We start from the raw sequence: 144,179 nt of genomic DNA on the forward strand, positions 1-144,179 counted from the left end.
GTAGATCCGTCTCTGTACATAATGCGCAAAAATTAAAGAGCTCTGAAATGTTTAGTCACGCCTCAGTCAAGTTCTGAAGGAGTTGCCCCTGGCAACCGATAGCGTGTCCTACCATCATGGCCGACCGGCTCAGACCCCTCCCAAATCAACCCAAATCGGCACGTGACTCCTCACTCTCAATATGGAATACAAGCTGTACATGATACTTAATATAAGCTCGCTGATTGTGCCCAAAAGCATGATCAATTTAAGTCCACATTTCAACAAGAAACTATGTGCTTCTAACCACGGCTCAATAGATGTACTTCTAACCATGTAAGTTTGCAATGTTGTTTGCAAATGTTTATTGGAACTATTTGGTTTTAGCCAAATCTCTGAACTATGCCAGTTATGACTGAACTTGTTACAATAGTTGGCAAACAATGCCTTTGGGAAATGTTTGGGAAAGACCAGGACTGGAATCCACTGTCTTAAGAGAAGTTTATTGGGTTTAATAAATGTTTTTCTTGATCTAGTGGTGAGAACTCCATTGAGAGCAAAAAGATTTAGAAAGTCCCTATAGGGTGACATTTCTGCTGATTTAAATTCTTTTCACTTTGCATTAAAACGTTATTATTATTATTATTATTATTATTATTATTTGTTAAACAATAGTTTTTTATTTTTTATTTCAACTTTTATTTCAAGGGCAAACCCAGGAACATGATTGGACTTCTACTTTTTCAATTGCTTTTACAAGGTAAAATAATCTGTTTTCCTCACTTCTATTGTACCTATAGTGGATGCAACTGAGAAGGGTATACATCATGATAACTGTCACTGATTTTTTAAACTGCCCCTATTATAATACTAATTGTTTTGGAGGTCTCCTACAACTGGTTTACATGTATCAAAGGTTCAACATCAACTGCACTTCACCTTGATGGGTGGTGATTCCACAACAACTGAAACAACTAATCGATAAAATCATTAATAATTGATACTGAGATTAATTCACAACAAATTAACTATTCAAAACTGATTAATCTTCCACTCAGCCATTAATGTTATTTAACTTTTGTCCCATAGGTGTTCTGATTTATGATGCTTTGGGATGGGAAGTGACAATGCCAAAGGAAATTCACGGTCTCAGAGGTTCCTGTCTGGTCATACCATGTTCTTTCAGCTACACATCAGACCCTCCCAAAAACCCAAGTAGAGTTGTGTGGTATCAGTGGGTCTCTAAAGGTTATCCTTTAGTTTACGATCCTTTGTATGTAAACAATGTCATTGATAAATTCAAAGGTAAAACTGATTTATATAGAGAATCAGGTGAATGCAGTCTGGTGATTACCACACTGGAACAGTCCCACCATGGAGAGAAAATATATGCATGGATTGACCCTGAAAATGTTGGATGGGGCACCTACGCATTTTATGATGTCACGTCTACAATTTTTGTAGATAGTAAGTAAATACTGTTGTAATAATATTCCTGTAATATGTGATAGTCCAAATGTTTTGAATAAAAGGGTGCAGACAAAATTATCTCTCAGAAATTGCTAGTAAATTTCACAAGCAATGACAAAGAAATGGCAAGTCAAATATTGAAAGCATTTTGAAGTAGAAAAACTAAAATTGTATTTCATTTTAAAAGCATACTCCAATAATCTTTGTCTTATTTAAACAAAAAAAGTTTAATATTTTGTAGCCATATTGACTTTATTTGAACAATGTTTTTAAATAACCTCAAAAAAGGCAATGCAATAGATCCTGATAAACCACATTTTAATAATTATTTCTTTTTTTATCTTTATCTAAAAACAATGGCAAGCACTGGCAAATTGGAGTTTGATATCCACTGCAATATCTTGCTCAGTGTAAAGCTACAGCTAGTCAGTTTTTTTCTTTCCATACTGTCATTTTTGCTGTTTGCTGAAACAGGTGCTGGTCATATAATTACAATATCATCAAAAAGTTGATTTATTTCACTAATTCCATTCAAAAAGTGAATCTTGTATATTATATTCATTCATTACACACAGGTATATTTCAAATGTTTATTCTTTTAATTTTGATGATTATAACTGACAACTAAAAATCCCAAATTCAGTATCTCAGAAAATTTGAATATTGTGAAAAGGTTCAATATTGAAGACACCTGGTGCCACACTCAACCTCAGCATTGTTAAAAAGTATTAAAGCTCAGACACGTTTATGTGAAAGTGCAATCATTTTCTAAATTTCTTAAATGACTATAATCATGACTAATAATTGTTATTGTATTTTTTTAGCAAAATAATTGGAAATATTGATTTAACCATTATTGTTCAGCCCTTGCTTATTTTACCATGACATGACATGAGAGGAACTGACTTCAAAAAATGACCCCATGACCAGTTAGTTGAAACAATTTAAAAAGTGGCTCAACAAAGGGAAGAAAATTATGGAAAAGGATACTTTTTATCTAATGCAATTCAGACATTTTCCAAATACGTTTTGGAGCCACTGTATGATATTATGTAACAATTTGAATGTTTTTGTGAATTATAGAAAAGCCACAGGAGCCCAGCATCAGTATTTATGGAGGTGAAAAGATGGGTGACGCCATCACAGTAGAATGTTCAACTTTCCACACGTGTCCATACAGCAAACCAACAATCACTCTGAGCGGTGTAGAAGGAACTGATCAAACAAAGGATGAACATATTAAAAACGGCCTGTGGAAAATCACTCTGACACGCACAGGTGTCTTAAAGGCAGAAAGCGTGACTTTTCATTGTTCAGTAACACATTATGGTGGCATAACAGTGACAACTGAAGAAGTCAAAATGTCAAAATGTGAGTAAACTAATATGAAATGCTTTGTGTTATGTTAGTTATAAGTTCACTTTAAACAGTTGGACCTCTTACAAGTTTTCAGTTCAATTTCAGGTGTTCATTATAAAATAATGATTGAGCCTGAACTGGCAGATGTCACAGAGGGCATCACAAAGAACTTCATTTGTAACGTCCACCATTCCTGCCAGAAAGAGAATCCAACCATCACATGGAACTATGAGAACATGCAGGTCAAAACGGGGAACAAAACACTTTTAGGTTTAGATCGGATCACCTACTTTAACATAACTTTTCTGGGTGCAAAAGAAGACCATGGGAAGAAGTTGAAATGTATTGCATATTTTACTGGAGGAAACATTACAACCTCTGTTGTTTTACATGTACAACGTCAGTAATGATATGTGCAGAGGCAACCTTTCCAATTCGGAGGCAGCACTTTCTATCTATCTTTTCAAACAGAACAATTTTAACAATCATGGACAAAAACAGTGTTCCTCTCCTAGCCCCTAAGCTCGTGGACATTGTGATGACCTGTCCTTGAGAGCAATGAAATAAAAATTTGAGAACAACGATTAGATTTATGTTTTTATTTTTTATTTTATTTTTTAGCACAGGCGGACTCCCATTCTGATGTAAGGCCCATTTTAAGTAAAATGGCTGAGAAATAGCAAAAGCCTCTGGATCGCTCAACACGTTCTAAACTGCCATCAGGCAGTGAAGCCACCAGAAGTCACAGCTAAAACAATGACCTCAAATCACCCGATGTGAAGCAAATCAGTCAAACGGGATTAGTTTTTATGTTATGTGAATGTGAATTAATGTTTACTTCAGATGTTATGTGCGGTGTTCACGGTCTTTTGGGGCAGGATAAGCGATATATTTAAACCGTTTAGGTGGATGTCTGCAGCGCACTGACGACACATGTAACAATCCTACACAAAATATAGCTTATTTCTTTATGAACATGATTATTCAGGAATTATTAAACATGAACATTTTAGTATCAGTAATGAATTTTAATTAATATATTACAATAAATAATACAATAGCCTCTATTAATATTGCTCTATAATGAAATGAAAACCTTAACTTACTATATTGGGAATAAAGCTTTCTTTTTCTATAGGAATGGTCAAATAGAAACTGTACTTCATGATACTGTATGTGAGAGATATGACTAATAATCCTTTTATAATTATATCATCATAGGGGCTCAAGGTGTTGGATTTTGGCCATATATTGTAGTATCTTCCCTTGTCTTCATCCTTATTTGTGTAATTACTGGAGTCTTCATATATAAAAGGCGACACAGGTTTGTATGTTTTTTGGCTTATACTTATGCTTTAGAAAAAAAAAATTCAAACACATCCTGTATTGAGCATTTATCAGATCATCCCAAATCTGGGTCAGACGATCTTGAGACAGTTCTGGTCAAAAATGAGTCATTTCAGACCATAACATCAATGATCCCAAACAGAAAGGGAAGCTGTATGTAATGTCCCATACTGTATGCATATAACATTATGATATAAAGGGGCCACAAACACAATCTGAAAAGAGGTATGAAACATAATTACACAAAATGCAATATTTACCTCATTGGGGTCATTTCATGTTTAATCATTAAATAATATAAATCTTTTTTCTTTTTTTCTTTTTTTAAATTTTTTTTCTCTTTTTTGCAGGCACCAATCCGACAGAACATGTGCAAATATGAGAGCAGAATACAAGTGAATACTATTTTTTTTTTCTTTAAAAATAAAAATACATTAGAATTCCATTACATATTTCTACCAAAAAATACAAAAATAAAAAACACTTGATAAGTAACATTAATATTTAAATATACAGGTGAACATTGATTCAGTTATTGACTGTGACAGGCCATCATTTTGATATCACCACAGTGCTGCTGACACATTTGACAAAGGTTTTACAGTTGTTTTTGCATACTGAAGTGAAATTCACAGCTTCACTCATTCTTCCTTCTACACACATCAATAAACATTCTCTCTCTACAGGTCAAACAACATTTGCATTGTGTCAGGAAACATGCCTTTATCCAAGCGTTTTATGGTGTCAACCAAAGAGGTACAGAATATTTGAACCACAGATGTCTAAATTAATTAAACAATGTGTTATACAGCAAAATAATAATATTCAGTATACAGAATGATAAACATAATACAAATTCTGATGCTACTTCAAGATTCTTTTTCTTTAGTGTGTTATGTAGCTAATTGGGCATGTATAAGATCTGCAAAGTTATAAAGCTCAGTCTCTTCGGCTGACTGAAATCTGCTGAAAATGCCCTTAATGGATTCTCCCTCAAATTTCTACATCTCTATTTGGAAATATTTACACAATTCTGACTAAACTTAAACGCAAAGAAACATTAAAACATGCTAACATATTTTATTACACCAAATACACAAAACAATGATCTTTAAAAATAGAATCATATGACCCCTTTAACTTAACAGCTGCCATGATAAATGCAGATATAGTGTAAATGTGATTTTTTTTTTTCACCATGCACCTCAGTGAACCAAAATCATACTCAGTGAGTATATTATTTATTTTTACAATCATTTCATTAAAATGTGGAAAATATTCAATATTCTGAAATAAGTTGTTGTCTGACCTCTGTGTCTGTGTTATTTTTTACATTAAGGTTGATTATGAGGCTGTTTACAACAACATGGACAAGCTCAGCGTGTATTAAAATGCCTAATGATGATGATGAACAAAACAAAATATGCTTAGCATAATGTATGCTCTAAGAAATATAAAAGTCTTTAGCAGGTAATGACTTTATCAATGCTTTCCAGTATGTTTGTGTGGGAACATAAAGGTTAAAGAGATGGCTCTTCAATCTAGATTTAAACTGACAGAGTGTGTCTGCCTTTCCAAACAACGTTAGGAAGACTGTTTGAGCACTAAATAGAAAAAAAGATTGTTTTGATTCTTTCTTTTCTAGTTATTATCAACTGGCCAGAATTTAGAAACAACAGTGAACTTTAAGGAGCATAAAGCAATAGGAGCACGCTTAAGTACTGAGGAGCTAAACCATTCATGGCTTTAAGTATTTAGCAAGATTTTAAAATGTATATGATGCTTATCGGCAGCCATTGCAGTGATTACTAAACCAGGCTTATATGACCATAATTCTAGCTTCTGCATTTCGGATGAGCTGGAGTCTGTTTATTAAGAACAACCACTCAGTAAAGCATTACAATAATCTAGCCTTGAAATCATGAATTCACGTTTTGACATTGAGAGCATAATTTAGAGATTTTGTAAGATGGAAAAATTATTGCATTTACAATCACTGTAAAGCTGCTTTGAAACAATCTGTATTTAATGAAGTGCTATATTAATAAAGGTGACTTCACTTTTGATTATTATGTGTTTTATGTATGGACTTTCAGTTTAGAGGTATTGCATGTATCACAGGACAGTTTTGAATTAATTTGAAGATATATTTGGAGATCAAAACTATTTATGAGAAGCATTTATCTTAAAGTCAATCTCTCAACAGACGGAACATCTGGAGTCAATTTTCTAGGTAATAAATATACAAAGTTTTGTGTTTATTCCCCATGCTTTATAATTAAATAATAAAATCATCCAATTTGATAAGTTTTTTCCCCAATCCCTCAGAACCAATGCAAATCTGAGAGCAGAATACAAGCCTAAACTTTTTACAAACCATGTAATACTATTCAATCTGTGAGCAGAGTGTCATAATAAAAGTTCCTGTGCTACTTCCTGATTCCTTAAGAGTTGCCTTGTTGTTGTTTTTCCACCATGCACCTCAGCAAACTAAAATCCTACTCAGTTACTCAGTAAGTGTTTTATTTATTTCTACCATTACTTTATTGAACTGTGGAAAACATAGGCCTATTTGGTTTAAAATGCTAATTATGCTAAGTTATTGACACCTATGAGTCCCTATTTTTTCTTGATATATTACATTAAGCATTATGATTATGAGGCTGATTATGCCCACATGGATGATCTCAATGTGCAAGTAAATATATATATATATATATATATATATATATATATATATATATATATATTTTTTTTTTTTTTTTTTACTTTCATGCTAAAAATAAATACATACAGTATATTGCATACTATCAGAAACATAGTCTGAGTCTGTAGCGTGTATTGATTTTATTAATGTTGTTGTCTCTGCTGCCATTTATCAACACTTCCCAGCATATTTGTGAGAACATAAGTATAAATAAATATGGCATTACAAATTACCATCCAGTTTAGCACCTCGATTTATATATTAATCCATCTATCACCCATAACTAATTTGCATTTATTCCACACATTAATAGACCAAAATGCATGGTAGGTGTTAATGACATCAGTATCATTTCATAACTGCTCACTTTCCATTACAGTCATAGACAGTCCTTTACAGCAACCAACACTGCTTGTTTTAGGCTTACATTTAGGCTTTTAAATGAATTTGCCAGAGAAGAAACACCACGTGTCAGTCACATTCAACACATTTCCCAACAGATCATCAAAATAGTTTTCTTCCCCAAAATATTTTTAATTGACCATGATAATACACAAAGTTGTTTTTAACATAAAATGCTAACTAAATGCAAACTGAAACTAAATCTGCAAGCAAAACCTCAGGATTGTTGAAATGTAATAAAGCTCAGACACATGCTTGTGTGAAAGTGCAATAATTTTTTTAATTTCTAAAATGACTATAATCAGGATTAATATCTGTTTACTGAAATTTTTGTGCAAAATAATTGGGAATATAGATTTAACCATTATTGTGCAGCCCTTGCTTATTTTGCCATGACAGGAAATGAGAGGAACTGACTTCATACATGCACATAAACAAAAAAAGACCTCATGACCAGTTGGTTAAAACTATTTCAAAAGTGGCTCAGAAAAGGGAAGTTGATTCTGAGAAAAACTATATTTGTTTGCAGATGCCACTTTTTATCTAATGCAATTCAGAAATTTTCCAAATTCATTTTGGAGCCATTGTAGTTATCAAGGTGATATGATGTAATAATTTGAATATTTTTGTGAATTATAGAAAGGCCACAGCAGCCCAGCATCAGTATTTCTGAAGGTGAATGGAGAAAACTCAACTCTTGAGTGTTTAGGAACACATCATAGTGGCAAAGCAGTGATAGCTTCACAAGACAAAAGTGTCAATGTGAGTAACAGCATGCTTTATGTGCCATTTGCAAAATGTGTACTTAAGTTGGGACTATTACAAGATTTCAGTTCAATTTCAGGTGCTCATCATAACATAATGATTGAGATTACATACAAGTCTAAACCTATTAGCAAATGGTCAATGCTTCCACTGCTGATTGTAACAAGTTATATTTTCACCCTTGTCCCTCTGGGATATTCCCTATTATTCTGTACTGACTCCTTGATCTATGCTGTCACTGTTAGGAAGACAAAATGCTAATTTATCTCCATATGTATGTGTAAACTTGCCATTTAATGCTATTATATGTAATTTTAAATAACTATGATATATTTGTTAAATGTCTGTTTTGTGACAATATAAGACAATTCATAACATCTTTAAAAGAAAACATAGAATAGATATACTAGCAGGTTACAGACAGACTTTATGCAGTCTGACTTCACTGTTGCAAGATGTCCACATACGTGGACAGTTGGTTTAGGGTGAATTTAAACTACAATTTACTCTAAATTTTCATTTATAAAATACTTACATACTTCACTGTACAATTTATTTATTTTTTTACATCAATTGACCTCCTTGTATAAAAGTTTTTCACAGATAGGCCTGGGACATTTAGCACATGTCTATCGCTATCAAGCAATGAATATTTGGAATACAAGATAGTAGCCACTGTTACAATATTGTTGTCAATCTACTGACACCGCCTTCAAGTTATTTGGAGAAAATTACCATGATAAAATAACCCTATGGAGTTAAATCAACTGTCCAAAAATGTGGACACCATGCATGAAAGGGTTAAAAATGTAAAACTAATAACCCTGACACGAACATCTTTCAATGGTGGGGAGGATCCACCAAATGAGGTTATCTGAATTTGGAGGTGGACCCGGACAAAGCTTTTTTCCAAATTACACCCTGATACAAATAGGGATTTCGTCTGTACGAGCACGGCTTGAACATATTTCTATGTGTCTTAGTGAAAATTAACTACAGAGATTATGATTTCCGTGTCCTGAACAACGTTTGTCGAGCTGCTTACTGGGAATCCTCCCGAAACTTTCCATGACCACTTCAGGCCCCTACGTACACTTAATTTGCTTTTTCAGAAATAGTGGCTTTTTTTTTTCATTAATAATTGTTTTTACGTTGCAGTAGGAAAAAAAAATAATAATAATCTGAAAACACGCCGGTCTGCTATATTATATTATTGTGAATGTGAAGTGAGGACGGCACGGTAAAAAAAACAAAAAAACAATTTATTTATGAAGTAACTCTGACGTCATCAATATCATTTATTTTCTAAGCACCGCCACTTATTGGTCTAGCCCCCCTTGGCACCGGTAGAGAAAAAATTATGGGGCCGTGCCTGTAGCAATACGAGTAATTTATTCGAATTTTGTCTCATCCATGTCCCATCATTCATATTGTTACAATATGCAATACTTCTTACAATGCAATACTTAAGATACTTTTATACTATTTGCATTTATCTTTGGAATTTCATATCTTTTGGGCAAGTTGGTTGAGCAAACAACTGCTCTGAAGTATTGTTCTGAATCACACACACACACACACACACACACACATATACAGTACATACATACATACATACATACATACACACACACACACACACACACACACACATATATATATATATATATATATATATATATATATATATATATATATATATATAAGCTGATTGGTAAACATTTGTCTACTACTTTTGTACCTCACTATTAAAAATTATTCAGTCATATTATTAATTATTATTCATATTAAATTATTTTATTTGTGAACAATTATTTGCTTCTCATGTTATAACAAACGTGTGATACAATTACTTCCTGAAATCACTTAGGCTAGGAGACTGTTTTTTTTTTTTTTTTTTTTTTTTTTTTTAATTCATTGTTTTATGAATTCAATCAAATGCTCTCAGCTTGGCAGTTCAAACAATTCAGTAAAAAGCAATTGCTTTATAGTGGCAAATACACATTTGTAATGAAATTACAAAGCTATATTGCTGCATTTCACAAAGTAGTAAAGAAAAAAAATTCAAGAATTGATCACACAAATATATGGTACATTGATACAAAATAAAACAGTATTTTTAAAACAAATCTATCTATCTATCTATCTATCTATCTATCTCTCTCTCTCTCTCTCTCTCTCTCTCTCTCTCTCTATATATATATATATATATATATAACATCATTATTTATATATTTTCACTTAAAAATAACACTATATAGAATAAAACTATAAGTATAATACAGATTAAGAATAAAACACTTGGTATTTATACTTAAGTTGGACAGTCCTTGTGTCTATGCTTTTATGGCTGAATATACAGTTCTGTCTTCTTCATCAGAGCTTGAACTGCTATGGCGGCTCTTCTGGTTATGTTTGGGTTGATTAGCAGCAGGCTTGGCAGAACAAGACACAGTGGAGTAATTCACCTCATCTTCTTCACTGGTATCAGAATCCCAGTCCATATTTGTGAATGGAAGCTTTGGCACACATGCAGAAGAAACATTCTCATAATCTGGATTTTCTGTTTGGGAATTCTAGGAAGATAATAAAACAAATGTTCTCAATATACAGTTGTTGTGTGTAAAAGTGCTCCATATAATTTCTGGTTTATCCTTATTGTGAACAATTTATTGTTGTTCTGAAGACCTATGGAAATAGAATACAACTATTCTGAATCAGGCACGTGATCAGCAAGAGAGAGAGAAAAAAAGAAAAAAAGGATAATCTGACCGTGCCCACAAGCCACTCATGGTTAAAAAAATATATTTTAGCACATTAAAAGATATATCTTATGTTGTAATACAGCCCCCCCCCCCCCCCCCCCAAAAAAAAAAAAAAAAAAAAAAAAAAGCAGCATTAAATAAGCATGAGAACAATATAATAATATATTCTTATAAAGTACTATAATATTATAGTTAAGTATATAGAATTATTATTATTATTAAAGTGCCTGGCAAAATTGTGGAATAATTACAATTATTAATTTTTAAATTAAAAACAATTATTAAAACATTATTTTGAAATAACTATCTTCTGCTCATCAAGTTTTACATTTTAATATATTATGAAATGTAATGTTGTTCCTGTGATGCAAAGTATAATTTTCTTCATCGCTACTCCAGTTTCCAGTGTCACACAATCTTTTAGAAATCTTTACAATTTATTTGACTCTCAAGAAACATTTCTGATTATTATCAATTAAAAAAAATTGCTGCTTCATATTTTGTGTGGAATTGATTCTGCACTTTATTTTCAGGATTTTTGATAAATATAAAGTTTAATGTACAGCATTTATTTGCATTCATCAAATATATTAATTAAATTTGTTAATGCATTTATTCAATAGAAATCACTTTAAATGTCTTCACTCACTTTTTGTCACTTTCATGCATAATGAATTCAATTAATAATTCCTCCCTATCTTTTTAAAATCTTATACAAATGTTTGAGTGATATCATTGTTTCCACAAAAATATTAAGCAACAAAACTGTTCCTAACATTTATAATAATGAGAAATGTTTCTTGAGCAGCAAATCAGCATATTAGAATAATTTCTGAAGGATTATGTGACACTGAAACTTCTTTGTAAACAACAACAGATTAATAAACATTTCTAATGACCAATGTTGCGTTCCCATATGTGCCCAAATCGTGTTTATTTATTTTTTATTTTTTATTTTTTATTTATTATTTATTTATTTATTTATTTATTTATTTATTTTTATTTTTATTTTTATTTTTATTTTTATTTTTATTTTTATTTTTATTTTTATTTTATTTTTTATATTTTTTTTACCATAAAATACTACAGTAAGACTATAATAAGCATTATAGATTATATATTTTTGACCTGTCGGGTCAGATTTCGCGGCAAATTGCATACCTAATCAATTCACCTGTGTGTGTGTGTCTCGTCATATCCGTAAACAGAGAGAAGTAGTACTGGATATTCTGGCGCGTTTATGGTGTGGGGGCAACATAAAGCTGCAACATATTGTCACAACGAGCGAGAAATATTGGTAATGGACCGTGAAAACGATCTAAATCAGCAGCTTTAAATTCAAAGGAACTCGAAGAGAGCAGAGCAGGCCAAAAGGGAAAGCGAATTCCCTAAAAATTAGGGAAGGTCCCTAATAAAACCCGGAATAATATGGGCTTTCTGGTGATGAGAACTCCGGAGATTGAATGGATTTAAAACCAACCAGAGATGATTATTTCGTGGTACTCAACAGGTAAGATATTTTATTTGGCTCATAGATAATAAAAGAAAAAAAAGAGTCATTTCATTATGGTTGCTGTGCTGGATTTCATTTTCAAGGATGGATTGCGTGAATTATAAACATATGCCACCAAATTAACAGTTAACGTACAGTAGCTACGTCTTTTCTTCCTTTTAAAAGTTTTCAGCTGTATAAATTGACAACTTTATCTCTTGAACCTGTGTTTTGATTGCGTTTCATTCACTAAGTTTTATTTTTCAACCGCTAGAGGGCCACAAACTCCACTGTTACTTTGAATATTCTGACGTCTTCCGATGAAGGCTTACCGTTGTCTGCTTATCCTTCGACACCACAGCGTAGACTGATGAACTGTCAGGTACTCTAAAATCACAACCAAACATTTAAAAGCATCTTTAGTCATATATTTAAATGAGCATGTAAAATTGACTTTTTACCCTGATTTCATAATAAGTATAAAGCTTTAACTGATGTTTGACTGATTTTCATTTTCCCTATTCGCTTTACCTTTTTCCTGGCTCATTTTGTCCCTTGAAATCAAGAGTGACATAGTTTAGGGTAGCTGCGTCATTGTCCATATATCCAGTTTTTTCTTGTTTGGGGGACTGTTTTCCCTGTTAGAGAGAGAGAGAAAAAAAACATCACATAACATGATATTGAGGTTTCAATGACCTCCTGTTCCAAAAAAACCAACAACAACATTCTCTCACCGGTTTCATTTGTGGCAGTTTAATAGCAGCATACACCGTGTGGATATTAGATTTCGGCCTTAAGAGAAAAACAGATTATTTAATTTCATTGCACAAAGCTGATGTCTCTCTAATTCTTCATCTATTACCTTGGATCAAGGTCTCGGACTTGTGTAGGATCTTGGGAATGGGGTGTCGGACGTGATTGACCAACCCTTCCGTAACCTGGATCAGGAATGTCCTCCGCTGACAGATTTTCCTGGGTATTATTACGTGATCCCTAATTGTTTAAATATTTCAAACAAAACAGGATTTATCTCTTAAGAAATCAGAAATATTTAATTGTTTAAAAAAATGCATATTAAGGTGATTATAGTATACTGTAAGTAGTCCAATTGTGAAACAAACAGAAGTAGAATAACCAATAAAAGTAAGCTTGTCACTGTTGAAGAGCGTGACAGGAATGCTGGAAAAAAGCACAATGGATTATCTGCTCCACTTTGCTGATTTGATCTTGCCTTGATGATAGTCCTGTAAAATAACAAGCACAATAACTGGAATAACTGCCAACTTCAAACTCAGTATCTAATAGAACTACTAATATACAGATGAACTAATGAATGATACATGCTTATTTAGTGATATTTCTTCACTTAAATAACTCTTGGAAGAAGAAAGAGGAATGCACCTGCGTATCAGAAAGATGGCCACAACAATGAGAATCAACAGGAGAATGATGGGTAAGAAGATCTGGTAGAACACCGTGAGAGAGTTACCTAAATGAAATTCATGAATTAACCCAGTTAACCAAGAAGTACAATATGTCGAAGCATTTGGTTTTAAACATCCATTTTAATAATTTTACTTAAAAAAAAAAGACAGTATGCTATATTAACAGCTAGTGGTTGATATAGGTATTGCAGTCCAAAATCACAATATTGGAGAAAGATATGTTTCTGCTGCCCACTGGACACTCACGCCTTATCCAACTGTAATTTGATTAATTGATTTATCAATGTTTTAATATGCCTCTGTTCATAGAGCTTTTTAGATGGATGGCAAGTAGGAGTGGCGATATCTCGATATTGAAAATATATCAAGATATATTTTCAAGATATATCTTGAAAGATATTCTGTGCTGTGCAACCCTGGAAAAGTCTATTTAAATATGAATCCTGCATATTCTGCGTGTCTGTGTTAATGAATTGCACAGAAGCGCTTCTTCGTTTTATTACACACATGGAAGCATGCGTGACGCTTGCGGTGGTATCAGCGTCTGTCGTCTCACTAAATAAGGATGTGAACACATGAACAACATCTCCAGAACTGCTCTGAGAGTCACTTCATGAGCATCTGACCGTTTGATTTGAGTAAAACATAGACTGTAATATCACATACACAGAACTGTAAGGTAAACCCGTCAAAATAAAAGTATTTGTCAGAAATCTATTACTATTGTTCAGCAGAATGTAGAAAGCCTACTTCTACTATTAAAATTAAACGAAAATAATTTAAGGAATAATCACACAACATTTCTCCCATGTTTTATTTTTAATAGTAAATTCCCTTTGTTTACCAAAAAATAAAGTTTTCTTAATTTTCAATAATTAAAAGATAAATTAAATTAATGTTTTATGCCTTCATTTGATAACCAGAAAAATGTAAGGGGAAAATATGTAATAGGGGAAAAAACATTTCACATAAGGCTATGTTCAGTTTTTTTATTATTATTATTATTATTATTACAAAATAAGTTGTTTTTATGCATTTCAATAACTACACGTGCTAAAACACAGAATTAGGTAACAATAAAACATATGGTGAAGAAGAAAAAAAATTCATATAGGGCCCTAAACATGTGATATTTGGCATATTTGTTTTTACAGTAGTTTTTGGGGGGTTATTTGTCCTGTAAAGATATCGAGATATATATAGTATATCGAGATATAGCTAAATATATTGAGATATTTTTTTTGCTCTATATCGCCCAGCCCTAATGACAAGGCATTTTAGGTCAGATAGAATCCAGGATCTCTGACCCAGTTTGTTTGCTGGCTTCCATGGCCACGATATGCTGTGCTTTCCACCAACTGCCAACCCGGGCTGTTGAAATATTATTGATTAAATTGGCAGTGAGTGGAATATCACATTTCAAAGCAGAACAACTGGCTTTTGCATTGTTTTTTAGAGAAACAAGTATGTGAGCTTGCCATGTTTCTTAAGTGTATAAACATAATGGTATTTTTATGCTTTCATAAAGGTTTTCATTAAGGTTTAATAGAATGATATGCAGAAAAATATCCTACACCCTGAAAGATTAGGTAAATTAAAATATTAGGTAAATAAATCGCTTGGTCATCATGGTTACACCAAAGAGACAGTTGAAGTGGTTAAAGTCTGGCGGAAGAAGTTCTAGAAGAGCTAAATGCAGCTAACATTTTATTCCAATTTGAGTAATTTGGTTAATACATTTTTATGAGGTGTTATTTCATACTCACTGCTGATAAATAACTTGATGCTTTTGGATTGTGATTTTCCGATAGCATTGCCTGCTGTACAGTAATACATTCCTGGGCTCTTTTGCCAAACAGTGAAGTTCTGCTGGTGTGATACTACCGTGGTGTTGTCCTCCTCTCTGTACCATTTGTACTCAGTGACGGGAGGATACGCATCTGCACTGCAGGTCAGACGGACTGGAATCTCCCAATTCCACTGAGTTGAAGTTGTCATGTTATGGACAATATTCATGTTTGGAGCATCTATTGAAAACAGGCAAACAGACATGAATACTCATAATGTTATGTAGATGGAAAGCATTGATTATGTGCTTTGTTATAATTGACAGCTGTGGACAACAACATATTTATGGACTATGCAATATTACCTAGCTATCTTGACAAACTCATTCATTTGACTACGCAAATTAAGCAAAAACTTTGGACAATCTTATATCTGCCACAAAACTCAAATTCCAAAAATGTTTGCCTCAAAAAGCATGTCATAACTAGAAGAAAAGAGTACTCACACTTGACCTTGATCTCTACAGATGTGGATTCTGTTTTTCCAATGGAATTATGAGCAATACAGACATACTGACCAGAATCAGTGATTTTCAGAGAGGTAAATTGTAGTTCCTGTTTATCTCCGATAGTGTCTATTCCCCCATTAAAGCGTTTCTTCCACTCATATGAGGATGGAGCAGGTTTGGAGTGAGCCTCACATGTAAGGGTCAGCTCACTCCCAGATTTCTGTTCTCCTTTAGAACTTACACTCACATTTTTAGGTGCATCTATACACACATGATATATAAAAAGTAATTCTATTAATCAGTTTGGTCGCTTTCAAGGAAATTAAAACATCTCATACCCCTCAAAAGTCCTTCAAATGTCTTTTAAATAATTGTACATATTTCAATTTTGATTATTACTTACGCAACACAATTAGCTCTCGTTTAATTTCTGAATCTCCTTCTGAATTTCCTGCTTTGCATGTGTACATCCCTGCATCTGACTCAGAGACATTGAAGTATAGAGTCAACATGTTTGCAGATGGAGTGCTGTTCACTCGATTCTTCTGAACAGATCTCAGATCACCCCGAGGTCCTGTCACTGTGAGCTGTGAGTCAGGAAAGCTTTGAACCGAGCAGATAACGGAGATCACTTCAAACTCTCTCACTTCCTCCTTCATCATCAAACTGAGATTAGATGGAGGATCTGAAGAGTTCAAAAGAAAAATCGACAAAAATTATTTGGCTATTTGTGAAATCATCAACTTTGATTAGTTAAGATATAGATTTTAGAGCGAAACAGACTTACAAAGCACACCAACTGTAATGGTGCGTGATCTTGTGCCAATAGTGTTGGCAACATCACATGTGTACTGCCCTGCATGTTGAATGGTCACATTCTTAATGTTTAACTGTCCAGTTTTTATTGATAACGGGAAAGAAGACAGTCCAGGTTTGTGCTTCCATGTGTACATGAGTGACGGAGGGTTAGCATCAGCTGAGCACGTCAAAGTCAGTGGAGTGCCCACTTTTACAGAGGCAGAGCCCTCGATTTTGATGTTTCTTGGTGAATCTGTGAGAACAGAAAAACAAACATTCAGAAGAGCGTCACACTCAGTAAAATATAATATTAACATGTTTTGGTAAGAATATATTATTGTAACTTATTTATGTGAAGAGATTAATCCTCTAACATGCTTTTCCATTTAAAGCATTTTAGCATTTTAATTAGTTTATTCTGCAGAAGTTTTCCAAATGACAATGAGTAATGTTAACTTTTATTTATTAAATTTAAAGCATTTATTTATTAAATTTAGCAAACAAACCATTAACACATTTGTTTGAAGGAACAAATAAATAATATAAAGTGCTATAAATAATGTAATACTTACACATTACAGAAACCCAGAGGTCATTTGATTTCACAGTTTTTATCCCATTATCAGCCTGGCAATAGTAAGATCCTCTGTCCTCTGCAGTAACTTCATTGATGATGAGTGTCTCGCCAGTTTTATACAGGGCTTGGGAATTTTTGTACCATGTAAACTGATCGACTGTTGGGTTACTTTTCTGGACTGAACACTTGAGTTTTAGTTGGTCTCCCTCATTGAGATCTGTAACACTGTCCAGAGGATGAACTGTGACGCCTTGTGGACCGTCTAAAAAATGTAGTGCACAGGAAATGCATGTTTAATATATTTTAAAGTAAAGTTAATTATTTTAACAAATGAATCACTGAAGTTCATAATCTTATGCCTTTCTTCAAAGGTATCTGTTCACATAAAACATTATACTCACACTTCACATCAATTTGAATGATATTTGATTTCTTTTCTCCAAGCGTGTTTTTAGCTTCACAGTAATATTCTCCACTGTCTTCCTTTTTCACATTAATTAGTTTCCAGACAGACATTTGTTGAGCTTTTTCTGTTTTCTCGTTTCTGAACCATGTGAAGCTGACATCAGGTCGTCCTGCGCTGCTGCAGGAGAGAGTGACTGAATCTCCCTCCTTTACATCTTCAGGGCTCACGGTTGCCTTTGTGTCTTTAGGAGCATCTAGAGAAGAAAAGAGATGAAGACAGCTGAATAATGCTCAGTCAGTGACTGTGTACAGTAAATATACAGTGTCTGTTCATAAACACATGATGTACACACTCACATTCCACAGACAGTGTGATATTTCTGATCTGGCAGCTGTCCTCACTCTTCGCTGGACGACAAGACAGAGTGCGCTTGTCATCTTTCCATGTCACATTGAGCTTTAATTTGGTGACCTTTCTGCCTCCTCCTTTCTCTTCAGTCAGTCTGATCATATCAGTTGACGAGGAGGAAACCCATTCTTGCTTTTGTCCTGATGTGTGGATGAGCCATTCAGGATAAGAATCACAGAAACCAGATGTGGAACAGCGAACAGTCAATTCTTCTGACTCTTGGAGTGGATTTTTCTGCTCTGATGATTCAATGTACACCTTACAAGGATTGTCTGAAAAGAATATGGAGTGAGAACAGGTGATCCATCTCACAATTACAAATTCTGAGAAAAGGCATCAGATATAAACTCACAGAAGAAAAGTACAATTTGTGAGAAATGAACTTGTAAATGTTGTAAAAGAAAGGAAAAAGTCAGAAGTGTGAGTAAAAATGTCACAGTCATGTTTATTTCCTATTATTCTGTGGCAAAGTTTGACTTTTTCCCCACCATTGCAAGTTTATATCTCACAATCCAGGCTTTCTTCCCAGAATTGAGTTATATATCACAACTTTGAGTTTTTCTCACCAGTTTGTCACATAATTCAGACTTCTCTCAGAAATGTGAGTTAACTTATTTTCCCAGAATTACAAGTTTATATCTTGCAACTCAGAATTAATAAAAAATAAAATAAAATGAATAAAAAAAAGATTTATTAAAAACTCAATTCAAGAAAAAAAAATTGTGATATAAAGTTGCAATTACCTTTTTAATTGTACTATTATACATTTTTCATATAAGATTTAAGCTTCCATTATTATCAAAGTTATAATTCATCGTTCAAAACATTAAATAGTTCCAACAGTTGCATAAATCAAGGGTTCATGCACAATATTCTGAAGTCATACAATAGGTTTCTGTGCATTAATCACTTAATAAATAATTAAATATTTTTTATAAGAAAGCAACCTTTATGAAAACATCAAATTAATCCGGTTCAGTAAATCATTGCTCACCTGTAACTGTGAGAGTCAGAGCATCACTCATGAACCTACTCTTGGAATAAATAAATCTAAACCTGTATTTCCCACTGTCTGTCTTTTGAAGATCGGTGATTCTTAAATCACATTTTATCCAGTTGTCCAGTGATGTTTCATTGGTGATGTATTCAGCTCTGCTGGAGTAATTTGATGACTGGGGACGTTCCTCTGTGTTACTGTATATAATAGTCCCAATATACATTTTTGACTTGTCATCATATTCTGGATCTTTAAACCACAACAGTGTAGATGTTTCGTCATTTTCTTTTTTGTAAGCACAGGGGATGGTCACACATGATCCTTCATTAATTTCTTCTGTTTTTTCAGTCACAATTATTAGCTTTTCTTTTGAGCCGGTGCATGAGACCATAAGAAGAACTGCAGGAAAAACAACATCAGTGATACTTTCATTTATATTGATAAATTAGGACAATCAATAAAAAAAAAAATCAGCATTCAGTATAAAATAGAGACAATACACACCAAACAGAAGCAGAGGAATCCCTTCAGGAACCGTCATTTTGTCTGCTGCTGATGAAATAAATACAGTTATACTCTGACAGCACATTTGGTGTTTGTCGTTGTGTGTGGGTGAATATATGTTTTTTTTGGTGGTCACAGCTGTTAATGAGTCAGTCTGTTTCTCCTTCCTTTTGTTCATCCTTGCATGCCAAAAATGTCATTTTTGCATGACAACATGCAGTTTGTTCATTACACCAAATTGTTAATTACACCTAATTGTTTTTTTTTTATTGAACTTGTTACCTTATTTTATTCAACCTGCAATTACAGCAGCAAATGAATCATGCCTACTGCTCCTTCAAGCTAAATAACTGACTGCTGTAATAACTGACTATTTTATTCCTTAAACAGTTAATAGTTTATTGGAGTTTGCTGATGACTCCCTAAATGTTTCTCAAACGCTATAATGACCCGATCACATGCCAAACATTTTTTTTTCTCTAACTGAATCACAGTGCTTTTCATTCATGAGCTTTACAGTTTTAACAGATGATGATGATAGTAATCTGACAACAACCAAATGTGTTTACCACAAATAACAAGACAGAAAGAAAGAAAGAAAGATAAATATTTTACCTTCGATATTTTACTAAATCGAATCCGTTGTTCTCGATGGGCGTCTTAAAAACATTCAAACCGAGAAACAAAAGGAGAACTTCACCCATGTGCATTTCTAACTTGTTATATTTGCATAGTTCAACTTTCAGACATAAAAGAAATAGGCAAAAGAACACATTCCTGGTAGAGATAAAGAGATATGTTAATTCTGTCTTCTAAGCGTGAAGCTCACTTCCTGTTATAGTGGTTAGTTCTGTTTTAAATGATTCAAAAAATAAAACCCCCTCTAATGGAGGTGCCAAACGTGCTGCAACATCAGAGATGTACTCACACTAGGCGACGTATTTAGGATTAGGATGTACTGGAATTGTAGTTTGTGAGTCAAGCTGCAAATTCTTCCGTCAATATCAGCTGCCTCTGTAATAAACATCTAATATGTGCAGCGCAATTAAGTGAAAATTGCTGCCTGTTGTTCTTCAGAATGTCTGAAGAAAGTCTTCATAAATCACCTCCTCATTGTAATACCTATGTCATAACCATGTCATTATATATTCTATTATAAATTTTACATTTGTGTCCTCATAGACCACATAAACATGCTCACATGTGTGCATGTGTATGTATACACTCATACTGTATAGAGAGAGATGGGAAGGAAGTTGCAAAGTCTCAAATCCAGAAAGATATTCTTTATCAAAGTTAAGACTATGCCACGCCCCCTTAAACAGCTCATTTAAACACACCCCCACATGTCTAAGTCAGTATGTGGAAATATTTGCGTAATCCCATCCATGTTGATCACGCAAATAAAGTTGTTTCAGTAACCACAGTTAGTGTTGAAGCAGTCATGTCAGGGAGATGCTGTGTGCTTCTAGGAAAAAGCAAAATCAGTTTATTTGGCTTTCCGAAAGTAGATGCATTTAGGAATCTTTAAGATTACTTACAACAGAACAGCAACACATTTTATGGACAATCATTTCATGAACCTAGGAGAGGAGGTCATTCTGACTTTGCTACAACAATCTGGCGCTTCTGAATCAGCTACTGTAACTATGTTTTGTTATTAGTTATTAAGTATATGCTATGGAATGTTCAAATGAGGAGTTTTATGCGTTGTGTTTGTGTGCGCTTGTGTGTGTGTGTGTGAGAGAGAGAGAGAGAGAGAGAGATGGTCACACACTGGAGTCAGCTGTCTTAACCGCCTGTGGCTTTGTACTTCAAACACATATGAGCTTCATCACTGTGTCTGTCACGAGACTCTGTTCATCTTTCGGCCTTGAATTGATGGTAAAACTAATGACATTATTGACTGTCTTTACATTTATTTTAAAATATGAAGCTAGCATTTATGTTACATTTCCAACGAGTGCTTATGGTGTTTGGCCAATCACAATACACTGGGTCAGTTGGCCAATCAGAGCAGACACTTCCCTTATCAGAAGATGACTTTGTAGAAAATTTTTTAAGAGAGGCGGGGCATAGAGGACTTACAATAATGTACATTATTTAAAAAAAACTGTCAACAAAAAATGTCAACATATTCTGTTAAAAAGCATCATATGACCCCTTTAAGGTTTCTTTGATGTTGTTTGACAACTCGAAGTTTCAGCTGCCTCCACAGATTTTCTATCTGTGTTTTCCACCTCTGTGCTTGACTGTAGGGATCTTGTTCCTGGGGTAAACTGATTTTGGACAGGCTTTTGAGGCAGTGTAATGGTTTAATGATCTAACTTACAGCAAAATATAGTGTTAGCTACTTTACCAAGCCATTCTGTGTTTATTTCCTGTTTAATCTCTAGTATTGTTCTTTATTACTTATTAAGTGATAGCTGTTTTACAGAGCTGGTTTCTCAGTTTCTTGGATTAACCCTTGTTTCACCTGTTTGTTCCCCGTCTGGATTGTTGTTCATGATATCAGACTACCCCTCTTGTCAAGCCCAATGGATGTTGTTTGCAGATCGAGGACCCATGCTTTTTCTGGGAATACTCTTGTGTCTTGTCCGTGCCATACTTGTTTGCTGTTGTTGGACCCTGCCTGTGTTATAACCATGTTTCTCAATTTAAGCTTGCACATGGATCCGAACGTCTCGACTGCACTGTTACAATAGCAGATTTTTATTGTAAACCATATGAAACAACTCATTGCCTATTCTTAATTCTAATTTTTTTTTTTTTAATACTCATTTTGGCATTTATTCTATTTGTTAAATTTGGCCTAGATTGATGAGTGTTTTGTTACTCCATTTCAAATAGACAAAACATTCTAATTTTTGAAAATAATTTTATCAATTACAACACATACAAACACTAATTCTGATGGACTGGGACCAGAAATTGGCTTTTAATGTATAGCCTATAATAAAAAATATTCAACACAACATCACTTCAGGTGGTTCAATCCATCCTCTTTAAATGAATCAGCTTGCCTCTCTTCTCAGATCAAGTTAAATACTGGTCATAATCTGTAGCTATGCTTTACATGGCTGGGACGGCAAAAATAAGCTTGGCATTCTCACTGACGCTGCCCCAATTACTTTCCCCCAACCTGTCTCATACTGGAATCATCACAACCAATTTTCTGTTTAATCTGATTTTGAAATGACCAATTTGTAAGGCAATATTCAACCTTTTTACCATTGCATCACTGCATTTTAAAAATGTTGCTTTGGGATACTGGAAAAGCATTTTTTCCCCCATCATGTTCTTCATGTTGTTAACATCATGAAAGTATGTTGAAGTGACAGGAGAGTAAGTTCACTTACACTAATAATTTTCATTCAGTTCACAGATCTGAATTGTAATACACCACATTATTTATGGTTCAAATGTGTTTGTGTATATAGGATAAAATAAACAATTAAAAATACAATTCCAGTGGTAATTTGGGGCATCCTAGAGTCCTTGTGAGTCTATGTGCCAGACATACTCTACATAATGGTGCCTCTATGTAAATATACAGTAATGCATTTCAGAAAACAATTTACATAAAAAAAAAAAAAAAAAATGAAAACGGGCAAAGACAGTGGCATAATTCACTTCCTTTTCACTGGCATTGGAATCAGTCTATGAAGGCGGTGGAGCACAAGCAGCACAAACATCCTCATAATCAGGTTCCTCTCTTTGGGAATTCTGGGAAAGGAAGATATTATAGTATTGTGAGAGGTTATTATTTCAGTCTGAAGTAATTTCAGAATCATGTTTTTAGATTTTAGAAAACATGGTTCTAATATTTGTTACACTGTAAATTTTGGTCCTATATGGAGACCATGTAACTTTGGTAAAACAAAGCAAAAAGGCCCATTCTGATTATGTTAAACTGAGTTTTTCACTCTGTTCAGCTTGTGCTGTATGGTTGGTGTAACCTGAACACGTACCTTTGACACTTTATTTTCAGATGCTATGGTTTGGACTTCTGCATCAGTAATTTTTTTTGCTGCTGAAGTTCCATGAAATATAAAAATAAATGTAAAATTATCAACATTGAAAAGAGAAGCTGCGAGAAATACCTTTCAAAGTACATCACAACTTAATGATTGACTTAAAACAGAAAACTTAACTAAGTTAATGTACTGTATCTGACAAACTTTATAAAAACACACATAAGAGCATCATGAAAGCAGCATGTGGAAGCTCATAGATTAAAATGAATACAATAAGTAGATATAATTTATTATCAATATCAAGATGGACCATTTTAATTAGCATTCACATTTTAAGAATAAAATAAACGGTATGTGAATCAATCCTGAATGCATTTTCTAACAAATTATGTTTTAGAATTAAAATTAAAAATACAAATAAAATATTTAGTGATGTCTATTGTTCATTCATCTCAATGAACACCAGGAATCAGATCACTAGACCCAGGGCCATAACTAGTGGGGTGAAAGGTGATGACGATTATAGGGGCCCCTAAAATTTTAACTGACTGGATGTATTGTCTCTTAAAGTGACCGCGCCTAATTTACTAGCTGCTGTCAGTGTTCTTAATGTTAATCCAAGAAATTAAATGGGAGAAAATCACTCGCTGCTCTTTACTGAATTACTTTGTAGTTTTTAAAATTATTAATCTATATTTAATTCATACAGTGAAGATTATGCGATGCTATTTACATTTGATTATTCAGTTTCTGTACCTGGACACTTACAAACTTGACAAAAAATGTAAACATTGTTTAATTTGTATATTTGTGCAATTTACAAACCCCAGCTATGGACCAGATTAGTCCATTTATTGCTAAATGTAAGCGATCCAGAATGATCTGGGCTGCGTTTCCCAAAAGCATCGTAAGCCTAAATTAATCGTAGCTCCATTGGTGGCAATGGGTCTATGATGTACTTAGGCTTACAGTGCTTTTGGGAAACGCAGTCCTGGGCCTTAGCAGTAATGGATCCTTAAAGGGGTCATGAATTTATATATACCGTATTTTTCGGACTATAATTCACACCTGAGTATAAGTCGCATCAGTCCAAAAATATGTCATGATGAGGAAAAAAACATATATAAGTCGCACTGGACTATAAGTCGCATTTATTTAGAACCAAGAGAAAACATTACCGTCTACAGCCGCAAGAGGGCGCTCTATGTCTTCAGTGTAGACTACAGGAGCACTGAGCAGCATAGAGCGCCCTCTCGCGGCTGTAGACGGCAATGTTTTCTCTTGGTTCATGTCTCTTAGTTCACTTCTCTTGGTTCATGTCAAATTCATTTTTGATAAATAAGTCGCACCTGACTATAAGTCGCAGGACCAGCCAAACTATGAAAAAAGGTGCGACTTATAGTCTGGAAAATACGGTAATTTTGCTAGTGTTTTGATATGTGAGAGGTCATTGTCCTATAAAGTCTTTGCTAGTCCAAAAACAGCTTTTGGAGCGTTAGTGAGATGAGAAGGAGAGAAGAGCAATACATGATCAATGGACGAAAAATAACATTACTTTCCAAAGAATCCTAATTCTAGGAAAGTGATTATTTATTTTTAACTACGTGGATGTCTAAGTAGAGCATTATATATTTGTTCGGTGCATTTCACTGTAGATTCTTTGGTTAATCAGTACTGTTTTGATGCAGGCTTTGCAAACAGACTTCTACTCTAAGATTATGGACCTGACAATTAACCGTGTTCATTTTAATGCCTAATCTTAAGGCTGTCAATAACAAAGTGCGAGTTTATATTCAGTGACGCAGTCTACACTGCACAATGAATCTCTTATTTACATTTTGTTAGCATTGTTAGTTGTGATGAAAGTGAAAGTGCAAAACTCAAGTTGCAAATTATGAGATCACTGCATTCATGTGCTCAACGGCATCAGTTAATGATCCCTTTAAGATCTTATCTTTTCTTTTGAGATTGTTTAAGTGTGATAATGGGTACTTTTATATTAAGAGATTTTAAAAAAAAATTACCACTTACATGTATAAATAGCTACATATTGAATAAAGTAAAATACCTATTTTTGCTGACAGTTCCATAGTAATATACAGTTGTAGTAGTTTCGGATGGGAACTGGAAAAGGTAGAAAGGATCTGTTTCACTTTGTTGATCAAATCTTGGCTTGATGATTAACCTGCAAAATTAAAATAATAATATGGAAATTTTATAAAAAATGTAATTTAGAGGAAAATAATAATGGCCACACACTAAAATCACCAAATAGAGCTGCTGCTTCACAGGAGCAATACATTTAATAAATAACGAGCTGTATCATGTATTTCTTTCACTTAGATGTTGTTCTTAGTTGCATATGACCCATCAGATTCATTAAACTCAAAAATAACTTTGCAAATTTTGTATGAGTATTTAAAAGTAATGCTTTGAAAGAAAAGAATAAAAGAGGACCTATACCTGTGTATCAGGAAGATGGTCGCACCAGTGAGAATCAGCAGGAGAAAGATGATGTGATAGAGCATGAGAAAGTTGCCTAAATTGAGAGGGTTAGAAAACAGATGATTCGAAAACAGTATTGCATCAAATTGTAAACTGACCTTGGCTGTGATTATTGGGATTAAAAATTTAATAAATGATCATTAACAATCTAGCAGTCTATGATATTATTCAAAGGAGTTATACAAGTGAAGTGATGCAAAATGTATGAAGCATAAAATGTGCAAATTAAATTACATTATTTCATAATTTCAGTTATTTGATAAATGTTATTTAATACTCACTGCTGATAAATAACTTGATGCTTTTGGATTGTGATTTTCCGATAGCATTGGCTGCTGTACAGTAATACATTCCTGGGCTCTTTTGCCAAACAGTGAAGTTCTGCTGGTGTGATACTACCGTGGTGTTGTCCTCCTCTCTGTACCATTTGTACTCAGTGACGGGAGGATACGCATCGGCACTGCAGGTCAGACGGACTGGAATCTCCCAATTCCACTGAGTTAAAGTTGTCAAGTTATGTACAATATATATGTTTGGAGCATCTATAGAAAACAGTCGAACGGACATGAATATTTATAATTACCATATGGGAAAATCAATGATTATGCAATTTATTGTAATAACTGAATGTCATAGCCAACAACAAATTTGAGCAGTGTAATATTAAACCATACATTTAGCTATCATGACAAACTTATACTATTTAAGATAACTAAAAAACTTTGGACAATCTCATATCTGTCAGTAAAGTCCAATTTCATAATGAAGAACATTTTTGCCTCAAAAAGCTAAAGTGTCTCTTAACTAGAAGAAAAGAGTACTCACACTTGACCTTGATCTCTACAGATGTGGATTCTGTTTTTCCAATGGAATTATGAGCAATACAGACGTACTGACCAGAATCAGTGATTTTCAGAGAGGTAAATTGTAGTTCCTGTTTATCTCCGACAGTGTTTATTCCCCCATTAAAGCGTTTCTTCCACTCATATGAGGATGGAGCAGGTTTGGAGTGAGCCTCACATGTAAGGGTCAGCTCACTCCCAGATGTCTGTTCTCCTTTAGAACTTACACTCACATTTTTAGGTGCATCTATACACACATGATATATAAAAAGATCCAAATTATTTAGCTGAAGTAATCCTATTAATCAGTTTGGTTGCTTTCAAGGAAACAAGGAAATTTAAAGCATCTCATACCCCTTAAAAGTCCTTCAAATGTCTTTTAAATAATTGTACATATTTCAATTTTGATTATTACTTACGGAACACAATTAGCTCTCGTTTAATTTCTGAATTTCCTTCTGAATTTCCTGCTTTGCATGTGTACATCCCTGCATCTGACTCAGAGACATTGAAGTAGAGAGTCAACATGTTTGCAGATGCAGTGATGTTCACTCGATTCTTCACAGATCTCAGATCACCCCGAGGTCCTGTCACTGTGAGCTGTGAGTCAGGAAAGCTTTGAACCGAGCAGATAACGGAGATCACTTCAAATTCTCTCACTTCCTCCTTCATCATCAAACTGAGATTAGATGGAGGATCTGAAGAGTTCAAAAGAAAAAGTGACAAAAATTATTTGGCTATTTGTGAAATCATCAACTTTGATTAGTTAAGATATAGATTTTAGAGCGAAACAGACTTACAAAGCACACCAACTGTAATGGTGCGTGATCTTGTGCCAATGGTGTTGGTAACATCACATGTGTACTGCCCTGCATGTTGAATGGTCACTTTCTCAATGTTTAACTGTCCAGTTTTTATTGATAACGGGAAAGAAGACAGTCCAGGTTTGTGCTTCCATGTGTACATGTGTGACGAAGGGTTAGCATCAGCTGAGCACGTCAAAGTCAGTGGAGTGCCCACTTTTACAGAGGCAGAGCCCTCGATTTTGATGTTTCTTGGTGAATCTGTGAGAACAGAAAACAAACATTTAAAAGAGGGCCACACTCAGTAAAATATAATATTAACACGTTTTGTTAAGAATATATTATTGTAACTTAATTTATGTGAATAATTTTTCCTCTAACATGCTTTTACATTTAAAGCATTTTAGCATTTTAATTAGTTTATTCTGCAGAAGTTTACCAAATGACAATGAGTAATGTTAACTTTTATTATCATAACTTTAGTTTGATATCAAATTTAGCAAACAAACCATTAACACATTTGTTTGAAGGAACAAATAAATAATATAAAGTGCTATAAATAATGTAATACTTACACATTACAGAAACCCAGAGGTCACCTGATCTTACAGTTTTTATCCCATTATCAGCCTGGCAATAGTAAGATCCTCTGTCCTCTGCAGTAACTTCACTGATGATGAGTGTCTCGCCGGTTTTATACAGGGCTTGGGAATTTTTGTACCATGTAAACTGATCGACTGTTGGGTTACTTTTCTGGACTGAACACTTGAGTTTTAGTTGGTCTCCCTCTTTGAGATCTTTAACACTGACCAGAGGATGAACTGTGACGCCTTGTGGACCGTCTAAAAAATGTAGTGCACAGGAAATGCATGTTTAATATATTTTAAAGTAAAGTTAATTATTTTAACAAATGAATCACTGAAGTTCATAATCTTATGCCTTTCTTCAAAGGTATCTGTTCACATAAAACATTATACTCACACTTCACATCAATTTGAATGATATTTGATTTCTTTTCTCCAAGCATGTTTTTAGCTTCACAGTAATATTCTCCACTGTCTTCCTGTTTCACATTAATTAGTTTCCAGACAGACATTTGTTGAGTTTTTTCTGTTTTCTCGTTTCTGAACCATGTGAAGCTGACATCAGGGCGTCCTGCGCTGCTGCAGGAGAGAGTGACTGAATCTCCCTCCTTTACATCTTCAGAGCTCACGGTTGCCTTTGTGTCTTTAGGAGCATCTAGAGAAGAAAAGAGATGAAGACAGCTGCTGGGAATAATGCTCAGTCAGTGACTGTGTACAGTAAATATACAGTGTTTGTTCATAAACACATGATGTACACACTCACATTCCACAGACAGTGTGATATTTCTGATCTGGCAGCTGTCCTCACTCTTCGCTGGACGACAAGACAGAGTGCGGTTGTCATCTTTCCATGTCACATTGAGCTTTAATTTGGTGACCTTTCTGTCTCCTCCTTCCTCTTCAGTCAGTCTGATCATATCAGTTGACAAGGAGGAAATCCACTCTTGCTTTTGTCCTGATGTGTGGATGAGCCATTCAGGATAAGAATCACAGGAACCAGATGTGGAACAGCGAACAGTCAATTCTTCTGACTCTTGGAGTGGATTTTTCTGCTCTGATGGTTCAATGTGCACCTTACAAGGATTGTCTGGAATCACAAGAATAATATGGAGTGAGAACAAGTGATCCAGAACAAAGAAATCTATTTCAGTTACAAGTTCTGAGAAAAAATGCTGGATGTATGAGATGTAAACTCAGTTCTGAGAAGAAAAGCACAATTTGTGAGAAATAAACTTTTAAATGTAACCGTAAGGAAAAAGTCAGAATTGCGAGTTAAAAGAAAATCACAAACATGATTAATTCTTATTATTCTGTGGCACAGTTTGACTTTCTCCACACTATTGCAAGTTGATATATCACAATCTAGACTTTTCTTCCCAGAATTATATCTCACAATTCTGACTCTTTAACACATTTCAAACACGATCTGACTCTGAAGTTCAGTTCGTAGTCATCTTCTGATGATATTTTTTGTAATATTTTGTACATATATAGTTATATTTCATACTTATATTTATATATATTATTATTATTTTTTTTTTTTTTTGCCGGTTTAGCAGAACACAATGTTTTTGTCATATTAGCAAAATCCAGTAAATATATGGAGTTAAATTTAAGACCCCCAAAACTTACTGTACCCTTGTTTGACAAATGTATTTGTCAAACTATATTCACTCTAAAACTCTATATATTTTTGTTGTTGTTTGTGACAATGCTTTGCACCAAACAATGGCAACAGTGGGACCTTTAGTTCAACACACTAGATTAGGGGAGGCAACATCAATCCTGGAGGGCCACAGTCCTGCAGAATTTTGCTTCAACCTTGAGATAAACTCACCTGCTTGTGGCTTTCTAGTAACACAGAGCTAGATTAGCTTGTTCAGGTGTGTTTGATTAGGGTTGGAGCGAAACTCTCCAGGACTGACTTTGGACACCCCTACACTAGATGCTCTTAAGTACTGTTTACTAAAGTTGTTTAGTTTAACAATTGCATCCACATGAAAGCTCACATAACAGTCTAATTAAGTAAAATCAACAAATTTGTCAAACTCAGTTATGTTTTCATGTTTTTCTTAAGCTGATTCAGCAGAAATTTGCTTCTATAATTATCGAAGCAGTTAATAAAAAAAAAATGTGCTTAGCCTCATCTCTCTCTCTCTCTCTCTCTCTCCCTCACTCTCCCTCTCTCTCTCTCTCTCTCTCTCTCTCTCTCGGTAGAGCATTTAAAGATAACAGCTAAACATATCAAGGACTCATGCACAATATTCTGGAGTCATACAATAGGTTTGTGTGTATTAATCTGCTTTGATGAGACACATGAAAACCAGTAGCTTCTTGATGAAGAGTTCAAATATAGTGTTGAATCATATGAACTATTATTATTTGCTGTTTTAAATTTCTGGAGCCCTTATTTCATTGTTTTAAAAAGAAAATAGCATAAACTTTCTAATAAATGTTTGTTTTATTTTCCACGGAGGAAAGAAAGACATGAGGGTGACTAAATTATATTTATTGTATTATTTTTAGTTTTTATAAGAAAACGGCCTTTAACTCAAATTAAAATGAATCCCATTCAATAAATCATTGCTCACCTGTAACCGTGAGAGTCAGAGCATCACTCATGAACTTACTCTTGGAATAAATAAATCTAAACATGTATTTCCCACTGTCTGTCTTTTGAAGATCGGTGATTCTTAAATCACATTTTATCCAGTTGTTATTCTGCTGTGTTTGCTGCTTCAGTGATGTTTCATTGGTGATGTATTCAGCTCTGCTGGAGTAATTTGATGACTGGGGACGTTCCTCTGTGTTACTGTATACAATAGTCCCGATATACATTTTTGACTTGTCATCATATTTTGGATCTTTAAACCACAACAGTGTAGATGTTTCGTCATTTTCTTTTTTGTAAGCACAGGGGATGGTCACACATGATCCTTCATTAATTTCTTCTGCTTTTTCAGGCACAATTATTAGCTTTTCCTTTGAGCCGGTGCATGAGACCATAAGAAGAACTGCAGGAAAAACAACATCAGTGATACTTTCATTTATATTGATAAATTAGGACAATCATTTATAAAAATTGTAATTCAGTGTACAATAGAGACAATACACACCAAGCAGAAGCAGAGGAATCCCTTCAGGAACCGTCATTCTGTCTGCTGCTAATGAAATTAAGACAGTTATATTATTCCGTTGAGCTCCAGTGTCTTCAGAACAAACTCTGACAGCACATTTGGTGTTTGCGGGTGAATATATTTTGGTGGTGTCAGCTGTTCATGAGTCAGCCTGTTTCTTCTTCCTTTTTTTGCTTGTCCTTGTGGAACAGATGCATGCCATACATGTTATTTATTTTATTTATTTTTATTAATTATTGCTATATAGTAATGATTCAAATAAATAGACAAAAGACATAAACAATGAACTTAGTGTGAATGTATTTGTGTGTATTCTTGTATTGCTAGTCTAAGATCAATCAGTTTCCCTTACTTACAGTAAGCTAACTGGGGAGATTCTGATCTTTAAATCTCACCCATTGTCACTTCTACAGGAAGTAAAAAATACACAATGCTTGGCCAAAGCTTAAATTAACATGTCTGTGTGCTGTGTTTATCAGACATTAACACCCCACCAGTGGCGGAGGTACAGGGTGTTATGATGGGGTGACCAGGGAGGGGTTAGCAACCAGTCTGGGGTGGCACAGAAATCTTAATTATTTAAATATAAAAATGTGTTTGACTATAATGTACTGGACTTATTTAATGCCTTAAAAACAACTGAGTACAATTAAGTTCTGCTTAACTGCAATTGAGGTATATATGAATTTGATCAAGTACTACTGAGTGAAAATGACAATTTTTGTATTATTCCTCACTTCCAGGTATTTTAATAAATCGGTTCACTATAGCTTTATTGCTCATTCAGCTTATCAAAACTCCTAAACGCTTGCTCTCCAACATCGCATACTCCCGGATGAGGCATGCAGATAGTGATAAAAATGCCAGAAATCAGCAGTTGACATAAATGCCAGAATATAAAAATAGTTATTTTATGCATTTAAATGGTTTAATTTTCTTATTTATTATTTTTTTTTAATTTTTTTGGAGGGTAAAAGTGCACTGTGCTCACATTTATTTATGCATTAAATTACCAATAAAAAAAATACATACCAGCTTGTGTCTTGTTGTGATCTAGAATTGATATATTTTATTTGTACATGTATTTGAGAGACTGTATGTATGCTGCGTATACATGCACAGTTTGCAGCTTTAATCACCATTACATGACTTAGCTGACGACAGAACTAGGTACTGTATGTATGCTCATAGTTTCTTCTGCGATTTATTTATGATGAAGTGATATAGATCGTGGATCCAAGCTGACAATACAGTTAGAAGAGCCATTGTTAGATCTGGTGGAGAAACCAATTCTGACCACCAGGTGTCGCTAAAGCGCACTGTGCGAAAAGCTTCGCGTAATGAACCGTATTTTGGCATAATTTCATGAAAGCCTCAAACCCAAATGGTTCATTAAGCCTCGGTTTGCCATCACTTTAAAACACACCAACAAAATCAACTCTGTTACTGGGTACTGGCAACATCTCAACACACTCATGCTCTTGGGAGAAGGTACATCTCACTGAAAAACGCTCTTGAGCTTCTTAAATACTGGCTCCTCTTGACATTGATGAGGAGCAGCTGGTAGGTCAAGTCACCAAGGGAGGAGCACAGAAAATAGGACAAAACATACAATAAAAACTCCTAGAATGTTGCTGGGTCCACTGGCAGCATATCATGAACTTCATGCACCTTGGAAATAGAACACAAATTCATACAGCCTGGGACGTAACATATTTATTCAAATTATTAAATTGATGCTGCCTTATTGGGACAATAAAGCCCTGCCTACATCTATTCCATAACTTTAGCAATTATGCTTCCCATGAGAAACTTCATTTAAAAATTGTTAATATTTAATTCACTTTCATTGAAAATAAACACCTTTTTGATCTGATATGTGATAGGAAAAGGGAGAAGAACGAGTTCTAAATGGATTCAAATAAAAACATGAATACATGTAGAAAACATATCCTTGTGGCACGGCTAACACAGAAGAGCATAAGCTGTCTGCGTTCAGCATATTCTCCAAAATGGCTCTACGGTGAGACACAGAGGAGACAAATTGTTGTATAAAGACATTATTTTTGTTTTGTTCGTGTACAAAAAGTATTCTCGTCACTTCATAATGTTATGGTTGGACCTCTTATGGCAGATGGACTGATGATGCTTTTCATACTTTTCTGGATATTGACAGTGTATTTTACTTGGCAGTCTATGGGACAGTCACAGGCCTCCCAGTTTTCATCCAAAATATCTTAAATTGTGTTCTGAAGACAAATGAAGCTTGTACAGGTTTAGAACGATAAAACGATAAAAAATTTTTTGGGGTGGAGTAATCCCTGTGTCTTCGTGTTTCCTGTATGCTCACTGTTATTCAGATGTAAGAGGGTTTGATGTTGCACATGGAATTTAACTTATGCATGCTTTGTAAAAAGCTGTGCAGTGTAAAAAGGTAATGAAAGGCTAAATGAAGTCCAGTAACGTGGTTATGACCATGTAAGACATTGAAACATAACAAGAAAAGGAAACGGAACTAATTGCAATTTTTTTAAATATATATTTTTAAATAGCAGAAGTATACCATTGCCCTTTAAGTCTAAACAACATTCTAATGTTAAATAAACTCTATACAGACTTGTTACGCATATACAGAAATGCAAATGTGTGACCTTGTGACAAGAATAGACATTTTGAAACCAAAATGTCTTTTGAGTAGATCTGATGGGGGACTTTTATTATTTTTTATTAGTAGTATTATTACTACAGAAATGTTTTTATTGGGTTATTCAAGTTTATGATAAAAATAATAGCAATAACAATAATAATGGATAAAAAACAACATAAAAAAATAATAATGTGAATGTGGCATTAAAAAAATCTGCATTTGAAACTGATATTCAAAAAAAGGGGGGGTGGGGGGGGGGTCATGAATTTGCATCCCTGATGGGCATTTATGATAGTTAACTATTAAATTGAACTGCACTGAAAACTAATATTATATGGCATATTAATCAACTAAATAATGAAAATAAAGTGTGTTATTCTTTTTTTATTAATATATTACGTATAGTTTAAATGCTAGGGCTATAGTCCATTTAGGTATCAGTCCAAGTTGAATGTACAGAGCATGATGTGTGTTTGTGTATTGATACTGCTCAGTTTACTGTCCCTCTCCTGTTACCATAGCAACCACCTTCTCAGCATCAGAACCCATATCGTCAATAGCAGTGTTGAGTGCCTGCAGCATAACGGTGAAAGATCGGCTGACGGATCTGGCGTGTCTCGGCATGGCTAGATCCACAAGTCTGGTGGTTGCAGTGCTGGTGTCTTTCTCGGCTTCTGCGAGTCGTCTTTTAACTTCGCTCTTGCTGACCTCCACAGAGAGAGCACAGGTGCGCAGGGCCTTCAGCCTGGCTGGGTCGAGACCCCGCTGCCTCGCCAGCCGCTGCAGAGAGTCGTCATCCAGGCAAAGTGAGATCTGAGCCTTGTTCAGAATCCGTATGGCCACTGTAGCGTCCACCATGGAAGCCACCAAAGGTACGGGAATGGCAGAAACGCCTCCGGATAATGAGGCAGCAGCCCACACCAGTGCCTTAAAGGCATCTTTCTTCTGAGTGACCAAGGAGTTGGAGATTGTAGGAAGTGCTAGAAGAAGAGCATGTGATCTGATCTCTGGAAGGTCACCTCGCATGACCTCTAAAAACTTCAGAAAGTCCAGCTTCTCCAAAGCTGAAGGTTGTACCAGAAACACCTTGGGCAGAGGAACTCCTTCTGTCTTGAGGACTTCTAAGCTTGTCTTCTTCTTTGCCTCCAGTGTTTTCTCAGTGTCCTTCATGGATGATAATAAGATGAAGTAAACTGTCTCTTTCTGCAGCGACCTCACTTCCCTCCACACCGCCACACTGTTAACACTAGGTTTCTCTGTGAATGTGATAAGGATGGAGTTGTATCTCATAACTTTGAAACGTTCGACATAGTCCTCTGCCTCAAAAGAAGCGTTGCTAGAGATGGATGGCAGATCCCAAAGGCGAAAGTCAGGGTGCTTTGGATTCGGGAATACGGCTAGATCCTCTGGGGCAGCGGATGATGGAGTACGGGCTGCGGATTCATCTTCTTGGCTCAGTCCTCGAAGCGAATTTATAAAAGTGGCTTTTTCTGCATTTCTGTCTCCAATGATCGCAATGTTGATTCGGCTGATCAGCATGTCCTCCATTGCATCTCTTATATCCGTAATGTTGTTCTTTTCAATGGACTCCTTTAGTGTTTCCAGTAGGTTAAGACTCCTCAGCACATCAGCCATATCTGGTAGGTGAAAACTAATCTAAAATTACAAAGACACATCATTTACAGTGTTTGAAAGCAGAGTCGGGGTGTGTGTGTGGTTCAGATTTTAGGAGTCTGTTCGATTTTATAGTTTTATTCACTAAAGACGCATTAAATATATCAAAAGTGACAGTAAAGACATTTGAACTTCCAATTCAACAAAATTTGATAATAACAAGAAATGTTTCTTGAGCAGCATATCAGAATGATTTATGAAGGATTATGTGATGAAGACTGGACTAATGGCTGATGAAAACGCAGCTTTACAACACAGAAAATTACATTTTAAAATATATTCAAATAGAACAAACTTCATTTGAAATTGTAATAATATACTTTTTAATGTAACTGTATATTTGATCAGATAAATATTAGAGACATAAAACTTTTTTCAAAAACATAAAAAAATCTTACAGACTGCTAACTTTGTTACTGTAGCTTTATATATATATATATATATATATATATATATATATATATATATATATTACTATTTTATTTACAGTATTTCCCCATTTTACAAAAAGGCAGGCATTTTTTTATTTTTTTTTTATGTAAATGTAATTTATTTACTGACAAATACAAAATCTAGTAACTCTATAAGTAGAGCAATGCTTATCCATGGTCATAATAGTTGCACATTTAAACATTACATGTTGCAGTCAAATGCATGTTTAGAGCAAGAAATATATTTTGAATTTCAAAACCAGCATGCCAAGCATAATGCTACTAGAAGAGCAAACTAAAGTGAAAATAGGTAACATACTGACACATTTCTTTCCATAAATAGTAAACATGAACCTTAATTAGTCATAATAAATAGGAGTAATGTAATAATGAGTATATAAATAACAGCTTTGAAGTGGTTTTCAGTGTATCCATTCTAACACATACCTTTTTTTCAGATCAGGATGACAGCCAGTGTGGTGGACCACAGAAAAATGGTTGAAAATATCAAACCACAACAAGATAACCAAGACAGTGACACGCTCACAGGCTATTTAAAGATTCCCTGTAGTGTGTGGAACATTCTAATCCTGTTATCTAAGGCCTAATCCTGCTCACACACACGAGAATTAAGCAGGTGTGCTGATTTACAGTTCTTGAGGAATCAGCTAATATCAAAACAGACACACCCTTTAGACAATCCTAAAGATTCAACATCCCCAAAATGGATTATAGTTTTTCTCAATTGCTTAAACACATTGTGTTGTCCTCTGTCTAAATATGCTTTTCAATTGAAGGTTCATGAAATGCACCTTTGAGCAATTTCAGAAAACAATGTAATACATTTTGAGCAACATGGCAGTAGCAACTGATAATGTAGGAAACCACAGACAAATGTATATAACCCGTTGCATGAATGGACCTACGCAATTGCAACTTGATCAAAAGATCAAAAGTTTTTATGATGTGCCCAAGTGACTAGATAATGTGGAGGTTGCAAAAGTAGTTTTGAGAATTGAATTTCTGATTCGAGAATTGCATGAAAGCCACTGAGAAAAATTGTAAGCTGACTTTGGCCCTTTATCCAACTGATTGCACTGTATTTTATGTAAAATCATTTACTGTTTTTAACTGTCTTCATTTTTTTAAAGTCAATTTTTAAATCATTTTCAAAGTTTTTAAATTATTGGTTTCATGTTTATTTTACTTTCTTTTATGTAAAGCATTTTGAATTACCATTGTGTACGAAATGTGCTATATAAATAAACTTGCCTTGCCTCGCCTTGCCTTCACAGTTAGTTATTTGTTGTGCAACGTTGCTAACCTTTTTCTCCATTATTCAGGTTTTTGAAGTGAAGTGTTAAGGCCTATGTGTGACTCTGTCAAATGATTGCAACACATCTGTGCTTTCGTCAGTTGCAAAAATGTCTGATGTCACTTCAGGTCAAGAGTCGTTTGAAAGAAGAACAAGACACTACCCTTGACTGCTAAATCATCAAAGCCCTATACTGAATGTTGACATATAATAACTCTGTATAACAGTAAACAATTTAAATCCTGAATTTATCATGCATTTGACACTTTTGTACCCAATAAAAGCAAATGAAGCTGAAGGTAACAATCCGAAACTTTATTTAATTTACATTAAAAAATATATTTGCAGAGGTTGCAGGAAGCACAAACTTCCTTAAATGCATATTAGAAAACATTTTCAACAAAAAAAAAAAAAAAAAACTTGCAAGAAACCGGTAAATTTATATTTTCACACATGTAAACAGATGTTGTAGAATAATCTGATGAAATTTCATGCAGCTATTAATTTGAAACTATTAAACTAGGCACATAAAAGCTAAAAAATAATACATTAAAGCATCTGAACTTAATATATAAACATTATCTTAAAAATTTTAATATTGTTGGGTGTATTTAAGACTCCTCCTTAAGGTTCCTCCTCTCCATCCATCTGGTTGGGTGTTTCAAGCTGGTCATCTTCATCCTGAAGGACTTCCTTCTCCTTCCCATCTCCTCTCCTGTCCCTCTTGATCTCAGCATAGTCTGTGTCTGTAGGTTCTGTCTCTTGCTCCTCAGGCGGTCTAGCCTTTAAAAGGGAGTAGTCGATGCTGGCGTAGTCGACCTCTCCTGCTTCCGCCCCGACTGCTTCGTCTACCTCTGCTCTGTCTGTTGGTTCAGCTGTGTTTGGGTTCCCTCCATTAAGCTGTCCGTGAAGAGGTGTTTGCTCATTGATTCCAGTCTGAGCTACGTCTGTCTGCACCATCTGATACATACAAAATATATCTGTATTCTTTTGACATTCATTTATGGAAGAGAAGTCATTAGAGGATTCTATCAAGTGTAATTTTTGAAAATTCTCTGTTTGGCGTCATTCACATATGTTATATTATTCAATTACTATGATATACTTAAATGTGAGCCCCAACATTGATGTTAAACTATTTTTATGGCACTGGCTTTTGAGAAAAAAACAAAAAAAACAATGTGTTTCGAATGATATTAGGTTGAGTAAACAATGACGCAATTTGTGTTTCGTAAAAAATAATGCAATACTCCAGAGTGACACAACAGCGTGAGATATTTCTGTATGAGACTGTGTTTAAACGAAACAAAATGTACATATTATATTATATACACATATTATTTCCTATATTCATATTCAGTAATGCTTATTGATTCTGTTTTACCTCCAAATTGTCTTCAGTCTCTGTATTTGCAGTTGGCGCTTTGTGTTTGCATCTGTTAAGAAAAGATTTTCAGCTGATCAGACATGAAGCAAACATTTAATTATAAGGACAAATGTGGTTTGATGCCTTTTTAGGCAAATGATAGACCTACCTGTGGCAAAACACCCAACAACACAAAACCATTGAGAAGATGAGCGCCGAACACATCATTCCCACCACAAATGTGAGTATCGTTGAGATGTTCAAATTCTTAAAGAAATCTTCTATACCTTGAGTTTACACAGAATTGTTAGTAATATCTATAAAAGTCAATAGACAATGCCTGTTGTTCAGAGATGGGAGTACCAGATTTGTCCAAGTAGGACATGTTTCTGAAATCTTGTCTTGGAACAACATTTAACCCAATATCTAACCATAAATTGCCTTAATAACCAGAGAAATGTGATAGTTTGATAAGATTTTTGTTCAGTCATCCATGCTCAGCCCTGGTCCTAAACATAACCACGTCCCTTAACCTTCTCCTAATATCGGATTCGTTGAAAGCAATGTTGTTCAAGATGACCCAAAGATGTCAAAGAAGGAAAATGTCCTAATTGGCGAAATCATAATTTCCCTGAAATAAATACACAGAGTCTGCAGTTTGTAAATTACCTGTTTTGTTGTTTACCTGTAGTTTTTGTGGTGTCATTTTGTGGCATGTTTTCACTTCCAGGACTGAAGGACTTGTTCACTTTCAGTTCATTTGTATCACCTAGCATGTGATGAATTTGATATTATAATTAGTAAACACATGTTTTGGCTTAAGGGCTGCCCCCTGCAAAGACGTGTGTAGCGGCAATTCAATATTTCAACAGTTGCCAACACATTTACACATTTTCATTTCATTTTTCAAAGGTTCATTGTTTTTGACACCATATTGACTGGTATGCAAGAAATAAACACTTTTATTTCTACTTTTTGAATATCCCAGAGATTTTGCTGTTTTTCTGAATTTTTGCTTTATGTAACGGTGTAGTAGTAGTAGTTCTAGTAGTTAAAGTGTAAATTTGTAAACTCACATGTGACATTGAGGGTCCTGTTTGTACTGATGGTTTTGCTTCCGTAGCTCACTTCACATGCTACAATGGCATCGTGCTGGTCAAAGGTTGGAGTTAAGGTCAATGTAGAATTGTAAAGGCTTTTGGAGCTGGTCAGGATGATGTTATCCTTTAGATAGGTCATGTTTTCCCCTCTTGTCTTGATCCACCATGTTATTTTAGGAGGAGTTTCAGGACAAGGAAAAGGAGCTGAACATGTGAGATTGGCCTTCTGTCCTTCAATGAGAAGAGGAACCTTCATTTTAGGCTTATCTGCAAAAAGAGGTACACAACAAAAGTTATACACTGCCAACATTTACCGCAGTCTAAGAAAGTGAGTCATTCTTTGAGTACAGATTCATATCAAACAAAAGAATTGCATATTGTACTTCAAGAAATTTACATCAAATCATTAAAACATCAGAAGTGTGCAGTGTGAGCTCTGAAATACAATTTGAGAGAACTGAAAGAGAACATCAGACTAGACAAGAACGCATTACCTGTTTAACATTGCCAAACATAAGCATTACCTTGGATGGTGATCTTAACTGTGAGGTTAGAAGTGTTTCGACTAGACTCCTCCAGTATGAGCATATAATATTTTTTATCATTTGCTGTTATGTTTTTCATGATGATGCTGCAGTTGTTCTTGGTCAGATCATGTTCAAGCATCTCAATCCGTCTTGATTTATTTTCTTTCACGTTTTCGTCGGTCAACTTTTTAAAGTTGAATATTTCACTACAGTCACCTTTTTTATTACACGCATTCCACCGAAGATTACTAGGTTTTTCTTCATCTGGATAATTGAAGGTACATGAAATGAGAACACACAATCCTGTAACTGCAGTAACTTCTGGTGGATGGAAGGTGATGTTCCAGTCATTCTTTTCTTGGCCTTGAATAAAACAAGCACTTTAAGCTTTTTCAATATAATCTACTTTTTAACATACTGAATATAAATGTTCTAAGTTAAATGTAAAACATTAGACACATCACAATATAAGATGTATACCTGTACACAACTTATTTAATATCAAAATAAAGAGGATTGTACAAGTTGTGGTGATCTGCATTTTTGATGTATTCAACAAATCTGCACAAACACAAACCAACAAACAAACATTAATTTAGCCTTTAACATTTCTAAACAAACTATACATAGCCTGCTATAGAACATATGGATACTGCTCTAAAGAGAGAGCTCCTTACCGTTTTCTCAATTCAACCCCTTCACAATGTTATCGAATTGCAAAAGCACACAAGTAACAATGTAAATGCATCCTTCCTCTTGTCATGTTACTTCCTCTTTAAAATGCCTTATAAATGAGTTTTAATCAGTATGCGGCTGGGGGGTGATATATATATGATATATATATCACTTTAAAAGTCAGTTTCAACCTGGTACTACAGTTTTACAGAAATCATTCAAAAGTTCAGATATGCTGATTATAAATTTTTCAGGTTTCTTTGATGGATAGAAAGTTCAGAAGAACAGCATTTATCTGAAATATAATTTTTTGTAACATTATAAATGTTCAGCATTGTAACTTTTCATCAATTTAAAGCATCCTTGCTAAATAAAAGTGTTCATTTCTATAATTTCTCAAATAATAAATAAATAAATCAATAATACTGACTCCATGCTATTGAAAGGTATATGTATAATGTTACAAAAGCTATGTATCAAAAACGTATATCACATCTTGTTTTGAATAATATTGTGTCTTTTTCTATTTAAATCTAGATTTATTCGTATTTGCCCATGGGAACCTCTATGAACACACTTCACTCGACTTGGCCAAAAAATCACGGGGGACGAATTTATGTTTTATTAAAAAGTATTTATGTTTTCTACACTCATGGCACGCACACACATTAGGATAACTTAGATGCCTGCCTCCGTTGCGAGTCCCATCAAGAACTTTACAGATGCAGCTTATCTCTTCTTATTTTTCTGCCTGGCTCTTTGGCCTGCATCACTCATTGCAGAGCAAACCTGTTCTTCACTCATTGCAGAGCAAACCTGTTCTTGATAAAGTGGTTGTGAAAACATGAGAAAAGCCAAAGAGGAATAAGTTGGGGAGAAGCGATCTTTATGTATGTGGAGCAAAATACTTAATCGCTCCATCTACAGCGTATTGTGATTGGATGTGTACATTGTCAATACAAGAAACAAACCAATGGGCCACTGGCTGCTCGGTGTTCCTGCTTGACGTTCCTCTGCAAAAAAGGAAAAAATACATTTAAAAAAGGCTCGGTATGCCCGATTAACAATCCAGCCCTGCAGAGAGTGGAAAATTACCAGATGAATACTCTGCAGTGGAGTCCTAAAACCGTGCTAAAAACCCACTTGAGTCGCCTGGGGCGCTTGTATAGGAGCCCTTGTACACAGCTCCTCTGACTAAAATGTCCAGTAATACATCTGAATGCTCAATTTGGTGTGCTACAGTATTTCTGATTTTCAGGAGCTGATGGGGAAAAAATTGCTTAAGACAAGACAAACAAACAAAAAATGTACAAGTACCAAGAGCAACAAACATGGCATGGTTTTGAGATTGTGTTTATAGTTGTGAGAAAATGGTGAGTTGTTTCATTAATTGTGTGTTAGCAATTGAGAGAGACTGTAAAGCCTGGTTTAGACTGCACGATTTGTAAAGTAGTCGGGTCACACTGCATGACTTTACAACAGGAAGAATCGTCGACAAACTACATTTCACAACCAAACACACATGAGATGTGACAAGGAAACAATGCTATATCATGCGTGCAAGACCGGAGTTCTCACGTGAGACAGGGATTATTATTAAAAATGGTAGCCCACAAGAAACTTGCAATACGAATTGCCTGTGCGCTGATTTGCAGCAAAAATTTGAAAAATAAAAGAAAGGAAGGAGGAGGGAATGGTTCGGGAGACGTGAACCATGTTTCCTGATATTGTGGTCTATAACTCCTCCTCAAACACCCCGCTACTCTGTATCTTGCTCTCTAATTGGCTGTCGGTCTTCGCCAAAGTAGTTTTCAGTCAGAACACTTTTCACACGGACGTATTTTGAATCGCTGACAGGTCCAGATATTTAGCATGCCAAATATCTCACAGGCGTCGGCGACTCGTTGGTGATTCTCCAGATAAGGTCTTTGCTCATTCACACTGTGTGATTGTCACTCGCATGAATGAACACCGATTTGCTCTTGATTTCGGGCATTTGTCTTTGATTAATCTTAAATGTGTTCCACAAATCTGCACAAAAACAAACAAACAACATTACTTTAGCATTTAGCATTATTAAACAAACCATACATTGCCCGAAACCGGAGGAGCCGTCGCTGTCCACCGGGCGTCGGTGGAGTGTCGTGCCATCTACCGAGGGCCGTCAAGTGCCACCGCCAGGCACCAAGGAAAGAGTTCACCCAGCTGATAATAAATATATATATTTTTCTCCTCTCTCCCATCTCTCGTCTCTGTCGCTCCTCATCCTTCAGTCTCCTTTTCTCTCGCCTTGTCTGTCTGGAATGGAGCGAGGACGGTGGAGTGATTGGAAATGAGTGAGGACCACAAACTGCATAAATCTTCTGATTAACAAATGGGACGGACATACAACATAGTGTTGTAAAAATGCTTTATTTACACATTTTGTACATTTAATTCTTTGCACTTTAAAATAAACTTCTACATTTCTATCACTCGTGCGGTTACTGGGACAGGTGAAAACTCCGCCCACTCACCACATGATATGGTCGTGGGCATCAAATTAAATGTAATGGTCCTTTACATTAAACAATTTAAAGAGATTAAAGCGAATAAAAAAATTAAAAAAAAAACAAAGAAAAAAAACTGAGAATTAACTACAATTTATTGTGAAGTAATGCATTTGGAAATCTTTATTTTACTAACAGGCTTCCACGAATGTCAAGTAACCATGTTTATTTAATGAATTCACAATATGCACACATTCATTCTTAATATTATACCTTATTAACCTAATATATTACTCGTATTTATCAAATGAAAACCCATGTGCATGGTTGATATACTGTACACCCGAGTGGAATAAAATATACTTTAGTCCTGCTAACATCCCCTAAAACACAAAAAGGATGAAATTTAAACACTTTGAAGTAATTCACACTGTTTATTTGAAAAAAGAACATCTGAACAAGAAAAAATCAACCAGGAATGGCACAAATAAGTTTATGGATCGGTGAAGAGGCAGTGACTAAAATATAATATAAAAAAATTTCTGAATAATCAAAAACCAACATAATAAAAAAAGGAAAAGAAGAAGCTCCTTAAAATCAAGGAGTTCCTTAAAATCAAATGATTCATTTCTCCCTTTCAAACAAGTTCTTATATTTGACCTTACCGCTTTAAGTCAAACCATTCAGTGTTCTCGTAAGTTTTAATTTTAGAACTGCAGAAGCAGCTCACAGATGTGCAAGATGCTTCCTGCCTCTGTTGGAGAACTTCCTCATTTTATGCACAAATGGTTTATTGTTGTACATGCAGTTATATGGAAATGAACAGCATATGTCTGCAAAAAAAAAAAAAAAAAAAAAACTATAATTTGATACAAATGTGTCATTAGTCATCAAAAATATTAAAGAAATTAAAATTAATAAATAAATAAATAAAATGTTGAAAGTAAGATGTTCTTCACTTTACTTTATTAACTCTTGAAAGGGAGGATCTATGTTGATGTGCACAGACAGAAAAGAGATCCACACTGCATGTGTAATGACATAGTTCAGCTGTGAGAGCAAAGGATAAAAAGAAGATTAAGCTCCGGGAGACATGGTGAAAAAATTCAACAAACAACAAAGCACCACAACATCTGTGATCAGTGTTTTAATGCTTCTGTTTCAGGCATTTTGATCAGTGGAGAGGACTGGATTTGCTTAGTTTATAATAGCATACATTTACTAAAAATTATTTATTTCTGTAAATACAGCAAAAAAAAGAAAAGAAAAAAAAGGATCTTTGGAACACAGTTTAAGATATTTTAGATTTAGCCCCGAGAGCTCTCAGTCCCTCCATTGAAAACCAGAAAGGTAATAAAAACATCATCAAAGTAGTCCATGTGACATCAGAGGGTCAGTTAGAATTTTTTGAAAAATCGAAAATACATTTTGGTCCAAAAATAGCAAAAACTGCAACTTTATTCATCTGTCTGTTGTGAGAGAGTTCAAAACACTGCAGTTGAGTTTAGTGATATCCGGTTCGCGACGAATCACTTAATGTAACCGGATCTTCTTGAACCACTTCACCAAATCGAACTGAATCGTTTAAAACGGTTCGTGTCTCCAATACACATTAATCCACAAATGACTTAAGCTTTTAACTTTTTTAATGTGGCTGACACGCCCTCTGAGTTCAAACAAACCAATATCCCGGAGTAATTCATTTACTCAAACAGTACACTGACTGAACTGCTGTGAAGAGAGAACTGAAGATGAACACTGAGACGAGCCAGATAATGAAAGAACGATTGACTCGATCTCGAGTCAAGAACCGGTTGCATCGGTTTTAGGATCACCAGTAGTGATGGGAAGTTTGGTTATTTTCTGCGAACCGGTTCTTTTGAACAGTTCGATTCAATAAACCGGTTGAAGAAAATGGTTCACCGGTTCTTTTGTGCTCAACTTAATGGCGTCATTAGCGATGATTGCCCTTGATTTAGGCCTTCGGTTTACCCGCGCTCATAACACTAGCACAGAATCAGTTCAGAATCAATCACCAAAAGAATCAGTTCAGTTCAGATGCTCTGCTTCACGCTGAATCACACATGCACAGTATCATCAGCTCCTCGGTTCTCGAATCGGACTCGTCTGACAGAAACGGTTCTTGACTCGTGAATGAGTCAGTCTTTTGTTCGTTATCTGGCTCGGCTCGGTGTTCATCACAGCAGTTCAGTCAGTGTACTGTTTGAGTACATGAATTACTCCGGGATATTGGTTTGTTTTAACTCAGAGGGCGTGTCAGCCACATTAAAATAGTTAACAGCTTATGTCATTTGTGGATTAATGTGTATTGGAGACGCGAACCGTTTAAAACGATTCAGTTCGATTTGGTGAACTGGTTCAAGAAGATTACATTGAGTGATTCGTTCGCAAACCGGATATCACTAACTCGCTCACAACAGACCCTGAAGAGAAGACAATGATGAATAAAGTCATAGTTTTTGCTATATTTTTTAGACCAAATATGACCAAAAGCATAATTTTTGGACCAAAATGTATTTTCGATACTTCCAAAAATTCTAAATTACCCTATGATGTCACATGGACTACTTTGATGATGTTTTTCTTACCTTTCTGGACATGGACAGTATACCGTACACACACTTTCAATGGAGGGACAGAAAGCTCTCAGACTAAATCTAAAATATCTAAAACTGTGTTCGGAAGATAATGGAGCTCTTACGGGTTTGGAACGACATGAGGGTGAGTTATTAATGACATAATTTTTCGATGAACTAACCCTTTAATTTCAACACTAATGCCTTATTCAAATCAAAATTTGTGCTTGTTAACATTAGTTAATGCACTGTGCATTAGCATGAACTAACAATGAATTACTGTATTTTCATTAACTAACATTAACAAAGACGAATAAATACAATAATAAATGTATTGTTCATTGTTTGTTCATGTTAATTAATGAATTGACTAACATTAACTAGTAGACCATTTTTCTAAAATGTTAACATGTCAATTATCAATCAATTATTTTGCATATTGACCTCTATAGGTGTACTGTCTCTTGTCATTCCATAGTCTCTTCTTTTCTCACATAATAAAATAATTGAAAGTCAAATACATATACTTTGTCTATTTTTTTCAGTTATTTTACAGTTATTAAGTGGGGTAATGTTTATCTAGATGATTGTTTTTGCTAAATAATCTGTAATCTGTTTTTGTGATAATGGCCAAATAAATGGTTGTATGCCATCTTTTATATGATCGGTTATAGCCTTTCAGTTATGTCTTTATTTCTTCTCATATGGCTTTCCCCATTATAAGTAGGCTCATGAAGAAAACCATAATGAAAAACAGCCACATGAAGAATCGATCCAGAACCTTGGCGACCTTTTTCCACTCTCCAGTTCTTCTTGCTGTGGCTCTCTGATCGCGGTAACAGTTTGCGACATATTCAATATTCCTCATGAGATGTTGCTTCTCACACTTGCACTGCACTTTGAGCCTGCCATCATGATCTCTGTATTCATCCTCTCCTCTTCCTGTGGCTTTTCCCGCCTCTGCCGCCCCATCACCGCAGTCCATACTCATGAACACTCCCTCCTTCCACACACCATACTGACAGGTGGGGTGTTTTCCCAGTGAGCACGCCGGACTCATGATCTGAGACGCGTCTTCTGTGTCACCTGGGAGCTTTGGAGACGTGGCATCCTCAAATTTGAACACAAAGTCATCTTTCCCAGCTTGGCCGTTCATGTTGCAGTTGGATTCAGGCGCTTTTGGTGGTTGGGGGTCTGGTCTCTCTGGCTGTGAGGTCATGCAGTTCTCACCGACTTCATAGACAAAGCAAATCCTGGCCAGATACTGCAGGATAAATTTCTTGGCCCATTCTGGGACAGGTTTGGCCTCAGGGCCGCAGTGATGTATGTTCATAATAAAGATGGTGAGGGCAGTGGATGCAGTGATCATGGTCATTGTGGCTATGTAATATTTTCCTGTAGAGAAAGTACATAAGAGAAAGTTTAGAAACTTTTTGTCTCTGTGATATTGCCAATACAAGATTATATTAGTTTGACTAGATCAGAATGAAAATTTAAAAAGCGACATTTGGCTAAGTATGGTATTCAGTACTCATGGATTTCCAAACTCCATACTAGGGGTTTGGTACCTTGCTTAATGTGGTTATGCATTTAATATTTATAAAATGCAACTGACATAACGTGCACCTTTACACTTTGTCATGTGAATAACCGGTCAGTATTCACACAGATAGCTGCACTATGTAAGATGTATGATTTTAATTTACTGAAAATAACCGACCTAGTCATTTGTTAGAGAATCAGACTTCACTGGTTGAGCTGTGTGAACGTGATTCGCTAAAAAACTGTCCTGTGTCTGAAATCGCCCCCTGTATGCTCAAAGGGTAGAGAATACCCATAATGCACTGTGAGAGTCAATTGGTGTCTCACCAGAAGATGGCACCAACAGCTAGATCATCGATTCATTAATTTCACAAAGTGCTTCTCCAAAGCATACAGCATAATACAATCCTGGTATAAAATCTTTTTTTTTTTTTTTTTTCTTACTGCTGGAGCAGCTAGTTTGCCAGTTTTAAATAATTATTGAACTGCAAGCACAAACTGTGCTTTCCAGTATACTTGTTTCATCACTCACTTGTTTTCATTTACTCCTTCAAGTGACCTGTATTACAGCCTAATTGAAATAGTGAATGAGGGTGTAGGGGCGATTTAGGATACATAAGAGACACATAAGTGACACAAAACTTAATATTTAGCTAAAGAAAAGTGCTTAAATGTCCAGGCTGATATTTGAATTGCATGTGCTCACTATTTGCTGTATATAGTTCATGACTTAAGGCTGACTTTACATTAAAGCTTTTTATATATGCAAACTTTAATCATACAGTATCTAAATGTTTTTCAGCAGTTATGATTCACCTATAAGAGGAACATTCTCTGAGGGAGGCATGATCTCAGCTACCAACAGCTGAAACACGGTGAGTGCTAACATCACAGTGACCCCCAGAGACACCTTCTCTCCAGAGTCTGCAGGTAGATAGAAGCCCAGCGGAGCCAAGAAAGAGATCATCACACAGGGAATGAGCAAGTTGAACACATAAAACGAGGCCCTTCTCTTCAGTTTCAGAGTGTAGGTCACGTCCGGATAAGGGTCTGCACAGCAGCCGTACAGAATGACATTCCTCTCGGCCGGCATTCCCAGCACCTCCCACTCCACGTTGTCCACCAAGTCTGCGAGATCTGCGCTCTCCATGGCGTTCAGAATATCAAGCTGGTTGCCGTTGTAGGTCCATGATCCATAGGTCAGACGACACTGCTGGGCGTCAAAGGGGAAGAATGAGACGTCAACTTTACAGGAGCTTTTAGTGATGGCTGGCGCGTCCCACATGATCTGGCCATCATGACGGATCACGACGTTGGTGTCCATAGTGCTGGTGAAGTGATCATCAGCACTGCAAGACACAGAATATTCTACAGTAAACGGTAGAGTAGTTATGGTTAATTTACTGTGTGCATAAAAGTCAACAACCCTGGAAAAATTTCAGCTTTGCAAGATTAATCTAATCAATCCAAGTAAAAAAATATTCAAAATTCAAATAAAAAACAAATAAAAAAAGCAGAATAGAAATTTAATCTTGTAGAACAAGTGTACATGCTTTTGTCTTTTTGAGTCCATCAACTTAGCCCATCTTGATTACTGAATATTTTCCACTCTTCATGTCATCATATTTTCAGGAGGATCTAATGTATAGGTTTTTTTTTTTTTTTATTAAATTTAAGTTTGGAATCTGACTGGTCTATTTAAAAACCTTCTTCTTCTGAAGCCATTCCAGTATCTACTTTTTGTGTTTGAGGTCATTATTGTGCTGAAAGATGCAGGCCTTCATCTTCAGATTGTTCATGAAGTCCCACAGTTTTTCCCCAAAGAACATTTAACATGATTTTACTTGGATTCATTTGTACACCTCTAAACTGTAATTTCAACAGGAGTTTTGTTTTGTAATTATAGCCACTGTAGAGTCATTACATTCCCCCAAAGTGGCAAAGAAAGTGGTTGAGAAAGAATCTGTAATGAGTAAATACTGACTATTCCTTTGCTGGGTTTTCACTATTTATATGTTCAGGGTATACAGTACAAAACTGACATGACAAAAACTTCATTCGTATATGTCGTTCAGGTGAATTTAATTGAAATAGATGCCACAATAAAAGACTAACATTGACAAATGTATTCAAATGATAGTGTGGTAGTCTGTTTGAGGCCTAATCTAATACAATATTGACTAAGAAATTCCAATAAGAGGTGTGCAATATCCTCCAAATTCAATGCAGGGGTAGCTATAGAATCACTTAAATATTGCTCCATTTGATGTTTTATTATTTTATTTTATTTTATTTCACTTTGAAATAAATGCAACGCCTAACAATATTACTAAAAGCCTTAAAAACAACAGGAGCATATGAATGTTCAATCATAAATGCTTTAATTAAGTGTTGAGTTTGTGCCTCCATGTGGGGGAAAAAGATATGGAGGGTTTATTGGGTCAGATTATAAACTAAAAGTCTAAAACTAAAAGTCTTAAACCAAAACTAAAAATTTTAATTTGAAACTTAAAGTCCAAGTCGAAAATTAATTTGGTATTTAGGATTGGGCATTTGGTATTTAGGATTGGGCATTTGGTATTTAGGATTGGGCATTTTGTATTTAGGATTGGGCATTTTCTATTTAGGGTTGGGCATTTGGTCATTTAGCCATTTAGGATTTAGGATTGGGCATTTGGGGATTTAGGATTGGGAATTTGGTATTTAGGATTGGGCATTTAGCCATTTAGGATTGAGGATTGGGGATTTGGGGATTTAGGATTGGGCATTTGAGGATTGAGGATTGAGGAGTGTATGCAAATTAGGAGGCGTGGCCCAAATACTGGAGGCTGGGTTTGAAATGGCTGGTGCGCAGAGGCACCTTATGGACAGCAGAGGGAGCTTCCAGTCCTAAGGAGCACACTGTAATGAAAGTAATGTAATTGTAATGTAATTCTGTTTCTGTAATGAAACAGAGCGAGTGAGCGGCTTGAGCGAGGACTGTGTGATAACTTCAACTTAATGACAGCTTTGTAACATTTGTGGCCTCAAACACAAAGTCACCAGTGAAATGAGTGCTATTGGTCTGACGACGAGAAAGCAGCAGACAGTGCAGCAGGTAAGATGCTAACATTAGCTACTAGTTATATAAGCTGATATTGCTTACATGCTTTAGTAGGGTATTATTATATTGGGACATGCTGAAAGTGAAAGTGACGTGACATTCAGCCAAGTATGGTGACCCATACTCAGAATTTGTGCTCTGCATTTAACCCATCCGAAGTGCACACACACACACACTGTGAACACACACCCGGACAAGTGGGCAGCCATTTAAGCTGTTGCGCCTGGGGAGCAGTTGGGGGTTTGGTGCCTTGCTCAAGGGCACGTAAGTCATGGTATTGAAGGTGGAGAGAGAACTGTACATGCACTCCCCCCACCCACAATTCCTGCCGGCCCGGGACTCAATTGGGAGTCAATTCCTGCCGGCAACCTTTCGATTGGGAGTCCGACTCTCTAACCATTAGGCCACGACTTCCTCATGCTGCCTTGTTTACTGCGGTTAACCCCTCTGACATTAGTAGATATACTCCTTTCACTCCAGTCAGTCCCATATTCTTCACTGACCTGTTGAAGAGCAAAATGGCTATTTTAAAAAGTAAACAGTACAAAATCCAAATAAAAGCCAAGAATCAGAGCGTAAATACAAGCAACTTAAGAATCATTGAACTAATACAGGAACATAGTGAGCACTTCTGGAAACACTGCAGCAAATCTCTGACCCAAAGCTGTGACACCAAGTGGTCCTTCATGTCAAGGTGAAACGTCTGCAAGAATCATGACAAGTCAGTGGGTGGGTTATATATTGTTATAAGAAAAGTTACTGAAACATGGCCTTAACGGTTCAACAGTCCCCTTTGGTCCTGTTTGACTTCAGGTGAGTAACACAACACTGAACTACAGTGTTAGCTGTGATGGTTAAATCTTTCCACACAAGACAATATGTTAGTGACCCAATGGCGCAGACTGCAAGTGACTAGCATAATATCAGCTGGAAGCAGCAAAGTCACCACATAAACACGTTAAGACGATGTCAGAGCATAATATAGCAATATATTGCGGTCCTTTTTACACTGCACAAAAGCCCTGCTGTTACATCGTCACTGCCTTCATGCTGCCTTTACTGTTTCCTAACCTTGATTTTTTTTTTATGCGTTGCGTTATATATATATACATACATGACATATGACATCAAAGAGAGTAGACGCTCCTTATGCTTTTGAATCGCTCTCGCAGTACTTTAATATCATAATCCGATCGGTCTTGCAGTGTGCAGCGCCGGTTCAAGTCGAACAAGCCTAATTTATTTTCTCTCACAATCTTAATAAAATGTAAATAGGCTATATAGCAAAAAAAGAAAAAAAAACATAAACAAGACCATCTAGTGGCAATGTGAAAGGAGTGTATCTACTAATGTCAGAGGGGTTAACCGCAGTTTAAAAAACAAGGCAGCGTGTCCCAATATAATAATACCCTACTAAAGCATGTAAGCAATATCAGCTTATATAACTAGTAGCTAATGTTAGCATCTTACCTGCTGCACTGTCTGCTGCTTTCTCGTCGTCAGACCAATAGCACTCATTTCACTGGTGACTTTGTATTTGAGGCCACAAATGTTACAAAGCTGTCATTAAGTTGAAGTTATCACACAGTCCTCGCTCAAGCCGCTCACTCACTCTGTTTCATTACAGAAACAGAATTACATTACAATTACATTACTTTCATTACAGTGTGCTCCTTAGGACTGGAAGCTCCCTCTGCTGTCCATAAGGTGCCTCTGCGCACCAGCTATTTCAAACCCAGCCTCCAGTATTTGGGCCACGCCTCCTAATTTGCATACACTCCTCAATCCTCAATCCTCAAATGCCCAATCCTAAATCCCCAAATCCCCAATCCTCAATCCTAAATGGCTAAATGATTAAATGCCCAATCCTAAATACCAAATTCCCAATCCTAAATCCCCAAATGCCCAATCCTAAATCCTAAATGGCTAAATGACCAAATGCCCAACCCTAAATAGAAAATACCCAATCCTAAATACAAAATGCCCTATCCTAAATACCAAATGCCCAATCCTAAATACCAAATAAATTTTCGACTTGGACTTTAAGTTTCAAATTTAAATTTTTAGTTTTGGTTTAAGACTTTTAGTTTTAGACTTTTAGTTTATAATTTGACCCAAAAATCCCTCCATAAAAAGAAAGAGCAAACAAAAATGGCCATCTGAATACCAATCTGACCTGTTATATAGGACTATATCAGGTCTCCATACGTAACTACCAGGTATACGGATGGTATCAAGCCCATCATAGTTCGCCTTATTCCAGGTGAGATACTTGTCAATCCAGACTTGCCGTATCCATAAATAAGCTGTCAGAATCTGGTTACGCTCGTCCTGTAATAGAAGGGTACACAGTCTCAGCAATTCATATGACCTTTTTTATCCAACCATACTGTAAAAATTATATAAAACTCCTTATATGATTTATATCACAGTATTTGTGATGCTTGCAAATTTATCTGTGTTTGTTATCCAACAGAATTACAACATTTTCTCTAGTGTCCTTATTCAAACTCATTTTCTGGTAGGCTGTGGTTCTGTGTATCCTGTGGTAGATTACCATGTCAATGATTTGGGAGAGTGTGATCTGTAGTGTGACGTTCAGGATGTCTTCTGTGTCTTCCACTGGCCTCAGCGCACTTGTGTAGTTTCTAAATAAATCATTGAGCAGTTTCTGGGCATAGATCCCATTGGCCCCCCAGCAAACTGGGAAAAACAAGAAAAAAAAGAAAGAACGGTTTTCTGTTTGTATATTGTAATTAATACTGAATAAATACTTTTATTCAGCAAGGATGTCAATTTATTGAAAGGGTCAGTAAATACATTTATCATTATTAAAATGTTTTCTATTTCAAATAAATGCTTTTGGAAATTTATTTTTCATCAATGCAATCAATCAACAAAACAAAAACTGAAAAAAAGTATTGATGCTGAAAACTCAGCTTTACATCACGGGAATAAATTCTTTTCAATTTGTATTCAAATATAAAACAGTTTTTCTAAATTGTAATATTTTTCACAATATTAATAATTTTACTGTATTTTTATCAGATAAATGCAGCCTTGATGAACACAAGACTTACAAAAAATAAAAATAAAAAAAACGTGGTGTAAATGTGATGTGGCGAGTTTTTTTGCATTTATTCATTTAACAGATGAACTTACAAATGTTGGAATGTAACAAAGCAAATACAAGACAAGATTAATTCTATGGTAAACCAAATCATAACTTTTCAGTTTTATTATATATTTGAGTTTTAATGTTTCTCTATTACTGGACAGCAATAGATCAGAGCCGCCTGTCAATCAGGGCCACATGCCAGTTCTTGTGTGATGGATAACACATGTCCACATGACAGATGGCTTAATCGGGAAGAGTGGAGGGATGAGATTTCCTGCTAGATTACCCATCTGAGGCTATACAACACAAGAGATTGAGTATATCTACCATTAAGCAGCTGGTCAGTATACCAATATCGAATATTCCCACTGTTATTGTCCAGAAAAAAAGAAAACAGATACAGTTGAAACACACTGACACTTTGTGACAACATGCCCCAGTAGCACAGAACATGGTGTCTTACTATACAGGATTAGATGGTACACCAGTGCAGAGCAAAAGAGGATAATTAATATTAAATAGGTACTAAAAACTATCTGAAAGCCTTTGAGTGATATAGACACAGGTCCAGACTTTGCCAGATGTTTGCTACTGCTCTGTCATGTCAGTGAAGCTTTAAAAGAGATTTACAGAAAGGATTATCATATTAGACTGACAATGTGATGTCAAGATACAGAAATAGATATATAGATGGAAATCAATGCATAGAGTAAATGGCAAATAATGCACTTTTACTTCAATGTCACTTTTTACAGTACGTTATAATAGAATGTTTAAAATTAATTTAATTTAATAATGTTTTAAGACCTATTACGGTCTAAAAATCTAACAATTGTGAACAGAAACTAACAACAGCACAGTGGCACACTAATATGTAAGAAATAAGAAAGCATTACCTGGCACAAACAGCAAGCAGAAGGTAAAAAAGGCAAAATATTGCACATTCTTGGCAGGCATCTCACAGTTCGGTTTACTGAAGCTCTGCAATTGGGCATTAAATGACAAGTGAATAGATGTTCGATTCATTGAAGATCTAGTCTTTCAACTCCAGATGACAGCTGCTGTATGAAAAAAGTCAATAATACACAGAGACACGAAACAGTTTAATCCTCCAAACAGAGCACGTGTGTAATCCAGCCTCTGTGCCTCACTCTATTTGACATCGTATTATATATGTTTTTGCTGCCATTGACATACACATGCATTTATTAGTATTAATATTATTTATTCATAAAAGGCAGTTCATAAATGTTAAATAGTTCATAATTTATTAAATAAATAATAATGATCAAAAATAAATTTGACTAGTAATATTATGTCCGTCCATCAATGTTTTTTTATGAATCTTTATATAGCTGTGTTATATAACACAATAATATAAAAATACAAATAGTTTACATTTATATTTTACATTTATTCATTTAGCAGCCTCTAAATTTTGTTTAAAAGCAAATTCATAAGTGTTGCTAAATTTTACTTATGAAATGACTTATATTTTTGCTATCAAAATGCTCATAGGAAGACAATAGTGTCATTATTTTGCAAATAAATAATTAGACCTGGGAATAGATTAATAATATATTTAATGCAGTTGTCATATTTGATAAACATTAGCTAACCTCACAACAGTTTATTAATTTTACCATTATTTGGATTTCAAATACTGTAAGGGAAAGGCCTGAATAAAACCAGCAGGTCTCTATCATGTTTAGCAAGTTTAAATGAGGTGCTTTCAATCTTTGACCACAGGCTGGCAGTATCAGCGCATAATTTAACTGTAGAGTCACAATGTATCTTACCGCATCAGACTGAAGATTATCTCATCATGTGATCATTATATTAGAAGGAAAAAATATATATTTTTACATGATCTCATTATCATGTGATCAGTATGCGAGAAGAAAAAATATATATATTTACATGATCAAATAAACTGTTGTATTTGTACATAGACTTGCAAATTGTAGATAGTATTTGTATAATTTAATGAATGGGAAATAAAATGTTGAAACATAATGAAAGCCAGAGAGGTCCAAACAAAGACAAGGGTGTTGTTTTGTGTTAGCCAGAGGCCATAACACTGATTTCACTGTCAAATTCTCTGGCTTGTGGTCTGGATTTAAGTGAATGAACAGCAGTGTTTGCCTGATCATAAAACTGCAGCAGTCTCATGTTAGTCTACTTCATTTTACTTTCAAATCACACTGAGGCACATGCAACACCATGTAACTCTGTGAGATCAGATCAGATCTCGTCCAAGTAATAGTCTTTTCTAGAGCTTTTCTTAAGGCTAGAGTTTTTATTTTTATTTTTATTCACAACCCTGAGATTCATTTTATTTAAATTGAGTATTTTCCCAGCTAAAAGTGACTAATTCTATTGTTCTGTTCTCTTGTGTCTCCAGACATACAACAAATACCAAGACTGCTGCAAACTGTGCCAGAAATTGCAGAGGATTTTGAGGAGGGAAGTGAATGTTTCTCATTTCTGCCACTCTCACTAGCAAGAGTCTCGAAAGTCAACACAAAAGAAAGTACATGGACGCATGAAAATTGCTTCATAAGCAGCCACAAACTCATCTCCCCAAAAAAATGAACTTGAAACTAATAAGTTTCATGTTTTGTAATAGTGAGGTAAGTGGGCAAAGCACAGATTTTCATAAATGGTTCCTCCTTTTTATAAACATGCGCAGAAAAGTAAAAAGTTTAAAAAGCATTTTATACATACTGTGACAGTGGTTGTGTGAACTGATTCCCACAGAAATGGCACAGAATCTCTTTCTTGTGTTCAAGAGTATGTGATATTTAATACTGATTTCTGCAGCGAGGTTAAATATGCCAATGAGCATCAAATTGAAAACAGGCTTTGCTTTACATGCAGATTCAGAATCTATCATGCTTTATACCTGCAGTATGTTTGGAAATATCATGAATTAAACTCAAAGTCAAATGTACTGTAGTTTGAATCAGTGACAGTTTTGCTTACATTTGTTGGCTATATTTAACTTTGAGTAACAAAAAAAAACACAATTAAATTATTGGGAGCATTCAGAAATAGGACTCAGCTAGTGATTTGAAACTTAAAGGGTTAGTTCACCCCAAAATGAAACCCAAAATGAAACCCTCATGTCTGTAAGACCTTCGTTTATCTTCAGAACACAAATTAAGATATTTTTGATGGAATCTGAGAGCTCTCAGACCCTCCCATAGACAGCAACACAAATGAAAGGTTCCCAGACAATCGATAAAACAGTCCATATGACATCAGTGGCTCAACTTCAATTTTGCGAAGCTACGAGAAGCTACTTTTTTGTGCAAAGAAAACAAAATGACGACTTTATTAAACAGTTCTTCTCCCCTGAGTTACGGTCTTCTGCCATTTTCATTAATATAATATATATACATATATATTCTAGAGCTTTTCTCAGAACCAGAACTTAAAATTGCTAGATAATTCACAATTCATTTAGAATTACAGAGAAACTGCAAGTAACACATTTTCAAGTAAAAATTTTCAAATAGAAAAACTGAAATAGTATTTTCTCGGAAAAATGACCCCAATGATCTTTATTTTAGTAACAACTTTGAAAATATTTTTCACTGTGCTCTTCACATTAATCGTAAACATAATATAAGATAATCTGTCATATTGTTATTTTGAACTCACACTAACATGCTAGCTGCTCTTTCCTTTAAATAATTCTGTAAACTACTGTAAACTCATATTTTGATTATACAACAAAAAATAATCATGGAATCTTAACTTTCTGTAAATATTTTAATAGTGGAAATTTAAACTATAGCTAACTTATTCCTTAAATGCTAACATGCTAAGTAACACATTGCTTTGATTAGCATAACAATAGTTTAATGTGTAGGCCTATTTATTAACATTTAACATATATGATACCTGCTTAACTTGTCACAAACATAACAAAAACTCAGAACACCAAACTAAATCTCCCATTTAACAATCTTGCAAAACAAAAACAACAATAACAACATTATACTGTATAACGTTTAATTTTGGCATTTACTCTACCTATAGAGTGCCATGGCATATTAGTGTGTGTTGTGATAGGTTAGCTGGGCTAGTGTGTGTGGTGATGGGTTAGCTGGGCCACTGTGTGTTGTGATTGGTTAGCTGGGCCAGTGTGCCGTGATTGGTTAGCTGGGCCACTGTATGTTGTGATAGGTTAGCTGGGCCACTGTGTGTCATGATAGGTTAGCTGGGCCAGTGTGTGTGTTGATAGGTTAGCTGGGCCAGTGTGTGTTGTGATTGGTTAGCTGGGCCAGTGTGTGTGTTGTGATTGGTTAGCTGGGCCACTGTGTGTTGTGATTGGTTAGCTGGGCCAGTGTGTGTTGTGATTGGTTAGCTGGGCCACTGTGTGTTGTGATAGGTTAGCTGGGCCACTGTGTGTTGTGATTGGTTAGCTGGGACAGTGTGTGTTGTGATTGGTTAGCTGGGACAGTGTGTGTTGTGATTGGTTAGCTGGGCTAGTGTGTGTTGTGATTGGTTAGCTGGGACAGTGTTTGTTGTGATTGGTTAGCTGGGCCACTGTGTGTTGTGATTGGTTAGCTGGGACAGTGTGTGTTGTGATTGGTTAGCTGGGCCAGTGTGTGTTGTGGTTGGTTAGCTGGGCCAGTGTGTGTTGTGAATGGTTAGCTGGGCCACTGTGTGTTGTGATAGGTTAGCTGGGCCACTGTGTGTTGTGATAGGTTAGCTGGGCCAGTGTGTGTGGTGATAGGTTAGCTGGGCCACTGTGTGTTGTGATTGGTTAGCTGGGCCACTGTGTGTTGTGATAGGTTAGCTGGGCCAGTGTGTGTGGTGATAGGTTAGCTGGGCCACTGTGTGTTGTGATTGGTTAGCTGGGCCAGTGTGTGTTGTGATTGGCTAGCTGGGCCAGTGTGTGTTGTGATAGGTTAACTGGGCCACTGTGTGTTGTGATTGGTTAGCTGGGACAGTGTGTGTTGTGATTGGTTAGCTGGGCCAGTGTGTGTTGTGATTGGTTAGCTGGGACAGTGTGTGTTGTGATTGGTTAGCTGGGACAGTGTTTGTTGTGATTGGTTAGCTGGGCCACTGTGTGTTGTGATTGGTTAGCTGGGACAGTGTGTGTTGTGATTGGTTAGCTGGGCCAGTGTGTGTTGTGATTGGTTAGCTGGGCCAGTGTGTGTTGTGATTGGTAAACTGGGACAGTGTTTGTTGTGATTGGTTAGCTGGGCCAGTGTGTGTTGTGATTGGCAGTACTCAGTGCCTGGTCAGGAAATGTCATGCCCCTTACCATAGTCGCCTGCTGCGAGCTTCAGTTGTAAATTTGCGTCAAGATCAAATCAATTTAAGCACAATTTAAACCTGGATGATTGTAACCACTCTAATTTTGTCTGTCTTGGGAAAGCTAAAATGTCTCCGAAATAGTGATAACACTCACTGCCTTCTCTGTAGTGCAGCCCAACCAAATTTGTTTAAATAAAATATCTCCTTTTGAATTGGAATTTGAGCTTTGTATCTTTGCAGATCTTGTTTATGCTCAAACAGCAACATTACAGACTAACTAAAGTTGAATAGTTGAAAAAGCATAATAGCTCCCCTTTAGGTTTGGCCTACTCCAACCAATCAATAATTATTTGGAATATTTTCAGCGTATTTCTATTTTTTATTATTTGAAACCTAGCATTATTCATATTAATATTCTTTAAAATATTCAATATATTTAATTTCTCTTTAAAATAAATACCACTTGGTATGATATTTTGTTATATAATGTAAAAAACATTTGTAACTTTTAAAATTTTATTTAAAAGATTTTCATTTATTTGTACATGTGATAAAACAAATACCCCATACAAAAATACATATGTTCAGATCCTGTCCAATTTATAGTAGCACGCATGATTTCTTGGGGGCTCTGGATTTGGGGTTGAGGAAAACGTGAACAGCTTCTGTAAACACTTCCTTCACCCCATCCTGGTTGAGCGCTGAACACTCCATGTATTTGCTGGCCTGGATTTGTCGGGCCAGCGCCACCCCCTGCTGCTGGGACACCACAGACAGGTTCTTCTCTTTGAGCTTCTGCAGCACCTCTGGATCCTCTCGCAGATCCTTTTTAGTCCCCACCAGCAGGATGGGCACATTAGGACAGTGTTCTGACACCTCGGGGTACCACTTTAGCTTGACATTTTCATAGGACGAGGGGTTGGTGATGCAGAAGCAGATGATGAAGACATTGGTCTGTGGGTAGGAAAGAGTTCGTAGACGGTCGTACTCCTCCTGTCCCGCGGTATCCCACAGGTTCAGACTGACGACTTTAGAGTCTACAGTGAGCTGTGAGCTGTAGTTGTCAAAAACAGTGGGTATGTATTCTTTAGGAAAGGCATTGGTGGTGAAGGAAATCAGGAGGCAGGTCTTCCCAACGGCACCATCTCCAACTACAACACACTTGACGTTCTGCATTGTTGTTCTCCCTTCAACTTTCAATAACTGAAAGACACACAAGCACCAAATGTAGACTATGACTTGCATTCAGTACATGAGATATTTATCAGAAAAAAAAATCTAGATACACAACTCAAGTTTTGAATAATTAGGTTTTTGTTCACCAAGGCTGCATTTCTTTAATCAAAAATACAGTAAAACAGTAATACTGCAAAATATTACAATTTAAAATACTTTTTATTTTAATATATTTAAAAATGTAATTCCTGTGATGCAAAGCTTAATTTTCAGCATCATTACTCCAGTCTTTAGTGTCACGTGATCCATCAGATCATTGTAATATGCTGATTTGCTACTCAAATATTATACTTTTTATTGGTGATAAATTATTAATAATTGGTCTTATCTTTAACAGTATTGAAAACAGCTTTTGCTGCTTAATATTTGTTATTTATTTTTATTTTATTTTATTTTGGGGGGAAACTGGTACTTTTTTCCTGGATTCTTTGATGAATACAAATAGAAATGTATGTATGTATATATATATATATATATATATATATATATATATATATATATATATATATATATATATATATATATATATATATATATATATATATATATATATATATATTATAAAGTCTTTTGTCACTTGATCAATTGAATGTGTTGTTGCTCAATAAACGTGTACATTTCTTATCTTTTTAATATATTTTGAATGGTAGTGTATCACATTTTCTACAAAAATATGAAGCAGGACAACTTTTTTTTCAACATCGGCAATAATAAGTACTGTTTCTTGAGCAGCAAACTAGCATACTAGAATGATTTCTGAAGGATGATGTGGTATTGAATACTGGATGATACTGAAAACTAAGCTTTGAATTACATTTAAAAATGTATTTAAATAAAAAACTGTTATTTTAAACAGTTATCTTTTTGAAACGATGTGCCAAATACTGCAGATTGATATTAGTCAAAAACAGTCATTCCAATACTGATTAAAATAAATTAACATATTCATGGTAGAACTCCATCATGGATGAGTAAATCATGTTTCTGTCAGATTATCATGTGCATTTAAGATAAATATGACCACCCTTAATGACCACAAAACATGAGTGTTGTCAGTGACCTTTATTTATATCTTTCTGAGAAGAACAGTTGCATAGAGCTGGTAGGGAAGTAATTCATCTCACTTGGGTGTCTGTTAACATCTTCTGAAACAATGCAATAATGTAATAATCTTGCAATATTTATTATAACATATGATGTCCATTCTCCTCATCTTAGAAAACTCAAATGAAGAGGCTGTCGACTCGTTTTACATGTTGATTTATCTGTTGAAGGCCTAATATGTACGATAAAGTACTTACATGTACTCTAGTTATGCAGATCTGAGTTTGAAATGTGAAATCAGTAAAGTATTTATAGCTTTAGGAGTCTGACATGACTTTGCTGACAAAAAGACAGTTCCTTTTTTTTCAAAGAAACTAGAACTTGGAGCTGTACAGCTTATTCTTTTAGAGGGCAAGAACCACAAACAGTCCATTCACTTATTGTATGATTGCGTAAAAAACTTAAGCTCCAGTCAAAAGACTCTACAAGAGTCATTAAATCAATGTATGTGCATCTCACATATTTCAGATGATGCTATTCTCCATCAAACCCTTTGATCTTGAATATTTTTCCAATTATTATCTAATAAATACAAAATTGTCTTAGTTCTTTTATATCCAAATGCTACCAACACTATGTAGGCTTCACAAACTGTAACTCACATTATATGTTTTAGTAGAAAAGAGAAGGTTTTCTTTCTTTATTATATTTAATAGATATAAAATCTAAAATAGCATTACATAGTAACTTATTATTATTTGGTCAGATATATAAAACACAACAGAGCTCCATTCGACTATAGCAGAAAAAATATTAAAAAAAAAGGATGTAACTGCTTTAATGACATCAATGCATTCTTATCAGTACAAATGATCAAACCAGAGATGCGAATTAAATCTGGCATAGAATAAAAACTAATAGGATAGAGAGTTTGGGACAAAGAATCTAATGCAAATAAGAGATAAACTCACCGTGCATGATACAAAAGAGCGTCCAGGAAATTGTCAATAGTGGTATGAATAAAACTCCCTAAATACAGTAACACAGAAGACTGAAGGAGGAAGTGAGCACAGCCTAGTGCGCTGAGAGGAAGTCAGTGACACAAAAAGGCAAAAGCTGGTGGAGATGTTCATAGATGATACAGGCCATAAGTTAACAGCCTCAAATGTATATACTTTTTCTGAAATGCACTCTCAGGCCATCCAATCATTCACATGCTCACCAGTGGATCCTCTGCAGTGAATGGGTGCCGTCAGAATGAATAAGAATCAGAATTAGCTTTATTCACCAAGTGTGTGCAAACATACAAGGAATTTGGTGTGTTTCTTTAGCTCTTGGTACATACAGTACATATATGACATGAGAAAAGAAAGAATAATAAGTACAACTTATAGGCTAATAATAATAATAATGTGGTAAACATCTGAAGTGAAAGTGAAAGTCGTGACATTTGCCAAGTATAGTAATCCATACTTGGAATTGGTGCTCTGCATTTAACCCATACAGCAGTGAGAAGTGGAAATGGAGAACACACCATTAACACACATCCAGAGCAGTGGGTATCTGGTACAGATTTGTGAATTTTTTACTGTACAGTTGTATAAATAAAATATGCATATGTATTTACATAATACTTAAAAGAAAATTAATAACTGGAAACAGGTAATCATTTCTATTTTTGCTGTTAAAAATGGAGATGGCATGGGGAGGGGGTCTGTTTTTATGCCTGGATGTTCTAGTACACAGAGATCTGTAGCATCTGCCAGAGGGCAGAAGTGCAAACAGGTTGTGGCCGGGGTGAGAGGGGTCTGTGATGAAATTGTCTGCCCGTTTCTTCACTCTGAAGTTATACAAGTCCTGAAGGTTTGGCAGGTGCACACCAATTAGTCCAAACTGTTGATAAAAACATCACAATAATCAACAAATAATTCACACAAATCCAGTCCATCAACATCTCATAAAGAAGAAAGCTGCATGTTTGTATGGATGCCTCAAACTGAAACTGTAAATGTTAACATCGATTAGTGACATTTTCAGTGTCATCACGAAGCCACTCGGAGGCACTGTAATCTTTTCACAGACACAAGCACACTCTGCAATCCCTTCACATAAAGGGTTGAGTAGGAAAAAACTAAAGTATTAGGAAAATAGCATCACAACAGATGTGAGTGTCCAACAAGACAGTGAATGCATTTTTTTTTTTTTTTTTTTGGCACCAGTCAAAGGGCCACTTCCTAAGGAATTCCTAAGGAATGCATGAACTGATAAGATGTATACTTTGAATGTAATTTAAGTTGCTTTGGATAAAAGTGCATAAATAAAGAAAAATAATTTATATGAATAAAAAGTATAATAATGTAAGGGAATATAAAGTACGACGTGCAAATATTTGATAAAAAATAAATAGAAAATAGTCTTATAATTATTAAAATAAATGTAATATAATATAATTATATTATGAATATTATTGTCATAAAACACCTTTCAGTGTGGTAAATAATACACAAACTAAATACTGAATTAATGAAAAACTTAAATTGCAAAAAAAGATTTTCGTGAAGTTCACAGTTGGGTCAGGAGATATCTGTTAACTACAACATCATTAATTAAATGAAAAAAAAATACATTATAGCATATATGCATTTTTTTAAATTATATTAATAAAAAGTATAATACTATAAGGGAATATAAAGTACAGGCAAATAAATAAATAAATACAAATAACAGTTGCCTGACATTAAATGTTATATTATGTAATTATATTATGCATTATAAACAGTGATGCCAAATTAAATAATTTCAAACAACTTTAATTGTGGTAAACATAATACACACACTAAATAAATAATCACTCATAAACATAATAGAAAACATCATTACTTATAACCAAGTCAGTCTATTGAAAGTCGACACCATTAAATAACAAGCAGCGTGTGTGTTTGTTGTAACGGAGACCGTTTGATAGGCTTCGGCATGGTGTAGATAGCAGGGAGTGCGTGACTGCGCATGCGTCACGCCGCAGACTGTCAGCCCGGCGTGAGTCGAGGAGGAAGCGCAGCTTGTTCGGCCTCCTTTGCTTCCGTCCCTGACCGAGAACTAACGTCCACCTGCCGTATTCTCTCATCAGCGGTACGGGAAACCGCACAGAACTGCGTGCTCGTGTGTTTTTGGAGTGTTTCAGTGCAATGCCTCCGTGGAGTCTGACGGAAGGAGAGAGCAGCTGAAGACGAACCTCGAACACTGAGACGGTCTGCGCGAGGACTTGAGGTAACGCAGCTCATTTGAAACCGTTTAACACTTAGATTCTCCGTGTTTTACATAACACATCTGTTTAGAGAAGGATTTGGGTGTTTAGAAAGTGGGAAAGGTGGGAACCATTGGCCTTTTTGTCGCTACAAAGCCAGCTGCGCATTCAACCGCATTAACACAAATATAATACAGTGTTGTTGATTATGAATCAGCTCTTTATGACTGATTTTGTTAAGCAAATGTGAGTGAAGGAACTCTTACTAGTTATGATCTGCTCCTTAGCCATATCTGGAGATATGCTACGTAGGTTAATGTGTTAATTATTAAGATTATTAATGTGCAAAGTCTGTGCCCTTCATATAGTACAGCTAAACCTTTAAGACTGTAAACCTTTCAGATGGTAAGTATAGTTACACTAACGTTACATAGTTTCCATTTAAAAATGTTAATTAGTTGACAGGTGAGTAGGGGAGTAACTTGATAACATTCTTCACAGGTCAACCATGAAAAAAAAAAAAAAGTTGCATTCGTTTTGTTGTGGAAATAACATTTGTGTAACATTTCTTGTTTGGTCTTTTTACACACCTATTTATGTGTCTGTTTTTCAGCAATCTTTTACTGGGGGTCAAATTGACAACAAATAAAACATTTGTGCTACTTTTGATAAAAGTAATGTTTGTGAAATTTTAATTTACAGAAGGGTACTTTTTAAAATATAATTTTAATGCATAATCAAAAAAAATGTATTAATACATTAATAAAAAATAAAAAAGTAATGGTAATAATTTTCAGGTCAATTACAGGAAGTTAATTCCAGGTATCTTAATTACTTGAACATTTATTTAACACTTTTTGCACTCTACTTACTGAATGGGTTTTACCTTTTATATTGTTCTAATTCTTTTATTTTTACCTGTTAGAAATGATGCATTTATTGCAAAAGTGTAAGTGGTGCCTACATTATAATTTTTTTACAATATAATAGTACTTTTAAATACTTTCAATATGTATTAATATGTATTAATAATTCAATATGAGTTAAAATAGAAAACTTTAAGTCCAGAGGCACCATAACTTTATACAGAAGAAGGAAACTATAGAGCATCAAAGAACACAAATACTTCAAAATATGGACTTTTATCTATTACCTTTACATTTAAGCAAAAAGAGAACTCTACTGAGCATGTGCAGAATAAGTGTCATAATTAATTACATTAAAGCTGCATGCAAAAGTAATGGGTTTGAATGAAACTTACTTTGCGATTGTTAAAGAATTATGTTCTGTATAGATTTATTGAATATGGTTGGTATGAATGAAATTTGGACATGCTTCTATTTTTCAGCTACTATATAGTGAGGAAGTATAGGCTTATTCAGATTGTGTTTCAGTTGTCTGCGTTGTTCCCTATATCATCTCGGTATTACTTTTAATACATGACTTGACATGCATGGTTGGATTGTTGGTTTGCTCACATGATCTTTCTCTCTCGTATCCCAAACCAGCTGTCCCACTATGGAGCTCAGTAGATTGGTGCCTTTCTGGATTGTATGTGTATGCTTCTTATTGGAATGTCGTTCTGTCAAATCCAATCTTGTAAGCCCAGACCCCTTACCATCGGACAACGGTGTCTCAGGTGAGTTTGAACTGTCTGAATTATTATTTTCCATTGGATAAATAGTAGCTGTGTCATCATAGTTGAGAGTTGACGGCCTTAACAACAAACAGAATGTACTTTAGAGTGCCCTGTTCTTTGCAACCCTCTGTTCCAATGCTGTAGTCTTATTTAGAAATTGTATGGGGGTCTAAATGTGGCCTGGCTGAGAATAGTAAGGGAATGCAATCTCTGTTAAGCGCTGTCCTTACTTGTGGCAGCATGTCAAATAAAGGTGCCTAGAGCATCATAGCGAGTACAATTGCTTCTGAAATATGTCTTAGGCCCATATAAAGGGTGGCTTGTCCTTGGGGTTCATACAAGTTTACTCATAAGTGATGATTGGGATCTGTTGCTTCTTGCCCGGATGCTTGCTCTACGAAACAAACCAGTTCCAGTCAAAAGTGGGGGTGGGAGGGAAACTTTCTCTGCTTCAATTCAGATTTTCTGTTGTAATTTGAATCAGTTCAGATTTTGGAAAGAAGTTTATTTTAAAAGTCATCAAAAAAAAAAAAAAAGATTTCCAGTCTTAGAAAATTATGCTATAATGTGACATTTTTGTTTAAAGTTACTCAAAGAACAAAAAAAAAAATAGAGAGAACAAAACATGTATAAATAGCATTCTAAATCAAAAGAATATATACACACACACACCCATTAGGGGTTGAACGACTTCAGTTTTTTTTTTTTTTTAAGTCAACTTTAAAGGGGGGGGGGGGGGTGAAATGCTATTTCATGCATACTGAGTTTTTTACACTGTTAAAGAGTTGGATTCCCATGCTAACCATGGACAAAGTTTCAAAAATTAAGTTGTACGTTTGGGAACAAAAATACTCCTTCCGGTTTGTCACAAGTTTTGGAAAGTTTTTTTCGAGTATGGCTCTGTGTGACGTTAGATGGAGCGGAATTTCCTTATATGGGTCCTAAGGGCACTTCTGCCGGAAGAGCGCGCGCTCCCGTATAGCAGAGCACTGAGAGCAGAGGCATTCAGTGATCAGAGCTAGAGCGTCGCGAAATGTCACAAAAGGAGTGTGTTTTTGGTTGCCAGGGCAAGACAACCCTGCACAGATTACCAAAAAAAACAGCATTAAGGGACCAGTGGATGGAGTTTATTTTTACAGAGCATCAACGGAGTTGTGCAAGTGTTTTTGTTTGTTCCCTGCATTTCGAAGATGCTTGTTTTACAAACAAGGCCCAGTTTGCGACGGATTTGCGTATCGTTTATTTCTTAAGGATGATGCAATCCCAACGAAAAAGGGTCACGATCGTGTTTTGGAACCGCAGGCGGTGAGTAAAACTGCTTAAAATATCTCTGCCTCCTTGTTAGTGCGTCCGCCTCCCATGCCGGAGGCTGAATCTGACCGTAAGCCATGGTTTGTTTTGGATGATGGTTTTTCCCTCACGGTAATGTCACAACTTCCAAAAGCTCTCAACGCAAAAGCCTACTGGTGCTCGTGATTCTTTAGCTCCGCTCACACGTCACGCCTCCAGCCGGTCGTGTTTTTCCGGGAAAAATCCGTACAGACTATCTTTCTCTTATGAATATAATAAACCTAAAGACTTTTTGGAGTTATGAAGGATGCAGTACTACTCTATAGGTACTCCAGATTAACAGGATATTGAGTGAAAACGAGCATTTCACCCCCCCTTTAATGTGATGAAAGTCGAGTCGAAGTCGTCTAGTCTCTGATGACGTCATTAGCCGTGTTTCCACTATCGAGCTAGGACCGGGCGTGCTAGTGCGTGCCAGGGCCAGTCGCGTTTCCACTGTCACTTCCGGGGCTTGATCGTGCCTCGTCGGGGCTTCCTCGGGGCCAACGGCCAGGTTTTTTCGGCCCGACGAAATCCTTGGGCCAAAGCGGGCCAGCTGGGGCTAGAGGAGGGGTTACGAACAAAGGCGGAGTTTCTCCGTGTCTGGAGAGCGTCAGCGCGGATCATTTCAGAAAGATAACAGCTTTAACACCAGCATTAAAGACGTTTTAAAATAAGTTGAGCTCAAAACTCACTCTTAGTCAGCAGCAAGTGTTTGAAATAACTTGATCCAATGTGGATTATTATCACTAAACAAGGCAGAAATATTTATAAGCGATGTAAAAGACTATGCACGCTAAACATTAACATTACCATGGTAAATGCAACCACTTGGAGAATTCAGACATCAGCTTCTTATTCTCTATAACAACTGTGTATTTATTAAGTAAGTTAACATTTTATCTGTCGTCTGGTTTCAAGAGTTTAGCTCCACGTTGCGTATCATCAAAATATAATAATGATTTTTGTTCGTGAGCTTTTATAAAAATAGAGAGTCTGCGCTGTGGATCATAACAGAAAGATAACAGCTAACACCAGCATTAAACACTTTTTTTTAAATACGTCAAGCTCAAAACTCACTTTCAGTCAGCAACGAGTGTTTGAAATAACTTGATGCAATGTGGATTATAATCACCATACAAGGCAAAAATATTTATAAGCGATGTAAAAGACTATGCACGCTGGGCATTAACATTAAACATGGTAAATATAACCGCTTGAAGAAATCAGAGCTTCTAATTCTCTATCACAATCGTGTAATTATTTAGTAGGCTAACTTATATTATCTGTCACAAGCCTCGTCTCGAGAGTTTAGCTCCACGTAGCCTATCATAAAAATATAATAATGTTTTTGTTCGGGAGCCTTTATAAAAAAATAAAGATATTATCATTCATTCTTATAATGTGACGTATAGGCTACTGTGACTACAAATAAACAGAAACAGACTCGACTGAATAAGCAGGCTATTTTCATAAGCGTTAAAAATAAATAAATAAAATAGAAAGTGTATTTATGTGTGATTAATTTTGAGTCTTGATAAATTAAATCAATATGATCAATGTATCACGTATTCTATAGTTAAAACATCTTTGTTTTTGAATTTGAATATATAACAAAGCATGCAAACAAACGGCCGCTTTTATCATGTTGGTTTTGTGATCGCGCATGTTCCAGTGATTTATTTCTTAGTTTTCTGATAACTTCTCTTTGATGGTGAAATAATGAGGTTGCATGACGTTGTTCTGAGAGGCGTGTAAAGGGCGTGTTTTAGTGACGTGCAGCGGTGCTTCAAGCTCCACTGTGGAAACCCTCCGCTACTCTGGCCTCGGTGCTACTGGCCCGGGGCTATGAGCCCCGCCCGGCCCGCTTTAAGCCCTGGCTCGCACTGGCCCGACAGTGGAAATGCGGCTATTAATGAACTAATAAGTCTGGAGCTGTGACAAACCCCTAGTGGACAGCTATGGCATATGACACAGCGCTGCCCACATGGCTATTGCTTCTATAACGGCTCATTTTTAACAGTTCTTATGCCTTTGAGTCGTTTTATTTCTCACAGATTTTTGCTCATTCTAAATCTGATACAGATAAAGTAGCAGAGTAAAGATTACATTCATATGAATGCATTAGCGAGAGCGATTGTGTGTGTGTGAATTATTTCTACATGTCAGCGTCTCTCTAGTAGTAGTGACACTGTGGGATTTAGTTATTAAGAAATATATGCTTGAACTGTTCGGTTTACTTGGCTACACGTCACTTTCACTTTGTTTTTCCATGTCAATGTTCAGATAATGTGGGAACCCTGGAAGTGCATTATTGGTTTGTAACCAGTATGATGAATTTTGTGTTTTACTTTTAATCTTATTTGCTTCCTTTCGTAACTTATTTATGGAGCACAAAGCAAATGTTGAGTGAACAATTTTCTTAATGCATTTGCTGTTTACATAGTACTATTACATGTGAACCTGGGTGATGTTAAAGTTATATTTGTCTGTCATCAATCACGTCCTGCCTCAATAGCTCTTGTGCAGTTCAACTTAAAGATGTAAAAAAAGTTGTCTTTTACAATGAATAGCTATGGCCTTCTGGTGGTCTTGCTTTTCTGTGTTATGTTAGTGAATCAAACCGTCTGATCTTGATTGCAGTGTAATGACTTAAGAGCCCTTTGGGAAAACTGCCTAAAGTCCAGACTGTATTTCAGAGCTTTTGTTAAACTGGAATAGAGCCCAGTCATTAAGTGATAAAACACCATCCGGCTACTGGTTGAATGAGCTTTACTGTGTGTGTGTCCACCATATTTCACACTAACTTAAAACTGAACTGACCTGTAGAGTGTCACCTGTAACTTTACAAAAAGATCCAGGTCTACTATTCCAACAATAGTATGTTATGCTTTGTATTTGTAGTAGTAACACATGGTTATTTAGCATATTTAATGCATATTTGTGTACGAGACAATTAGCGTACGTTAAGCATACTATAGTACATTGAAAATAGCAGATTTTTTACTTCCACCACATTCAAAACACTGGAAATGAAGTTTATATTACGTTTTAGTAAATGTAGCAGATAAACTGGGTATCTTGTGCATGTGGAGAATTTGCATACTTTATACACACACACACACACACACACACACACATATATATACTGCAAAGATAAAGTATCATGTTAGCATGCTATTCTGAATCTAAACATTACATTGTTTTCTCTCTGACTGTGGAAGTAACATATTACCATAGTTTGTTATTTTGCATCTGAACCTGGTTCATTTAAATATTTTCTAAGAGTAAGAAGTTTGCCAAGCAAATTATCATGCTGTACACAGTATGCTACTAGTATGTTATATCTTTTCTGAGCAGCTTGAGCTTGTTGCTTTCAATTTCAGTAGCCTTGAGTTTAGACTCATATTATGGGTATATTACAATGCTTATATTTCTGTATTTAAGATGTTTTATTCTTTGCATTAGGCACAATGTGTGTGTTCATGGTGTGCATGTGCTCTTGGATGGGTTAAATGCAGAGCACAAATTCTCAGTATGGGTCACCAAACGTGGCCACATCTCACTTCACTTAAAAAAAAAATAACATGCCAAGTCACTTATAAAGACAGCATAAGAGATGAGTATTAAGACACAGAAATTAGTCTTAGATAATGGCGTCTTCCTGGCTTTCCCAGCACTTAGATTAACAGGCACATGGGAAATGTGGCAACTTTGGCCTTTATCGAATTCAGTCACAAGCGTTCAAGGAAGTTTGGGGTTTCCGTTTTTTTTTTCTTCCCCGTTCTAAGCATGAGCAAACTCATTCCAAAACGACAAGAAAACGGTTTATGAATTATTGTTAATCTTCCAACACCTCTATGATAGTGTCCCTATATTCAATAAGAACACATCAAATTGAAAGTAAAGACATTTTATAATGTTAAAATCAATTTAAAGTTTAAAATTATTGCAAGTCATCAAAATCCTGAAAAGCAAAATCCTGAGATGATGTATCACGGTTTCCAAAAAAAGAGTACAACTTCTTTCAACGTTGATAATAGTAAGAATATTTCTTGAGCACCAGGACTCTTATAGTTTACTAAAACCATAAAACAATATTGGTTAGTTAATATAAAATAAACTTTACAATATTTCTCATCTTCATTTAGTTTATGGTGATGTAAACAATAACTAGAAATAAACATAAAAATGAATAAAAAACATAAAAAATAGACAAACACATAAAAATTATTAAAACGTTAAAAAACTAGACTTGTAACTCTATGATACTGAAATAACAGCAAATACCAAATCAGCATATTTGAATGATTTCTGAAGGATGAAGACTAGAGTAATGGCTGCCTTCACAGGAATAAATTATATTTTAAAATAAATTCAAATAGAAAACAGTTTCTTAATTTTGCATTGTAGTAATGTTTCATGACCATATTCCACGAAGAATCATAAAGAATATTACCATATTCTTTATTTAAAAAATGCAGTCTTGATGACCATAAGAGACTTTTTTCAAAAAGTCTTACAGACCTCCAACTTTTGAAAAGTACTGTATGTCCTAAAATTGCAAATCTTATCCCATTTTATTACATATTTCTTGACCACATTAGCCTCTCCGTGACCAAAAACTCTTTCAAGCTTCAGCAGAGAGGATCTTTGGGACTTGCTGTGCGTGTCAGGTCTGAGAACCGCACCGATGGAGCTCAGCGTCTCCCGAGGCTGATGGTCAGGCTACAGACAGTATAAAACTCATGCCACTGGCCTGCTTTTGTTCCAGTCCTGTTGGAGAAGACAATGTCCAACAGTTGGTGAGCTAGTTTTCAGCCTCCCCAAAAATGCAGCCGGCCCCTCATCTCCTGAGTCCTGTCTGTTATATAACAGCAGATTGACAGAAAATAACTAGTGGCTTGTTGTCCTCTTTCTTTCTAGATGAAATCTGTTATATCAAGTTTATATTTGATGATTTACTTTGTCTTGACTATTGTAATTGTTGTACGAGGACTTTTGTATTCCATAACTGTATTCACTGAACTCTGATTAGATACAGAGAATCATGTTTCTTACAAAGGCAGTGTTCTTGGCTTTGACCAGTGCTTATGATCTTGGGCATGTTTAGGTTATATAAAACACTTTATATGGGACAACAGCCGGTATCCAAAAGCTAAAAAGATACTCTTTGCAAGTATGCATATGTGTTGCAAGTGTGCCGTCCTATTCTTAATCATTTTTGTCACTATTCTCAGGGGTCGATAGAGTTTCTTTGCTGTTATTTCGGTAGTTAACTATAAATGTTGAACTAACTAGCTGAGTTTTCTCCAGACTGCTGCTCACCCGACCTGAAAAAGAGAAGTGACGGGTTATGCAATGTCTCTTAATGTGGCAATTTTGCGAAATGTGTATTGTTCAAAGATTGTATTTCTGAATAAATCATAACAAAATGCAATCAAACTTTTGTAGCATTGCAGATCTGTACTAGGGTAGTATAAGTTTTGGACCTAAAAGTCACAATTATGCCCGTGTAATTTTCTTTATATGTTGTTTTGATGCAGTCTGGTTGAAATATTTAATTTATGCTTGGATTAAAATTATATATAAATGTAATATTAATTATTATTATTTTTAATATATTTATTTACATATTTTGTATATACACTACCATTCACAAGTTTATTGGAAGAAATTAACACTTTTTATTCTGCAAGGATGCATTAAATAATCCAAATTTCAGTTTTAAATAAATGCTGTTCTCTTAAACTTTTTAATCACTGAAAAAAGTATCACACAACATTGAAATGTTTCTGAACTGAAGACACTGACACTCAAGACTGGAGTAATGATGCTGAAAATTCAGCTTTGCATCATATGAATTGATCACATTTTAAAATATTACAATAGAGAAAGGTATTTTACATTTTACCAAGCCTTGGTGAGCAACTACTTTCAAAAACAAACTTTTGAATGGTAGTTTGTGCAGACTCTAAAAGTATATATTTGGGGAAAAACAATGTAACCCAATTTTTATTATTATTATTTTTTTTTTTTTGGAAGTGGACTTCTTTGCTATATCAGCATGCAGTAACAGTGACAAAACAGAGTCCCAAAAGAGACCCTCCTCTTGAAATCCAATCACAGGATGTCACAGGAAAGGTCACTAGGCAGGAGACTAGCATGTTACTCACGGGTGTAAAGCAGCAATCTATCTTTTCTGATCACTTCTGATAGACAAGTATTTGAGCAACAAATAGATATTGCTCAGTTTCTTCAGGTTTGCTCAATTTGTTTTGAGTGCAGCCTAGTATTCAAGAAGATACTAATATAATATCTAATATAATGGTTGTAGTTCATTCTACTTGGTAAGTGATACATTTCAGAAACCAGATATGCTTCTCTTCTCTTCATGTCCATTTACCAGCCCCCAACCTGGTTCCCAATCATCTACCATGCCTTCAGGGTGACTTTGAAAGGCTTAGATAGACTTCTGTCTCTTTTTTTGGAGAGCTTTAAGAGACGTCTCCTCTTGAGTTTCTACATGTCTTGTTATGGAAAGACAGATGCCAAGGTTTATTTCTGCAGCTCATGAACCTCTTGGACTGGTTCCTTTGTGTTATATCACTCTGATATACACAAACATGACCGGATACATCCCAGCCTACATCAGTCTCTCTTGTACCACACGCTCTGAGCTGATAAAGTTCCCACTCGTGAACGTTCAAACAAGCTGCTCCAGGTTCGCTCGGCACAAATCCGAGCTTTCCTGGCCCTCAGAAACTTGAATGTGGTAACACAACAGCTGTGCAGATTTGGGGCCTAAAAATAGTTGTTTGCTAGTTTTAGTTAATACCACAGCCGGATCTATTTTTAGTCTCCCTCATAGTTTGAGCTGGAAACCTCCACGGACACAGTGGGATTTATGAGAAGGCTGTTTAGAAGCACTTCTGAATTCTGAAATCGGATCCGGTGCTATCATTTTAAGTCTTCATTGACACTCAGTGCTCTCATTGTAGAGTGCTTTGTGGCCCCTGACAATTAAGTTGACTATTGCTAAGGCAACTGGCCATATTGGGTTTTTATCTCACCTTTATTTTCAAATAGGTGCTCTTTTATTGTTTGATGTTGTCCTGTTTAATGCATTAGTTCTCAATTGCAAACCAATAAACCTTCAATACTGTAGGTCAGAAAGACTACAGGTTTGAAACTCACAAGGATCTTTCATCATTGTGATATTAAGCAAGGCACTTGATCCCAATTTGGACTTGTGATATGAAACATAACGTAAGTGATAAAAGCATCTGTAAAATGAGTACTTAAATATCATGAATTGCCTTTTGCATCTCTACCTCCATAACTTGACTTGACCAGTGTAGTTGTGTGAAACTTACTTAAATTATATGAAATAATTCTTTTTATTCATAAGGATTTGTAAAAAGTGGATGTTTGATACAAGGATGGATCTAGTCCTAATAATAATGTTAATAATATTTTACCAATAAATCACCAAGACTAGTACATAAGTACCCATATTTGGCATTTTTTTATGATCTGCATCAAGTTGTGCAGTCTGTTTGGCCACTAAGTTTTAGAAGCGGTATATAATTTATTTTTTTTTAATGCGAAAACATTCTACTATGCATGTGTCAGCAGCATTTTTATCTAATATATTATTTAACAGAACTGTTAAAAAAGTAATGTAGTATTTTGATTAATTTTAAAAACATTTAAAATGTTCCATATATTATTTAAAATATAAAGTTAATTGCAGCAATTGTTGTGCAAGTTATTCGAGGTCTTTAAATTATTTAATGTGAACATAAATTATAATAATTGTTTGCATCTTGGTTTGTTTTGGTATCTCACTAACTGTGTCTGTGTCTTTTCTTCAGAGCTTTGCCGCATTGACGAGCTGCTCTGCCAGGATGAGAACGCCATCCTCAGTTTTGAGGCCATCCGCAGCATTCACAAGCAAATGGATGACGATGCTAATGGGAATGTGGATGTTTTGGAAACCGATGGGGTCAGTGAATTACTTCTGAATCTGCTTCTTTAGAAGTACTTTGGGTTAATTAATCAGTTGATTGACCTTTATTCTCTTCTAACCTCACTCTCAGTGTGATTAAGCAACTGATAAATTTTTCTCATAGCATTAACATTCAACTCAGCATGATGGTGAATGAGTAAACCGCAGCAGGCTAATAGGTATTCGGATGCTTGTTGCTGCTCGTGATATTAGGTTTGTTATTAATTTTACAAGCTATCTGTTCATTTACCCTATGGAGTACATTAGTGACTGCCATGGTTTTGGAAGAATTTTTTTTTTTCTGCAGAAATTCATGAACCAATACAGCTAGCTCAGAGATTTTTTTGTTTTTTAAAATCACAAAGTCTTGCAGATAGTGTTCTCATCTAGGATCAGCCTGACCTGTCATTTAATAAATCCACTGATTACAAAAGAATAAAAGACAGAGACATTACTAGTCATAATCTATGCTTGTGCATGTAATTTGTCATGTGTTTTTGACCTTCATGAATCATCTGAAAGACTTTTGCCCAACTGGTTATTAGATAATGCATCTGTCAACAGCATTCTACCGCTCAAGGATATGGCATGCAGATTAGTCTTGTGAAATGACATATTTCTGCTTGTTTCCTGAGCAGTTATCACTAGTCATATCTTAGATGTCTGTGAGCTCCAGAGGCATTGGTTTCACTACTTGTCAGGAGTAAGAATAAGTCAAGATACTTATGATACTAATTATCCAAAAATCAGCTTGCCAATTAGTTTATCCAGATGTTTTAATGAAGTAGTTTTTAGTAGAAGTAGTGTTTTTAGCGGCATATCCTGTTTATTTTTAATGTATGTGTGCAGCTATGTTTAACTTGTATGTGGAAGGCTTCCTGTGTCAGCTGTTATTTGAGGTTTTACAAATTAGTATTTGATCGTTTTATTTGAATTCATGATCAAAGTCATAATCACACTAGTTTATATTGCACATTTTACTGTTTACCTACATTTGATATCTTTCAAGTCATTTATCTCAACTGGCCAATGAATAAGGCATCTTAGACATTTACAGAAAATAGCTTGTTTTTACATTGAAAATTAAGATGGAAAACCTTCTCAGCATGTTTGCGTATTATGTCGTTATCTTTCAAGTAACATTGTTACAGCCGTGGACTTCCAAGCGGACATCTTTAGGTGTTGCATTGCATCTTATGTTGTTTTGGAGGTTCCCGGCTTTAGCATTTTGTTAACTCTACAAATACTATTTGATACATGATTGTTTTTGATACTGTTGTACACAATCCTTCAGATGCCTTTTGCCTTCTGATTGATAGTTCATACTTTTTTTTTAGTTTGTGAAATGCCTTTTTATACTGAAGCAGCTTTGGCTTACTTGTTTTTGTTTTTTTTTCTCAAATGTCAAAAATAATTCAAAATTAAGTATAAAATCAGGATTTTAATTAATGTTTATTTGCTCATCTCTCAAGCATCATTTTTGTATTGCAATATGTTTTTTCCCCTACAATAAAAACTACAGAGCCTTGATAATAAAACTATTTAAATGTTTTCTTACAAAGGCATACTGATATTTATGTGTTTTATGCAAGTAATCTGCTAGGGCTGCATGAAACTGTGATTAGTCTTATAAGTTTTTAATGTTTTTCAGTGAACCTGCATGGTTTCATTTTACTGCAATCTGTTTTTCTCTTTCACCCACATGAAGTTAGCCTAGCTGCTACCAAAATGAAATAGCCCACTAGCTAACATTAGCCCACTCAAAACTGCAATGAAAGTCCCGCCAAACTAGGGCTGTTCATTCTTTCAGCAATATGTTTCTAAGCCGTAAACTCACACATATGCCTTCTGTACCATTACTCTTTTATGAATAGTATCCAAAATCTCTGATGCTGCTTTTGAACCGGTGGCTGTTTGCCCAAGAAAAGCCGGTCATCATGTTCTTTGGGTGTCGTTTTGGAAGCCTTCACAGGGCCTGCCTCTCCCTGGCATCCTTCAGTCGTGCGATATGTTGTGTAGGCGTGCTGTCCTGCTGCCTTCAGCCTTCTCGAAGCAGCATCAAGGCAAATCTGACGGAATGGCAAGCATCCTGATATTCTTGTGAGAGGCTGTGTTCCAAAACCTCAAAATGAGGATTTGAAGGCATGTAGTGCAGTTTACAATCACAAAATGTAACTGCTAGAAACGGTTGCGCTACAATCAGTGTCAGTTTCCACACAGGAGTCTTGTTCATCTTGCTCAACACTTGTCTTTGAGTGGGCAATCGATGAATGTCTTGGCCTGTATCTGAAAACCATGACTAATTTTCTGTTTTTTTTTAATGCCTTGGTGACGGCATTTCCAGTGAAAAAGCCACTGTGGGAAAAAGCCAAGCATCTCTATATGTTTTGATATGTCAGTCATAAGCCAAACACTAAAGCAGGTGTGGTTTGTCAGATGTATAAATATTTTCACATTTATGACAAATGTCCCACAGTGGTTGCAGTTTAACCACAGTTTGGAGCTCTTCACCCTATTAAATATTCTGTGAACTGCACTCTAACCTTCTGTTGCGTTATGTTGTCTGATCAGTTTTGCCATCTGCTCATTCTGCTGTGTCTGAGCAAACGGAGTCTTTGCTCTATATTTGTTCAAAAACCCAATGGCGTTAATAGACCCAGAATGTCTTAAACATCATGCCGTCTACATGTAAGATAGGTTATGCCCAGTGGGTATTAAATGTTCCCTAGAGTAAACCGTTTATTGTCATTGAATTACGTTCTGGTCGTTTGCTCATAATAGTCAAACCAACTGTAGTTTTTGCTCCAGTAAGTTTTTGGTGTGGGTGGGACTATCGGATTGGAAAACAAGCGACTAACAAAATGTAGTATTGCTTGTCATAGCGGGGTTAAAATCTTAAGTCTCTACATAGTGTCTGTTAAGACTGTAAAGGCTTCTATTATCCATTAGCAAAAATAATCCTATTTATTTGTTATATTCTTGAGATTTAGTTTTGGGGTATTTTAATACGTTTTTTTTTTTTTTTTTTTACTTTTATTATTTTTATTTTATTGATTTAGTACTTTATTTTTATAATATTGTTTTATGTATTATAGTTTATATTTGTAATGATATATATATATATGGTTTTGATTTCATTTTTTTTTTTTTTTTGTATTGTCCTCTGATGTCATCACTGTACCTTGGTACCACTATAGTAAATTTTAAAGGCTGCATTAAGTGTCTGCTTAATTTTGTGCAGTTGTGCACAAACAAATTATTCTACACATCTCAAGGTCTTTATGAAGGAATTATAAAAATAAATATCTGCTCTCAAGCTCTTTATAAATGAAACGTATATGAAAAAAAAAAAAACACATTTCACTTTTTCACTTTCTTCTGAATTCAATGGCTTATTGGAATAGATTTCATTTTATTCCGTTATCCAACAGTTTTTAAGAGAGGACCTCAACTACCATGACCCCAAAGCCAAGCACAACACTTTCCACGGTGACGACCAGCTCATAAGCGTGGAGGACCTGTGGAATGCCTGGAAGAGTTCAAAAGGTGAGCGCAACTCTTTCATAATGACCCATAAACACAGAAAGCTGCTGGTCATGCTTTTCTCACATGCAGTGGAATATGTTGTACCTTTTATTGAAAAACAACTCAGCGGTTGACCTTTGCTAATGCATACTCGTATTCTTAGATGTTTTTTGCTGACCTGAAAACATCAAAGTCAGATTTTGCTATTTTTTTACATTAAGTAGGTTTTTTTTTGCATAATGTGCCTTAAACTGTACAGCTTGAAAAATGATGTGGAAAAAATTGATAATTAATTAAAATGTATCCCAGATTCATTCTGTGATACCACATGATTTTACCATGGTATTTCTGGACATTTATTATAATAACAACAAGGTTTTCTTTTAAGTTACTTGGCCATGCTAATATAACGGTGAATCAATGTCATATAATTAAATTATTATTGTCATAATTTGTATTTTACTTCACAGTACAACAAATTTCAATACAATATTTATTATTATTGTTATTAATAATTCTATTTATATAATTATATTTACATATATTTACATTAAAATATTACAACAATTGTAACATGGTACAATCAGAATGCTTGGACATAGTAATTTTATTTTGGTCATGTGTTGTGTTAAGTGTTAACTTAAATGGGCCTCTTAACGGCAGGAGTGTGAACACTTAGGGAGCCACTTTTCTGTGGTTTTCAACACCTCCTCCAAATCCAGATAAACTCAAGATCTGCTCCAGAACACTCAACACGTGCGTCCTGCCTATAAATGTGAATGAGGCATTGGTAAAACTAAAGCTAAAGGGAATAACAGGGTGTGCTGCTTGCTGCAGTGGATGTACTGCTGCACAATGCAGTGATTGTGGACCGAAATGTCACAGGTTAGTTCCTGAAAGAGAAAGAAACAGTGCTGTATTATTAAATAACCATATATTAATGTAAAGATAAGACAACATAATAAATTGGCCTGTCAAGTTTCAAAACCAAAAATAAAACACTCTCCATTTATTTTGTCGTTAAGAAGCTGATCTCAACATGAGTGGCTTGCATGACCTCAATCTCAAATCATGAACAAAACTGTGCAGGGTAACATAAAATACTAGTTATTCAGCAACCAACTTGTCAGTTAGAAATGTATTTATTTTCTTTATTGTCTACATTGGAAGCAATAAACATATTGCGTCATTTATTATCCCTTTATAATTTATGCAGTGATAATTTAGTGCAATAAAATGTTACTTAAACCTTGTTTCCTCCGAAATTAACCAGAACAATTGTCTCAGGATGTTTTTTCCCAACGAACTAAGATTTATTTGTTTATATATTAATTTGGTGGTTAATATTTTACTTCAGCAATTACCTTTAATTGATCAAAAGTGACAGGAAAGACATTTGTAATGTTACAATGATTTTTACTTTAAATGCTGTTCTTTTGAACTCCCTGTTCATCAAAGAAAACAAAAGTACATTTTAAAATCAATAAAATCCTTCCAACTCCAAACTTTTGTACAGTAGTGCAGTGCGGGTTTTTGGCCTATTTATATATTAAATATGTTATTTAGTTGTTTTGACTTTTAGAAGATAAATCTGTTATCCTGTTTAATGGTTGCACTTAGTTTCAATTTATTGCTAAATGTATGTATGTATGTATGTTTTGAAAATGTAGGTTAAAACTTCCCTTATAATTAATGACTGAACAGTCACACTTACTATTTGCACATCATTCAGATGCATTCAAGTGCATTGTATTATGGGATTGCATGATTGCATCATGCATGTGTTCTAGTTGTATGCTGGACATTTTGGCAACTATTCTTGGATCTGACAATAAACCCTCCACACTGCCTGTCTAGTGTTAAGACATTCCCTCAGTGTCTCTCTCTGGTCTGGTTTATCCTGCATTGCAGCTCTTCCTCAAACCACAGCTGTAGAGCCAAGGCTATGAAAGCCAATCTGTCCACACACACACACACACACACACACACACACACACACACACACACACACACACACACACACACACTGGGCACAGTTTTATGCTAGGGTCAGGCGAGACATGAGAGAGATAGATACTCTTACAGTGTTTTCATTGAGAGCTGGCAGTGTCTTTTTTCAAGTGTGGTGTGACAGTGATTATCTATGTTATTTATGCCAGTTTAATATTTATTCTCCATTAACATGTGATATAACTGGATGGTTATGCCAGCTGTCCCTGTGCTGTGTATGCTTTTATTTTTGATGTCTTTTTCCCTTCTCATTCAAACATCATGGGCAGTTTTGATCGCTTGGTGTGATATTGCCATTGACAGCTGATTTATTGCGATGAATCTTAGCCTCTGGCAAATTATTATTATTATTTTTTTTTACAAATTTCCTTTTGTTTCATTGTCAGAATGTGACACTGCAGATAACCCAGTTAATTTCAGCCATGTCCCAAAAAGTCATAATTTCAAATATTTCATATCTTCATATTTTCATATATATATTTTTTTATAAAAAAAATATGGATTGTTTTTTTTATTGAATTATTAGCTTTTAATACCTCTCTAATCCCCTGCAGTTTCCTCTTTCCTCGCCAAGATTTGGTTTCTACCAAAGATCTCAGCAGGCTAATATTGACTATAAAACATTAATTTAAAGGTCAGAAATAAATAGAAAACCGTATGAATAGGATCATTTATCAATTAAGACCGATTAATTTTTTCATAAAAAAGAAGCTTCTTCAAAATCAGATATTGGCACTCTTAGTCACACGCTCTATTCCCTGCAGACCTCTGAATCATGTAACGATCTTTTTTTTTTTAAATCCGTCACGATTCTTACTCAATTTAAAAACTCCATTAGGAGACTCATTTGAAGTCAATCAATCCACCCACTTTTGGTCACACGTTGTATTACGTGGCATTCTGATGCATTGCAATGTTTCTGAATTTGGCCTAATTTTAGCTTTGTGTTTCTGTTCTCCAGTGTACAACTGGACAGTTGATGAGGTGGTGGATTGGCTTATCGACTACCTGGAGCTGCCACAATATGCGGATGCCTTCCGGAAGTTGAATTTCAATGGTACATCCATGCCTCGGTGAGTTTTAACAGCAATAATTATCAAGAAGCTTTATAATCTTTAATCAATCTTCAATCTTTAAAGCTGCTGCTGTGTGTAATTATTATTATATTATGTAATGTATATGTATATAACGGTATATGTATATTTTTTTATAATTATAATATTTCATTATGTATATATAGCATTATATGTATATGACCCTTAACTTTTGAATGGTAGTGTTGAATGGTAGTTTAATATGCACAGACAACTGGAATTTTGTACATTTGTTTATTCTTATCAAATATGTGCCATTTGGTGGTACTAGTAGTGCAGAAATTAAACACAGCAGTTAAAAAAAAAAAAAAAAGAGCAGGACATTTAAATACATTTGAGGCTGTGCTCTTAACTTCTGACATGCTGGTTAAATTAGTTTGGTCCGAGTGTGATGGGAAACACTTGACACTCATCCTAACCAAGCATTTATTCCACTTTTAGTGAGACGAAAATTACTTGACACTCAAATCTTGACCGCTGTGAGCATCATTTATGGATTTAAAACATATTTATTGTCGTCAAATGTTTCTTCTTTAACTTTGAAACTCATTTTTCTATTTGACTCAGTAAGTCTGACATCTTATTCCGAATGCATCTGCTGCACTTTTGTATTTATGTATTGTTCTTGTTTTTAGATTGGCAGTGAAGAACGTCACTCTGACGCAGACCGTCCTGAAGATTCTGGACCGGAGTCACTTTCAGAAACTACAGCTCAAGGCTCTGGATACGGTTCTGTTCGGAGCTCCCATGAGTGAGTGAGATTTCCCTCTGGTAGATCATCATAAATCAAACCAGAACATTCAACTCGTCTGCTTAGGTGTGATCATTTCTGTTTCTTTTGTAATCTGTCTTTAACTTTAAACGTATTCAAACGCGAGCCAGCTGCTGAGGTGTCTATCACATCAGATGGTAGACAGACCAGTTAAACTTGCAAATAAGCTCAGAAGAACCAGCTTATCTACTTGGGCTTTAGACTACTTGTATTGAATTGCCAGCAATTGCTGATCTATATATGGGAGGAGCTATAAAAATGCAAACATGGTGTTTGGATTTAGAATTAGCATCTGAAAAACAGCCAACTGTTAAGTATATATTTTTTATGTTTATAAAAGAAGCCTGCATTTATTTGAAAAACAGTAATATTGTGAAAATTATTAATATTTTAAATGATGAAATATATTTTAAAATGTAATTTATTCCTATAGTGAATTTCAGCATCATTACTCCAGTGTTCAGTATCACATGATTCTTCAGAAATCATTCTAATATGCTGATTTGTTGCTCAAGAAAAAAAAAAAAAACTCTATTATTTTCAGTGTTGAAAACAGTTGTGCTGCTTAATATTTTTGTGGAAACAGGGTTACATTTTCATCAGTATTCTTTAATCAGTATTCTCTCTAATTGGTAATTAGAAAGGTGTAAAAGAACACCATTTATTTAAAATATTTTATTTATAATGTCTTAACTCTTGGTTAATTTAATGCTAAATATAACTGTTGATTAAAAAAAAAAAAAAAAAAAAAAAAAACTTTCAACCTAAAACAGGCTAACAATAGCACCTTTAAGTTGGTCCCAGACCAAAAAGTCTAGAACCCATTGCCATATTCTTCCATATTGATCAATGCAATCTTCTTCCATTTATTTTTCTACGGTGGTCAGCCAGCATCCACAGGTCTTGTGAGGCTCGTAGTCATATGCTGTAGGGCGATGGGGTTGGATAGGGAGGGTGTAGACCATCACTCTGTATTCTGAACACACGTCTTGGGTGCACTGAAATGGACGCAGCCCATCGTTTCTATCCTTCCAGAATGCTGCTTTACTGGTTCGGCAGGTTTAGAGGTATTTGTGAAAGAGAGAGCAAATTTGATAAATTCACTTTCTTTTGTTTCATCAATGCCTTATGTGTTTACAAAAAAGCTTGTTCCCAGGAGCACATTCTTACACAGTCTGTTACATTCCTGGGAGTGTTATCTAAAGAATCTGCCTTGAGCCGGAAATGGGATCAGTCTGTGCCATGCACTATTTGCTCTTTCTGTTTGCTGACCATCTATCATCTCGATTGCACGTCACAGATTGGACAGTAACACTGCGATGTGATTTGATTTACGCTACACCCCAGAATACACCGGGGCTGACATAACTATGTTCTACACATGCCTTTTGGTATGAGCAAGAACCAAGTTGTTTTAGTGCTAGAATGAGTGTCTGACATTTTATTAATGCTCAGAATGCCGTTTCAGATCTAGCCAAAGCAATTGTTTTTATTAGCCATGTGACATGTCTCCCATTTGTTTATTAATATTTGTTTTGAATTAATAGATCTATGAAAGCTATGAAATTCAGGGGGAAAAATATAAATTGTCTGCAATTACTACAGATGCATGATGTATTGTGTCTTTATTGGTTGATATTAGTTTTTAATTATTATTTTTTTACATTTAGATTTAATGTAACACTCAAAATGAATCCTCAAAACACTTACATTTTTTTAATTGCCAATTTCTATTTTTTTTTTTTCGTACTGTGCATTATAATATTGTGATTAGATTTATTAAAACATTTTTTATTATTATTAAATAGACACAATATTATACATTTTAATATAGGACATTTATCAGCCACACTATTAAAATAAGAGTTTCAATATTCCCAGCAATAATGACAGAAATTGTCAGAGTTAACAAGAAATGTGCATTTGGTTATTTTGAGTGCAATTAAAAAAAAAAAAATCATATTTTATGAAAGAAAATTATACTTTATTTAGCAAGGATGTCTTAATTTAACTGAAAATGACAATAAAGATTATATAAAGGTTTATAAGGTGAGATAATATTTAAGTAAATGCTATTCTTTTGTATCGTTTTCAAAAACATTAATGATAACATTGAAATCATTTTATTAGAATAATTTCTGAGATCACATGACACTGAAGACTAAAGTAATAACTAAAAAAAATTCAGCTTTGCCATAGCAGAAAATAAATAAATTTTAAAATATATATAAATAGAAAACCATTTATTAAAATGATAATTTTCACATTGTTACTGAACAAAAGAGAGTTCTTTCAGAAACATTACATAAATCGTACCAACCCCAAACCTTTGAACAGCACTGTATATTTTTAACAGATTGATGTCAGTTGACCATTGCAACACATTTTTTTTTCTCGCCAAGATTTATTAAAGACTTTTATCTCTCTATTAGATCAAGGATGGAAAATTGCCAAATTATTGTTGTACTAACCTTAACTAGAAAACCAAAATGCTACAAAAGCCCCTTCAGATCCAGCATCCTTAATTTAAGCATTTGCATTTGACATTCCCTAGTGTGGTTCCATTTAGAACAAAATATCCATCCGTCATCAAGACCGTCCTATCAAAGGTCTGAACGGGGAGTCACAGACAGAGGGCCTGCATGTGGCAGATCTCATTGTGCACGTTGACCCTGAAGAGGTACACCTCCAGGAAACCAGGGAGATGGTGCAGCCTGCATGTGACGGCTCGACACCACCCTGCTGATCTCCACGCACACATTCCAGCTGTCCTGGTACCTCGGGACAATACTTCCATCAGAAGCATGACTCCATTACCCCTTGTTTTTGTTAATTCGCTGACACGGTTGACAGGCTATAAAGGACTACAACGTTTAACAACACCATTTGTATAATTTAAACAGATTGTCCCATCACAACCTTCTGGTTGTGAGATTTGTTTTTAATGTTAGAGCCGTGGTGCTGCAGCTGTTAGTCCAGATGTCTCAGGTTCATTGAGCTGTGGTTCTCGTCTGGGTCATGCGGTTTAAGTTTGGCCTTCCTTAGCATTTCCTGGTACTCTCACTACTGGTCTTTTTTTTTCATGTATTTGAAATAAGTCTCTTATGCTTACCAAAAACTGCACTTTTTTAAAGCAGAAATACAGTAAAACAGTAACAATGATTATGTTTTAATAAAGTTACATTTATTTCTGTGATACAAAACAGAGTTTTGAGCATCATTACTCCAATCTTCAGTGTCACATGAGCCTTCAGAAACTGTTCTAATATGTTGAGTTGCTATTAAGTTATTATCAGTTATTACTGATGCTCAATTATTAATGGTTCTTATTATAAGTGTTGTACAGTTTTTGCTTTTTAAAATTTTGTGGAAACTGTGATGCATTTCTTTTCTGGATATTTTGACGAATAGAAAGCATTGATTTAATTTGGCAGTCTTTTGTAACTTTATGCTGTCAGTTTTGAAGAACTTTGCCATTTTTGGATGAATTTTAATGCCACCTCGCTTAATAAAAGTATTCCTTTTTTAAATCGTATCTTTATATGGTAGTGTATCAAGGTTTCAACAACAATATTAAGCAGCACAACTGTTTTCAACACTTAAAATAAGACATTCTTCTTGAGCACCAAATCAGCATATTAGAATAAATTCTGAAGGATCATGTAACTCTGAAGAATGGAGGGATGATTGAGCTTTGCATTACAGAAATAAATTGCATTTCAAAATATGTTAATATAGAAAGCAGATATTTTAAATTGTAATAATATATCACAATATTATAGATTTTACTGTATTTTTTATTAAATATATGCAGTCTTGGTGAGTCTTTTTTCATAAACAGTAAAAATCATTTTGGTATTTTAGTATGTTAGGTTTTGGTTATTAAAGCTATCAAGCTGATGCAGACTTACTATTTTGCGTGTGAGACAGACAACTGGTCGTGCTCCCTAGAGGATGAGGAGTTGAGAAGAGTGTTATTTTTCCATCTCTCAATGCAAACATTTATATTTAATCATAGTTATGTACAGACAGAGTAAGAGATTGAGTCATCCATGGTCAGGACTGTGTGTTGTCCCTGGGGCTGTTGTTAGGTTAACTGTCTTGCCCAATGGCACAGCAGTGGCAAGTATTGCAGGACTGTAACTGCAGAAGCACCATGTATCCCTACAGTAAATGTAAATGAACGCTTTAACCTTTACGAGATGAAAGCACTGCAGCTACGCTATGTGTACCAGCACAATGCTTACAAGAAAATTGCAATAAACAGCTTTTGTGAGAAGCATTTGGACAGCTTTGAGAGAAATGCCAATGTTTTGCGTGTATCAATCTGCATTGAATTTAGATGTTCTACCTCATTGTTCAGAATGCAGATTGAATTCTACCACTACAACCTACACCTACACCTCAGCTTTGCACTCTTAAACCGGTCATGGGATCTATTCCAAAACCTTTTGAGCTGCCTACATACTGTATGCAGCATATTAAAGCATCATCGACACATTCCTGATGTGAAAGCTATTGTCTTTGTCTGTGTCTTTATTTCATTCAGTACTGAAGTATTACTTCAAAAGTGGTTCAATTTAAGCACAAGGACTGGGATTGGGAACCCGGGTCCTAGAGTAAAGACTAATGTAAAGAAAAGTCATTTTACTGGAAGTGTCTTATTAGAAATGTTGCAAATTATGAGTTAATTTGTGTCCTTAAGCACAGCACCTAACCCCAGGTTAGTCCCTGGGTTTGCTAAATGACTACTTGTTTAAAGTATATGCTGGTTTCTCTCTCTCACAGTGAACAGACATAACCATCTGAAGGACTTCATGCTGGTAGTGTCAATAGTCATCGGACTGGGAGGCTGCTGGTTCGCTTACATCCAGAACCGGCACTCTAAAGACCACATGAAGAAGATGATGAAAGACCTGGAGAGCCTCCAGCGGGCAGAGCAGAGCCTTCATGACCTACAGCAGAAGTGAGAACCTGTTCTGCTCTGTCTTTATTTTTAGATTCTTGAACGAGTGTGAGAAACTGTAGTGACTCTTGACGCACTTGGCACTGATGCAAGGCTTTTTTTTTTTTGCACTGTTTTTAAATAGTTTTTTTGCACCACGAACATGTGTTAGACATGCGTCTTCGTCCAATGCAATTTGTCTGATGCTATATTAACCACAGTTTGAAGTCACAGGAAGTTGAATAGTTTTTTTGAAAACTTGCAAAGCATGTTTTGATATTCAAAAAGACAAGGTTATGGAATAACCTTGACCTCCAGGTGAGCCTTGTACTCCTGTTTATAGTGAGTTAAACTACTGACATATGACTTGCGCACAGGAGCTCATTAAGTGTTTTTTTTAAGCCTTTTTTTAAGTGTCTTTTTTTTTTTTTAAGATTCCCTTCTAAGGGAACAGGATATGAAGCCTCATGGGAGTAAACTGCTGTAGAGAACATCTGTTCAAAGAGAAAGAGGAATGGCTAGAAAATGAGTATCTATCTAACTATCTATCTGTCTGTCTATTGTTCTGTCTATGTCATTCTATTTGTCGTTTTATCTATCGTTCTTTCCATAATTCTACAATTCTATCTACTGTTCTATATATTGTCCTATCTATCATCCCTATCTGTCTATCATTTCGCGTGCCAGTGAGAAGAAGTAACAGTTTAACGTGAAGTTTAAACTCCATCAGGTGCTTTTTGATGGAAAATAATTAAAACAGTAGTTTGTCCAGGGCTTTTTATTTGAAGAAATGATTAATTTATCAACTCATTCATCACAAGACTTGTACCGTCTAATGACTTCTCACCGGTGATTCCCGGCAGTTTTAGAGGACAATTACTCCTTGTTGCCCCCTGTCGTTTCAAATAATAGTACAATGGCGAACGCGACAAGAATAAAAGCCTCGTCCTTTCGGGTAGTTCCCCTCACAGTCAGAGGAGGCTTGCCAGGCGAAAGTATAAATCCCGCTTAAAAACTGCATATTTGATAAAATAGTACCTTGTGGTGCTTGTAATGTCACATTAAACTAAACTTGTTAACCTCGTTAAACTTGTTAACCAACATACAAATATATAATTTATCTTAAGATGACATTATGCAATTTATTATTCACTTTCTTTGTCTAATTGACTGTTTACAACTATGCAAACTGTATGTTCTCAAACTAGAAAAGGCACCAGTTTCAGAGAATGACCCATAGCTCACTGAGAATATTTACCAGCAAGTGTTCAATAGTTCAGCAGCGTTTGAAAACCATTACACATATGCTAAAAATCCTAAGGAATGTGAGAATGCAGATGATGCACTGATCCCGCAATATCAACTGTCATCCACTAGCTTCCTGTAGAAGTCCTCATGCAGACTCATAGTCTGTCACCTTTTGAGAGAAAGGCACAGGAGTGTGTGTGTCAGGAAGAGTTCTTGTATCCCTTTAACATGTGAATGAAGTGTGAGAGTGTGTGTGAAGAGGACGGGGCAGTGGAAACTATGAATAGTGTGTTTGTTACAGTGGAGAACGTCCAGCATGTTATGTCCTGACAAACCGTCCGAGTCACGGGTCACGTCTCTGGGGTTTGGTGGGTGAGAGGCCTACAGTGCTTCGGTCGCCCCAGAGGGAGGTTAAACTCTCGGGCAGTTATGTGATGCATGAACGCAGGTCTTTGTGGGCTGTCCTTTCCTAAAAGTAAATTTATTTTAATGTAGGCTTGTTTTAGGAACATTTCGAGATGAAACAAAGGGTCGTTTTGCTCTTAAAACAAGCCGCAGTGGCTGTTTGAATTTATGCATTTATTTCTCCATTTGAGATCAATTGTGAAGGCTTATCAAAGCAGTTGAGTCAGTCTTTCTAGTAGTATCCTGTGTAGGTGTGTTGATGCATTTCACACCAGACAAACCTCTTCTCGAATGCTTCCAAATTACCACACGCCTGATCTCTGTCCATTCACTCTGAGTCAGAATTGAGGCGTAATGTAAACTGCCCATTCTGCATTGCAAATTACAATTCAGTATGATTAGAAGTAGAATTATGTGTGTGAGGTAGGGTGTTGTGGATGGGTGGCATTGCTATCTAGTTGCTTTAGTGTGCCGCTATTGGGTTGCTAGGTCATTCTGGTTTGTTGCAGTGGTATTGGTAGATGTTTAGATGATTACATTACCAGTCAAAGTTCAAAGAATTCACAAGTTTAAAATTGTACACATTCTGTTTCATTTGAGAGCAGGACATTAGTATGTATACTGCTACTACTACTGCTACTGTTTTATGTAATAAATTATACATGCATACACTACCAGTAAAATTATTAGATATTGTTTTTATGTTCTTGAAAGAAGTGACCAAGGCTGCATTTGTTAAAACAGCAATATTGTCAAATAATTAAAGTCTTGGTGAGCATTATAGACTTCTCATTTACAAAATTGTAATTATTTCAGATTTGTGTGTATTTTTTACTTTTTTATAATATATAATTTTATGTATTATAAGCATGTAAGAATGTTTTATTTGAATGTGAGAGTAAAACAAACAATTGTTGTTCACGTTCAAGCAAAGATGGCAGGTCAGGCGAAATGTTTTGTTTGAATATGGAAAAACTAGGAATTGGATAAAACGATTCAAATTTTAGCTCCCTGATTACATAAAATAGTAATTCATTCATAAAGAGTTTTAAGAGTGTAAATGAGACGACTTGTCTTTCTAGATATTTGTTGTTGGCTTGTAACACAGAGATATGATTTCTTGATTTGGAGGATGGTGAATGGCAGAGGTCAGGATTGAGTGCTGTAGATTTTCAGTCTTGGCTGGAAGTTCAGATCACCTTACACTAGTCCTTCACTGAATGACCACTTCTCCCCCCATCCACCTGTTTGTTTTTCCATCAGGCCTCTGAAGCCTTCAGTCTGCCATCTTCTGGATATTATTGACACTGCATGAGACATACAGCAATTGTATCCATTCAGTCCAATTCCAAATTAACCATCATTTTCTCCATTGAGAAACTGATTTTTAACATAAAACAGACCTGACATGTGATATATACTGCTGCAAAAGCTCAAGCCAATCTGGTGAAAAATTTTGCTCAATGTGAAGAATTATGCTACTAAGAATCCTGCAGTGATTGATATCGTGTCTTCTGAGGCAGTCCAGTGTCCCCTAAACTTTTGTTATTGGAAATGCCTCAAGCGAAGGCCTCAGACAGATAAAGCCCTTTCCTTGAAGTGAAGATTGATCTGAGGTCTTATATAGACTCGACTGAGTAAATCAGGGGCTCTGCTGTTCCTCTCTCTGTCACCAGGAAAAATGGTTAATCCTGTCGTAGCTCAGGGAAGCCTAGAGTTGTCAGTGTTGTTTCTGCTCCTCTTTCGTGCTCGATATGACCTCATCTTGTTTTTCTTCTTTTCTTTTTAAAGCCACACCCTAGTTTTGCAACCAGAGTTTCCTATGAGTGTAGTTTTGGGCTGAAGGTGATGGAATTGTGTGTGAAAACGTCATGTGAAATTGGCTGCACATATATGTGTGCACACAGACAACATAAAACTAGGCAAACAGTATGGATTATTTTATGACTGTGGTTTCATAATCTTTAGCTTTTATCCTGCTAATGTGCTATTTATAATGGATTATATGATGAGCTGATATGACCTGTTTTTGAGTGTGTATTTTTATGGGTAGTTTTTCAAAATCACAAACTTTGTTTCTGTTTAAAACAAAACTCTAACTTTGAACCTTAAGCATCTTGCTGGACCTGAAGCTAAAAAGAGCACAGCTGGGTTTAAGGAGCTGCTGAGATTTAACTTCTGAATGCTAATCTGTGGTTTTTGTCTGACATAATTTTTTATCAAGCATGCTTTAGTTTCCTGTCATTAGTAATATTTTGTTTTAGCATCTTTATCCTTGCATCTTATCTATTGGTCTTGCTGCACAACTATCGGTTTGCTGAGCTGTGCTAAACACAATCTTGGTGGCTCATAACCAGTGAGACATCATAGAGCTTAGATCCGCTCCAATAACTGATGCCAGTGAAATCACACATGCAGAAGTTTTTTCACAGTCTACTGGTTTTGAATAAAATGGCTCTTAGTATAGTTTAAGAACCTGCTTTCTCCAGTCTTAAGTATTTAATTCCTTAAATAAATTACTGACCCTAGATAGACAGCAGTTTTGTATTTTTACTCATTCCCAAAAGGATCAGTGAAATCAATGGTGTTGCTAATGGAATATTCTTCTGTTTGATCTAGAGGAATGCATCTTTTGTGCATTTTGCATGACTTGTATCATTAATGTAAATTTCTCCTCTGAAAGTTTAGTGTATAGAATTTGCCAGGCATGGCTTGGTTCATGAATATTAATTACAAAGTTTAACTTTTCACCCTTGTTAGGTGAGCGCCTCGCATTAGTAGAAATGCTTTGTCACCTGTTTTTTTTTTAGCCTACTGCTTAACCAATCATTTGACTTCTGCTTGATCCTCAAGTTGTTGATTTTACCCTGCTGGCTGCATTTTCTTGACTTTTGCACTGCGGTCAAGCAAAATTCATTTCTTAAACATTTTGTACTTGCAGAATATAACACCAGTGATCTGCGACTTATACTGTGTGGTTTATTTTGCCTTCTCGCAGGCTGCAGATTGCTCAGGAGGAACACCGTTCAGTGGAGGTGGAGAAGGTAAACCTGGAGCAGAAGCTGAGGGATGAGATCAATGCTGCCAAACAAGAAGCGCAGAGACTGAAGGGGCTCCGAGAGGGAACTGAGAACGAGCTGAGCCGACAGAAATATGCAGAGGAGGAGTTGGACCAGGTAAAAGTCCCCTAATAAATAAGCAAGATGTTCAAGTGTGGTTAGACTTAGATATACATGTTCTAAGTTTGTAGAACTTAATTTAGCAGGTTCTGCAATACCGCCCATTATTTTTGATTTGGTCAGGAAGTGGGTGGAAATGCTTGCAAGATGATCTGAAAGGTTATCAACAAAATGATTTCCTGTACTAATGAAGTTTGAGTATCTTCCCAGTGCAGTATCTAGTGTACCACCAAACTTTGGCCTACTTTACACAGCATTTACCGCAGTGCTGTTGCATAACGGGCAGTTTAATACTTCAGATCTGGTGAAAAATCTTTGCAGAAGCTGATCACAGAATTGTAACAAGCTCCAGTGTCAAGGACAGCAAGTGGTTCCTTCTGTGACTGTATATGTATATTATGTATATTATTCGACCTGTATTTGTGGCATCTCTGCATGTTATTAGATGCATTGTTTGTTTTCATGTTGGTCTATTAGAGGGCGGTACAAATCTCTGTGGGTTTGAAGCTCATTAGCACTGTTCTATAAGGAAAGGGACCTTTTGGCTCTCCGAACCCTCAGCCCACTCCCCTAGGCCCTTATTGGATGAGATCTGTTATTTACTGCTATAATGGAGGAGTTTATTGTGTTTTTCCTAGTAAGGTTAGGTTGGGGTGTAAAGCTTATCTGTGACTAATTATTTTGCATCTTGTCGTAGCAAAATGTTTCAGGTGGTGAAATTTAAGCCATTTGTTCTCATTAGCTTGCCAACTGATTCATTCATGAGTCATGTAAATTAGCTAATTGTCCTAATTGCATATGCAAATAATGCGATAAATAGAAGTTAAAAGGTTAAATACTATGTTGCAATTTCAGTATCCAAGTGTTTGGGTTGTTATTTTGCAGCATTTACCAATTTCGTAGGCTGCTGTGTGGCAAGGTTATTGTTAACTAAACTAAAACCATTTAAAACAATTTTTTTAATTAAATAAAAAATAATACAACTTAAGCTAACTTCCAAGACAATATTTCTCAGTATTGTTTAGTTTAACTTGAAGTACTGAAATTACTTAAACATAAATGAGCTGATAAGAGCTATTTCTGAATTGATTAAAAAGTGCTCCCATCTGAAAGCAGCCTTGTGAGGTTTGCTTGATGACCTGCTTTGCTTTGTTCTCTGATCTGATGTGTCTCTGGCGCTCCCTGCAGGTGCGAATGGCCCTGAGGAAGGCAGAGAAGGAGCTGGAGTCTCGCAGTAGCTGGTCTCCTCCTAATGCCCTGCAGAAATGGCTGCAGCTCACTCATGAGGTGGAGGTGCAGTACTACAACATCAAAAAACAGAACGCAGAGAGACAGCTGCAGGTGGCCAAAGAGGGGGTAAGCAGCATTTGTCGCAGTCATTCATTTAGCTGAGATGGAACAATGGTAAACACATTTATATTTATTAATGACACTGCAGCTTTGTTGTAGGACAACCCTAGATGATAAAAACTTTACTAGGTCTAAGATGATAATAGATTGCTATTAATGATAATAGCCAAATAAGTGTATATTTTAATAATTTTTTGTAATGTAAGGTTTGACTAGGATGCTAAACTCTATATAATAATACTCTAATATAATAATAAAAAAAAAAATTACACCCTTTTTTTAGGCAGAAAAGATTAAGAAGAAGAGAAACACTTTATTTGGTACGTTCCATGTGGCACATAGTTCTTCACTGGATGACGTGGATCACAAAATACTTACAGCCAAGTAAGTCACATTAACATTTCTCAATATTTCTGAATGCTAATTTAAAAATAAAACGACATAATAATAAAATGTAATTTTTTTTTTTTTTTAACTTTTTAACACATTGCCTTTAATGTCTTTCTGTCAAGGCAAGCTCTGGGTGAGGTAACCGCAGCTCTGAGAGAGAGACTCCATCGTTGGCAGCAGATTGAGATCTTAACAGGCTTCTCGCTGGTCAATAACCCAGGCCTGCCTTCTCTGGCCTCTTCTCTCAACCTGGACCCCAGCTTCATGGGCGGCCGCGGCACACCCCAGCACTTCATGTCTGAAGACATGGATGACATGGACGAGGACATAGTGGCACCAGGAACGCTCCAATGTAAGGACTTGCTGGACAGTGATGGGGATAAGCCCCTTTCAGCCAAAGGCCAGCAAAGACCTTGTGGTCTTTGGACCAAATCTAAATATCCCTAGTTTTGAGCTATTTAGATTGAATTGATTTTTGTTGTCTGTCTGTGTGCAAGCTCTGTCAGAAATGGTTGTGTGCACCAAGCATGTTTGCAAACTTCTTATAATATGCTTTCTGTTGGAGAATTTTTTCCCCATCTACAGATCTGTATTACACAGAGTGGAGTATTTCAAGATCTGCACCACACATTGCTGTCATATGATTTTGATAAAGCAACTATGCACACTTGTTTATTTTTTTTAGTTTATCATATTATATATGATGGAGGGTTACGAAGTAGGCCAGAAGGAACCAGTCCACGTGCGAGTTAAGATTAGAGGTCTTAAGTCGAAGTCTGAAGTTGTTGTTGTGGATTGTAATAACTGTAATGTGTGAAATAATGTTATCAAACAAGCTCAAAGAAAATAGTTGTTTTCTCAGGTACAAAACATAAAATAAAATTGGTGTTTACTGGGCAAAATGTATTAATCTTGACATTTGTATTGCTTATCTGTCTTTTTGCACAATATATATTTTTTGCTGTTTTAACAAATAGTTAATTTTCATAGCTTTTTTCATATTAGAACTTGTTTGCTCAAGGATTTATACAAATCCTTTAAGTATTTTAACTGATTGAGCAAATCACTCCCAAAATGAAGAGGTCTGTTCTTGTGTTAGTAGTACTGTTATTAACAGTTGCACCCCTACCCTTGCCCTTACCCCCTCCAGATGCAGCATGGCTAATGGGCCGCCGAGCAAGTGATCTCTGGTCATTGAATTCGGATTGCCAGTCATTTTGGAAGTACTCTGGTGGGCTAAACTACCATGCCCTTCACCCCAGCCACTCCTCTTACTTCCTCTTGTTTTTCTGTACCTCTCTCCTTTAAAGCGAAATGCTGCTCATAACCCTAGCTACTACAAAGAGAAACTGGACCGAAAGAAACACTGTCTACACACCTCAATCTTGTTCTTGTCCACAGCCGTGAAATGGTTTACTCTCAAATGCATGACCTCTCTTAGCTTTTGTTTTCTAATCTGTTTATAACATATCACTAAGTTCAGACTTGCAATTTGATCTTTACATGATACTGTTTTACATTTTGTGCATCTTAATCTTTGAGTCTGAAATCTAAAAGTAAAATAGACACGTTTTACTTCCGTAGCACACATTCCTGGTCTAGTCATAAACAATTAGAGTTAAGTATAAAGTAGAAGTATAAAGATATTTAATCAAAATATAGCAATCACCTATATATTATATATATATATATATTTCCGTATAAACTGACATCACCAGTCCCTTGTGTTTTGCACGATCCAATCAATTCCTGATGGATAGAAACAGGAAATGCAATAATGAAGGAATGCATTAAAGGGATGGTTAGGGTCCAAACTTGACCACAACTTCATTATTGTGTCTATTTGTGAGAAAATCCACTCAGACTGTACATTTTTCCGCCTTAACACCTTCTTGTTTCACCTTTTCCAGCTTGCCACCCATCACCCAATGTTATTACAGTGTCTGCATGCTTTGAGTCATTAGAGTCATTTCAATAAGTGACCTTATTGTTTTGTGCCCCAACAGCTCCCAGTATGATGTCACTCCGGCAACGGCACATTGACCCGCAGCTGGCCCTGGGTTCGCAGAGGTTGGTAGAGAGTTGTCTCTCACTTGGTGGTCAGGAAGGGGAGGGTAGCTTGTACTCGTCCAGGTCTAGGACAGCGATACGCCAGGCACGCAGCCAATCTTTTGGGCACTTTGACTCTCTGGGACTGCCTCCTCTTTCTTCAGCAGTGTCTCATCCTGCTATCTTCTCGGCTGTCTCATCCCACGCTCCCCACTGCTCTTCTGTCACTACTGCCCCTCATGCATCCCACTATCACTCTTCACATTTCCAGCCTATGGACACCATCCCAGACCTCCCCTATGATGCAAGCCCAGAGCGCTCCCGCCATTGCGACAGCTATGGGTATCACTTCATTCTGTTGTGCTTGATTTGTGCTTTTCACTTGGCATGATCCTGGGACTTGGTCCAAAACATTTAACAGGCCTCTTTTACTACACATTTCACACTTTCTGGTGAACCACTACTTGTGGGGTTTGTTGTTGTAATTGTCTATACTCACTACAGTTCATGACAATGCGGCTTTTAACTTGGTTGGGCCATTTTAACTTCCTGCAACATTCCATCTTGTTGTTTAATGTGTTCTTGCAATGTTTGTTCCCTACTTTGAACTAATTCTCACACCTGCATGCCTGATTGATCATGTTGTGCAGGGGTGGGTCACATTCTGCAGAGTGTAGCTCAGGGCTCTTCCACTCCAGTCCTGGAGGGCCAGGGTCCTGCAGACATAAGTTTCAACTTGAGTTAAACTGGGTCTGGATTTGGACTTGAAGAGTCTTAGTTAGCTTGAACTTACCTTAGTGCACTTGCCTGGAAGTTTCTAAAAGTGTTGAAGACATTGATTAGCTTGTTCACGTGTGCTTATTTGGGATTGGTGCTAAATTCTGCAGGACAGTGGCCTTCCAGGAGCAGGACTGGACACCCTTAATATTGGGTTTCTCCATGTCAGGGTTGGGGCTAAAGGGATATGGGCACAAGGGCTTACTGGGGATGCACTCATCAATATTGCAACAATTTTATGTCATGCTGAACGAAAATAATAACTTTATTTGGTATTTGTAGATGTTAGTAAAACAGTGTAATAGGTTGCAAATTTAATTTGTTATTTTATGGTGAGATTTTGCATCATTTCCAGCCTTAGCTGTATCCCTTCTAGCCACAACGCTGTCTGGGCTGTCCAATCCTGTTGCTGGATGGCTACCTTCTTGTAGAGTTTAGGTCCAACATGCGTACATTTGCTTGAAAGCAGGAGCAGTACTTTTCTAGTGCTGGGTAGTTAAGCCTTGGCATGTTGTGCTTCAGTTTAGACCACTTTCAGGTGGGAAATGTTGCCATTATTGCGGGCTTCGTCCTAAGGGGCTTGGGTAGCAGTAAATGCAGTGTTACCTTATTGTGCTTTCCCACTGCACGGCATGGCACGGCTCGCTTTGGGGGTGGGGGGGTTTCCACTGTGTACAGTACTTTTTTCAGTACCACCTCGTCTGAGGTTACAAGCAAGCCATACCATTACCAAAATGTGACATGTAAACCCTGCAGATCACGCTGACACGTGACACTAGACCCGCTAGATTAAAAAGAATGAGTGCACCTTTTTTTAAACAACAAAATAATGGCTGTTTTGTTGTTTGTTGAGGAAGTACAGATGTTCCTCTTGTTGATAGCCGAGGAGCGGATCCAGCGAGAGCTTGATGGGATGACACGGAATGAATAAACATTTTCAGGAAGTCATGGCTGTAGAGGCAATGCAACTTTAACAACATTTCTAATCCTGCCCACTATAAATTGATACTGAACTTCAGTGGAAACGCTAACAGAGTCAAGCCGTGCCGAGCCGAGCAGTACTATGCAGTGGAAAAGTGCCATTACTTATAACCAGCAAGATGTCTCGACTGTTTATGATTAGTCTGATATTTTTTTTTGTTAATTTCACTATTTTCATTCACAGGGACTTGAATCGCTCAGACTCTGATTCCTCCTTGTGTATATCCCAGACTGGCGAGCAGCTACGCCTATCCTACAGTTCCAAAGGCTTCCCTGTGAAGCCCACTTCACTTCTGCATGGCCCCCATTCATGCTCTGAAGATGGAGCTCACTCCCAAACCCATAACGGAGGCAACAGAGTTCCTGATGGGGGTGCATCTCCTGATGGAGTTTCTGAAAGTCCCATATTAATGAAGAAGGTATATGGCATAGAGAAATCCGTCAGTATGAGCGAGATCCAAGTCTCACAAGCAGCGATGTCTATGTCGGAATCCTCACGCTCCTTAAGCCCAAACTCCACTGAATCCGATACCCCGTCCCCCACTGGACTGACTGGGGAGAAGGCTGGAAACCGCATACCACAGATCTCCTCGAAAAAAAGCCCCCTAGAGGAGGACAGTGTCTCCATATGTGAAGACACTGACTCTACTGTCAGTCGCAAGAAACCTACCTTCAAGATCTTTAAAAAACAGAAGAAATAAGACAACTGTGGACAGCCGTTTTGTTTTTCTCTTAGTCCTTTTTGTCGTGTTCTTAATATACATGTTTTGATTTTTTTTTTTTTTCTGGTCAGAAGTTACGGCACCACCAGACACGTTTCCGAGGTCTTTATAGAAATGTTTGCTTTTTCAGAGGAACACTTAGGAACAAGCATGATTTTGGGGGAGGGTGGGAATGACACATCAGTGGGAATGGGATGGACTATTTTTTTTTTTTTTTGAGAATGTAATGCATTATTTATTCAGCAGGAGACAGTGCCAGACTTTCAAAGGAATCTCCCCTCTGATGGACTTTTCTTTCCTTGTATAATCCGTATCAGTTTGCATGTCTTCGCCTTTGTTTGATTGAACTTTGAATGCTCCTAGATGTTTGCCTGGTTCTTGTTCCCCTTTGCTTAAAACACGAAACAGCCTGGTTCTTTCATTTCTATCAGCACACTCCTTTGTCTTTCAAGTTAGAATGAATTGTCAGCTTAGCGTTAAATGGTACTCTTTGATAAGTGTTTGTCAATGGTCAGAGAAACTGTAAAAGGGCTGAACTATCAGTGTGAAACTCCCCTAAAATATGTTGCACTATTTCTGAATGTTGATGTGTCGGTTTTGTAAAGATAATTAGTATACGCTGGAATACACACTAAAACATTTACACAAACCAAGACACTGAACGTATCTGCAAGGCTTCAGGGATTTCTAGTATGTTGAAGAATTACACGATTAGAATTAACTGATCATTGCCGATCGTTCCAAATCATTTAGAAAATACAAGGAGCTTTATGAACATTCACATTTATGTTTTTTGAGCATTTACTCTTAACCATGCCGTTTGCTGACTGTTTCTAAAGACATCCTCCAAAATCCAAGTTCCCAAGAAAATATGTCATTTAAAAAAAGAATATAAAGAAAATGTATGGTGAATGGATACCTTAATTGGTTCAAATTACAAAGAGTAATTACAGCTTTAGCAGATCTTTCCATCTTTTTATTTAAAGTGCCAAACTAAAGCCAGAAAATGTTATACACTTCCCGAAGGTTATATTTCTGTTTTATTAGAACACTGATCTTAGATATGATCTTAATTAGGTTTTCTATAGAGGTAAAAATAGTCCAATTGTTTTTTTATTTTTTTTGCTGAATTTGTTCATATTTCTTTGACCCACAAAGTTGAATACTTGATTTCTGGTGCTAAGCCACATGCAATTACTGTTATAATGGAGTGACTTGCCTTTAAATGGTCAGATGTTCGGGCAGATGGATTTTACCACTGTGCATTTTTAGAGGAAGTGGAGAACAGTCTCTGCTCTTCTTGTGGGTTAACATGATGTTCACTAAGATGCATGTTTTTTAACCCAGATCACTGAAAATGACAAGCACATTTTTTTGAAAATATAGGATGTCAAGAATCATTAAACTTGGTGAGGGATGTCACTAGGCATTTTTATAGTTTTTACCCACAGGCAAACCAAAGCAGCGCTGCATGAAACATCACCTGTTTCTTCTATCATTTCTTTTGTGAAAGATGGTACAAGACCACATCCAAATGTATGTAAACCAATCAGTCTTTAACAGGCATACAACTGTGTAGATGTATTAGTTTCATCCGTGCCTCTTTTGCACGAAGAAGCTCTTTTGTCTGTGAGTATGTCAGTGTGCGCGCGTCAGTCTGGTCCAGTTGAACTGCACTTCACAGTGTTAATGCATGTTCTCAAACATGGACGGGAGAGATGGGAAATGTTTTAGACTGTTCCCCATTTAGATATTCCAGTTCAATTCTCAGTTTGAGCTATTTATGCCTATACTGTACAGAGAGGTGGAGACACAAAGTAAAAAAAAATAGAATTTTGCATCTTCTGTAATGTTCAAAATTGTAGTCTTATAATTTTATGGCACTCCTGCATGAAGCAATAAAATTGGTTTTAAAATGACTGAGATTTTCATTATTCCATATAGTTTTCCATGTTGATATATACTGTAGACCCCCAAACTTCTAAATATCTATTTATCCGGTTGACAGCCAAACAGATCTGTTTGAAATGTCACATACAGTTACAGACCAAAAGTTTGGACACACCTTCTCATTCAAAGAGTTTTCTTTATTTTGATGAATATGAAAATTGTAGAGTCACACTGAAGGCATCAAGGGCTATTTGACCAAGGAGAGTGATGGGGTGCTGCTCCAGATAACCTGGCCTCCACAGTCACCGGACCTGAACCCAATCGAGATGGTTTAGGGGTGAGCTGGACCGCAGACAGAAGGTAAAAGGGCCAACAAGTGCTAAGCATCTCTCGGGGAACTCCTTCAAGACTGTTGGAAGACCATTTCAGGTGACTACCTCTTGAAGCTCATCAAGAGAATGCCAAGAGTGTGCAAAGCAGTAATCAAAGCAAAAGGTGGCTACTTTGAAGAACCTAGAATATGACATATTTTCAGTTGTTCCACACTTTTTTGTTACATATACAATTCCATATATAATTCCACATGTGTTAATTCATACTTTTGATGCCTTCAGTGTGAATCTACAAATTTCATAGTCATGAAAATAAAGAAAACTCTTTGAATGAGAAGGTGTGTCCAGACTTTTGGTCTGTACTGTATGTAAATATGTACATTATTTATGTACTTATACGGATAGGGGAACGTGTTCACTTTTTTACTTTATTACCCATAATGATGTTTCCTACTGAATTTCCCTCAATGTCACTTGCTGTGCTGTTATTCCAGTTAAACTTCCTGTGGGTGTGGCTAATAATTTGAAATGGAGCTAATTCTGAAATTCACAACATTCATTGGCATATCTGTAGCCTACTGTGCACAGTTATAGCATAATCTAAAAATGCATTGGGTGTTTATTAATATTACACATGAACTTGAAGCCTCACTTGTACATTCCAGTGCTAATTACAGTTGTCCAGTATCTTATACAGCGCGTAACCTGAGAGTAAAGATTTATGAGCTTTGCAATATATGCTTTAGAGGGTGGAAGTCCTCCGTTCTGTTTGCTTAAACACTTAGACCTGCAGCTCAAACAGGGTGTCATTTCGGGCATGTTTGCGTGCTCGGGTACCTGATTTGTCATTTGATCACATGATATCCTGCGTTTTAACGGTCCTTGATGCACCCTTTACGCGTTAAGTACAGTTAAATTCAGTCGTGCACATTCAGGTTCTGGTTTCTTTCAATACTGGATCTACCTCAGTTTTCCACAAGTAGCTGGACCTGCGAGCCAGTACATTCCAGATCTCGAGTGGTGACCGTGAGTTTTCCTGACTGACTTGTGTACCGACCAGATGGGTAATACGCGGTTCTGATTGGGTCTATTGAGTGGTTGGATCGGACCGGAGTCTAATTGGACTGGACAGGTTTCCAGGAACCAGTGTGACAGTTCCCCTCGACTTTTACTCGTCGACCCTTTAAACAACACCAGCTTTGTGCCAAATGGGACACAGATTTGCTTGAGAATATTACTGAAAATAATAATGCTATTTGAGGTTTCATTGTGCCATGGTAAAGAATATCTGTTTCGGCCAGCAGAGGGCAGTCTTGCAAAGCATTTGAAGTCAATGGAGGTTCGAGGAGATCAAACTCATTAATTAAAGATCATATTATCTTGTATTAATAGGGCCAAGGAGTTCCAAAAGATGTTCAGAGAGCTGTGATATTCCTGGAGAAAGCAATTGATCAGGTACATCTAGCAAGTGTTGCATAAATATTTGTTTAAAACCAGGGGTTTTAAAACTGTGGTTAAAAGCTGGAAATTGTACTAAGGGTTTTGTTGAACTTTTTTTTTTTGGGAAGATATAAATAAGATTAAACAAATAATAAAAAAGATAATTATATATATTTTAAAAAGTAAACAATAAAAATAATTATTTAACATAATTGGAACTAAATATTTTAAAAATATGTTTGTTTTATATAATAAATGTATTTACAAATAAAGTTGCCTTTTACATTTTTATGACTAGATTTCTCATATGTGGATGGAAATATTTGGGGATTTTCAGAGATTGAAAACCTCCAGTTCAGTCCTCAGTGTGTTTATGATTGTTTATTGTTTATTTTTGTTAATTGCGTCATATCTTGAATTATTTTGGCTTTAAAGGGTTACTCCACCCCAAAATGAAAATTTTGTCATTAATCACTTACCCCCATGTCGTTCCAAACCCATAAAAGCTTTGTTCGTCTTCGGAACAGAATTTAAGATTTTTTGGATGAAAACCGGGAGGCTTGTTACTGTCACTGCCAAGTAAAATACACTGTCAAGGTCCAGAAAAGTATAAAAGACATCAGCTGAATACAGTAGTTCATCTGCCATCAGTGGTTCAACCGTAATGTTATGAAGTGATGAGAATACTTTTTGTATGCGAACAAAACAAAAATAATGACTTTATTCAACAATTTGTCTCCTTTGTGTCTCTCCGCATCCCTGAAGTGCCATTTTGGAGAATATGAGCTGAACTCAAGCGGCGTACCCTTTTCTGTGTCAGCTGCGCTGCACAGATGCACTGTTTCCATTCAAAACAAAATGTAAATAAATACACACAGAAAACGTATCCTTGTGGCGCGGCTGACACAGAAGAGCGTATGCATCTTACAACATATTGACTGATTTCCACTCAATCCACAACCTGTAAGTGATTTTTACATCCTGCAGGGGTCCATTGGTCACTGCTCTGTGCTGGTACTACGAGCAGTATGAGAATGATTACAAGGTCTGTGGGAAGAAGCTGATGCCAAAGATCACCCTGAAGCTGCCATGAATCTGGGAGTTTTTCTTCTCTCAGGCCCTCTATCCTGGTCAACCTGCTGACCAGGTAAACACTCTGCTCAACATGCTAATGTGCTGTTAACTCTTATTAACCTAATAAAGTTTCTTTAACCATGACGTTGCTTGTTCAATAGTTTAGGGCATATAAATACTATTAAAAGTCAGCCCAGAGAGGACACTTAAATGGTTGCATTGAACTGGCTTATATTTGGATTCATGGGTGTTCCAGCCAAATTGCTAGACTTCCGGCAGAGGCTGTTCTGTGTGTAACTCAAAATAATATATATAATTAATATTATATATATTTTAAAATTTAGATATAAAACCAAGCTTTATCAACCCTTCACATTTTGTTATTGGATGTTTTGGGAATATATGTTTTTTTTTTTTGGTCTTTGAACTTTAGCTGGGTTAAATGGGCATCTGAACAGAATGGATATCTGGGAATCATCTTGAGGAACGGACTGAATGCCTATTTCAAAGGAGACTGGTAAACCTTTCAGTTTGAGTGGCCACAAAGTTATATTAATGTATAATTCTCACATTATGAATGAATTAAAATGACAGTAAAAATGTATTTTGTTTATCCCTTAAAAAAAGTTATAACAAATATAAAATGTAAATCTATATTTTAATGAATTTAGTGGGAAGAGCAATTTTTTTTTTTTTTTTTTTTTTAATGTGCATTTGTAATTTTATTTCTAGTTTCAAATTTTCAATTTTCATGTTCGGGTGTAATATCATCTGTTTCATCTGAAAGGGCTGACATCTGCTGCAGTAGAATATAAAATGAATGTAATTTAGTGTGGGATACGGTGGCAGTCATACTGTATATCTTTATTGTGAACTGAAATGCTCGTGGTGAAGGACACCTGAGGTTGGACTCAGTGTCCTGCGTCAGTACATGTGTGCTCTTTCTCAAGCTCCCTGTTGCTTAAGCTGGAGTCTCTGCATGTGGTGATGGATATATGTTTCCTCTCAGCTTTGATCAGAATGGGAGATCTGTTCTATGGTGAACAGGCTTTGGGCAGAAAAGAGGTTTCTGATGCAGCAGAGATGTACAAGCAAGCAGCTCTCAAGAACAAACCACAGGTACCAGTGACAGCAAACGGACTGAAGTTTAACCTTGAATGATCAGCAATTGTGATTATTTAATCAATTATTAATCTCAAGTCATTATTTGTGGGAAAAAAATAAAATAAAAATAATTTGTTTGTTCGAAAAGGCATGTTTGTTTATTTGTTTATTTATTAATAATATTATATTATAAATTATTTTAAGAGGCTGTATTTGTTCTAACAAGTATTGTTTATGTCTTAGTTTGTTAGTTTTTGTTTGTTTGTTGTTTTTCTGACAAGTGATATTTGTTTCTTTTTAAAAACTATGCATGTTGATAATCTGTTCCAAGAAGTTCCGTTTTGTTTGCTCTAAAAAAAAAATGTTTCTTTTAACAAGCTGTTTGTTTGTTTTTATTTGTTCTAACAAGTATTTCTGTTTGATTTGGGATTTTTCTACAAGCAATATTTTATTTTAACAGCCAAATTTGTTTATTTATTCATTTGTTTTAATGCACAATTTGTATTTGTTCTAATAGGATTTTCATTTATTGTCTTTTATTATTATTATTATTATTATTATTTTATTATTATTATTATTATTATTATTTAAGAGTTGTTTTGTTTGGTTTGTTATTGTTTTTTCAATGAATTGTTGGTATAATTGTTGGTTGGTATAATCTTGGCCTTGTCCTAAACAGAGAGTCTCTGCCGTTCAGTGTGCTTTCTGAGCTCAGTTTGCTCCACCTTCACTTAACAGACAGACAGACGCTTCTCAGCACCCTTTACCAAAGGTAAGACAACACCACAATCATGAAACATTCAGACTGCCATTATCCACTACAGAAGACTCAGTTGTACTGTCCTAACAGCATATTACAATATGGCCCTTTTTCTCCACATTTTCCGTAGATGTTGAGAGACTAATAGCACTGAAGCCTACCTGCTCTGTACATTGGCACTGTTCAGCACACACCTGCCATCTTTGCAACTACATAAGGATACTGCCATAAAGGTCAGTAAATTTTTGTTATTAAAGCTGAAATATTGACTTTTGGATGTCTGGACCGAAAACGTACTGTAACCAAGCAAGTCAGTCAACAACAAAAAAAAAAGAAAAGAAAAGAAGAACAGCCTAAATAAACTCCTTGCTGTTTCATTTGTTTAATAGTGTATAATTGCATGAGCATCTCTTGGGGAAGCCCCTTTGGTTACTGTGTTAACATAATAATGATTTGTCTCTGAGACTGTCTAATGATGAGGGACTCATTTTTACAAGTAGACGATTTCCGTGTTCCTGTAGCTCATTGCCACAGTTTCGGCAGAAGTTTTTTGTATTTGGACTAATTAAATGGAGGACAACACAACACCACTCCACCAAACATCTGCTTCCAGCCAGACCCAAGGGGAGGAATCCTAGAGAAATATACCACTAAACTTTAAGTACTACATAACTTAATTATTTTTAAACAAGCCCCATTATTGCATATGGTTTTCCTCCACGTTAAGCCTTTGTTTACCTACTGTTTTTAAAGGGGGGGTGAAATGCTCGTTTTCACTCAATATCCTGTTAATCTTGAGTACCTATAGAGTAGTACTGCATCCTTCATAACTCCAAAAAGTCTTTAGTTTTATTATATTCATAAGAGAAAGATAGTCTGTACCGATTTTTCCCTGGAAAAACACGACCGGCTGGAGGCGTGACGTGTGGGCGGAGCTAAAGAATCACGAGCGCCAGTAGGCTTTTGCATTGAGAGCGTTTGGAAGCTGTGACAATACCGTGAGGAAAAAACCAACCAAAACAAACCATGGCTAACAGTCAGATTCAGCGTATATTTATGATCCAGAATCAGATCCAGAGGCTGAAATTTAACAAGAGCAGCATCAGCAACAACGTCTCTATGTGGTATGTATTGAAACTGTATATATTTGCTTAGCGGTTTTGGAAAATGACTAATTTCCACATTACACTTTTTTTTTTTTTTTTTTTTTAAGCTGTACATGTGGAAAGTGCAGTTTGATGACAACATCAAACTGCACAACAGCGCCAATAGCTAAGTTAACAACACAGAGATATTTGAAGCAGTTTTATTCACCGCCTGCGGTTCCAACACAAGATCGTGACCCTTTTTCGTTGGGACTGCATTATCCTTAAGAAATAAACGATGTGCAAATTCGGCGTCAAACTGGGCCTTGTTTGTAAAGGGAACAAACACAAACACTTGCACAACTCCGTTGATGCTCTGTAAAAATAAACTCCATCCACTGGTCCCTTAATGCTGTTTCTATTTTGGTAATCTGTGCAGGGTAGTCTTGCCCTCGCAACCAAAAACACACTTCTTTTGTGACATTTCGCGACGCTCTCGCTCTGATCAGTGAATGTCTGTTGTGCTCTCAGTGCTCTGCTATACGGGAGCGCGCTCTCTTCCGGCAGACGTGCCCTCAGGACCCATATAAGGAAATTCCGCTCCATCTAACGTCACACAGAGCCATACTCGAAAAAAACTTTCCGAAACTTGTGACAAACCGGAAGGAGTATTTTTGGAACAGAAATACTCCTTCAAACGTACAACTTAATTTTTGAAACTTTGTCCATGTTTAGCATGGGAATCCAACTCTTTAACAGTATAAAAAACTCAGTATGCATGAAATTTTAATAGAAATAATGTTTTAACCCTCATTTTTGTACTATAGAGAGATACAAAATGCAGTATCACGTGAAATTTTGTTGTAATAAAGGCACAGTCTAACATTCAACTACACAATTATGTTTAATTAAAGCAATATGCATTCAGTTTATATTTAGGTGGAAGGGATAGTTCACCCAAAATCCTGTCATTGATTCACCTTCAAGTTGTTCCACACCTGTATGAGTTTCTTTCTCCTGTTGAACATGAAAGAAGGTATTTTGAAGAACGTTGGTAACAAATCAGTTGATGGAAGTCTCCGACTACCATAACATTTCTTTAAACTAGTGGGCATAATGTGAATTAATTTTGATCCTTTTTCTACAAATACATTTAAAAATATTACATTTTAAGATACCTTTCTCTCAAAGTTTTGTCATCTAAATCATCAGCATTTCAAAAAAAAAAAAGTTCTTCTGAATAAAGTAATATTTTAATTTTAATTCCTGTTGATCTTTCTTGTTCTTGTTTCTGACGTGTAATTTCTTCTGAAAGTTCTGGCTGTACTTCTTGTGTCTCAAGAAGACAAACTCATTTTTTCCCTCTCTTGGAGGTACGGTGTCCCAGCGGGGCCACTCTGTCTGTGTCTAATGAAAAAGTGCAAGGACTCTCCAGGCTTCTTTGCAGACTGATGCAAACAGCAGGTGTGAAGCAGGCTGTGATGTGCCCAGGGCCACACCAGGGCCCCGGGAACACACACCGTAGCTCACGCTTAATTAAAACAACACCAAAAGCAGACTAACCCTCAGAGAGAGGGAGTGTACCACAGTGTCAAGTGTCGAATCATCAGGGGACAGGAATCTTACTGCGTTTACTTTCAAATAATGTGATGCTTTCTGTGAAACCTCCATTCTGGTGCCTCGTCATGATTTATGCATTCTAACTTACAATATACCTTATGTAAAGATATTTTATTAAATAGTTTTTCTAAATTGTTCAGGGAATATCTTAGACTCGGCCCACCGTTCAATCAATGTAATAGCTAAAGAAACATGTTTTAATGTCCTCAATCACCGTTAAATTGCCTCTGAGCGGTCTTTCTCCCTGGCTGGCTTTTATATATAATTGCTGAACTTTAGATGATGTTTATGACTTTAAAAGGCACCAGAGGAGAGTGAGATATTTGGCACTTTTGCTACAAAATAGGGCTTACAAGTCTAAGTCAAAGTAAGTGAAAAGATGTGCTTAGCCTTTCAAATGTTTTTAATCCATAACTAAATGTTAACTTTATTATTATTATTATATTTTTTTGCACAGTAGTTATAATTAACTTTTCCAGAGGTTTTAAAAAATATATAAAATCTTTTTTTTCTTCTTTTTTTTTTTTTTACATTTAATATTGTATTGGATTTGTATCGGACATTTGATGTGAAACATTATGTTTGGGTAAGATACTAGTTTATTTAATATATCTAATAGTTAATAGTTGTTTTGAAGAATAGTTTGTTAAAAAGTGTAGGATCAGTTCGATTTTGAAATTAATATTTAATATGAATTATTTAGTGAATGTATATGATTAAAACTGACAGTAAAGACATTTACACAATATTTATATTTCAAATAAAGCTGATCTATTTTATTTGATTCTATTCATATTTGATATGATTTCTGTATATTAGAATGATTTCTGATAGATCATGTGCAGTGCTTTAAGTGGGCCGGTACGCACCACCAGTATTCAGTACCGCCACTTCCAGCTCTTGAGTGTACCGCCACCTCTCCGTGCGCCCAGAACTTGATTTTAGCGTACGGGTAAGTTCATTTGGACATCTGTTTTAATAGAGGTTTTAATCATTTGCCTGCGCTGCCGCTTTTCAGAGCTTCTTCCAGGTTCGGAGTATGGATCGTGAATCATTTGAACCAGTTTGGGAGTTCGAAGCGGGATCGCGAATCATTTGAGTCATTTCGGGAGTTCGTAGCGGGTTCTCGAATCATTTGAGTCAGTTCGGGAGTTAGTAGCGGGTTCGCGAATCATTTGAGTCAATTTGGGGATCGCGAATCGTTTGAGTCAGTTTGGGAGTTCGAAGCGGGATCGCGAATCATTTGAGTCAGTTTGGGGATAGCAAATCATTTGAATCAGTTCAGGAGTTCGGAGCGGCTTCGCAGATCATTTGAATCAGTTCGAGGAATCGGAGCGGGTTCGCGAATCATTTGAGTCAGGTCGGGAGTTCGTAGCGGGTTCGCGAATCATTTGAGTCAGTTAGGGAGTTCGTATCGGGTTCGCGAATCATTTGAGTCAATTTGGGGATCGCGAACGCGAATCATTTGAGTCAGTTTGGGAGTTCGGAACGGGATCGCGAATCATTTGAGTCAGTTTGGGGATCGCAAATCATTTGAATCAATTCGAGAGTTCGTAGCGGGTTCGCGGATCATTTGAATCAGTTCGAGGAATCGGAGCGGGTTCGCGAATCATTTGAGTCAGGTCGGGAGTTCGTAGCGGGTTCGCGAATCATTTGAGTCAGTTAGGGAGTTCGTATCGGGTTCGCGAATCATTTGAGTCAATTTGGGGATCGCGAACGCGAATCATTTGAGTCAGTTTGGGAGTTCGGAACGGGATCGCGAATCATTTGAGTCAGTTTGGGGATCGCAAATCATTTGAATCAATTCGAGAGTTCGTAGCGGGTTCGCGAATCATTTGAGTCAGTTCGGAGTTATTAAAAATCCTTTTGCACATTTTATTTATGTTCAGTAGTTCTTTCTAGCTCAAGCAAATCCACAAACTAATAAAATGATTTATTATTAAGATCGCCTGTTGACTGCTATATAAAACCCCTTCATATAGTTGTTACCTCAGGGGATGAGGAGTCATCAAAAACAAAAACAAAACAAATAAAAACAGAAAATAATTATTTTGTTGGGGTATAATAGAGTACTGGCACCTCTTTTGGGCCACTTAAAGCACTGATCATGTGACACTGAATACAGGAGAAATGGCTGCTAAAACATTTAAATTCAGAAATAAATTACATTTTTAAAATATATTCAGATTAAAAACATTTATATTTGTAATAATTTTTCACAATATTAGACTTGTTTAAAAAAATATATATATGCTATCTGTTTCTTTTTTCTTTTCACTTTCCTTTCCCCTTTCCTTCTTAATAATATAACACAGTGATGTACTTTATCAAAAATATCATGTGCTTCCTTAATTTTTATGTTATTTTGTAATATATATATATATATATATATATATATATATATATATATATAACATTATATTATATTATATTATATAATTTTTGTGTATGTGTGGTCATTTTCATTTAAGGTTATTATCTTTCACATTCATTGTGAAAATGTCCACAATTAAACAGGTCACTGGGCAATTACATTTAAGGTATCATGTAAAAAAATTAATGGATATACATTTTTGTATGAGACATCGTAATTTAGATATTAGTTATGATACAAATCACATATTAAACAACTATAGTATGTCAAAATGTATTTATCAGTGATTTAAAGTGCTATGAATGGATCTAGAAAGCTTGTGACTAGGTATTTTTCAGGGAATGTTCTGTGCACTGCGACACTGCAGTGTATGTTTCTCACACATCAGGAGTGCTAGCAGTCTCAAAAGAAGTTTCTTCTCCTGGGAAGGGCTCCTCCCTCTCCTCTGAGGCGATCCCTCCTGCTTTGATCTCTCCTTCCTCCTCCTCATCCTCCTCCTCCTCAGCAGGATGCATACTGATAGGCAGACCTGTGTTTTCGTACCCCTTAGCCTCATTCCTATCAAAGTCACGGAAATTGTTCCTTGCGCCCATGATGTATTTGCCCAGGATGTTGGCTTGGTCCGGCTCGCTTTTGCGCCGCCACTGCAGCTTCTGGTGGAACTCCTGCATGTCGGAGTGCAGTCGGCCGACAACTGTATTCAGCTCAGTGATTCTGTTCCCAACATCTGAACATCACAACAGCAGCAGTTAGCAGCAAAACAATGGCTGTTTTCAGACAGCATACTATCATACATACTGGATAAAAAATACATCTGTCAAATGATTTGTTTTCTGTTACACTTTGTCCACTCGTTATTTGATAAGATTGGACATTTTGAGACATTTTTATAAAAAATTTGATAAAAAATTATAATTTTTTTTCTTATTTTTAAGATACATTGACATTGAAAGGTTTGTGGTTTGTATATATTTATATATATTTATTTGATAAAAATACAGTAAACTGTTACAGTTACTGTTTAAATGAGCTCTTTTCTGTCCTAATATATTTTAAAATGTGTTTTATTTTGGTAATGAAAAGCTATGTATTGTATAAATAGAGATTGTTGTCACTTCTAATCAATTTAATAAAAAATTCTTAAAAATAATAATCTGTCCCCAATTTTTGAATGGCAGTGAAAATGCATGTCACTTACTGTGCTGCATATATTGAAATAATGTGACAATGTAGTATACTGCTATTTGAAGTGTTTACATCTACAAAATCCTTATTGTTACACATATTACTTAAAACAGTATAGGCAGAATAACGAGTATATTAAAGATTATGATAGTATGCCATTCCAAGCACTGAAGCTGATCCCAAAATGTCCATAAGAAAGTGTCTTAAAACAAACAAGTATTCATTTTTCATACACTTTTTCATTTGCAGTCAACATATTTTATTGTTTAATTAAAAGGAAAATCCCTCTGGAGAAGCTTATGGTGAAGTGTCTTTCTAAAAGGATTGCCTTTTCTTGGGGATTGAACCTGAACCTACAGCTTTGTGGTTACCAGCACAGATCTTTGATCACTAGGCCACAGTACTCTGAACAGCTCATTCTTAGGTACGTTGTTCAACATAATTAATATTTAATTACAAATGTTCACTATTATGCCTTTTTTTTTTTTTTAATACTGCATGCTTTTTGGATCATTTCTTGATGACCTACCTTTACGCTTGCTCTCCTCAAAGTCTCTGAGTGCAGCTTCGATGTAGCGGTGCACTAGAGCTTTGGTCACCTGCAGGCGGTATGGCACTCTGCCCTCACCTTGACCTCCGCTGCTATTCAGGGTATTGTTAGACTAAAAAAAAAAAATGTGAGAAACACCTCATCAGCCAAAATGAACCAAGAATTATGGAGGATCTACAGAGAGAAACCCCTCACCAAAGATGTGATGGGAGGATATTCTGGAGCTTTCTTGTTACAGCAACAGCAGATCTTTTGGCAGATGCTTCTACACAGAACAGGGAGGAACAGGAAGGTTACATCTAGTGATATATGATCATCAGTTCATATAGTCTTGCATAAGAGATAATGGAGGTTTGGTAGTTCCTAGCATTGCTTGTCAGGTTATCTTACCTCAAGGTATAGAAGAGAGCCTTTGGAGATGGGATGATATTAAAGGGAACTGGCATAGTGAGACCCTCCCTGAAGTAACTGAGGTAGAGCTTAGAACGAGCAAACTTCCACTCGACATCTGCGTCATCCTGAAAGGAAGAAACAGTATGAAAATATGTGATGTTTTTAAACATGGAAGGTCTCTTATGCTCACAAAAGAAAGAAAATAACATCACACTGGTCCACAAATGTTCTCTAATATTCTATTATTTACAATGTTGAGATTTTAAATCTTTCTTTAATGATCTTTGAAGCTTCACACCTCGATCCTTTGAAACGAATTGGAGATCATGGCGATAAGCATGTTGAGTAGCACTATGACGATGAGCAGTGTGAATATTCCATAAAAGATCCTCCCCACAAACTCCGCCAGAGCGTAATCAGGCATGTCTACGTATTCCTGGTTTGCCATTCCAAACATGGTCCAGAAGAGGAAGTTAAATGTATCATTCAATCTAAAATGAACACAACGGACAAACATATTAAAATTGCATCTCCTGGGCGATTTCAAACCAATGTAAACCAGTTATTAATCACCTGCCAAGATGTGGAGAAGCCACATATGGGACGTATATGTTGTTTATTCCGCACAAAAATGCTGTTCCAATAATCATAAGGATGAACATGAATCTGTAATGCAAGTAAAACATTTGATGAAAGCAATTTTAATGGGGTTCTCCTGGACGACCAGTCGCAGAGATCAAACAGCAAGATCTGACCTCATCATGTCATCGATCATTCTTCCCATGGATATCTGCAGGGTTCCCAGGGATTCATGGGCCGGCAGAATATAGGCAAGACGTGTGAAACTCAGCATGCTGGTCACGGCGAACAGAGTCTCTGCTATCAACTGAGGATCCTCCTGTTTCCAGTTCTCTCGTACTATTCAGTAACATATGATACAATTATACAATAGTGATTTTACTACTAGTAAATAATAATAATAATAATAATAATAATAATACTACAGCTACTAAGACTACTACATGTAAATAATACGATTACATTTCAAATGCCCTCTATATCATATTAATTAATAGCATTTTTATTTAATTTTATTAATAATAATGCAATATATATATATATATATATATATATATATATATATATATATATATATATATTGTATTTTTAATTAAGAATGTCATCTGTATTTTTATAAATAATTTCATTTATAAAAATTACAGTTAAAATAACATTATTTTTATTATTAATAATAGATTATTATTATTATTCAATGTATAATAAGAATCATATTTTAAAAAGTGATAATGACGCAGTAAAAAGATTTTATTATACCATTATGTTAATGAATATTTTATTGTTATTATTACTGCTAAATAGTACTGAAACTTAGGATAATATATGGATGGCAAGTTAAAAGATGAAAAACACAGCCTATTTGTGAGATGTCACCTGTATTGGTGAAATAGTCACACAGTTCTTGAGTGCTGGAGTCCTGACATAGGAAATATCCCTTGAGCATGATGAGGATGCGCAGGGTGAAGGACGCCAGATACATGCTCAGAACCATCATATCCACAATGTTCCATACATCCAGGAAGTAACTCTTCAAACCCTCGATCCAAACTTCCTTACACTCAAACCAGAAGAAACCTGTCAATGCAGAAAGATTAAAAACTCAGTGATAATTACATTTATTCTCAATCTCTTTCTCTAAATAAATCAAAGAATGAATGGCTAGGCTCAGAGATTTAAATGACTATTAAGTGGCTTTCCAATGGATTTTTTTATTTGGCAGCGTCACCTACCCGCAACCCATACCATGTGGAGAGAGTTATGGAGAATGTTCTGCTTTCGGGAGGCAAAATCACTTCGGTACATCTCCATGAAAATCGACTCTGTCAAGAGGGTGATGAGGAACCACATGTATGATGCCGAGTGTAACAGGAACTTAATCACGGGAACCTTCAGCAGTTTACCCAGCTGGCAGAACAAAGTAGGGTTTGCCACATAAATGAATAAATATTTGAAATGTTTTACACCTGTATTTGCTAAAGGGCATTATGATGTTATTTATCTGTTATCACTCAAATATACCTTGGACTTAGGGGCGATCCAGTAAACCAGGCAGAGAAATGGCATGCCAATGAAGATCCCCAAAGACACCAGCAGTTTCCAAGCAGTTCGACTTCCCCTCCAGCCGGACAGGCTACCGCACCAAATGGAGGAGAGCACTTGCTGGCAGATGGGATGAGTCACGAACTAGACGAGGAAAACAAACAGTCAGGCCTCTCAGCCAACTGTCAATCAATCAGCCGTCCCATACGGCATGAGCGCAGGGGTCAAACGACTCTGTGCTTTTGAAAGATGATGTTCAAATGCCCTGTGCTTCTCCTCAAATCCATCAGTCTGTGTGGGCAGTGGAAGTTTACACGGTGCGTTACCTCAACCAGGGTTGTTATAGTTAGCCAAAATTATAAAAAGTTAAATAAAATAAACATTAACTAAAATTAAATTCAATTAAATGTAAAACTTACTTAAACATTTTGTTATATATAGTTATTCTCACATACTTGATGTACTGAAACTAAAGCTGAAATAAAAAAGAATAAAAACGAAGTATTTAAAAGATAACAAAACTTCCATCAAATTACTAAACTTACGCTATATAAATAATAATAAAAATCAATATCTCAATACCAAAATAAGAGACCTGAACTGCACAGTTTTTTTAGATTAACAAGCATTTTAGTGTTTTTATTTTATTGACTGAACTGAACTCCACTGTTTATAAAGGTTTAAATATTAATATTCACTTAAAGAAGCCTTTATTCACCCCCTGGAGCCATGTGGGACACTTTTATGATGGATGGATGTGCTTTGTTGGATTTCTTTTGGACCATTGAAAAATAACACCCATTCACAGCCATTATAAAGCTTGGAAGAGCTAGGACATCTTTTAATATAACTGTTATAATTTTTTGGTTGAACTATACCTTTAATATTGATACTGAAATTTATTTTATTTACAATTTTTTCTGGAAAATACTTAATATAGATAGTGATATTGTTTTTACACATTTATCATTTGCTACTATTAATCCAAGATGATGTACCTGTTTTTGATTGTAGTTGACCGCCAGTCGAAGACGAGCGAGGTTGGGGATACCTTCCTCAAACGTCTGTTCATTAAGTCCTTCATCCTCGCTGTCATCCTCAGCACTACTGAGGATGGTGGACACCTCGCTCTGGTTCCGGCACATTCCCAGCAGCTCCACTGCGAACTCCTGACACACTTGTTCCAACGCCAGGTACTGAGGCTAAACATCAAGAAAGTGATGATAAAAATCAAGTTATTAAATGTGTTCGCATATAAAACTTCATGCTGATAACTATGAAGATAGCGTATTATAAGTATACTGACAATACAAAGAAAAGACTAAAAACACTTAAAGTTTTGGGAATCTGATTATGTAATCCAAATTACATGTAATTCGTTACTAACCAGCACTGCATATTCTTAGAAGTTAATGGAAAAAAAGAACAGACAATTTACTCTAGTACATTTTAATTATTTATTTTTTATAAATGTTTGTTATTTGTGATGTTTTCTATAAATAAATGATTTTTTTCTGAGCTCACCTTGAACTCTGGTTCTTTCTTAGAGAGTTTGCGCAGTTCTCGGCTGAGGTGGAAAGCCCTGATCATGGCATCTTCTGAGGTGATGGACAGATATGCACGGCTGGCAATGCCTCTGTATGTATTTATACGGGATAGGGAGAACTTGAGCAAGTCGTATTGCCTGGCGTTACGGCACTCCAGGCATGTGCACGAGATGGTGTGAGGCAGAGGAATATCATGGCCTCTCTGAGTCAGCATAGTTACTATCTCATACAGGTCCTTCTGACAGGCCAACGTCAGTGGCGTCACTCCTGGCGCGAATTGAGAATCGTCAATGGAGTGGTCGAAAATGGCCATGCTGAAAGAACGGACGTCCATCTTGTTGCCTTTCTCCTGATCCAGGCGGTCCAGGAGATGTTTGACGTATTTGGGCTGGTTGGTGTCAACGGCCACCAGCAGAGCCTCATGGATCTGACGGAAGTCAAACTTGACGCCCAGCAGAAGGGAGGTCATGATGTCTTCGCTGCCCAGTCGGATGGAGAGGTTCAGTGCTTCCCTCCATAACCGATCCTCAGACTCATCCAGCTGACGGATGATCCCATCACCAAGGGAGAGGAGACTGTCCACCCAGGCTGTGTTGCCCTCTTGGATGGCAGGGATCAGCTCCGGTGGAAAGTGAAGCTTTTTGTTCACAATCTCACGCCAGTTGTCTGGCTGCTCGCAGAGACAGGACACAGAAGATTAGAGGGTGAAATAACCTCAAGAAGCAAACCAGAAAAATATTCTGGTACAATACTGGATATTTATATTTATTTCTCCCATCTTATTGACATTGGTGACACTTTTTTCTTACAATTAGAATGCTGTTCAAAAGTTTTTTTTTTTTTGTTTTTTTTAAAGAAATTAATACTTTTATTCAGGAAAAATGCATTAAAATTCATCAAAAGTGAAAGTAAATACATTATATATATATATATATATATATATATATATATATATATATATATATATATATATATATATATATATATATATAATAAATCCTGAAATAAAGTATACACAAAATTGTTTTTAACATAGATATCAATAAATGCTTATTGAGCACCAAATTGGCATATAAGAATAATATCTGAAGAAAAATATTACATTATTTAAAATATTAAATTATTTACAAAAATGTTTAATTGTTATAACATTTCACAATATTAATGTGAGTAAATTATATTTTGGGGCAAATAAATGTAAACTTGGTGAGCATGAGACAATTCTTTCAAAAACATATATATATATATATATATATATATATATATATATATATATATATATATATATATCATATCAACCTCACATTTTGAACAGTCATGTAAATATACCTAAATGAAGTAAATTATCAACAAAATTCACCGGTTGGATAATAATATTTCTAAACCGCATATTTCCAACTCTAAATTTCTGATTCTATTCAAAGTCACATCCGATTAATGTGTAAGCTTTTATGTTGGTTGCCAATCATTAACTTAAACTTACTTATAGTGCAATCTTTTACCATATTGCTGTGGTTTTATAACGGCAATAACACACTCAATTCCATCAGTTACCATGATTTTTACCACAAGTAGTTGTGCCTAAAAACACCCAGTTCTTTTGAAGCTTATTGCATTTAATACCTTGCTTTCAAAATCAAAAAATCTGAAACTCACCGTAAGGTTTTCCATGTTCTTAGTTGAGCACCCTGTATTAGTAAACTTCTTTTGAGAAAGACGTCAGACCAAAATAGCGAGCAGCTTTCTCATGTCAGCTTGAGAGATGAATCCAGAAAGGAACAATCTGGTTGTCACCTCCTAGACCTGTTTAGTGAATTTGTTTTTGTCTACTGATGTCTCATCTTGTTCTGGGAATTAGCCTGTACCACCCACTCAGCACCAATAACAGAGATGCTCCCTGAGGAGAACACTCATTAGCACACAGTACTGTTGCATTTCATTTGGATAATTACAGTTTAATTTCTGCTTGTAGAATACAACTTTTGATGCTTGGTAAGCTATTTTAAGATACATTAATAACGTTAAATCTATAGAAAAGTCCACCCAAAAATGAACATTTGCCAAAAATGTAATCACCCTCAGGCCACCCGAGATGAAATTGTTTGTTCACTGGATCAGATGTGGAGAAATGTATTAATCCATCACTTGCTCACCAATGGGTTCACTTTTGAAAAGTAAGTGCATTTATACGTATTGAATGTGCACTTGTAGTGTACTTCAAATCTTAAAAATATTTTTTAAAAACTGAAATAAAAGGCCACAGAACTTAAAAAGAGACACTTTTATGACTACATTTCTTAAAACACTTATGTATTAAACCGTTAAAAGTAAATTTTGTAATCATGCAAATTACAAGTTTTTAGTACATTTTAAATCACTGTTTTAATATGAGTTTAAACAGCTGAGAAAAACATACAATGATCTAAAAGTAATTCACATGACTCCAGTCCATCAATTAATGTCTTGTAAATTGAACAGCTGCATATTTGTAAGAAACAAATCCATCAATAAGATGTTTTTAACTGTTTTAATCTGTACCTTCCAGCCAAATACAAGTATTCTATCCATAATATTGTTTTAATCTCTTCTGAATAACGCAAATATTTCTAAACAAATGTGTTGTTGTCACAAATTTTGATGTGACAGAACAACAAGTTTTTCACTGGAGTAAACATTATTGTGAATTATAGACTGGTATTTTGGCCAGAAGCAATTTTTTTAAGTTCAAATGCCTAAGTGATTTGTTTCTTACAAGCGTTCAGCTTTTCATTTCACAAGAAATTGATCAAGTCATGTGAATTACTTGTGGATTATTGTGATGTTTTTATCAGATGTTTGGGCTCTCATTGTGATGGCACCCATTCACTGCAGGTAGAGGATCCATTGGTGAGCCAGTGATTTCTCCAAATCTGTTCCAATGTACAAACTCATCTACATCTGGAATGGCCTGGAGGTGAGTTAATTTTGAGCAAATCTTTATTTGGGAATGAACAATTCCTTTAATGATTCTTGTCATGCTTAAAAAACAATCTGCACCATGAAATGTTCTATTTACTATTTTCCAATATATGGTAAAAGACAGCATATTCTCTGCTTCCACAGTAAATGTGTTGGCATTGCTTGTAGCTTGTCAAACTCGGTTGAAGCTGAAACTTATCTGGACTTGATTAGCATGGGAAAGGTTTCTCTGAAACCACACAAACAAAAGCATTAATCATTAAGCAGCCATGTTGCCTCCATCTCAGTCGTCATGATAATCAATTGATCATGACCCTTAGCCACTTCTTTTACCGGCCTAATTTCGAGAAGTACACCCTACATCCTTTAGAATGTGGCAAATTAATTACCCCGATGGAGTCTGGTGGCCCTGTCAAACTCTGTCCGCTGTAGCAGCTGACAGCGCCGGCCCGCTACGCCTTTGCAATTCTAATGAGTGGTCATTCATCAGCCTCTGACGGCTGGACAATCCACTTGATGTTTAAATCTGCTGATAATATCAAAAACATGCACTTGCCGTAATCCGCAAATTATTACTTTCGATCATATTAGTTTGAACGCTATGAATAAACAGGATTTATAGGACTGCTTTCCACTTTTTTTTTTTAAGAGTTATTCCAATGGTTTTATTTTTAGGATACAGTGGTTTAATGCAATTGCTGCTGTAATTAATTGATTTACATTTACTTGCTTTGCTCTACCATCAGTCTTACTTGGAAGGTAATGATGACATATGCGTATAGGATATGAGACGTGGAAACCATGACTTTTACTTTTTCATGGTCTGTGAGATTGATTAAGGAGTTTTGTTTTTGTTCAATTGGGGATAATTGCTTAGTTTCTGATTAACTTTGCAGCTTGAGGAAAGGGAAAGTGGAGAACTGTAGAATATTTTACCCAGTGTTTTAGTATATTATACCTTCTCATGCACTTCATATGAGTTTTGATTCTAAATATTGACACTAGCAAAGTACCCAAAACCATATTTTTTTAAAAAGCAATTTACACTTTTATTTAGTAAGGATACATTAAATTAATCAAAAAGTGCAGTATAAAGACATTTATACTGTTACAAAAGATTGTCGGGTATGTTAACCACTTCAGCTGTTATTAGATTTTTTTTTGAGAATTAGGCATATGCAATATTGGACCCACCGGTCGGTCTCCAGAGTTGATGTGGTTAACCCTGTGAGCCTCTTTGTTTTTGGGTCACACTTGGTACTTTAGTGGTACCTGAGCGAAGGTACCAAGTGTTACTTTTTGATTTTCCAACCCTTTATCATATCCATGTCTAACATTGTTTTGTGTGTTCACATAGCTATTATGGCAAAAGTCACCCAGTGTCATCCTATTCCAATGGCACAATAAAATCTTAATTCATATTTTGTTCGGTCTGTTTTGACCTAAGAGGCCTAGAGGGTTAAACTGTAATAATATTGAACAATAATACTGTTTTTTACTGTATTTTTGAACACATAAATGAAGCCTTGCTCAGCATAAAATGCTCTTTTGAAAATATGAAAAAATAAAAGAAATGACTGACCTCAAACTTTTGAGCCGTTATGTATATATGTTCTAGGTATACACATTCTAGGTATAGATTTGATGACTTTTTGTGTTCCCAGGGAATCAAACCCATGACCTTGATGTTGCTGCAGCAAACCCATGAAATTGCTGTATCAATTGGATGGCTCTCCTTCACCAGGCTGCTCGAAGTTGGACTTGTGTAAGTATTCAAGTCAAACATTAAATACATTTAAAGGCAAGTTAATTTGAGAGTGAGACAGGCCGGTACAAATCCGAAACAATGAGTCTGAAGGAAGCTGTGCAGATGCAGGGCCACCTAATCAGATTGCTTTCATTTAGTCTGTTGAAATGACAGAAGCTTTTACTTCACTTCTATTGGATTACCAGGAATGCAGCTCTCTTATGACAATCTGCATTATCAAAACAATCTCTCTCCTCCTCTTTTACTCTCTTTTCCTCATCCTTTCCTCCCTCCATCCCTCTCTCTCTCTCTTTCTCGTTCTCCGTCTCCCTGGCTGACTCCCCCCCCCCCCCCTCTTTCTTTCTGTCTCCTGTGAGCTCCATCTCTCTCTCGCTTTACAGATGGGATGAGCCTGGGAGGAAGGCAGAGTGCTCTGGCAGTTGTGTGTGAGAGAGGGCAGGAATTCCAACCGTGCGCAGACTATTCCAAGAGCAGCTTCCCTCGTACGCAGGAAATGCATCGCCAGAGCATTCTCAAGCTTCTCTTTGAATGTACCTGCTGATAGAGGTAAGTCAGATGAGAGGCAGTCCATCTGTGCATGTGCATGTGAGTAAACGTAGTTGTCACATGGTGTGTTGATGTCAGTCACAGTGCTCTCACATTAATCTTATGTTGGTGTTGAGTGCACTTTAGAGTGGATATTATGTGCTATTCAATATTATTCATGCAATATGTAATCTGTCAGTTTTTTGTTAAATTGTCTGGATTTAGATGATTAGCTTTAGTAGCATGTAAACTTTCATTGTTAGACTTCATGCAGATCCACTGTCAGCCTTTATTAGAGTAAAGACTGACTTTATGGAGCATCTTGATGGAGCTTGTGTGTGTTAAGAACAAACTATTTTCTTAAATTTCACATTTCACTAGACTAGATTCTTCCCACTACTGTAGGCACTAGAACATTTTCTAAAACTCTCACTTAGGGCCAAGTTTTGCAAAGTTTCCAGAATTAGAAAGCTTCCAAGCTTATTCAGTATCCCAGATGATATTGATGAATGCATTTTATTTTATTATGTAGGTTTATTTATAAATATAATCTATAATATTAGTTTTTTTTTAATGCATCTCTTCTTCAATGTAGACTTACTCCACGTCCCAGATTAGTGATAAATGAATGTATACTAAGGGAACCTTTTAAAGTTTACTATCTTTATGACAACTATACTCTAGATGTTTTCATGCCTGACTTACCAAGAGACACGAGTTTGAAATCAGTGACTAATGCAATAACTCCCTAATTTAAGATGCGAAAAATGTAAAAAAAAATCATACTAAATGATCAAAGGATATCAAGCTTACAACAGAGGAGAATGAAACTGTTTTTTGTCAGTATTGCCATTGAAGATCCTCTTCTTTGGCACATGCCTGAAATGTTTGCCGAAATCCAGGATGGCACACTTACCCTCCGAGAACTCACATAAAAAATAACTGTTATTTTTTTCTCACTTTGAGACTCCCACGTAATTACATTCTGACAGCATGTCTGTGGCATCCACACCTCCACAGTGTGAACTGATCCAAAAGCATTCAGAACTACGGACAGCTCTGTTCTGCTCTCTGCTCTGCTGTCCGTGGTTCTGAAAGCGGTTGGATCTGTTCACGCTGTGGAGGTGTGGACGGCACAGACAGCGGCCTACTTAAACATCCTGACATGACAACATAAAGGCAATGTAATTGCTGAAGCTCCTAAGGCTGTCGGTATGCAGAGCAGCCCATTTGAAGGCTAATCTCAAACAGGTTGTTGTGTTTGAGAGCTGTGGCGCGTGTTGATCTAGCAGACAGAAGGAGGGGGGACAGGAATCAAGGCGCCTGGCTGTATCCATCTAGCTCTACAACAATCTGTCTCTGCTGGGCCTGTGTCCAGCACTGCCCCCAGACCTCTGAGCAAGAGTCATTGACCACTGCCATCCACGTTAAACCGTAGCATAATCAGTAGATATTGATCAGGGGAATTAGTCTTCTTTGTGGCGCCTACTTTTGTCAATGAAGGTTTTGTCAAGCAGGTTTGAACTGAATAGTTCTTTTGATATTGGCTATATTCTAGGTAAGAGTTTTTTAAAAGGGATAGTTTAGGGAAAATGTTTAATTCTTACATTGTCAAACATGCATGACTACAGGTCAGGTCGTAATTACAGTGAATTAAATAAAAAGGGAGAAAAAAATATCCGAGATGCTTGACTTTTTAAATTAACATTTAAAATTAAATAAATATTACATTTAAAAAAATAATCTATCTTTCTGAGCAGAGCAGATCTTTCAGGCTTTAAAAAGCACAGAAGTATAATAATAAGAAATATATTCATATAATATATTACATTTTTAATAAAACATTAAAGTAATAATAATAATAATAATAATAATAATAATGATTATTGTTATCATCATCATCATCTGTCTGTGTTAAATATACATTTTAAAAGTAGAAACGTGTCAATTTAGTAATAATATTTGTTTCAAGCTTGAAAAAGGATGTCAGAAAATTGTATAACTTTGAGATTAAAAATGTTTTATTTATTAATTTTTCAATTTTTGTAATGAGAAAATATATATATATATATATATATATATATATATATATATATATATATATATATATTATTGGTATTATATTTAAATATGTACTGTGTCAGAGGAGCCTTCTTTCTTACTTTAAAATACTCACTATTCTTTCTCCATACTCCAAATATATGGTTGTGATGTGAAATGGAGGCTTATTGATTTTATTCACCCTTTGCTACAAGGCAAGTATGTTGAGAAGTGTAAGGGTGAGTGATGTCAAAGTGAACCAAGTCAGGCATTATACATCACTGGCCACCGGTCCGACTGACCCAGAGAGAATATCTGATCACTGCACAGACTGACAGACACATCAGACAGCTGGAAGAGAGGCATCAGTAAAAGAAAAGAACTGCATTTATTTGCTGCTTTTTTAGAACATAACAAGTAATGTATGTTGCATGCATACTATTGTACAGTATGTCTTTCATTTGCATTGCATTAACTGCAATCATCAAGCATGTTAGGAACATTAAGCATTATTTGTGTAAGTGTGCACTGTCATAGCTGACAATGAGAAATGTCTCTTACATTGTTTAATCTCCATTTCATACAGTACTCAGAAATGATTGTGAGCTGCAACTTCTGCCAGTTTTTCACTTATACCGCGCTCCATGTCAGCTGGGCATGTTTTAGTCATTGGTATCATATAGACATAATACTTCATTAAGTGTAATGGTAAATCCATAAATTTAGGCCTTAATGCTCCTCAACAAACATATTGTTAAAATTTGATAAATTGTTGGTTCATAAAAGCTTTGTATTTAATGAGTGGGACATTCCAGACCATGAGTTATATTTCATAGCAGTCGTCTTACTCTCAGTGAATTAAAAAAGAAAGCTTGGCTACGTCTTGCATGATAAATTTTGCATGATAAATTTTGCGTGGCTTTAGGAATTAGTCCTTGGATATTAAAGTAATCGCATATTGGATGTTTTGTAGTATCAGAACACATCTTGACTTTCAGATATCCTTTGAGATATTAAGAAAAATGGGAAATGATCTTGTAATGGGTCTCGGTTACATTCATAAACCTGTGGTTTATAAATTCTGAACCAATGACACAATGTTCCCACAACACAAAAAGGAACTGTACTCTAATACTAACAGTAGCACTTGAAATATGAACCTGACATCTGAATATTATTTAATTGTTTTTTTTTTTATTGATTTTGTGTTTTTGTTTAATTAATGTTATATAATATTTATTTAACTATCAAAAATGCTTAATTTATTATATTCAACTTACTGTACAATTATGTACTTGACAAAAGTCTTTATCCCTTTCCTGTCTGACAGTATCAAATGGTGTCATGGCCGCCAACCCGAACCGAGCGAGGTGTAATGCTGTCCTAACTGGGCCTTCGCTCTTCCTCATTATCTGTGTCCTGTGGATGCGATGCACAGGCTCAGTGGGTGCTCAAGGGCAAGGTAAGAATTAATGATTTTTTTTTTTCACAGGTGTTTTTTCCTCAACTTTTCAAGCCCAAATGTCAATGTGAATGTCGCTGGAGTATGCTACTACTTTTGTGAACGTTTGGCCAGATCGTCTGGTGCTTTGTATTGTGGAGTGATGATGCTCGGTTCTTTAAGGGTGAATTTTACACTCATTATTCTTAACTTAAAGGTCATATAAAGGGCATTAGTCATGTTTGCTCAAAGGGATTGTTAAAAAAAGCAAAACTGATTTTTGGTTTCTTACCAGATTTTTATTTAATTATTTTTTTAAATATCTATCAGGATTTTGTTGTATGTCAGTTTGTTTCTTCTGATACATTTGCTGAGCAAAGTATATGAACCTTTTAAATCCCGTTTTACATGGATTTATGATTTTGAATCTAATTCTGAATCTGATCCATAGCAACAGACAAACGCACCATTGTGAAAAATAGCGTACTTAAGTATGTAGCAGTACAAACAGTACTTTCGATTTTGGAAATAATTAGCATTTTGACCCACTTATGTAAGACTCAAGTACAACTTACTATATAATTTCATAATAACTTCTATTGTCTTGGAAATATGTTTAAAGTGTACTTCTGAATGCAATGAAAAGCATTTCTAGAAAACTAAAATACACTTTAATGTAATTTCTATTGAAACGTGTATTTAAATATATTTGTAATTACAGATTTATAGTGATGAAGTTGCTTTTTATTACACTTAAAATGCATCAACTTTACTTTCACTAGAGTTAAAAAAATTAATCAAGTCAGGAAGAAAGATTATTAAAACAGTGATTTAAAATGTACTAAAAACTACTAATTTGCATGATTACAAAATGAACTTTTAACGGTGTAATACATAACTGTTTTAAGAAATGTAATCATAAAAGTGTCTCTTTTTAAGTTCTGTGGCCTTTTATTTCAGTTTCTAAAAAGTACATTACAAGTGCACATCCAATACGTATAAATGCACTTCTTTTTCACAAGCCGGAAAAATCAAAATACGAACATTGTAAACATTAACAGTATATGAATGAAGAACGATGTGAAAGTTGACATCTCTAAAAGCTAACCTTAACTGCCCCCCGCTAAAAAAAAGTGAAATGCTTCTAATAATTGCTTGAATATTTTACTTTGAATTTGCTTTATGCCAAAACCCATTTCTCATTCTCTCAAGTAGTTGCTGTGTGGTTGCTCACTTTGGGTTCAGGTCCAGTTTTAATTGGCGTCTCCCAGAGAGACAAGGCCGTGTTGCCCTCTACTGTCAGTTTCTCTGCAGACTTCCATCTCTCCAGCAGCCAGGATTATTTATAGTGGAGCCGGGAATGGCCACACATACACACACAGCCATTCACTCATGCAGCTCAGGCTGGAAACAATTTGAGAAGTTCTCCTTTTCCCTTCATTGCCAAGTGCTGTGGATGCGTGAACCGCCTCCGTCTACAAGGTTAATACCAGACCTGCTTTTGTAACGTCACAAGGGTTTAAAATTCAGCCCTCATACAAGCAGGGACTGATTAATGGAACTCAACTGTGGCATTTGTCAAAATAAAATATGCAGGAGGCCAGTAGAGACGGGTGTGAGTGAGTGAGACTGAAAGGAAGAACCAGTCAAACATAACACATGACAAATCCTCGGGGATGTAGTGAAGAATTATTTGTCAAAGCTGACATCAGCTTGCACTGGTATTTTGTGATGCGTGGATGAAGGTTTATTTTTAGTGTGAGGCGACTTGTAGAAGAAGTCTGCTTCTCCTGTGAACTCAAATGTATAATCCTGTGTAAATATGATGGCAGTGGTGGAGATTTTCAGTTTAATGGCTTGGAAAAGCATAGTTATTCAAAAGCAAAATTTTTCCCAGAACTTAGTTTTTCATGCTTGGTGGTTCTTCCACTGTGAGGTGTTGATTTTCCCCTTGATTTTGATTTTATTTCTTTATCACTTTGAACATTTTTACCATTAGGGATCCATAAGTAAATCAGAATATAAAGTTGCTTAAATTTTATTTATTTTTTTTAAGTGTGAAAAGTGGTATAAAAAAGTGGTGAATTCTTTTTTTTTTTTTTTTTTTTTTTAACTATTATTTCCACACCTGTTATTTCATATAATGAACGGTGATTTGAGATGATGTGGAAATGATATTGTTCTTCTATGTTTATGTAAGTACACTGCTAAACATTGTTGCAATAGTAGACAAAGTTAACGAAGCGTATTTTGAAAGAATTAATTTCTAAAAGGCCAGAAGTGGGAACAGCAGCTCAGGGTTACAGGGAACAAACTTATAAACTCTATGCTTTGCTTTAGTACCTCTGAAGTTTACCTTTCCCTTTGAAACTCAGTTATATCAAAATAGGTGGAAGGAAAGTAAATCACGTTTTTGGCTTTTTGGAAATGACTTCCTAAACCTAATTATTGCTCCATTATCCCAGAAAACCATATTTCCAGTTTTGTTTATAACTTCTGAGGACATGGGCAATCAGTTTGAGGCAAATCTCCTATTTGTAGATGCTTCATGTTGGGATGTTCAGCTTTGACTGGATTCTTATATCTGCAGTACCCGCAGACTAACTGCATTACAGGACATCCATCTTCGTTACCTGAGCTCTCTGGCTCCACTGTGGCTCTGTGTCAGGTTGCAGCTCTTTACTTGAGGAGAGAATGTAACGCCCCTCGCGTTTGATCTTGGGGCAGTAGAGATGTTTTCTGCATGTGATCGCCTGCGTGGATAACATGCCGGGTTTAGATTTTTGATCTGCTGTATATAGAGGCACAAGAGGCTAAACCGTACTTTGATCTTATGGAGAGCGGATGCATTTCTATACTGTAGATGATGGCCAGATTTATTGCATGTGTAACTATGTTTTTTAAGCACAATTAAAGGGATAGTTCACCCAAAAATGAAAATTCTGTCATCATTTGCTCATCCTCTACTACTTCCAAACCTGTATGAGTTTCTTCCGTTGAACACAAAAGAAGATATTTAGAAGGATGTTAGTAACCAAACAGTTAATGGTGGCCATTGACTTCCACAGTATGAAAAAAAGAAAATAAAATATGTAAGGTAATCAAAAAAGGTAACTGAACTTTTTATTATAGTCCAATATACTGTATATACTGTATGCATTTCGTCTTTGATTAAATAGAAAATTAAAGATGCATTTCTGTGATCCAAGAACATCCAGCAAATGAGTAACATCATTTAATCATTGGGTGTTCCTGTAGCTCAAGTGGTAGAGCATTGCGTTAGCAAGCAAGCACAAAAGTGGGGGTTCAATTCCCCGGGAACACATGTTAGGTAAAAATTGTCAGCCTGAATGCACTGTAAGTCGTTTTGGATAAAAGCGTCTGCTAAATGCATGAATTTAATTTAATTTAATTTAATTTAATTTAATTTAATTTAATTTAATTTAATTTAATTTAATTTAATTTAATTTAATTTAAATTTCATTTCATTTCATTTCATTTAAGAAAAGCATTTTTCAAACATGATAATTTACCAATTTCCCCCAGTGTTTAAGTCGTCTTTGAAGTTTAAATTGGACGGAGACCTTTAAAACGCATGCTAATCCTCATAGCTATTCATATAATACATTTTTAATCCTGACTAAAAAGCAGGATCTCAGCTGAGGTAACATTTTTGAGACCGTTAAATCATAAGATAAACTAGACTTTACATTTAATGTTTTTGTGTTGGTGTATGGCGCCAGTGCTGGATTGTTGTGTGTGGTTGCCAGGTTGTTGCTTGGAGATTTCTGTGGGCCGTTCACACAGAATGCATTTTTTCATCCCACTGCATTATTTTCCATTGTTTTTCTATTTAAATGCGTTAGATGGACATCTTTGACCTCTGTGCTCGCGTTTCATGTCTTTGCAGCGGCTCACACATACTGTAATACAGCATTCTAAAAGTGTGGCACTCTAAAAGTTTAAATTAAAAAAAAAATATATAAAACATGTATCTCAAGACCTTGCGCTTTGTACTGTCTAGCGTTTTTAAAATAATTTTCATGTTGTTTAAATGGCCTATAGAATTTGAGTGGGTTTTAGTGCATTGCTAGGGGTGTTCTGCGTGGTTGCTATGAGGTTTCCAAGTCAAGGTTTCTACTCTCATGTTTCAATAATATTTTGGTCCCTAAACTCTTTAATGGCATTGATGGTTTCATGTGCAAACTTTAACGTCCATGGAACTTTTCTATTGCACAAAAACTTTACATGAAAAAAAAAACACACTTCTTTAAATTATTAAAACCTTTGTGAACTGCTTACTGGAAGGTTCTTTGGGGAACCCAAAAATGGTGGTTCTATGGCATTGCTGTGAAAACCAGTTATAAAGTGTAGATATGGTAGGTTTTTCACTCATTTTATTATCTTTGAGGGAAAAGTTAAGTTTTCACTTAAAGTTGTTTAATGTTTTTAACATATCAATGTCTGTAGCACAAATAGTTTATATTGTGATTTATTTATTTTTAATCTCTAACCCTAATAGTACTAGTAAGTTCTCATTAAGCAATTATATACAAGGGTTTCAAAATAATTTGATGTTGAAATTAAATTTGGGTTTAGATGTTCATTTAGAGTGTCATTTTCACTGTCAAGTCGGACACATTTAGACAGTTGTAGCTGTGTTGTTTGAACAGCGTCATTGATAATTTAGCATTTCTTGACAGTGCCTAAGTACACATGCAGGTGTGATGGTGCACTGTCTGCAATGCTGCAAAGTGTGTGATTTATCATTCCCCACCACCATCAGTATTCTCTCGTACACTGCTAACAGCTGTCCTACCAGATGTATTCTCTCCCTGGGACCCACACACACAAACGCTGCACACACATATACTTTACTGTATGCCCACACCCAAGCACAATTTCCCTCATTCTCTCTCTCTGTCTTCTCCTATCTCTCTCTCTCTTTTTTCACTGTGCTCAGGTATATAGTAGCCAGCTGCTCCTGGCATTTACGTCACCTTGATAAACCAGTTTGTGGCGAGTGGGGCGGGGCCGAGAGGCGTGGGAACGAGGAGTGAGGCCAGGTGTAGTGATTGGAGATGAGCTACACCTGAGCCCCACCGCTATTATCGAGTCCCACGTAGGAGATGGAAGGATATAAAACTGGAGTGACGACCGTGAAGGACGAGAGAGGACCAGGCCTGGGACGTTATTTTATGTTTTGCTTTTCATTTGCGCGCATCAGTCGTCCGTGAGGGGCTGATGCGCTGTTTTATGTTTATTTTTGAATATTAAAGTGTTTTTGATTGTGCGCCGGTTCCCGCCTCCTTCTTCCCGATGTATAGGAAGTTTGAATCGTTACAGTGGTGCCGAAGCCCGGGAGAAGGAGGGACGCGCTGCTGAAGATCCCTCGCCACTGTGGTGAATTCGCGGTGCCCTCGAGCAGGCGAGGAAGTGTGCCGCCAAGGACGCTCGAGGCGGTGGGCTGGAGCGAGTTGCCGGGGACGGGCGAGCTCGCTGCCGGCCGCCCACGATAAGGAGGGGCGGCTGCCGTCCGTGAGGGAGCGGAGGAGTCGGCGCCGTTCGCCAGGGGGCCGGAGCCTGCTGCCTCCGTGACGGAATCCGGAGGGGCAGGGAACGGGGGACTCCTGCCGGCTGCCCAAAACCGGAGGAGCCGTCGCCGTCCATCGGGCGGCGGAGGAGTGTCGTGCCGTCCGCCGAGGGCCGTCCAGTGCCACCGCCGGGCACCGCGGAGGAGATCACCCAGCTGGTGGAGGGCCGAGCAGCAGTGCGTCTGGGAACCGGAATTTTTTTTTTTCCTCTCTCCCCTCTCTTGTCCCTGTCGCTCCTCCTTCCATCTCCTTTTCTCTCGCCTCGTCTGTCCTACCCCCAGGTTCCTGCAGGTCCCCGTGAGCGGCCCCCCCCCGGAGGGAAGGGGAGGGGGGGGGGAGTAGAGCGCAGTCTCGGGAGTACCCCCCGGCCTGCGAGGGGCGATGGGGGTATGTGGCGAGTGGGGCGGGGCCGAGAGGCGTGGGAACGAGGAGTGAGGCCAGGTGTAGTGATTGGAGATGAGCTACACCTGAGCCCCACCGCTATTATCGAGTCCCACGTAGGAGATGGAAGGATATAAAACTGGAGTGACGACCGTGAAGGACGAGAGAGGACCAGGCCTGGGACGTTATTTTATGTTTTGCTTTTCATTTGCGCGCATCAGTCGTCCGTGAGGGGCTGATGCGCTGTTTTATGTTTATTTTTGAATATTAAAGTGTTTTTGATTGTGCGCCGGTTCCCGCCTCCTTCTTCCCGATGTATAGGAAGTTTGAATCGTTACACAGTTGTTGTTTATATATGTATACAAGACCATCTGTATCCCTGTCAGCCTACTTTTACTGCCTGGATGAGCTAGTGGTCTGGAGAGAGGGACCTCCAACAGAATCAGGACACTGCTGTCCATCAGCTTTGTTAGCAGTAAATAATGCTATATCTATCTTCAGTTTCAGACGCTTTGACAAGGCAGTATTGTTATTTTAGATTTATGTGTGTATGTATGTATTTATGTATTTGTTTGTTTATATTTTTGTTATGTAGACTGTTATTAGTCTTTATTAGTATTTTCAGTTAGCTTTTATATTTTTATTTTTAGTTTGCATTTTAATTTTAGGTCATTTTATTAGTATTTTTTATTTTTTTTATTAATTTAGTAGTATTAATTTTAGTACTAATTACTATTTAGGTTCTATTTTTATTTCAGTTTGCTTTTGTTTATTTCTGAAAAAAGTGCTTCAAATTATTATTCCAGTTACGGGTCAAGCAGCATTTCTATACTTCGTTTAATTTTTTTTTTTCATGTAATATTTTGCAGAATGTCCAATCTGTGAATGGTGACCACAACTGAACATTCAATTCACAGCAACAGCTCTGGTGGATATTCCTGCAGTCAGCATGTCAATCAATCAGCTCCCTCAAAACTTGCGACATCTGTGGCATTGTGCTGTGTGATAAAACTGCACATTTTAGAGTGGCCTTTTATTGTGGCTGGCCTAAGGCACACCTGTGCAACAATCATGCTGTCTAATCAGCGTCTTGATATGCCACACATGTGAGGTGGATGGATTATCTCGGCAAAGGAGAAGTGCTCACTAACACAGATTTAGACAGATTTGTGAACAATATTTGAGATAAATAGGCCTTTTGTGTACACAGAAAAAAGTCTTAGATCTTTGAGTTCAGCTCATGAAAAATAGGGGCGAAAACAAAAGTGTTGCGTTAATAATTTTCTTCAGTGTAAATTACAATGTGTTTCTAACAGAACGCTATCAAATGGCTTTAGATGACCTGGTATACAATGCACACATTGAACAAACTATACTTTTACAGCACTTTTCTGATGTTGTTTTGGCATTTTGTAACCTGACGGCCCATAATCACCATCCATTTTCATTGTATGAAGATTTATTCAAATTCATGTGGGTTTGATCAATAGAAGGGTGAATGAAAGATGATTTGTGTGATTGTTTGTTTCTTGTTGAGCTTCAATAATAATTATATTGCATCATAAGACTGCATTTTACTCTTGTTAAATTCTGCACTGGCTTTCACTTAAGCTAAAATTAGCTGAATACTGTTTTATATTTTTTCACTGTGTAAAAGGACTTTTTGTGAACCATAATACTCCTGAATGCAGAGGAGCGGTAGAGGTGACAGCACGTCTGTGCACATGACACTGATCCATCTGTTTATCAGCCCCTGTGGTTTTACCCCAGACCCTCACGTCTGCGATACAACTGCCCGTCAAGGTGAGCTGTCTGCTAATTTGTACCTGACACAATAACCTTTAGCACAAGACAAGTCTTTCAAAGCTGACTCATAATCTCAAACTCAAAATAGTGACTTAAAGGAATATTTCACCCAAAAAAATTAAATTTAGCATTATACTGGATCCTCTGCAGTGAATGGGTGCCGTCAGAGTGAGAGTCCAAAAGCTGATAAAAACATCACAATGTTCAAAAATTATACACACAACTCTAGTTCATCCGTTATTGTCTAATAAATCATTACTGTAATTGGTATTGCTGTGTTAATAAGCATTACTATGGATTATAGACTCGTATTTTGACCAAGCGATTATTTCAATTTAAAATGCCTTGAAGAATTTGTTTCTCACAAAATATGCAGTTTTTTGCTTCGCTAAACGTTAATTAATGGACTGGAGTCATGTGAAATAATGTGATGTTTTATCAGCTGTTTGGACTCTCATTCTGACGGCACCCATTCACTGCAGAGTGATGAGATAGTGATGTAATCCAAAATTCTCCAAATCTGTTCTAATGGGGAAACAATACATTTTCAACTAATTTTCATTGTGTGGTGAGATATTCCTATTACATCTGATTAGAATCTTTTAATGGGCAAAATGCCTTGACAACTGGGAAAAAATAGCTATTTTGACAGGTATATTCATGATTTCCTGATCCTAGCTTGGAGTTTTGAGTGATAAAGACTTGTGCAGTTAAAAATAGTTCAAGAATTGACTTTGTCTGGCACATTGCTTTAGGAACAAAAAATGACTTGCATGAGGGCTGCCGAAGCAGACTTGTTTTTTTTTTTTTTTTTTTTTTTTTTTTGTGGTGTGGATGTCCTAATTTCCTGCACTTTTTGACAGATCTGGGATCAGCGTGACATGAAGTGTTGCTGCTCGAAGCTGTGAAAAGTGGAATAAGAATGTGTATGAAACTATTACTCAGAATGACAGATTTAAGGCTGCATTCATGTTTTCAAAAACATATAGAACATTTTATTGCCATATTTTGAGCTCACAAAATAAAAATGCATGAGAGCTTTTTATAATGGTTGCTGCATGAAATTTTTTAAAAGAGATAGTTCACAAAAAATATTTTCTGTGATCATTATTCACCCTCACATTGTCTTACATTAACTTTTTTTCTACACAACACAAAAGATGTTCTGAGAAATAGTCAGTGGGGACTAATGTAGCATGGCTAACACTACAGAAGCAAAATAAGCCGTTTTATAATCTTGTTTTAGAATGGATTTATAAAAAGGTTTTTGATTGCATTTATTTGCAGTTATAATACCAAGTAACATCCATAAACTGTGAACAAAAACACAAACCCTTGCAAAATCTCTTCAAGGAGAGTAATTGGAGTGCCGCTTATGCATTACGTTTCTCAACCCATACAGCATATTGTTCTATATTGGCATGTGGTATGTGTCAAAAATAGCTGTTACTGCCACAAAGCAAAACCTCTAAGCAGACTTTTACTCATCTTTGGATGATTTTGCGAATTCATCACTGAAATGGCTCACAGTCAGCCATTAGTCGGTGGCCTGTGTCATCTTTTCCGAGATAAATGGAAGGCTGATGGATTTCAGAACGAGGAACTGCTGAGCAATAGCAATTCAAAACAATCCCGAGTGAAAAACTCCGGACCCACGTTTGTCGTTCTGCGCGGGTCAATTTGTAAAGTGTAGTGCTCTGGGGATATTAATGCAAGACGCAGACATGTCTCCGTGTGTCTGTTAATACTGATGGCTTTGCAATGTCAATACGTCTCAACTTAAAAATCTTTCCCCTCTCAATAAAAGGATGGAGGCTTGTTTATCATCACAAATGGCTATTTGTTTTTCTCTGAGCTTAGATTCCTTTTGGTCCCAATGGGCCATGAGTCATATCAACCCAACACATGAGAAATCTCTTGGAGATTTTCAGATAACTGGCCATCTGTAGTAGGAATATGTGCCATTTTTATTCAGCTCAACCCCACACAATATCCAATTTTCTACAAGCAGACAGTCATTGAAGCTTAAAGAGACAATGTGTGACTTTAAGAACTATGCAAGCTGTGCAGACTTTGTTTAATGTAATATCTTGCTTTGTCACAATCTGTATTGTATAAAGCGCTATATAAACAAAGGTGACTTGACTTGACACGCAGCTCTTCACAGTAATCAGCTCTCACTGCCCAGCTGTCACGAGTCGCTGCCTGCTACCAAACTAATAGTGTTTGTGTTTGGTAATTACTGAGAATAAATGGAAAGGCCTGGAGAACAAGTACATCTTGGCAAAGGGCAGACAACGTTTTTAAGCTCCTGCGTCAGAGAGTATGGCTTGTCGTCCAGATAGCTGCTGTGTTCTTCATTCTCTCGGCAGGCAGGTGTCAAGACACACCTGGAAGAAAGAATGATGATGAATTGTTCTTCCGGCATTGGAGTGTCATTCAGTACTCACCTCATGTTGTATTTTTCTTCCAGTAAATTCCATTCTCTTGCACCTATTAAAATATGCATTTGTGTGAATCTTAAGAATAACCAATGTATAATTGTGAATACAGTAGTTTATTATATTTTGTTCTTAGTTCTTTTTATAAAATTGTGCTAAAATGTATTTGTATTTTATTTATTTTTTTAGTTTAGTTTAAAGACACCATGCACCCATAAATGTTGTCTACTGTGTTTAATTTAGTGAATAGATTAGTGATTTTCAGAAATGAAATGTTCATGAGGTTTAGGTAGTGAAGGAAGTCTAAGTAACTGAGGCCCTCTAGTGGCAATCCATGGTAATAAAACTTGCATGTGGCAATCAGTGGTGAGCTTGAATGAAAATAATTGCTTATCCTGTGGCACTGTTGGACGGCAAAGTGTCCAGTGGATGCACATATGAGAATCTCATCGGATGCAGAATGTAATCCAGGTATTGTTTGCCTGCTATGAATTCTTCAATCTCTATATCTGAAGCGCATATTTATTTAACATACTGATTTTGTATATTAGTAGTAAAAAGAGGACACAGTAATGGCTGTTATAGTTATTAAGCTATCACTACTGTAAAGCCATAATAAAGTTATAATGATATGTCTTTCAAACTGTGACAGAAGCATTCCGAATCATTGTTATTTTATTTGTTTTAATGACACTGACAGATAACAAAATGTTTATATATATATATATATATATATATATATATATATATATATATATATATATATATATATAGCGCTACAATAAATGTAGAAACTTGACATAATATGGTTATATGAAAATGTTTATCATGTATGTTCATTTTTATGAGGGATGGCTATTTGTAGATATGAAGCTCCGCCCATAAAATCTGCCAATTACCTCAGAAAACAAAGACGACAATTAGCGGGAAATCGTAAATCATGTTGCTGTTGGCAAGAAGAAAATATTGCTGGTTAAAATGTTTTTGGTTAAGTGAAATATGGTTTGGCTATGATAACTGTTATAGTGATAAATTGTATGGTGTAAATTTATGCGCAATTTTTAATTGGGGTTCGCCTGATAAGAGTTGACTTTCTTCAGGCACGTTGTGACAGTTTAAATCTGTTATTTCGAGCAGGTAGGTCACTTACGCAACTATAACATTTAGCATGGTATAGTTTCCACCAATAGTTGCTTCAGTCATACTGTAGCTAAATTGGGAATGTGGAAGTTAAATCGATCAGTGACTGTTAAAGCTTGACTTTTTTTTAAAGTAATCACATATTAACTTGAAAGTAGCAAAGAAAACATTGAATTGAAATAGGTTTGAATCAATATGTTGTAAAACTAAATCAGTGTGTTTCTCCTTTTTAACACTGAGGGGCGCTATTGACCCCTTTTAACTAGAAACAGCAGTAACCCAGACAAAGCACTGAAAGTGCTTTCTTTCTTTCTGTAATAGGGTGATTGGGCTTCTATTTCTTTTTTTTCCACCTCTCACTTCACATTTTCTACTGAAATCGCCTCTGTGCCCAAGCTACCAATATCCTGTATGATATATGGTCCAGAGTGTAACGGGTCTTGTCTGTCATCGCCAGACTTCATAAAGCAGACATACTGCACGAAACATAACCCAGTGCAGCCACAAATGACTTTACGGCCACGTTTTAAGAGCTGCTGTTTGGGCCAGTCGTTAAAGATATGTTCGCTCTCATTTCACCGTAGGGATGACCTTGTTGTCATTGAACCGAAGAGGTGGCACATGATACCCACAGCAAATCTTGTACGATGTCATACTTGTCACTTCCTGGGCTCATGAAAAATGATTGAAGCTTGTGGTTGCTTTTCATAGCCCTGTGCAGAGCAGCCAAGCAGACTTTTGCATCACACTGCAAGCCCCATTGACTCCTTCCCTCTCGTGTCTCACAACCGGCTCTTCTGACTTGTCTTTAATAGGAGTGCTGCTGATCTCCATTTTTTTAATATAAATAAAGAGAATGCAATGTATGCTCATTAAATATCTGTTGGTTGGAAAATGCTTCTTTTGATGACCTTGGAGAACAAGATGGCTAATAGTTAATGTGCACCTTTCATTGTAGCGGAGACAATTCTGCATCTCATTGAGACTGAGAGAGAATATCATTTTTGTAATTGCGCTCTCTAGGATCTTGTCTTGTACCCCTATGGCCATGCAATTTTCCCACTTTCTTGTAATTTGATGGCTCATTCGTTGAAGATGCAATTGCTTTTTGAAACCAAAATGTAGTGCGTTTCAAATGGAATTTTACTCTTGATGAAACAGTAGCTTCCCTCTTGACCTAAAACGTGCTGGTTAAATCTAATAGGAGAGCTTCGGCTGTTTTTGATGTGACTCGCCCTCTGGGAGATGTTACAATTACACAAGAAAAGCACCCATACGACCTTTGGCCTTTGGAGTGTGTGTCTGAATGCCGCCCTGTTCTTTTCTGGAGATGCCTGAACTCCACTGGGACCGCGTGCGAAACGTCTCCCGGGCCCCGTTCAGCCTTCTGGTGCACCCTACAGGCTAATAACTCTTTTCCTCAAGATTAGAGGAGATGCAGCTGTTATTATCGTGAAATAGCTGACCTTTGACTTTGATTCATGATCATAAATGAGCTTTTTGTAAGGTCAGGCGGCAAGACAGATCAAGCTAAATTAATTTGTTGCATGGATCAAAGCAGAAGTCAGTTTTAATGTAAATGTATTTATACATGTTGTACCTTTTATTGTTGTTTCCCAGAGCCTGAATAAACTATTATACCTTGAAAGAGTAATTTACCGCTCCACGCACTGATTCTACAGTACTTCTGATTCATACAGAACCAATCCAGGAGCCCATTCCATCCCTCCTCTAAGGAAGCGGTGACATTGAAGAGGAACTGTTTTCCCCATGCATCACTCTCTCATCAAGAGTAGCGGTGGCTGTAGATTAATGAGCCTGGGTACTGATTATGCCGGGCTGTGCATCATGTCTGTCTGCCTGCTGCTTGGCCTGTCAATACCCCAGCCTCCCGTGTCTGCCTTTAGCCTTGTGCTAGCCCAAAACCACTGGAACTCAACCGCTGATGTGCCTCACTCCTTTAGGTTCATGTACTGAAGAGCTCCAGAACTCTCATAGAAGTACATGAATGTAAGGCAGTTATGAATGTGATTATTTATTTATTTATTTAATGAGAATCTGTCTATAAACAACCTTTATTATGGTATTTTATAATTAAAAATTGCCATCAAGTTACTTATTTATAATAATAATCATTTCCTCTGGTTCTTGATAGTTACTTTTTGAAGGAAGAACTTTTAGAGCATCATTTCATCCTGTGCATCATTTAATCATTATTGGATATATGTTTACATTTACATTTAAACATTTGGATTACACAGAAGCAGCTAAATTAAATTATCATAAATTTGCACAAGTACTGCTTAATCTCTTTTAGTGCATAATTTAATGCTCATATTTGCACTTCATGTTCATTTTGCCACTTTTTTTTCTTGTGTTGCAGAAACAACCCTCTTTGCATGTCTCGCAGTCAGCCAATTATAAATGGAGTGAGAAACAGGTAAAAAAAGGAAGTGAGGCGTCATGCAATGAGCCACTTCCTATTGAGCTTCAGCACACCTGGGGTTTAGCTTCAAAAACACCCAAGGAAAAAGACACCTTTTTTGTGTGTGTGTGTGTGTGTGTGTGTGTGTGTGTGTGTTTTTTTTGTTGTCACACTTTGGTGTTTTGCTACAGTGCTGCCCTGAAGCTTGCATTTTTATCTCATCTATCAGTACGTACACAGTTCTCATAAATCTACCAGCTTGTTTGCCATTCTGGCCAGCCGTAAGCCCTGGGGTGATCCGAGCCACTCGTAGGCGTCAGTGAGAACAACCGATCAGTGTCTGCCTGCAGCTTTAGGAGGCCCAGGGAATGCACAGCAGAATTTATGACATGATATTAATGCGGTTTGTTTAGTCCGGATTCTGGGTTATTCTGCTCGAAAAGGCTGAGCACGTCACCGGCCACCAGGTCTCCTTTCCAGTCCTGGAAAATTTTATACTCACACTTTTTATACCTACATATAGCAATATATATGTAAATATATTGCTTATTACATGGCAACTCAATTACAGGGCACAGTGCACTGTTTAGCAGTGCAGTCCTGCTAAATAACCTGAGCAAATAAAAACTAATAGCCTCAGACTGACGCTTACTTTTGGCTACTTTGGAAAAGGGGGGCAGTTGTATCTTGCGGTTGATCAGATTAAAATGCAATTGTATTGGGTGCATCTGCTCCAGCGCTCAGTCCATCTATGCTCATGGGAGCAATGTGTCTCGAAAGTTAGAGATTAGGTTCAATTTACCGCTCTCCTAGTTCAGTGGCCAGCTGTAGCCTCTAAACAAAAAACTCGCTGATTTTTACACAGACCTTGAGTAGCTCTGCCATGCATCAGCCACCGCCATTGATGTACAATGGTGAGCTTTCATTTTGAAAAGCTAAAGCACTAATTAAATGAACTGAAACAACTAAAATGGGTCTTTTTACAGCCCTATTACAAACTGCTGCGTTGTGCTAGCTGTGTGCATAAATTGCCCCGCTCTTATATTGAGTGTGCATGGTCGTTCATGAGTTTCTGTGTATATGTTTTGATGGATTAATCTTTCTGGCACATTATTGAATGTGTTCTCTGGGAGCAGGAGCGGGTGATAAATTGTGAGCGCCACAATAGCCCTGCACCTGCTCGCTGCGGCCTTGGAAATGTCTAACAGAGCTTTATGTTTATGCAGATATTGCCCAGAGTCGTAAAAATATAGATAGATGTATTCAACATGAAGGCAAAGGAGAATAAGAGAGATCTATCTATCCCACTTTGGATACAACTGTCTGTCTGCAAAATGCATATTCATTTCAAGATGCATTTTGGAAAAGTTCACATTCATATTTTGCGGAACATATTTTTCTATGCAGGTCATGCTCTGGTCCATCTTTAGTGGTGCAGTCTAGGAAAAATGGCCCTGGTGACCTTTGCATGTATGGTGGCTGGTAAATCTAATACAAATGGTGCCATCTGTATTGGGAATCTGCTATGCTCTCCGTAGGTCCAGCGAATAGTCGTCTCTGTCTTAATGGGTTTCTTGTTTTCTCTGTGGCAGTACAATCAATGCCTAAACAGTCCACTAAAATGAATTAGTCGACTGCCTCTATCTGATACGTTTTAACAAGCCTCCTACACCACCCGCAGCAAAATCACTTTTTACGCTTCGCACACGTTTGCGCACAAAACCACGGCTGGGCCTGAGGCACAGTAAAAAAAACATAGTAATTATTCTCTGTGCTGTAGTCGATAGGGAGCCCGGTCTTCTGCTCATATCGGTAAACATCATGAGATAATTGCAGGGTATGTGGGACTGGTGAAACCTTCCCTAAATTCCACTCTCATTCGGTTTCTCACTCTCTCTGTATGCTCATAATTGGACGTTCAAACAATTTAGCCACCAAGGTTGTTGCAGACATGTTAAGTAACAGGTCACATCACAGCATGCAGTTTTATATTTATGCTGAATATTTGATTGTATATTATATTTACAAAAAATAAAAGGACAACATTGCAGTCCATTCGTAGCACTTTGAGGAACAATTAAATGTCTGACCAGCAGGGGGAGCTTTCACACATGAAATAGCCTCAGATGTGAACACAGCGCCACCCCATCATCTTACTATTCTGGCCGTCTGTCACACACACTCCTCAACCCCCTTCTTTCCTTTCATTCCCCCCTTTCCTTTCCTTTTATCTCATGTTTCCACATCTTCGTAATCTGTCAATTTCCTCCCTTCACTCTCCGCAATTATTTTAATGTGGATTTAACACTCAATCTTACAGCATGGTCAAGTGAATGATATTGGAAAATTGCTTTGTATCATCCTAATGACCACAACAAGGTAATCCAGAAGCGTTAATAAATAAAAAATAAAAATAAATCTCTAATCATTGTTCATCCGAATTGGTCACGTCATTCAATATGTTGTCATCATCTGAACATCTGTGCCATCCGGCGTCCTTTCATCCTTTCCTTAACACACTTCTATCTCACCCTCACTCCTTCAGTTAGTCACTTCGTATCCCGCTATCATTCATCCAGGCTCTTGCCTTTCTCTCGCTCCTCCTGTTTCTTCCACTTCCTCTGTACTCTGTCAGTCCCCCCTCTCTCTCTCTCCCGGGGGTGAGGAGCTGACTCCTATAATTACCCAAGTGTCTGTGAAATGAATCATTGGGTGGGTGATTGAGCTGCATGATGGGAAACATCCATCCTGAGCTGAGTGAACGAGTGAGCTGTTCCTTAACCACACCTCTCCCTCTGCTTCAATCTTTCTCATTCTCTCTCTTTTCCTCATTTCTCCCTCCATCTCTTTGGCTCTTTCTACCACTGCCGCCGCTGGCACATAACAGGGGGTGGCAAAGCGCAGACCATTTGCTCCCGAACTTCCAATAAATGTCACTTCCTGGTGCCTATAGAGCGGACCTTTTGCTGAGGCTCGGTTTATATTTCCATCGGACCGGCCATCCAAATCTGTTTTCGGATGCTTGGTGAGATGGCATGTAAAACATACATCTGTCACAGTGTGCTGTGGACAAATGTTTCTGGATATCATGCGCTCGGCTAAGCATGTGAGCAAACATTTCCTGCTAAGGGGCAGGAAAGCCTGGCTGACAATGACTGATACTCGGCCTCTGGTCCTCGAGAATGGTGTTTTCATCCATAGCATGATTTCTGGTGTATTCAAGACTAACAGATCAATTGACACAAATGGAAATTCTTTGTAGGACTCTGAGTGATGGTCATTTTCACATGCTGTTAGACCATAACTTTGTCTTCAGGACATTGCTTCTTGCTTTGTACTAAGCTAAACTACTTTGTTGTTTAATATGTTTGCATTCTTGCTGTCTGTATTTGTCTGTTATAGGCACTGTGGCTTCAGGTGCCACTGTATTTCATTTCCTCTCCTACTGTACCATGTAAGACTGATATGACAATAAACCTTCTTTGTCTGTGACTTCAGTGATGGTTAGTATGGTTATCTGATGCAGTTTTTGTTGAAGAGCTGTTGTTTTTATTATAAGTTTTAACATCTTTGCCAAGTCACAGATCGATGAAAGCATTATAATTGTGTCAAATAAGGATTTCTTAATCCCAAAACCTCAAACCACTCAAAATTCTACAGTAAATACTGTATACACAACATTTTAAATGAAGGCAAAAAGGTGAGTCATTTTCAGTTTTGTGATGGGAAATCTTTTCTTATTTGTGTCTTGTTGTTGCACAGTACATTGAATATGAGTCTGCACAGCAACACCACACCAAAATAAAGAAAACCATTTTCCATCTCGTAGTTAAAAGAAAAAAAAAAACGAATGAAAATGAGATGGAAAAAGATGTACATGTGATTGAAAATTCCGAGTTGAGGAATATAAAGTCACAGTTGTAAGAGAGAAGACCTTGGGCTTAAAGAAAAGGTGCTATTAAATTATAAAACTAAAGTCACGTTTACCTTTATTTTTTATTATTTTAAAACTCTTGAATTGGGCTTCCAAGCAAAAAACGTTTTTCATAATTTCTTGATGGTGTGGTAGAATACTAAACATACAGTAAGTGTAATTGTAGACTGGTTCAAGGTTTAATTGTAAACAGGGGCAGATCTAGAAAAATATTGATGGGGTGGCGAGAAGGGGGCAGGAATTTTTGAGGGGTGGCAACATATGGCAGACGTATATATACTGAATTTAGTCACAGTTATCACAGTTTGATGATAAATATATGAGCACACTACAAAAGGACACAGGCTATCATTTACAAACTTAATCTCATGAAATCAATGTCTTGCATTTGAAACAGTTATAACAAACATTACAAACATATAAGGAATAAGTGACCATACCCCATAAGCACCGCCACACTCACTAATGCATACAGTATGCATCGACATGTAATTAAGAGCATTATAAAAGGTTCAGTGTTATCAATATGTCCATTTATTATAAGAAACACAAGATTTTAACAGCCATTTCCAGCTGGGGAGACTCAACTGATTTTCTACTGTTTAGTGTTAATCACCATCTAACTCAACCAGTCAAGAGCTACATCTAGCCTTAGATGTAATATGAATATGGTCCCTGAAGCATAGGTTTTATTAGCTGACAATAATAATTAATAAATAAACATTATAGGCACAAATAGTTTTATCAAATGAAATGGTGAAATCCTCTCATGACGTGCACATATGTAGCATACATCATGCATCAATATAGTGAAGAGCTGAAAACACCACGCGTGCTTCAGTGTGTGTGTGTGTGTGTGTGTGTGTGGTAGTAGAGCACAC

At 36.2% G+C, this 144,179-nt stretch overlaps 8 protein-coding genes, 1 long non-coding RNA gene and 1 pseudogene across 12 annotated transcripts; 2 read left to right on the forward strand and 8 right to left on the reverse strand.

Annotated features, from left to right (window-relative positions):
- Positions 1–10,365: 10,365 nt before the first annotated feature.
- Positions 10,366–19,241, reverse strand: LOC113077810 (B-cell receptor CD22-like). The gene is made up of 15 exons (XM_026250073.1): positions 19,211–19,241; positions 18,165–18,488; positions 17,804–18,061; positions 17,398–17,664; positions 16,815–17,078; positions 16,431–16,712; positions 16,025–16,288; positions 15,498–15,758; positions 13,688–13,775; positions 13,422–13,530; positions 13,149–13,279; positions 13,021–13,078; positions 12,818–12,924; positions 12,619–12,673; positions 10,366–10,605 (listed from the first exon to the last, which is right to left on the reverse strand). Exons 1-15 carry the CDS (start codon positions 19,239–19,241, stop codon positions 10,366–10,368), a joined length of 2,739 nt encoding a protein of 912 aa, XP_026105858.1.
- Positions 19,242–23,324: 4,083 nt separating this feature from the next.
- On the reverse strand, positions 23,325–26,704 carry LOC113077778 (uncharacterized). Its single transcript, XR_003281386.1, has 5 exons — positions 26,481–26,704; positions 26,158–26,233; positions 25,763–25,879; positions 23,689–23,750; positions 23,325–23,443 (listed from the first exon to the last, which is right to left on the reverse strand). It is a non-coding gene; the product is annotated as an uncharacterized LOC113077778 (long non-coding RNA).
- Positions 26,705–27,452: 748 nt separating this feature from the next.
- Positions 27,453–31,581, reverse strand: LOC113077811 (B-cell receptor CD22-like). The gene is made up of 7 exons (XM_026250074.1): positions 31,545–31,581; positions 31,020–31,442; positions 29,192–29,515; positions 28,826–29,083; positions 28,420–28,686; positions 27,842–28,105; positions 27,453–27,739 (listed from the first exon to the last, which is right to left on the reverse strand). The coding sequence occupies exons 1-7, from the start codon at positions 31,579–31,581 to the stop codon at positions 27,453–27,455; spliced, it is 1,860 nt and encodes a 619-aa protein (XP_026105859.1).
- A 2,898-nt stretch (positions 31,582–34,479) lies between these two features.
- On the reverse strand, positions 34,480–35,847 carry LOC113077777 (interferon-inducible GTPase 5-like). Its single transcript, XM_026250046.1, has one exon. It carries the CDS (start codon positions 35,845–35,847, stop codon positions 34,708–34,710), a length of 1,140 nt encoding a protein of 379 aa, XP_026105831.1. The 3' UTR covers positions 34,480–34,707.
- A 2,409-nt stretch (positions 35,848–38,256) lies between these two features.
- On the reverse strand, positions 38,257–43,236 carry LOC113077812 (myeloid cell surface antigen CD33-like). The gene is made up of 9 exons (XM_026250076.1): positions 43,189–43,236; positions 42,444–42,561; positions 42,272–42,313; positions 40,623–40,988; positions 40,075–40,365; positions 39,684–39,767; positions 39,168–39,285; positions 39,017–39,068; positions 38,257–38,592 (listed from the first exon to the last, which is right to left on the reverse strand). The coding sequence occupies exons 1-9, from the start codon at positions 43,234–43,236 to the stop codon at positions 38,257–38,259; spliced, it is 1,455 nt and encodes a 484-aa protein (XP_026105861.1).
- Positions 43,237–47,086: 3,850 nt separating this feature from the next.
- On the reverse strand, positions 47,087–55,106 carry LOC113077776 (neuronal acetylcholine receptor subunit alpha-9-like). The gene is made up of 5 exons (XM_026250044.1): positions 55,046–55,106; positions 53,589–53,734; positions 53,208–53,362; positions 48,745–49,277; positions 47,087–47,781 (listed from the first exon to the last, which is right to left on the reverse strand). The coding sequence occupies exons 1-5, from the start codon at positions 55,104–55,106 to the stop codon at positions 47,087–47,089; spliced, it is 1,590 nt and encodes a 529-aa protein (XP_026105829.1).
- A 4,917-nt stretch (positions 55,107–60,023) lies between these two features.
- On the reverse strand, positions 60,024–62,768 carry LOC113077773 (rho-related GTP-binding protein RhoG-like). The gene is made up of 2 exons (XM_026250041.1): positions 62,675–62,768; positions 60,024–60,626 (listed from the first exon to the last, which is right to left on the reverse strand). Exon 2 carries the CDS (start codon positions 60,597–60,599, stop codon positions 60,024–60,026), a length of 576 nt encoding a protein of 191 aa, XP_026105826.1. The 5' UTR covers positions 60,600–60,626; positions 62,675–62,768.
- A 3,691-nt stretch (positions 62,769–66,459) lies between these two features.
- On the forward strand, positions 66,460–99,790 carry LOC113077772 (stromal interaction molecule 1-like). 4 transcript variants are annotated; one of them, XM_026250037.1, is made up of 13 exons: positions 66,460–66,586; positions 75,793–75,923; positions 79,358–79,472; positions 82,423–82,534; positions 83,191–83,306; positions 88,116–88,293; positions 92,924–93,101; positions 94,293–94,460; positions 94,738–94,838; positions 94,967–95,196; positions 95,995–96,075; positions 96,851–97,235; positions 98,836–99,790. In XM_026250037.1, the coding sequence occupies exons 1-13, from the start codon at positions 66,466–66,468 to the stop codon at positions 99,350–99,352; spliced, it is 2,433 nt and encodes an 810-aa protein (XP_026105822.1). In that variant the 5' UTR covers positions 66,460–66,465; the 3' UTR covers positions 99,353–99,790. The 4 variants fall into 4 exon arrangements, with proteins under 4 accessions (XP_026105822.1, XP_026105824.1, XP_026105823.1 ...); XM_026250039.1 differs by having other exon boundaries at positions 96,851–96,914; XM_026250038.1 differs by lacking the exon at positions 95,995–96,075.
- Positions 99,791–102,869: 3,079 nt separating this feature from the next.
- Positions 102,870–105,270, forward strand: LOC113077813 (protein sel-1 homolog 3-like; annotated as a pseudogene).
- A 6,159-nt stretch (positions 105,271–111,429) lies between these two features.
- On the reverse strand, positions 111,430–118,531 carry LOC113077814 (short transient receptor potential channel 2-like). The gene is made up of 13 exons (XM_026250077.1): positions 118,502–118,531; positions 116,823–117,515; positions 116,297–116,500; positions 115,278–115,442; positions 114,989–115,163; positions 114,633–114,833; positions 113,936–114,098; positions 113,754–113,846; positions 113,479–113,671; positions 113,178–113,305; positions 112,983–113,052; positions 112,767–112,899; positions 111,430–111,779 (listed from the first exon to the last, which is right to left on the reverse strand). The coding sequence occupies exons 1-13, from the start codon at positions 118,514–118,516 to the stop codon at positions 111,430–111,432; spliced, it is 2,583 nt and encodes an 860-aa protein (XP_026105862.1). The 5' UTR covers positions 118,517–118,531.
- Between the last annotated feature and the right edge of the window lie 25,648 nt (positions 118,532–144,179).

Source organism: Carassius auratus, unplaced genomic scaffold, assembly GCF_003368295.1.
Source record: "Carassius auratus strain Wakin unplaced genomic scaffold, ASM336829v1 scaf_tig00023221, whole genome shotgun sequence".
In the NCBI taxonomy this organism is placed as follows: domain Eukaryota; kingdom Metazoa; phylum Chordata; class Actinopteri; order Cypriniformes; family Cyprinidae; genus Carassius; species Carassius auratus.

Bases quoted from the DNA above. Each gene is read 5' to 3' on its own strand.
- LOC113077811 (XM_026250074.1), bottom strand. From the start codon at position 31,581: ATGACGGTTCCTGAAGGGATTCCTCTGCTTCTGCTTG. The intron at 29,516-31,019 runs GTGAGCAATGAT...TTGTGATTCCAG, and splicing joins TCTGACTCTCACGGTTACAG to ACAATCCTTGTAAGGTGCAC. The intron at 28,687-28,825 runs GTGAGTATAATG...TACATTTTTTAG, and splicing joins CATTCAAATTGATGTGAAGT to ACGGTCCACAAGGCGTCACA.
- LOC113077812 (XM_026250076.1), bottom strand. From the start codon at position 43,236: ATGAGCAAAGACCTTATCTGGAGAATCACCAACGAGTCGCCGACGCCT. The intron at 40,366-40,622 runs GTAATGCTTATG...CTCTTTTTGCAG, and splicing joins AGTTAAGATCACCATCCAAG to ATAAGCCTAAAATGAAGGTT. The intron at 39,286-39,683 runs GTAAACAACAAA...TGTAAACTCAAG, and splicing joins TGACACCACAAAAACTACAG to GTATAGAAGATTTCTTTAAG.
- LOC113077772 (XM_026250037.1), top strand. From the start codon at position 66,466: ATGGAGCTCAGTAGATTGGTGCCTTTCTGGATTGTATGTGTATGCTTC. The intron at 75,924-79,357 runs GTCAGTGAATTA...GTTATCCAACAG, and splicing joins ATGTTTTGGAAACCGATGGG to TTTTTAAGAGAGGACCTCAA. The intron at 94,461-94,737 runs GTAAGCAGCATT...CCCTTTTTTTAG, and splicing joins TGCAGGTGGCCAAAGAGGGG to GCAGAAAAGATTAAGAAGAA.
- LOC113077810 (XM_026250073.1), bottom strand. From the start codon at position 19,241: ATGAGTGATGCTCTGACTCTCACAGTTACAG. The intron at 18,489-19,210 runs GTGAGCAATGAT...TATTCTTTTCAG, and splicing joins TCTGACTCTCACAGTTACAG to ACAATCCTTGTAAGGTGTAC. The intron at 15,759-16,024 runs GTGAGTACTCTT...TGTTTTCAATAG, and splicing joins TGTAGAGATCAAGGTCAAGT to ATGCTCCAAACATGAATATT.
- LOC113077777 (XM_026250046.1), bottom strand. From the start codon at position 35,847: ATGGCTGATGTGCTGAGGAGTCTTAACCTACTGGAAACACTAAAGGAG.
- LOC113077814 (XM_026250077.1), bottom strand. The intron at 114,099-114,632 runs GTGACATCTCAC...GTTACTGAATAG, and splicing joins TGACTATTTCACCAATACAG to TACGAGAGAACTGGAAACAG. The intron at 113,672-113,753 runs GTGATTAATAAC...TGTTCATTTTAG, and splicing joins GCTTCTCCACATCTTGGCAG to ATTGAATGATACATTTAACT.
- LOC113077773 (XM_026250041.1), bottom strand. From the start codon at position 60,599: ATGCAGAACGTCAAGTGTGTTGTAGTTGGAGATGGTGCCGTTGGGAAG.
- LOC113077776 (XM_026250044.1), bottom strand. From the start codon at position 55,106: ATGCCTGCCAAGAATGTGCAATATTTTGCCTTTTTTACCTTCTGCTTG. The intron at 53,363-53,588 runs GTAATCTACCAC...CTTCTATTACAG, and splicing joins TCTCCCAAATCATTGACATG to GACGAGCGTAACCAGATTCT. The intron at 49,278-53,207 runs GTCAGATTGGTA...TGTGTCTTGCAG, and splicing joins GATATAGTCCTATATAACAG to TGCTGATGATCACTTCACCA.